This window comes from Neoarius graeffei, chromosome 19, assembly GCF_027579695.1.
Source record: "Neoarius graeffei isolate fNeoGra1 chromosome 19, fNeoGra1.pri, whole genome shotgun sequence".
NCBI classification, from domain to species: domain Eukaryota; kingdom Metazoa; phylum Chordata; class Actinopteri; order Siluriformes; family Ariidae; genus Neoarius; species Neoarius graeffei.
The window spans coordinates 19946493-20068388 of NC_083587.1; the positions used below are offsets into that span (position 1 = coordinate 19946493).

General features: G+C 42.1%; 6 protein-coding genes across 10 annotated transcripts; 5 read left to right on the forward strand and 1 right to left on the reverse strand.

Moving 5' to 3' along the window:
- Positions 1–2320: 2320 nt before the first annotated feature.
- On the reverse strand, positions 2321–13859 carry LOC132867868 (endonuclease domain-containing 1 protein-like). Of its 2 annotated transcripts, none has more exons than XM_060900839.1 (2): positions 13504–13859; positions 2321–2753 (listed from the first exon to the last, which is right to left on the reverse strand). In XM_060900839.1, exons 1-2 carry the CDS (start codon positions 13792–13794, stop codon positions 2589–2591), a joined length of 456 nt encoding a protein of 151 aa, XP_060756822.1. In that variant the 5' UTR covers positions 13795–13859; the 3' UTR covers positions 2321–2588. The 2 variants fall into 2 exon arrangements, with proteins under 2 accessions (XP_060756822.1, XP_060756823.1); XM_060900840.1 differs by lacking the exon at positions 2321–2753 and adding an exon at positions 11102–11337.
- A 216-nt stretch (positions 13860–14075) lies between these two features.
- Positions 14076–29683, forward strand: LOC132867085 (acyl-coenzyme A thioesterase 9, mitochondrial-like). Of its 2 annotated transcripts, XM_060899804.1 has the most exons (16): positions 14076–14198; positions 14456–14529; positions 17166–17192; positions 17730–17775; positions 17880–18050; positions 20527–20564; positions 20665–20748; positions 21477–21580; positions 21894–21967; positions 22068–22135; positions 22307–22418; positions 25666–25756; positions 25843–25928; positions 26025–26112; positions 27831–27981; positions 28774–29683. In XM_060899804.1, exons 1-16 carry the CDS (start codon positions 14185–14187, stop codon positions 28830–28832), a joined length of 1287 nt encoding a protein of 428 aa, XP_060755787.1. In that variant the 5' UTR covers positions 14076–14184; the 3' UTR covers positions 28833–29683. The 2 variants fall into 2 exon arrangements, with proteins under 2 accessions (XP_060755787.1, XP_060755788.1); XM_060899805.1 differs by lacking the exon at positions 17166–17192.
- A 2369-nt stretch (positions 29684–32052) lies between these two features.
- Positions 32053–54684, forward strand: abhd10b (abhydrolase domain containing 10, depalmitoylase b). 2 transcript variants are annotated; one of them, XM_060899807.1, is made up of 5 exons: positions 32053–32120; positions 36880–37066; positions 41319–41430; positions 53709–53846; positions 54123–54684. In XM_060899807.1, exons 1-5 carry the CDS (start codon positions 32069–32071, stop codon positions 54462–54464), a joined length of 831 nt encoding a protein of 276 aa, XP_060755790.1. In that variant the 5' UTR covers positions 32053–32068; the 3' UTR covers positions 54465–54684. The 2 variants fall into 2 exon arrangements, with proteins under 2 accessions (XP_060755790.1, XP_060755789.1); XM_060899806.1 differs by having other exon boundaries at positions 32054–32162.
- Positions 54685–57149: 2465 nt separating this feature from the next.
- Positions 57150–62813, forward strand: tagln3b (transgelin 3b). Its single transcript, XM_060899808.1, has 5 exons — positions 57150–59226; positions 60389–60638; positions 60726–60900; positions 61303–61405; positions 61488–62813. The coding sequence occupies exons 2-5, from the start codon at positions 60459–60461 to the stop codon at positions 61627–61629; spliced, it is 600 nt and encodes a 199-aa protein (XP_060755791.1). The 5' UTR covers positions 57150–59226; positions 60389–60458; the 3' UTR covers positions 61630–62813.
- A 1353-nt stretch (positions 62814–64166) lies between these two features.
- On the forward strand, positions 64167–66044 carry c1qtnf9 (C1q and TNF related 9). The gene is made up of 4 exons (XM_060900570.1): positions 64167–64238; positions 64409–64652; positions 65096–65158; positions 65253–66044. Exons 1-4 carry the CDS (start codon positions 64167–64169, stop codon positions 66020–66022), a joined length of 1149 nt encoding a protein of 382 aa, XP_060756553.1. The 3' UTR covers positions 66023–66044.
- A 4804-nt stretch (positions 66045–70848) lies between these two features.
- Positions 70849–120965, forward strand: spata13 (spermatogenesis associated 13). 2 transcript variants are annotated; one of them, XM_060899809.1, is made up of 14 exons: positions 70849–71316; positions 82828–84336; positions 88323–88364; positions 88781–89230; positions 94248–94392; positions 94478–94602; positions 102446–102625; positions 108761–108946; positions 111134–111313; positions 111622–111854; positions 113589–113718; positions 115224–115596; positions 120174–120248; positions 120365–120965. In XM_060899809.1, the coding sequence occupies exons 2-14, from the start codon at positions 82864–82866 to the stop codon at positions 120541–120543; spliced, it is 3771 nt and encodes a 1256-aa protein (XP_060755792.1). In that variant the 5' UTR covers positions 70849–71316; positions 82828–82863; the 3' UTR covers positions 120544–120965. The 2 variants fall into 2 exon arrangements, with proteins under 2 accessions (XP_060755792.1, XP_060755793.1); XM_060899810.1 differs by lacking the exon at positions 70849–71316 and adding an exon at positions 77820–78838.
- The last annotated feature ends 931 nt before the right edge of the window (positions 120966–121896 follow it).

The following is a 121896-nucleotide window of genomic DNA, read 5'->3' on the forward strand; positions in this document are numbered from 1 at the left end:
CACCTCTGGTCTGTGTCTATGTGTCAGCCCTGTGATGACCTGGCGACTTGTCCAGGGTGAACCCCGCCTTTCGCCCGTAGTCAGCTGGGATAGGCTCCAGCTCGCCTGCAACCCTGCAGAACAGGATAAAGCGGCTAGAGATAATGAGATGAAAATGAAAAATGAGTCAGGTTTTTTTAAATCAAGAATCGGAAATAATTGAAAATAAAAATTCAGGCATGACGCGTGCACGTCGTGCATGGAGATTTTCCTGCCATGATTGGGTTGCCTGTGATGGCAGGCACGCGAGTACATGACACACGGTGACGTCGGGCGACAACAGCGACAAGTTATTCACTACTATACTGTCCCGACCACTACTCTACTTCACACTTCACTACTCCCTTCACTAGTTGTTGGGTTCCCTGTGGTGGCAGGCACACACAGGACCGAAACCATCAAAAAAACAACTCGATGGGTTTCTTTATGTATCCACACTATGCCTATGGGACATCACTCGCGTGGGCCAGAGCTCCGCTAAGGTGGTGTGTTTGACTGGTAATTACTAACATTGGCTACTAGGTGGTGTGTATGACTGGTAATTACTATAACACTGGCCACTAGGCGGTGTGTATGTCTGGTAATTACTAACATTGGCTATTCAGTGGTGTGTATGACTGGTAATTACTAACATTGGCTACTAGGTGGTGTGTATGACTGGTAATTACTATAACACTGGCCACTAGGCGGTGTGTATGACTGGTAATTACTAACATTGGCTACTAGGTGATGTGTATGACTGGTAATTACTAACATTGGCTACTCGGTGGTGTGTATGCCTGGTAATTACTATAAAACTGGCCACTAGGTGGTGTGTATGCCTGGTAATTACTAACACTGGTATGCTCGCAGGCGCGCACGGGACTGAAACCATCAGAAAACAACTCGATAGGTTTCTTAATGTATCCACATTCTGTTGTTATGGGGCTCCGCTCGCAGGAACTCCACTGCAGCATTTATTAAAACAGTTTTCAAAATTTGCACTGTGTGATAACTAAGTGTAAAAATATTTTCATGGTTTTATTAAGGCGATCATGCTGTTTAATCATTTAAAAAAACACAAGCAGGTGAAGACAACTGAAGAGAATGTTTATTACAGATTCTGTGTACAGAACTGTCTTTGCACATCTTTATGTATTTCTCATAAAAGGAAGGAAAAAAAGCTGAAATTCCCGAATTGTTTGTTTCTGAGTTTGCAGTAGCATCACTTGTGTAAATGCATCTGGTGTAAAGGATGTTTGGAGTGAGGATTTCCTGCTGTACAAAACAGACTCTGTTGGAAAAAAAAAAAGGTTTCTGTTTCATTTAATGAGACATGCAGATGTATCTCATTGTCTCTTCATCTCTATGAACACAGGAAGGACGTATCCTATCAGTCAGCTTGATGACAGCACAGAGGAGAGAGACAAGAATGAAGACCACAGGCCTGATGAGAATGAGCATGGGTTTGAGGTGTTTTTGAGGACCCCCTCCCCTACAGGGAACCGGACCCCGTCCCCTTTATGGACCCCTACAAGGACCCCATCCCCCTTATGCAACCTATCCCCTTTTGGGACCCTGTCCCCCTTATTGCACCTGCCCCCTTTTGGGAACCAGACCCCGTCCCCATTGAGGGCTCCCTCCCCTTCAGCGAACCAGACCCCATCCCCTTTATGGACCCCTACAGGGACCCCATCCCCCTTACACAACCTGTCCCCTTTTGAGACTTTGTCCCCCTTATTGCACCTGTCCCCTTTTGGGAACAAGACCCCGTCCCCATTGAGGGCTCCCTCCCCTTCAGCGAACCAGACCCCATCTCCTTTATGGACCCCTACAGGGACCCCATCCCCCTTACACAACCTGTCCCCTTTTGGGACTTTGTCCCCCTTATTGCACCTGTCCCCTTTTGGGAATCAGGCCCCGTCCCCATTGAGGAGCTCCTCCTCCTTCAGAGAACTGGACCCCATTCCCTTTATTGAACCCAAAAAAGACCCCATCCCCCTTACAGGCCCTGTCCCCTTTTGGGACCCTGTCCCCACTATTGGACCAGTCCCCTTTCGGGAACTGGACCCAGTCCCTGTTATGACCTCCTACCCTTCAGGGAACTGGACCCCATCCCCTTTATTCAACCTGTCCCCTTTTGGGAACCAGACCCTGTCCCAGTTGAGGGAACCAACCCCCGTTCAGGCCCCGAACTCTTTGAGGACCCCGACCCTCATTCAGGCCCCGACCCCCCTTTGGATTCCGGCCCGGACCCCCCTTTGGATTCCGGCCCCGACCCCCCTTTGGATTCCAGCCCCTTTGAGGACCCCAAACCCCATTAGGATTCTGACCCCTTTGAGGAACCCTCCCCCTGTGAGGATTTGTACCCCATTAAGGAACCTGACGCCCAAATGGAACCATATCCATTTGAGGACCAACACCCCTCTGAACACCCCATCCCCCTTTGGGAACCCATCTCCTCTAAGCACCCTGTCCCCCTTAGGGAACCCTTCCCCTTTGAGAACCCCATTCTGCATTTGTAGCCCACCCCCTTTGATTGTCCCATTGCCTTCATTGGGCCCGTCCCCTTATATGCTGGTTCCTGTTGTCAGTATGATGAGTCCTGTCCAGTGCCACGGGATAAGGAGGAGGAGGGATGAAGAAGACAATGATGAAGCCCCTCCCCGTAGAAGGCAGCGATTGACTCCTGATGAATAACTTGAGGAGCTTTCATTAGGAGGCCCATCCCAATCCTAGACCAGAAGTAGAATTTTCTTATTATTTTTGAGTGAGTTATAACCCTCAACACTTCACATTCATCACCACATTTTCATCAGTAGATGTGTAGTAAGTATCTGTGGTAAGTATTTTATCCCGAGACTCATACATAATAATCATTAATTTAATAGTAACGTATTTAAGTAGTAGTAACAATTTTAGAATAAAGCAGTTCTGGCAATTACTTTTAAAAATCAGCATGTAGGTTTATATTTCTGGTTATTGTTAAAAGTATTAGTGTTTAATCGTAGGATGTCATGTATTTATGACATGGTTTTAGTATAATAAATATTATAAATTAATAGTAACCAAATTTATATATGGGAGTGGTAAAGTAGAATATATTGCATTCATGTAAATATGTAAAATATATATATTTTAAACTTATTAATATTAAAATTATAAGTTTTTAAGATAAATGGTGTGGCATCCGTCCATCTCGAGAGATGATGGTAGTGCCTTGGCTGGTCATCAGTCTACTTTTCCCCTCCTCAAGATCACTTTAAGGATCCTCCAGAGCCTGTGGAGTAACTTCAGGCAGTTCTTATATACCTTATAAGGTACCCCACTTGGTCCTGGGGCTGAGCTTGCTCTAACCTTCTTGATCGCCTCCTGGATCTCCGTCCAGCTAGGCTCCTTCCCATTGAAGTCCAGAGTTGGTGCAGGTGGATCAATCAAAGACTGGCAGTGGCCTAGATCTTGCTCCCTGGATTCGTCACCGAACGTGTCTCTGAGATACTGGTGGACTTCAGTTTTGGAGCATGAGAGCTGTTCGCTACACTTCTACCCAAGCAGCTGTTTTGTGAACCCAAATCAGTTCACTATAAAGGCAGTTCGTTTCCTGGCCCTCTCTTTCCTCTTTCTCCTGTGCCACTCAGCTCTCCTTAAGGTCATGAGCTTCTTGCGGAAGATGTTACGCAGCTCTGTGAGAGGTCTCCTCTCCTCTTCCCTTACCTCCTTGAACCATCTCCTCAGGTTCTTCAGCTCCTGCCGAATCTAGTGGATCATATTCGCTCTGTTGCTGATGGTGTAGCGGAGCTTCGTTGCTCTCTTCTCCTCCAGCCCAAATCTCTCAGTTGCTAGGCTGATGATGATGGTGGTCATTGTCTGGAGGCATCAGTCAACTTCACCCTTGGCTGTTGCTTCCAAGATGGACTCGGCATCGTCGTCGAACTGGAGCCACTCCTCCTTGTTGGCTTGGGGCCACTTGACCCGATGACGTTCTGATGTTCTGTGTGGGTTTGGGGCTTGTGTCACTTGGAGGTTCAGGGCACTGTGGGTTGACTCCGGGCCTAGTTCCTCCTGCATCTCACCAGGGTTGTTCCTTGTGCACTGTAACACATGTACTGTCTGCACACATTGCATCTTGGCCTGGTGGATCTTCAGGCCACGTGGGTTTTTGTACACTTTGCCACAGAAGCATTCTGTACTCTTAGTTGTGTTTCCATTGCTGTGTGTCGGTGTTCTTTGGTCCGTCCGAATGGGCTCCTCATCCTCCCCCCTCTTGGGGATAGGAGGATGTCATGCTTTTATGAGAATTTTTTCGTATAATGAACATTATAAATTAATAGTAATCAAACTTATATCCGGTAGTGGTAAAGTAGGGTATAATGTATTAATGTAAATATGTAAACATACATATATGTATATATTAAAAATGTTTATATTAATGATTTTAAGATTAATAAGTTTTTAACATAAATGGTGTGGCATCCGTCCATCTCGAGAAATGATGGTAGTGCCTTGGCTGGTCATCAGTCTAGTTGGGAGCAGGGTCGAGAATGGCTCAGAAATCCAGTTCTTGCGTGGCAGTCCCTTCCACAGTTGACATAGATGGAGTTGGATGGTGGGTTGAGGGCCCGCTCCCGTTGCCTCTGCTTTTGACTTCCCCTTTTGTCCTTCAGCTGCTGGTTGCGGCTCTCTTCTCCCCTCTTGACTCCAGAGCAGACTGCATGGTGCCAGTTTCTCCTACCACAAGACAGCTGTTCCCACCTGTCAGGGTCGATGTCAGTCAGCTTCATGTCACACTTACATCCATCTTTGAAGCAGAGAACTGGACAGCCCACTGAGCGTTGCCCCGACGCAAGTTCCCCATACAGCAGGTCTTTGGGAATGTGGCCGTCTTGCATAGGGCGCACATGTCCAATCCAGCAAAGCCTTCTCTGACAAAGGGTGAGATGCATACTGAGGCAGTCAGCACGCTTCAGCACAGTGGTGTTTGTGACCTTGTCACACCATGTGATGCCAAGTCCAAGACAGTGGAGGTGGACGCTTTCCAGACAGTTTTCTTGCCTGCCGTAGATTGTCCATGTTTCACTGCCGTAAAGAAAAGTACTGAGGACGTAGGTCTTGTGTACTTTGACTTTGGTGTTACTAGTTAGATAGTTGTTGCTCCATATTATCTTGTTGAGCTTGGCCATGACACCAGCAGTCTTGGTGATTCATTTGTCCAACTCGTTGTCGAGTGACAGGTTGCAGCTGACAGTGGTGCTCAAGTAGGTGAAGCTGCTGGTGACCTTGAGCATTTGGTCATCAATGCTGATGAATGGAGGAGTTAGAACATCCAGACCCATGACTTTCGTCTTCTTAATGCTGATGGTTAGACCAAATTTCTTGCAGGCAGTGGAGAACTGATCGATCAGCTGTTGGAGGTCATCTTCAGAGTGAGCGATCAGAACTGCGTCATCTGCAAAGAGCAGTTCTCTGATGAGGATGGTGCGGCCCTTTGTCTTTGCTTGTAGTCTGGCCAAGTTGAATAGCTTCCCATCGCTTCTGGTATGCAGGTGGATGCTTTCTGTGGAGTTTTTGAATGCAAAGTTCAGCAGTAGGGAAAAGAAGATACTAAACAGAGTCGGTGCTAAAACCCATCCTTGTTTGATGCCACTCTTGATAGCAGAGGGCTCTGAGGTCTCTCCATCGTAGCTGACTACACCCAGCATGTCATCATGAAAGGAGGCAATGATGCTGAGCAACTGTGGGGGGCAGCCAGTTTTGCTTAGGAGTTGGAAAAGATCTCTTCTGCTCACTAAGTCGAAGGCTTTGGTGAGATCAATGAATACAACATACAGTGGCATCTGTTGTTCCTGGCACTTCTCTTGGAGTTGTCGAACAGAGATGATCGTGTCCACCGTTGATCTCTGAGCACTTAAGGCGCATTGGGACTCAGGGTAGATACAGTTGGTGAGAACTTGTATTCGGCTGAGTACCACCCTAGCAAAGACTTTGCCAACGATGCTTAGCAGTGAAATTGCTCTGTAGTTATTGCAGTCACTGCGGTCACTTCATTTTTATACAGAGTGACAATCTTGGCATTTCACATGTGTTGTGGCACCTTGCCTTCTCTCCAGCAGAGGAGGAGCAGCTCATACAGTGGTTCCAGCAGGGCCTGTTTTCCGCATTTGATGATCTCAGGTGGTATGGCGTCCTCTCCTGGTGACTTTCCACTTTTCAAGGCGTCGATGGCTTTGGCAAGTTCTTCTACTGAGGATTCAGTGTCCAGTTCTTCTAAGACAGCGAGGCGCTCAATGGCATCTATAGCTGTTCTCTCTGGTGTAGAGGTCCAGGTAGCGCTGAACCCATTATCTCATCTGCTTGGTCTTGTCAATGATTGTTTCACCAGTCATGGATTTCAGAGTTGCAGTCTTCTTTGGTTGTTTGTTTGATTGCTTCATACATTGCCCTGATGTTACCAGTATCAGATTCTTGATGGATGCTGCTTGCCAGTTGGCACCCGTAGTCATTAGCATGTCGATGAGCAGTTTGCTGGGCTTGCTTGCGTGCAGCCCTGAATGCCAGTAGATTTCTCTGACTGGGATCTTGCTTGTAGTTGATGTGAGCCTTCCTCTTGGCGTCGATGACAGGGTCCAGTTGCGAAATGTTGGCTTCAAACCAATCTGCATTCATCTGTTCTTTCTTGCCATAAGTCTGGACAGCAGCATCATGAATGGCACTTCAGAGGAAGTTCCACCTGTCTGCAGCATTCTCTGCATGGGTATTTGGCAGCAGCTCCACGAGACATTGCATGAACTCTTGGTTTTTGGCTGGAATGGCAGCATAGCAGGTGTTAATCCGAGGCTGGCAGTTCTTCCTAGAGCGGTGGAGTTTCTTAGGCCGAAGCTTTATCTTTGAGGCTATGAGTGAGTGTTCGGTATCACAGCCAATCCTGTGGTACGCTCTGGTGTTCTGTACACTGTTGAGAGAGCTGTGCCTAGTAATGACCATGTCCAGTTGATGCCAATGGCCTGACCTTGGATGTCTCCAGGATGCTTTATGGCAAGCCTTGTTCTGGAAAAAGGTGTTCGTAATGCACAGGCCATGGTAACAGCACAGCTCTAGAAGCCTTTGGCCATTCTCATTCATCTTTCCAATGCCATGGTGACCCAGCACAGTTGGACAGGATTCTCGGTCAGCTCCCACTCTAGCATTAAAGTCTCAGAGGAGATAGAGGTGCTCAGTCGAGGGGGCTTGCTGTACTATGCGATCCAAAAGTTCGTAGAAATGGTCTTTGACTTCAGAAGAACCTTGCAGGGTTGGCGCATAGATACACACAAGGTTCACAGGGCCGGCTGTTGTAGACAGGCGCAAGGTGAGTGTGCGCTCACAACCACCTGAGGGGTATTCAATCATGCGAAGCAGCGTGTTCTTGACGGCAAAGCCAACTCCATGTTCTCAAGGGTCTTCTGTACTTTTTCCCTGACAGAAAAAACATGTAGTGTTCTTCTTTCAGTGATCCACTCTCTGGAAGACGTGTTTCTTGCAGAGCTGCTATGTCATTGTCCAACCTGTGCAACTCCTTGTCAATTACTGCTGTCTTGCGAATGTCATTGATTTTTTTGGAGGTTGTCTGACAGGCCAGTGCGCATGGTGCGCATGTTCCAGCTTGCAATTCGAAGAGCTGGAGTCTTCGCTGTGTTTCTGTGGTAGTGTCTTGGTGCAGGTTTGACAATCTCCCTGTTGAGCAAAGATGTTCTGAGCCCCAGGCACCTACTAGAGGAGACAGACCATGGTAGGGTCAGCACCTTACTGACCGGGGGCTGCCTGGTTTGAGTTGGGCAGTAGCTGAACAGTGGAACGCAATGATTCCTTCCATCGATGAAGACAACCTGTGGCATCCAACTCTTCACCAATCAAGCGGGGTCTTATAACCCGTAACTGCTGTCTTCCATGTTGTGCTCTCTCCTAGAGGTGAAACTGGAGTGACCTCTCCAGGGTGCAGGCCTGGGCAAGTTGTATGGATACCTAGTGCTGCCCAGTCAACAGGGCCCCCCCTCTCAGTCGAACCGACTGTGTCCGTGGGAATGCCGGGCATTACGTTTGGAGCCAGCTTGACTGCAGGAGTTGCCGGAAGAACATCGTCGTTGATGTTGGACTGCCTGAGGGACTCCAGCTCTAGATTTTTCCAAGGGTTGACTCCCGAAGCCTTTCTTCTTTAGGGTGTAGCCACAAGGCAGCGGAGGTTTGTGGTCAGAGTTACCCTCTCCTAGATCCCTCACAGTTCAGCGTCACCCGTGGTGTGCCAACAAGGAGGCACTGTGAGAGTCTTGATGTGGCAGCCGTAGAACCATCAGGAGAGGTCTTACGCACTCGGCCCCTCTTTTTGCTCATGGAGCTAGATGGTGGCTGCAGCTGGATGTGGGAATGACAAGCACAGCACACTCGCACAACTGCAGCACCAGAGCACACACAGGCACTGTGCATAAGAACTTATTTATTTAAGATAAGTTAGTTTAAAATTAGGGGCAGCATGGTGGTGTAGTGGTTAGCACTGTCGCCTCACAGCAAGAAGGCCATGGGTTCGAGCCCAGCGGCTGACGAGGGCCTTTCTGTGTGGAGTTTGCATGCTCTCCCCGTGTCCGCATGGGTTTCCTCCAGGTTCTCCGGTTTCCCCCGCAGTCCAAAGACATGCAGGTTAGGCTAATTGGTGGCTCTAAATTGACCGTAGGTGTGAATGTGAGTGTGAATGGTTGTTTGTCTCTGTGTGTCAGCCCTGTGATGACCTGGCGACTTGTCCAGGGTGTACCCCGCCTCTCACTCATAGTCAGCTGGGATAGGCTCCAGCTTGCCTGCGACCCTGCACAGGATAATCGGCTACAGATAATGGATGGATGGATTTCAATGCAACAATTTCATCAAGAAGCAAAGAAACAGCGGCAAATTGGCCAGTTTGTTAGTTTACAGGTAAAACTTACAATCAAATGCACCATGAGGAAGAAACTGAGTTCAGGATGATTGAAATAACCAGTTTCCATTTCCTTTTTACAACTTTCCCAATTTATCAAAATGTTTTACACATTCAGATTTTCTTTGTTATACGACTGAATTCAAAGGCCAGACTTTTACTGTAAAATTAACAGCCAAACCTTTTACATGAACAAATTAATAGCAAACTGTTTGATTATCACTAAATATGTGTTATTACTACACATTAAAGATAATTGTACAGTGTATTTTATGGTAGAATGCAGGCGGCTGTGATTGCCAGACATGTACTGAATAAAACCATGATATTTCTGTTCCCTGTAGATCATAATTTTTCGATAACTACAGCCATTTTACTGTAAAATACTGGCCAAACCGGGAAAAGTATTTTTTTTCTAAATAAACATGAATTAGAAACTAGCAAAGTACTAGAGTAACACTAAATGTATTCAAAACATGTTACTTAGACCTATTGTAAACTAAATTTACCTTTAACTCACACAGCTCAATGGAAAAGAAACTTGTACACAGACATAAAAATGGGAGTTTTGATTTCTTTTTGTTCTGTCTGGGATTTTTTTTCTGTGAGCATTGGAAAGAAGGTAATGTTAGCCAGACTGCACCATCACAGTAGCATGACGTGTGTTACAGAGTGTTCCTGTAACTGTTACAATCTTAGCTTTATGGGGGGTTTTCAAAAACCATATCATAATACACACACACACACACACACCTGATCTAACTCTAGAGGTGACTGTTGCCATGCCTACAGTGTAAAGGACTATTGCAGGAATTTCACACACAAACACTTCTCCTCCAGACCCTCATCATCTCACACATCAACTAAATAATATTTGAATATCTGTCCACTGTAATGAGCACCATGCATAAAAAGGTTAATTCCTTTCATTCTATATTGCCAAAATAAGGCAGTAATTCAGAGGAAAGTTTAAATTAGTCGTGCTCTTTTCACTGTCTTTTCAATACGTTGTTATTTGGGCTGTCAAGAGATTAAAAAACTACTAATCTAATGAATTACGTACTTTGTGATTAATTGATCTAAATGAATCCCATAAATATTTGCTATGAGGTGCATTTCTAAAATATTTCAATACTACATACACTGTACAACCTCGATAATACACCCTCTTCTGCTCCCTTTTTGGTCACATCTCCTCAGTACAACGTCTGCATATCAGTTTAATGTAAAAAGGATGTTACACAGATTGTTAAATCCTGCCTGCCCAGTTTGTGCTCAGATTAAGTTTCCATGACGGCTACGCTCAGGTGTTTTGGAACCATGACCTATACTGAACAGACCTTGGTCTTATATTACTATTGATTTGATCACAGACCTCACCAGTTCTCAGGTATTCACCACCAGTCATGTAGCTTGTTCCACCATGTATTCCAGACATATGGTCTTGTCTGGGTATTTTTATTTATTTATTTTATTTATTTATTTTTTAATTCAGACTCTACAGCAAGGTCTACATTTGACTGGTGATTGTTATACAGTGGACACGGTTGAACCAAGCATCCATCGAAGCAGTGTTGGATAATATGTAAGTAAATAAAGAAATAAATAAAGTGGCAAGTAGTTAATAATTAGAATAATATGAGTCATTTTTCTGTCTTATATGTTCATCTGTCACTGCATTTTTGTTTTCTGGTCCAATGAGACTTCACTAATACCATGAGCTTGTGCATGTCTGCGTACTACCTCTATATCCTATGGCTTATAATTCCCACCTATTTATAATTAAATAATTCTAATAGTTTATCATTTAATGCTTCTTACTTCTATATGAGACATTCCCAGTGACCCAGAGCCTTTATATAATCCACGAACGTATCACACTCACCTAAACCATCACCAACTTTCCCCCAGATGGACACATCTGCCAGGAAACTGAGGGTGAACAGAGGACTGTATTTTGCACTGAATTGTGTGGCATAATATTTTTTGAAATTTCCTTTATTTCAATGTAAAGAAATATTTCTCAAAGCTTTTCTTCTATAGAAAGTAAAAAAGAATGAACTAATATCCTTGCATACATGTATTGTTGTATAGTACGAGTATGTATCTGTATACTTTTTTTTAAGGCATGCACATGTACAAACATGACGGTAACGTAATGATTAATTTATTAATTGTCATGATGTTCCATGAATACACAAGCACAGGCAGGTTCCAACAGTGCATCGTCCTTTATGTCCTTCAGGAACATGAAATACATAAGAATCACATACATGAAGTAAATGACAGCAGGAAAGCTTTTTTTTTCTTGCATCTAAAGTCTGGAATCCAGTTTGAAATCTCATTTACTTCTAAAAGTGAAGCTCCTTGCATTGTTCAATCTAAACAACAAAAATAAAAGATTTCATGATTGTTTATTATGATTGTAACATAATGAATGAATAAAGTATACTTTTAACATACCTGCCATGTTGGAAAAGACAGGTGAATTGAAAGAGTGGTGATACATGTAATATATACAACATTGGTTATCTCATTACAGTGGCACCTGTCAAGGGGTGGGATATATTAGGCAGCAAGTGAACAGTTGGTTCCTGAATTTGACATGTTGGAAACAGGAAAAATGGGCAAGCGTAAGGATCAGAAAGCTATCAGCATTCACTTTTTCAGCAGTTTGTGCTCCAGGAACTCTTCTGTGGGATTGGACCATATGGGCTAACCTTCATGCCCAATGTGAATCAATGAGCCTTCGACACCCATGACCCTGTCGCCGGTTGTCCTTCCTTGGACCACTTTTGTTCAGTACTAACCACTGCATACCGGGAACACCCCACAGGATGTGTCATTTGGGAGCTGCTCAGACCCAGTCATCTAGCCATCACAATTTGGCCCTTGTCAAAGTCACTCAGATCCTTACGCTTGCCCATTTTTCCTGCTTCCAGCACCTCAGGGTCTGTCTCAGAAACTGAGTACTGTACCCCACTAAATATACTAAATCAATAAACTATACGGTTTTGAATGATGGTGATGGTTTTAATTTGAAATAGAATGATGAAAGAAATAATACAGATAAAACTAAATCTTTGATGTGAATATTCAGAATTTGGCAAAAATTCTGCAAATTTGTGAAAAAATGGTGGCTTGATCTGGGACATGATAAATGGTTGACTACATCGCATTCCCGTAAAATTCTGGGTGGCACGGTGGTGTAGTGGTTTGCATGGTCGCCTCACAGCAAGAAGGTTCTGGGTTCGAGCCCAGTGGCTGGCGAGGGCCTTTCTGTGTGGAGTTTGCATGTTCTCCCCATGTCTGCGTGGGTTTCCATCGGCAGGACAGTCAGGCTGTCGGTTTTTTCACTACTGCACATGCATATAACAGACATCCCAAGTCTCCCGGAAGTTCCGGGAGTCTCCCACATATTGATAATGGCTCCCTGATGCCCGCAAATCGGAGAATATCTCCCGGAATCTAGAGCAAGCGAGCAAGAGCGTGCACGCGAAACATTAATGTCTGCATCGCACAGATGACGGAATGCACGAGGGAGGCTGCGTGTGTGCGTGTTCATGTAGCGCATGCTAGATAAAGAGCATCCTGATTGGTTTACAGACATCCCAACCTGCAGATCCCCCCCCGCTGATGGGGAAAAAAGTCCAATATATTATTCATTCATCTCATTATCTGTGGCTGCTTTATCCTGTTCTACAGGGTCGCAGGCAAGCTGGAGCCTATCCCAGCTGACTACGGGCGAAAGGCGGGGTACACCCTGGACAAGTCGCCAGGTCATCACAGGGCTGACACATAGACACAGACAACCATTCACACCTACGGTCAATTTAGAGTCACCAGTTAACCTAACCTGCATATCTTTGGACTGTGGGGGAAACCGGAGCACCCGGAGGAAACCCACGCGGACACGGGGAGAACATGCAAACTCCACACAGAAAGGCCCTCGTCGGCCACGGGGCTCGAACCCGGACCTTCTTGCTGTGAGGCGACAGCGCTAACCACTACACCACCGTGCCACCCGGACTGATTTCTTCTTTTATTAAATACAGGTTTCCTCTTATCTGATACTCAAGTCTTTTTACTCTTTTTGCCTTTTCATTCACCTTCCCTCTAATTTCAAAGTAATTATATGATGGAAATGCATGTGGAAACATGTGGAAGTGTCACCCTGTGCACTGAGTGTTTGCATTTGCGTTTTAGAGCTCATCTATAAAAAGTGAAGCCACCAAAGGTTTAGCAACAACATGGCACAGGTATTTAGGCTTCATTTCTGTAGAATGGAAGTAAATGAACTAACTCAGATCAGCTGTTCTGGAACCAAAAACACAGTGTTTCCCAACTCAGGGTTCACAGACTCAGAGTTCAGGGTTCAGCTCAGAGTTTGTTAAACCTGCGAATTTGTCAAGGGCAAGGAATTGAAGATAAGGTTTATAAAAAAACGGGTGGATACTTAGACTTGAATATTCAGTTAAGCAGTGGTGCATATTGCATATTTTTCAGAACTGATCCTGCTCACTCTCCAAAGAAGAAAAACATCTTACCTGAGGTTCAATGAACCAGTTGCTGCTTTTTCGTCCATCCTGGCTGCGACAGTTGTTATCAAGAATGTAGGCACTGTACACAGGAATCTTGTGGTATGTTGAGTAAAGTGAAGCATAGAAACACCCACCGTTCTTATATTTCTGGCAGATTTTCTTGGCATTTTGATCCATTCCCTGTGGTTCAGTGCGCTTATAAAAGAACTTACGGCACCCGTTAAAATTATTAACAACTTCTGCCCAAATGGGCACTTCTGCCAGGGTCATGAAGATGAACAGAGCCAAAATGATCATGGTGTAAAGTTCTGGAGGCAGTCAAGTTCTGTCAATTCTTTTGCTTACATTCCCCTTGTCTGAGGCCTGAGTCGACCAACCAATCACATTCTGATGTTGCTGTGACGATGCGCACCGCTTGACCTATCGTTTCTCCGCAGAGGCGGGACTACCAACTGCTTGGTTGCTGTATTTGGATGAATTTCGATTGCCTGCGTAGTTACTATCCAAGCGCACTAGGTAGTGCACAGAGTAATGGCATCGTGTGCGGCACATGTAGTGCCCTACATGTTTAAGTGGGAGCGGTTGAGAACGCAGCCGTACTGAATGTATTACCTTAACTAGGGTTCAGGGTTAGACTTGTCAAATCTTAAAACTGCTTCAGGAAAAAAAAGAACAAAATTGAATAAAATGTTTTCACCGAGGTAACTGCAGAAGTTTGGAGTTATTATTTATTCTCTGTATTAGCTTTTCTAGACATAATGAACACATTCTCGAGCTTTCTGACCTGCTAATAGCTAATAGCTAACCTGTTCAGTTGGGTTTATTTTGTGGGTGTGGCACTGAGCTTAAAATAGTCTCTTTTTCTTATTAAATGTGTTGTTTTTATCTTCTTGAATGCATTGCTGTGTGATATTATATTGAAGTTCACTCTTCTTGTCAATATTTTTGATTGTTTCAGGGTTTTGAAGTCAGTAGCATCTCTGACATGCAGGGCTTTTTCCCAACAGGGCAAAGCTCCAGATATGGCTGAAGGTAAATCAATCAATCAATCTCTCTCTCTGACACACTTTTGTAATCAAGATAAAGTTAATGATATTGAATGCATTTGTTTACTAAGGAATCAGCACTCTGTGGGTGTTCTGCTGTTGTAGGAAAATAATCAACAATAGTGTCACTGTAACCACCACAGAATTCATTCTTTCCCTCTAACAGCACATCCTCCAGGGCTCGACATTAATTATTATACCTCCACTTCGGGGGGGGGGGATACTGGTTTTCCTCTGTCCATCCGTCCGTCCGAAACACCCTTTTTCTCAGCAACCACAAATCATAGCCACTTGGTACCAAACTTCAGCTTGGGGTTCTGTACCGTGTGTACCGTTTTCAGGCCTGTTGCACATTGACTTCCTGTTTACTGACTGAATGTATTTACAAAACAAATGGCGTGGATTTACGAACTCTTCATAACACTTTTCTCAGCAACTACAAATCACAACTGCTTGATATTTGGTACCAAACTTCAGCTTGGGGTTCTATACCGTGTATACCATTTTGAGGTCTGTCGCACATTGACTTCCTGTTTACCGACTGAATGTGTTTGCGAAACATCTCATTATCTGTAGCCGCTTTATCCTGTTCTACAGGGTCGCAGGCAAGCTGGAGCCTATCCCAGCTGACTATGGGCGAAAGGCAGGGTACACCCTGGACAAGTCGCCAGGTCATCACAGGGCTGACACATAGACACAGACAACCATTCACACTCACATTCACACCTACGCTCAATTTAGAGTCACCAGTTAACCTAACCTGCATGTCTTTGGACTGTGGGGGAAACCGGAGCACCCGGAAGAAACCCACGCGGACACGGGGAGAACATGCAAACTCCGCACAGGAAGGCCCTCGCCGGCCACAGGGCTCAAACCCGGACCTTCTTGCTGTGAGGCGACACCGCTAACCACTACATGTGCCGCCCTTTGCGAAACATATACGGTGGATTTACAAACTGTTCGTAACACTTTTCTCAGCAACTACAAATCACAACTGCTTGATATTTGGTACCAAACTTCAGCTTGGGGTTCTGTACCGTGTATACCGTTTTCAGGTCTGTCGCACATCGACTTCTTGTTTACCGACTTGAATGTATTTACGAAGCATATAGGGTGGATTTTGCCGCTATTTCAAGAAGCAAAATGCTATTTCAAAATGACAGTTTACCAGGATGCTGTTTGAAATCCCTGGGGAGAGACACTGCTCTTTACTTACGGTACTTGTTTCAGGGTTAATTATTTGTTGAAGTCAACATTCATAATAAGTGTGCTATTCCTTCGATTGCTTGCATTCTGATCTAAACCATACAAAAGAAAAATACAATAAAAAGTCAGAATGAAATGAAGATTCACCACAGATATTTATTTTATTAAGGTGTTTGATCACCATTTCTCCAATTTCAATGAATTCAAAGTCTAATAATCTATAATTAGATATTACGAAGTTGTTACTTTTACACACACACACACCCCTACCTGCTGTACTTGGCTTCCCCGGAATTTCGTACATGATAACACAGCCCGATCACTGAGGGGATTGAACTAGTTTTCTTGGAACTTTTATTGTTGTAACTCTTGAATAATTACTATAGAAATGGTGATTTTCAACAAATATTCAACTTGTCCCGTCAGACAGGCAGATGTGGATTTGACTTGTCTGGACCAAACGTTTGGTTTTCCCAGAAAGTCAGACTACCATTAATGTCAAGCCCTGGTCTAGTGTTTTATTCCTACACCACAGCAATTTGTCAACAATTATCATTTGTGATTTATTTAAAAAATGACATTATATTTAAGTTATTCCACGAAATCAAGACGTACGGTACATGAGCTGATAGCCAATGAGGCACGTAGCACCGAGTTGGCTACAAGCCATGTACGATGAGATTGAGTGGAATAACTGTTTTATTCTATCCACATTCACTGGATTTTGAGAAATGGAGCATTGTTACTTTTTTTGCAAATTCAATAAATAAAAACGTTTTTATACGAAACGTCCGACAAAATAATTTCCGCTTAGGATGTAAACAAACCAGCGAAAGGACAGGAGCAATTTGTGAAAAATGTGATAATTCTTGAAAAATTATAAAGATACATTCTTACCATCACATACTTTTATTCCTTTGTATTTTTGGGGGGTTTGTTTTCGAGTAGAGTTTTTATTTTGTCCTCAGTTGGTTTAGCAACGCTCCGCCATTTTTGTTTTTCTCTCCTCATGGTACATGAGCTGATATCCTAGTAGTAGAGTAGCCAATCGGAGAGCACATACACAGAGAATGTGGATAGTATAAATATATTTATCCAATTATAGTTGCATAGTCCATGAAGGATGTGAATTCTCGTTATCACTTGTGTTCTATCAGCTATAAATAATTCCCTCATCAGTCTCTTTAATATCTTGAAGTTAATAAGACAAAAAAAGAAAAAAACATGCAAGTGTAAACTTACAGCTTTACGTCTGACTGGCACTTGAGACTCCTTCCAGAAACGTTCAGTTCATGAGGCGTGAAATGCGAAAGTGCTGTTGTTTTAGAGTGTAAATTGCTGTGATTTTGTCAAATTGATCCCATGATTGTGTGTTTTTGTTTTGTTCTGTTTTGACACATCTGTGTGTTCCTACAGGAAACGCACACTTGCTTGTGACCAATGGTGTGTTGTTGGTAAAATTAAATCGAATCAGCCTTTATTAACTCTGGAAGCTTCCTAAATAATCATTTCTCTTCTTTGTAATCTATTTATAATCCCACACAGAAATGGCCTCTCTGGGCATCTTTATCTTTCTTCCACACAGATTTATTTTCTTCCCTGTTTCTCTGGCTCATTATTTCCCTTTAATATCTCTCTGCTGTGTTTCAGTATTTAAGGATCGTTCTGTATTCAGGTATTTTCTTCTACGGTGTCCTCTCATATCGTCCCAATAGTGCAGTAACATAGCGTAGAGAAATTACTGCTTCCATTATCTCCAACTCAAATGCAGTATGCAGTTTTTGGCCATATAGTGTGTGTTTTTTTTGGGGGGGGTTTGCCAGAACTCTTTGTCGTAATTGGCGATCAATAGGACAAGCGAAGCTGTTATACTAACTGGGACGATATGAGAGTACTCTACTCTTCTGATGCAGATGTGTGTAACAGTTATGCCTTACGCTCAGTAGACTAACTGCTTCCTTTCGACGTTTTTCCATCCAGTACGCAATCGGCTGAGGCAGATCGTAGGAGCATCAACCAACTGGAAGTACGTCTTTGTGAAAAGTAATTTTGGACATATAGCGCATATGTAATTTTAAAATGAGCTGAGGAGTCTAGTTTAAGTGTCTCTTTCATGATTTCTTCACGCAGCGATCATCAGCAGGCTCTGGCTGAGAGAATCTCCCTGAGTAAACACCTCGCTAACAGTCAGGACGAACTTCCCGCTAAGACGATGAAGGAGAGTGAGATTGAGGTGCATCTTCCGTTAGGGACGCAGCCAGCGCTCCGGGAGAAATACCTCACCTTCCACAACACCGTCAGGTACCAGAGATGCACCAGAACACTTCAGTACCTGCTGCATGAACAGTGTTTGCAGCTTGAGCTAAGAGTTCTCCAGTGTTCTGTCACCTTAACTCTGTCCGCTATCTACAGTATATCTACAGTACACGTGACACTATTTCCTGTCGAAATTCACTTGTAATAGCATTGTAGTACGGCATATTGTTTTTGGGTTTTTTTTCCCTCGCTTGACTCAGAACTTGTACCATATTCATTTGAAAGGTAAAAAAAAAACACCTTGATGTCATTCAGTGCTTTTCTGACTTATTTAATCTAAACCTTAAATTTAGTCATGTATTTAAGTTACCTTTAAGACCAGCCCTTATATTTAGTAATGAATTTAAGTACCTTTACTGAACTTTTTAAATTCATTAAATATACTAGTAGCTGGGGCGACACGGTGGTGTAGTGGTTAGTGCTGTCGCCTCACAGCAAGAAGGTCCGGGTTTGAGCCCCGTGGCCGGCGAGGGCCTTTCTGTGTGGAGTTTGCATGTTGTGTCCGTGTGGGTTTCCTCCGGGTGCTCCGGTTTCCCCCACAGTCCAAAGACATGCAGGTTAGGTTAACTGGTGACTCTAAATTGACCGTAGGTGTGAATGGTTGTCTGTGTCTGTGTGTCAGCCCTGTGATGACCTGGTGACTTGTCCAGGGTGTACCCCGCCTTTCGCCCGTAGCCAGCTGGGATAGGCTCCAGCTCGCCTGCGACCCTGTAGGACAGGATAAAGCGGCTACAGATAATGAGATGAGCTACTAGTAACTTTAAGACCCTTTTTTATCCCCCGCTTGCTGAAAGGCCCGAAGGGGGATCATGTCGCGGCGATGTCCATCTGTCCCGGGAAGGGTGCTCACCTTCTGAAATCAACTCCTCTCACAATTCTTGGAGGAATTTCATGAAACTTGACAGGATTCTTTGTTATATGTCGGCAATCTGCATATTATAATTTTGTTAAATTGGGTCACATTTTACCAGATTTACAGCCCTTGATTAACACAATTATACTTCCACAATTTCATGAAGGTGTGCTTGCCTTCTGACATCAACTCCTCTCACAGTTTTTGGACAAATTTCTCGAAGTTTGGTAAAAGGCCTTGTTATTTGACAGTAATACGCCGATTGCGATTTAATTTTGTTTGTGAAAATTTTCCCAGAGTTTTGACCCTTGATTAAATAAGTTGTACTTTGACAATTTCATGAGGGTGTACGTTCTTCTGAAATCAACTCCTCTCACAATTTGTGGAGGAATTTCACCAAACTTAATAGGATTCTTTGTTTTATGTCGGTAATACACATATAGATGACTTGCAACCACGTGATCAAAATGTGCTACGTCATGAGGATCTGCCATGATGGTGGATCTACAAAGCAACTAGGACGGCAGCCGCTGAAAGTGTGTCTGTAAACAGTGCCAAATTTTCTCAGTATTACCACGATTTGAACGCTCGAGAGAAGATCGATATGTGGGTTTTGACCCATATCATTTAAAAAAGTCAGACTTTTCTGAAGTTAAATCGCTTCTACCGACCATCGAGTACCCAGATATCACGTTCTATCTGGCTGAAGAATCAAGTCCGACCTTGGACGAAACGGAGCCCGTTTTCTGAGTGGGTGCCCAGTCTGAATTGTTTCTATCGTATAATTTTCCTGGCGTTCCTAGAAGCGAAACGGTAATACACGTGTTAAAATTATAACAACGACTGAGTGAACCAGGACAAGAGAGAACGTTCATTTTTATAGCAAAATTCTAGCAACAGGAAATAAAATTCTTCCACGATATTATCGAGAAAGCTTTTGAATCTCATCTGAGAGAAAATGATTACTGCAAACACGAGCTGTTTTGGTTTTAGCGTCTGTTAGATCAGCCCTGCCGATTTTGTTCAGCCGGGCTCGTCTCCTCTCCGTACTCAGCCTCAGAGTTTCCTCGCCCTCTTTCCGAATCACGGACGCAATTCTAAACAATTGGAATGTGCCACGGTCACGAGTACTGTTGTGACCACAACCATGTACAGCACAAAGATATGGGATCGCTAAAAGAACGCTTAAAGCAGTGGAAAAACAGAGTTGTGCACGCGTGACTGTTTTGTATGGAATGTCGCTTAACCCCACGTTTGTATCTCCACCAACATGGCCGACATCCGGGTTTCTGTTTTGCTTTAACGTCACTTGCAAGTCATGGATTGCAATTTCGTTCAACTCCGTCGCATTTTGCCAGCAGGGGATATTGTGGTCTCTGAGCACTCTTGTTGGTATTCTTAAAAGTAGTAGTGACTTTTTTTTTTAAGTACGTTTAAATGTTAAATTTAGTAATTTTGTTGTAAGTAAAGACACTTTAATTTAGCATTTCGTAAACTTTTAGGATACTTTAAAAATATCTTCAAGATGTTAATTTGTCTAGTGTTTATGAAATGTTCTTGTAAAATCACTCTTGATTTTTTTTTTCTTCCCCCCCCCTTTCCAAAAAGGTTTGGTCGGATTTTGGAGGATCTTGACAGTTTAGCAGGTACCCAAAGCCAAATTAAAAAAAATACAATCAGATCTTTGTCAGGTTTTTGTGCAGCATTATACATTGTTGTTTGTTTTTTTTTTCTCCCCCCCCAAAGTGCTCATCTGTTACTCTCACACGTGGAATAAAGAGCTTCCGAGATCGCCTCTGTCTATCGTTACAGCTCTGGTGGACAAAATCGGTAAACGCCTGCGATTATTTTAACACGGTGTTCTTATAAGAGTGATTCCACGCTTATGGGTCCTGAAATGGGGACATGAACTTATTTTTAAAAATTCACCTAAAACCATTTCTTTTTTTACCATCGGGTCACAAAACATGTAATCTTTAATGAATGATATGTTAAAAGATAACTTTAATTTTCTGAGATGTAATAAAAACATATTTATATGCCAAAGTCAAGCCTATGAGTTCCAAAATGATGTCTGTTCCATTACTTCTGTTACGATTGTCCATCTCGCGTCTGTTACAAATTAATTACAATCTAGCTATATACCATGTTAATCTTATTGAAAGAATGTGTATGTTTATTCTACTACACATGTTTATTAATTATATTTGCTAAAACATCACCTTCCTATGTTTCAAAAAGTAATTCTACATTGTTAAAATTGAGAATCTATATGTCCACAACACTTCTGTTACGTTCTGACTTTGGCATATAAATATGTTTTTATTACATCTCAGAAAATTAAAGTTATCTTTTAACATATCATTCATTAAAGATTACATGTTTTGTGACCTGATGGTAAAAAAAGAAATGGTTTTAGGTGAATTTTTAAAAATAAGTTCATGTTCCCATTTCAGTACCCATAAGCGTGGAATCACTCATAAAGGTGTAAAAACGGCAGTAATATTATCCAATACGTACATGTGCATCTTGCACATCTTACTGTGATTGATTCCTAGACATGAGAAGGAACGTAATTTACCCAGATTGTGATATCAAGTTCACGGGTCATGTGACGTGGGTGGGAAAGACGTCGATTGAAGCTAAGATGCACATGACGCAGGTATGTAAGCCCAAGCGAAATGTCGCACACCGTTAACCGAGACAGTGTGAGTTGTACACTCGCACAGGCAGCTTAAATTCTCCAAACGTCACCGACACCAATCTTTATCATTTCTGTATTACTGATGATGATGATGATGATGATGATAAATCTAATCTAAAGTGCAGTCTCTGCTGGTTAGTTAATCGATACTTGCTAAGGCTGGTATGAGGTTTGTGTAGTATGGTGCGTGTGTGTTGCATGAGCTGATTTTCTTTTTCATATCAGCACAGAAAGTGCTCTGGTCAGTGTTTATTCCTTCATGTTTCCCCAGTTCCATGACGGCGCTTACGCTCCAGTGTTAGATGCTACGTTTGTGATGGTCGCTCGAGATCCAGAAAATAAAAGGTGTAGCATCGAGCAATGATTGATTGAGTTCTAAATCTCGTATCAGTTAGCATGTACAGTTTATTAATAATACGAACTGCTCTCTTCTTTACAACTTTAGGGCAGCGTTTGTAAACCCTCTGAAACTGGAGAACCCTGAGGAAGAGAAGATTTTCCAACAAGGAGAGAGTAAGCAGTTTAATCTGTGTGATTGATATTACACACATGACTATTGTGTGTGTGTGTGTGTGTGTGTGTGTGTGTGTGTGTGTGTGTGTGTGTGTGTGAATGTTTGTCATTTGCATTAATACGTCTGTTTTGAATGGAATACACTCAGAACGGATATAATCGTCTTTTCAGTTAACAAGAAGAGACGTGTGGAGTTGAGCACCGCCTCGTTACTCAAGGTGGCTCCTACAGCGGAGGAGAGGACGCTCATACACAGCCTGTTCCTCAACACACTCGACACGAAGTAGGATTTATATACACACGCGCGCTCAGTGAAAAGCCAATAAACATGAAGACAAGTCTTGCTCGACTTTAGGACTTCCTAAATCCTGTTCATACGCATCAAAATACTAATCATAAATTAATCATCAGTATTCCTGGTCTTTTTTTTTTTTTTTAATCCCCTGCTCAAAGAAAGTTTAGCTGAGGATATAGAGACAGGTTCCATCTGTCCGTCCATCTGGTCACGTTTTCGTTTCCAGGCCATATCTTTAAAACTATTGAAGATACCTTCATGAAACTTTTGTAAACATATCAAGTAACATGTGAACTGGTGCCTTTTTGCTATTTTGGATTTTTTTTGGGAAAAAAAAAGTATTTTTCAAATTTTTACATAAAAAATAGATTTTGACTTCATTTCTAAGAGCAATGCTCGTTTCCGGAGCACATATCCAAAACTCTTCATGATACGGATTTGGAACTTGGTATACATGTTAACAAGGTGGTGTAGATGTGCCTTTTCATACTAAGAAATTTGAGAAATTTTAATTTTTCATGTTTCCATGGAAACAATTTCAGACTGAGTCTCTCTGGTTAGTCTTAGGGGTAGGTTTTGCTTCCGGAGCAGAACTTGAAAACTATGAGTGGTATGGTCTTGAAAGTTGGTATATGTGTTGATGAAGTAATGTATATGTGCCTTTTACTAAGAAATGTGAAGTTTAAGTTTTAGCTCGCCTGGACCAAAGGTCCAGTGGGTTTATGCTATGGGCTGCTGAGGTCAATGTAAGGGTTGGTTTCCTGCAGCACAACTTGAAAAATGTGACAAATAATATCTTGAAAGTTGGTATATAGGGCGGGGGATATACAGTGCCGCCTAGTAGTATTGGCACCCTTGAAGTTTATGTACTTAAAGTTAAGCATCTCCTGAACAAAAGTGATGTAGTGATGCAGAATTTTTCTACAGATAGCTCGTGGTTAATATAAAAGAGCAAAGTATCAACAAAATAAAAAAAAAAATAAGCAATTAGAGTGAAAAAAAAAATGAAAAAGGTAAATCTTGCTGTATCACTAGTATTGGCACCCTTTGTGTCCTAAAAACCTAACTAAACCTAATTTGACTCACCTATGGTAAATTACAAATGGAAATCACCTGTGAAGACCTGTCTGTGCCCATGTGACATGAAATGGCCAATGAATGATGAGATTTGTGTTTTGAAAAACCAACCGTTTCACTCAGTCCCTTTTTCACAATGGTGAAGACAAAAGAGCTGTCTGAAGAAACAAGAAATGCAGTTGTTGACAAACACAAGAGCTCCAAAGGATATAAAGCCATCTCCAAAGAGCTTGGTATCCCTGTGTCAACAGTGCGTAATGTTATTAAGAAATATTTGAAGCATGGAACTGTCAAGAACCTCCCTGGGCGTGGGGGTAAGAGAAAAATCAATGATAGAAGTCGTCGAAGGTTGGTGCGATTGGTGGCAGAATCACCTCAGTTAACATCTACAGACCTGCAGGCCCACCTGGAACAGTCTGGGGTAACTGTTTCAAGAAGCACCATAAGGCACACACTCAACACAGCAGGGCTACATGGGCGGAGGCCAAGGAAGACCCCATTATTGAAAAAAAGACACAAAAAGGAGCGTCTGGAGTTTGCGAAAGAGAACCCGGACAAGCCACAGTCCTTCTGGGAAAATGTCCTGTGGACAGATGAGACAAAAGTAGAGCTTTTTGGGAATTCTCACAGGCAGTATGTTTACAGGCGCTGCAATGAAGCATTCAAAGAAAAGAACACCCTACCAACAGTCAAGCATGGTGGAGGATCAATAATGCTGTGGGGCTGCTTTGCTGCATCTGGGACTGGAGGCCTTACCCGTGTCATAGGTATTATGAAATCTGAAGATTATCAACAGATTTTGGAGCAAAATGTCCTGCCCAGTGTAAGAAAGCTCGGTTTGAGGCGAAGATCTTGGGTACTCCAGCAGGACAAAGACCCCAAACACACATCTAAAAGCACACACAAATGGTTAGAAAAGAAAAAATGGACTGTTTTGAAATGGCCAGCAATGAGTCCTGACCTCAATCCAATTGAGAATCTTTGGGGGGAGTTGAAATCTGCCATTGGCAGAAGGAATCCTTCAAATATCCAAGACCTAGAGTGCATAGCGAAGGAAGAGTGGGAGAAAATACCACAAGGCAAATGCAAGAAGCTCATTGATGGCTACAGGAAACGTTTGGAGGCCGTCATCGCTGCCAAAGGGTGTGCAACCAAATACTAAGGAGGGGTGCCAATATTCCTGCACCTGCTGTATTTCTGTTTTTTGTTGTCTTAGAAATTAAAATGCCTATTTTGAACGAAAACAACTTTTCAGTTCCTTTGGACCTTCAATTAAAAGATCTTGGTATTGCAAATTGTGTCCATTTCCATTTATTTCTGGAGATATTACAAAAGTTGTGAATAAAATTAAGGGGTGCCAATACTGCTAGGCGGGGCTGTAGATGACTGTGTCTTCTTGTTCCTGTTGTATTGTTCCAAAAGAAGCCTTGATGGTTACTTTTATATTATGCCTGATCATGGCTTTGTTTTTGTTTGTTTTGTCACATATGAAAAAGAACTCTTTTTACCAGCGAGTCCTGGCCGAGAATGCAGTACGTTCTTTGCCACAAGCATCATTCGGAATCAAAAGCAATAATTCTGAAACAGTTTCCTTATAAATAGCTTAAAACCTTATTTAACACTTATTCATCGAAGGTGAAGTGAATATCGGTGTATGATAATTGAGACAAAGTCAAGGTTATTATTCACTGATCTTCACTGAGTCTGAGGCGGATAATTGTTTCAGTATAAATACACAGGTGATTATTTGGGGAAAAAATGGTATTAAAAATTTTTCTTTCAAACTTCCAAAGCAGCGTGTAAATGTAATAAAGGCGCGGCGCACACTTATGTCACTTATCTGTGCCGACTCACATAAAATACTTTGTTTGAAATGGATAAAATAAATCATAATCCCACCTTACCATTGAATAGTTTTAGACCAAACTTCGTAGCATCTTTAGTGCTTTTAGGAGCAGCGTTTTCTTTCATAATTTGTAATTCTTTCTCACTTACGGTGACGAAGCGATTGGCTGCCATTTTGCTGGGTCACTCGAGGTGATGATTGAGAAATAGTCTGAATCTCTTGAGCAATCAGTGCACTCGATTTTCTATGATCACCTCCATATTTATACTAAAATGAGAGTGACTTTTTTTTTTTTTTTCCTCTCCTGTATAGAACTGTTAGCTTCCGGGGTCGAATCCTTCCCCCCAACTCTGTATGGATGGAGGACGCGAAGTTAAAAGGCTTGGTGATTTGCCATCCACAGGTCAGCCAGAAGCCACCCATGTGAATGAAAATGTAACTTTTTTTGGGGGGATGAAATTTTAGTGTGTTTGTGTGTCTGCAATCCAGGAGAGGAACATCTTCAATCGGATATTTGGTGGTTTCCTGATGAGAAAGGCGTATGAGCTGGGCTGGGCCAATGCCTGTACATTCGTGTAGGGTTCAGCTCTGCTTTGATCTTTTCACATACTTTTACTCAGTGATCGGTGTTGTGTTTACTGATGACGTTTCTATCGCTGTATTTATCACAGTGGTTGTCGGCCGGTCCTGGTGGCAGTGGATGACATCATGTTCCGCAAGCCGGTGGAGATCGGCTCCCTGCTACTGCTGTCCTCACAGGTAGAATAAAAAAAGCAAACCACTCCTATACTATAGGTATTGTAGGAAAATAATGAATGACAGGGTGGTTAGATGAAGTGGAGTTACTATTACCATTTCAAACTTGATTAATTTGAAATTGCAGCACGTCCTGAAGTGCTTTATTTCTCTTGTACCACAGAAGTTTGCCAACACTAACAGGTTATATTTATGTTTAAAGGTGTGGAGCTCTATATGGGCCTTTCAGTGACATCACAGATTTTTGTTTACCACGCAGCGTCCATTCTATTGCCAGGCAAACGAAGAAACAGTCGCGACAGTTGTTAATGAAAATCAGAACGACTGCAGTCAGTACAATCTCTGAAATGATTTAAAAAAAAAAAATCTATATTATACCAGCAGATTGCGTTACATCCAAAAGCTGAAACATGCAGGCATCACAGATCCATATAATTTACACACACGTATTTATTTTTTATTCTGCACACTGCTCTCTCTCTCTCTCTCTCTCTCTCTCTCTCTCTCTCCCTCTCCCTCCCCCCCCCCCCATGTACGTGTGTTCACAACTTCAGATGGCTTAAATGCAGAAGAGGAGTTTTGCTGTGCTTGAGTTTACATTAGATAAAAAAATTTTTAAATTAAGGTAGAGGTAATTTACCCACACGTTTTTATTCCACTTGAAAAGTGTTCGTTAAACCAGCTATCAGATTTAGGACACTACGACATCCTGAACTATTTAGTTTTTGGGATTCCTACACTGGAGATGCTAAAGACTTACAAAAGTACAATATTTCAAGGCAGGTTTTGTGCCAGAATGTTATGGGAAATTCCTGATAAAGAAAAATCCCTTATTATGACACAGGTAAGCTAAAACATGACCTTCTAATAGTAATAAACAATCCAGGGCCTAGATCTAGCATATTTTATGGTGTTGAGCTGAATCTACATTACCGGTACATAACGAACATGCTGCTAGTCGAGCCAAGCATTAGGGGTTTCATAAAATATATCGCATCCAGAGCTACATTTTCATGTTGCACAGAGCTTTCCCACCAACTGATGTATAAAATGTTCTCCACACACATGGGAATGCTTTTCTTCCTGTTTAACTGCCGCTCGCCATTGTTCTCGTCTTTCTGGGTTCGCCAGGAAGCGGTGAAAAGTTAAACCAGGCTTATCTTCATGTCTGTTATTACATCCAAAAGCACTACAGGTCTCTGACATTGTTCTTTTAGATGTAACTTCTACAAGTTTATCTGTAGATATTTACTGAATTTGGCTTACAGTCGCTCGCGTACACTTGTGCCAGTTGCTGGCAAACACAAAGCTCGCCTGGCAACATGGCCGCATAAACAAGCCCGCAGTCCTCCATAAACACTGTCCGTGCCGTTATAGCAGGTATATAAACAGTCGTTCACTCATCAGCATCCCTATTTTCTGTCTCTTTAAGTCAGTAAAAGAAAAATTATGCAGCAGGAAGCTACAGTTTTGTTTTGTTTTGGCCCATAATAAACATCCTTACAAAAAAATTTCACCTTAGCAACGACTACATTTTTCTTTGTTTTGAAGCTGCACATTTAAGTGTGTTTAGTTTTAGTCCTTGTGAATGAGCTGTTACAGTAGAAACGATAATCCGATCACATCTAAAAGTGCTTAAGATTATTAACAGTTGCATTATTAATTGATTTTCAACTGCAAGTGTCTAGACTCTGGTGTTTTTGTTTTTTTGTCATCGTCAGGTGTGTTACACTGAAGGACACCACGTCCAGGTCAGAGTTCACACTGAGGTGCTCGACCCTTTGACCCGGCAGCACAACACCACCAACATCTTTCACTTCACCTTCCAAGTCGAGAAGCCTGTTCTAGCTGTGGTCCCGCAGAGTTATGGAGGTTAGATCTCGCGTCTTTATTTTTCACTCTCCGTGTGTGTTGTAGTAATAATAATTCAAGATGAATGGAATAAATGAGATCAAGAAAAGAAGTCATCACTTTACAACTGCAAAACCTTATAACAAGAATAACCTTATGTACACTACCGTTCAAAAGTTTGGGGTCACCCAGACAATTTTGTGTTTTCCATGAAAAGTCACACTTTTATTTCCCACCATAAGTTGTAAAATGAATAGAAAATATAGTCAAGACATTTTTCTGGCCATTTTGAGCATTTAATCGACCCCACAAATGTGATGCTCCAGAAACTCAATCTGCTGAAAGGAAAGTCAGTTTTATAGCTTCTCTAAAGAGCTCAACTGTTTTCAGCTGTGCTAACATGATTGTACAAGGGTTTTCTAATCATCCATTAGCCTTCTGAGGCAATGAGCAAACACATTGTACCATTAGAACACTGGAGTGAGAGTTGCTGGAAATGGGCCTCTATACACCTATGGAGATATTGCACCAAAAACCACACATTTGCAGCTAGAATAGTCATTTACCACATTAGCAATGTATAGAGTGGATTTCTGATTAGTTTAAAGTGATCTTCATTGAAAAGAACAGTGCTTTTCTTTCAAAAATAAGGACATTTCAAAGTGACCCCAAACTTTTGAACGGTAGTGTATGAATTAAGATAGGAGTTCTTTCTGGATTATGAATCTGAAAGCCTTCTGTGATGATGTTGTTTATATGGATTAACACAGAACTCGAAATGATGTTTTTAATATCTGTTTTTGTCTCCTCTAGAGTCCATGCTCTATCTGGATGGGAAAAGACACTTTGATGAGACAATGAAGAGCCAGTAAAGAACAGTATGCATACGATGTGTCCATAAAAGATGATGTCTTCCAATGCAATGCAGCAGACAAACAAAAGGAATGCAACTGCACTTTTTCTGAGGCGATGTTACATTGGACAGATTCTGTTTGTGTGCATGTATACGTTATTCATTTATAAATATAGATTCAAAATATTCACAAATATTTATACTTGTAGTAACATTGAACGTTTTTTTTTTAAAACACTTGTACTTTTACACACACACTCTCACTACAAAAATAGTGTATTAGACTGTGTCTATTGCACGTATTATTAAGATATTAGATGTTTTGTATTTTATATCGCTGTATGGATACGCTGCTGAGTGTCTTCGTTAACCAAAGTGTCTGTCTGTCTTTGACTTCTAGACTAAATTGATCATGGATTGAAATGTTTCACTCCGTGATATTTTTTTCTCCCAGTTTTTTTCAGTATCACATCCCGACAGCAATGTTATGTGGTTGTTGTCTTGTGCGTGTATATTACAATAAAAAATGATTAGCTACCAGAAGTTACCGCATGGACTAGGATAGCTGGCAGGTAAATGAAGGGATGAAGCAAGAAAGCAATATGAGTTTTGTCTTGTGAGCATCTTGATCAATGGTCCCAGTAAAAGAAAACTTCAAGTGCACTTATTCACCATTATGAGAATAAAGTTACTTTGGAACGGAAGGGTGTCAGCACAGTAAATCAAAGTTTCACGTTCTTAGCGTGTGCACATCACCTATGAAATGCCAGGATTTTGGTTTTTTTTTTTACTATAACAAACATTTGTTGTGTATTTCTCAAATGGTCATGTTTTTATGTTAAAGAGCCTAATAAAATCTAATCAGACACATTTTAGTGTGCTTATTAAGTTTATAAGAGATTTTTGATGGAATCATGTATGTAATGTTTGTGTGTATATATACAGTACACACTTGTGATTTTATTATTATTAACAGCAACAAATATACATTTGAATTCTCAGATCAGTTTTTTTCTAATAACAGCAGATCCATAAATAAATCACAGGTTGGTGGGTTTTTATTTATTTATTTGCTTATTTTAATACAGTGTGCTATCATTTTTATAGTAACACCTAATTCAGAAAAGAAATTTAGTCCATAAACTAAGACAAATCATAAATGGATTCGAAAATGTTACTTCAAAAAGAAAATGTCTCATTGTTGACATGTTCACATTTTCTGTAAGATGCTGATGTCACATTTATGGAAGGAGTCTCCAGTGTCAGTGTTTTGTATCAGTAAGAATTATACCACGGGAGAGATAGTAAAGGTTACGCTTTACAGTTTTTATGACGACTTTTTTTTTTTTGTCTTATGCTGAGATCAGGAGAATATACATTTGAATTCTCAGATCAGTTTCTTTTTTTTTTTAACAGCAGATCCATAAATAAATCACAGGTTGGTGGGTTTTTACTTTTGCGTATTTTAATACAGTATGTAAGTATTTTTACAGTAACACCTAATTCAGAAGAGAAATTTAGTTTTTGTCCGTAAACTAAGATGAACCATAACTGGATTTGAACATGTTACACAAATTCAGCCTGATTTTGACACAGTTTTGTTGCTGCTGACAAATTTCCAGCATCGGGCCTGAATATGCAAGTCAGAAACGATGAATGGGCCTTGTAGTGCGAGAGAAAGAAAGAAAGTCTCGGATGACCCACAACACCCTGAATAAAAGCCGAGCATGTTGGAATTTTTTGTATTTTGTCGCCTAGTTTTACAACTCCTATAACATGTTCCTTGATGTTCCGTCTGTAGCCATGATTGACAAAGGCACGCAAGGATATGAACAGACGAATATTGGTTGGGGTCAAACTTGTAGAGTCTCCCGATCAAGATGTACCAAGAATTGCATCATCTGACATCGTAACCATTGTCTCATCTCATTATCTGTAGCCGCTTTATCCTGTTCTACAGGGTCGCAGGCAAGCTGGAGCCTATCCCAGCTGACTACGGGCGAAAGGCGGGGTACACCCTGGACAAGTCGCCAGGTCATCACAGGGCTGACACATAGACACAGACAACCATTCACACTCACACCTACAGTCAATTTAGAGTCACCAGTTAACCTAACCTGCATGTCTTTGGGGGAAACTGGAGCACCCGGAGGAAACCCACGCGAACATGGGGAGAACATGCAAACTCCGCACAGAAAGGCCCTCGCCGGCCACGGGGCTCGAACCCGGACCTTCTTGCTGTGAGGCGACAGTGCTAACCACTACACCACCGTGCCGCCACCTGTGACCTTTTAACCTCAAAATCTAATCAGTTAATGTTTGTCCCCAAATGCACAAATGGTGAAAGTTTAGTGAAATTCCATTCATTCGCCTTGGAGATATTGTGTTCACAAGGTTTTCAGACAGACATTTGACCTCGCAGTGACCTTGACCTTAGACCTTTTGATCTCAAAATCTAATCAGTTCATGTTTGTCCCAAAGTGCACAAATGGTGAAAGTTTGGTGAAATTCCTTGCTTTAGCCTTTGAGATATGGCGTTCACAAGGTTTGAGGATGGACATTTGACCTCACAGTAATCTTGACCTGTGACCTTTTAACCTCAAAAGCTAATCAGTTCATGTTTGTCCCAAAGCGCACAAATGGTGAAAGTTTGGGGAAATTCCGGTTTCGGGACGGACGGACGACCCGAAAACATAATGCCTCCTGCACCTTAAGGTGGTGGAGGCATACAAAAATAACCACGTAAAGTTTTCATGCGGGCAGCACGGTGGTGTAGTGGTTAGCGCTGTCGCCTCACAGCAAGAAGGTCCGGGTTCGAGCCCCGGGGCCAGCGAGGGCCTTTCTGTGTGGAGTTTGCATGTTCTCCCCGTGTCCGCATGGGTTTCCTCCGGGTGCTCCGGTTTCCCCCACAGTCCAAAGACATGCAGGTTAGGTTAACTGGTGACTCTAAATTGAGCGTAGGTGTGAATGTGAGTGTGAATGGTTGTCTGTGTCTATGTGTCAGCCCTGTGATGACCTGGCGACTTGTCCAGGGTGTACCCCGCCTTTCGCCCGTAGTCAGCTGGGATAGGCTCCAACTCGCCTGAGACCCTGTAGAACAGGATAAAGCGGCTAGAGATAATGAGATGAGATGAGGTGAGTTTTCATGCGACAAATCTACCTGACAGGCAACCTGATACAAGGAGATTTCCCTTAACATGGCAACCCAGTGAAATCTCGCGATATTTCCGCAGAGGGTGGCGCGTGCGGCGCAGTATGGCAGCCGTAGCATTAACACACTGCCGAAGAAGAGCGCTTGAGGCTTTGGGTAATGGAGCAGTTCATCTTCTCTCCTCTAAATGTGGCCCGGGTCAGTAAAAAGCGCTTCTCTGTCGCTGGGGTGTCTAGAAATGAAATGAAATGAGTTGGCAGCGCTCTTATAAAGCAGGGAAATGAAGGGGGCGTGGCTTTAAAAAGCCCTTCAGACGGTTCAGTCCTGGAGTAAATCTGTGTGTTTGTTTGGGGTTTATTAGCGAGAAACTAAGAATGCATGTATTTTCTGGGTGTTAAATAGGGCATTTTTAAAGTTAATACATTTATTATACATGTTTAAACTGTGTTCAGATATTTATGAAAATTATGTAACACTCATTTCAGTTTATTAGCCAAGCTTGTACTTGAACATTTTTATTAAAGGTGCAGTTGTTCTTTTCCTTTGTATTCCTTACTTATACCTGGAAGATACAGTGTGCTAACCCCTGACTTTTGCAAAAGTGTATTATATCACTGAGAAAACCGGTTTGGGAAAACTGACTTCCGGTCTGGAACATTTATTTGTCATTCACTTACAGAGCCCCCTAATGGTCATAATGAGATTTTATTTTTATTTTATTATTTTTATTTATTTTATTATTAAGTACCAGTCAAAAGTTTGGAAACACCTTTAAATTCGATTTTTTTTCCGTACATTGTAAATTAATACTGAAGTCATCCAGACTATGCAGCAACACATAAGGAATCTCATCTCATCTCATTCATCTCATTATCTGTAGCCGCTTTATCCTGTCCTACAGGGTCGCAGGTAAGCTGGAGCCTATCCCAGCTGACTACGGGCGAAAGGCGGGGTACACCCTGGACAAGTCGCCAGGTCATCACAGGGCTGACACATAGACACAGACAAGCATTCACACTCACATTCATACCTACGCTCAATTTAGAGTCACCAGTTAACCTAACCTGCATGTCTTTGGACTGTGGGGGAAACCGGAGCACCCGGAGGAAACCCACGCGGACACGGGGAGAACATGCAGACTCCACACAGAAAGGCCCTCGCCAGCCACGGGGCTCGAACCCGGGCCTTCTTGCTGTGAGGCGACAGCGCTAACCACTACACCACCGTGCTGCCCTATTATAATAATAATAATAATTATTATTATTATTATTATTATACATACACATTCCTTTCGGGTGTTCAACGCATCTTTCTCTTTCAAATTCTCTCAAAATCTTCTGTATTTAACAAAGCAAACCTGGTAGCCATGTTTGTTTGCAAGTTGTCAGTTACTCACTAGCGTGGAAGTTTTACATCTCCGACATGTAACATCATGTTGTCTTGACAACCATCCAATATTGTAAACCATATTCAACGCTCATTCTACATTGGGTAGAGTGACGTAATACACATAGGATAAGCGATATGCTAACAGTATTGCATGCTATCAAACCAAATGAATGAAACCTGCTAGAAGGGAATAGAATACATATGTGTTATTTACCAGCTGGGAGGTCCGTATCGTGAAATACCGTGACCGAGGTCTTGAAAGGATTCAAGGCCGAGGTCACGGTATTTCACCATACGGACCGACCTTAAGCTGGTAAATAATTTTTTTTCTTTACCAAATTCTAACAGAAAACGAGAGCACCCGAAAGGGAAAACCGAGCCAAGCCGCCATTTTGAATCCTCGTTCACGGCTGTAATGCAAATGGCTTCCTCCTCGGTATACAAGTGCACTTCCATGGCAGGAAAAAAACTACATTTTGCCACCTATGTAGTCCCCTATTTATACAAATAGGAGTCATTCAGGATTCAGCCATGTTTTTGCTCGGCGTTAGCAACACTTACAGGTTTTTAGCTTTCTCCTGAAATGTTTTTTTATTTCTTCTTCCTCAGGGTAGTAAAACTCGCTTTCACTATGAAGACTGTCAATATCGCTATCCATGCTGTAAAATTAATGCTATTCTCCTGAGAAATGCGAAAATAAATGTTGACAAAAATTGCTACTATGTTTGTTGTTGTGAATGAGCGAGTCGCCAGAGGTCCATCTCCAGGGTCCGTAACCGGGGAGACCATGCAAACTCCGCACAGAAAGGCCCTCGCCGGCCACGGGGCTCGAACCCGGACCTTCCTGCTGTGAAGTGACAGCACTAACCACTACACCACCATGCTGCCCACGTAAGGAATCATTTAGTAAACTTTAAAATGTTAATCAAACCAAAATACGTTTTAGATTCTTCAAAGTAGGCACCTTTTGCTTTTATTACAGCTTTGCACACTCTTGACATTCTCTCAATCAGCTTCATGAGGTCATCACTCGAAATGGTTTTCCAACAGTCTTGAAGGAGTTCCCAGAGGTGCTGACTGAGCACTCGTTGGCTGCTTTGCCTTCACTCTGCTGTCCAACTCATCCCAAACCATCTCAATTGGGTTTAGATCAGGTGATTGTGGAGGCCACGTCATCTGACGAAGCACTCCATCACCCTCTTTCTTGGTCAAATAGCCCTTACATACAGTAGCCTAGAGGTGTGTTTTGGGTCATTGTCCTGTTGAAAGACAAATGATGGGCCCACTAAGCGCAAACCAGGGATGGGATGGGATGGCATGTCGCTGCAGAATGCTGTGGTAGCCATGCTGGTTACGTGTGCCTTCGATTTTGAATAAATCGCCAACAGTGTCACCAGCAAAGCACCCCCATACCATCACACTTCCTCCTCCATACTTCACTGCGGGAACCACACATGTACTGTAGGAACCATCCGCTCACCTTTTCTGCGTCTTACAAAGACATGGCGATTGGAACCAAAAATCTCAAATTTGGACTCATCAGACCAAAGGACAGAGTTCCACTGGTCTGATGTCCATTCCTTGTGTTCCTTGGCCCAAGCTATTCTCTTCCTCTTGTTGTTCTTCCTTAGAAGTGGCTTCTTTGCAGCAATTCTACTATAAAGTCCAGATTCCCGCAGTCTTTTCAGAACAGTTGATGTGTGTGCTACTTGAACTCTGTGAAGCATTTCGGTGGGCTCTTATCTGGGGTGCTGTTAACTTGTGGTTTCTGAGGCTGGTAACTCTGATGAACTTATCCTGTGCAACAGAGGTAACCCTAGGTCTTCCTTTCCTGGGGCGGTCCTGATGAGAGCCAGTTTCATCATAACGCTTGATGGTCTTTGTGACTGCACCTGGGGATACTTTCAAAGTTCTTGAAATGTTTCGGACTGACTGACCTTCATTTCTTAAAGTAATGATGGACTGTCGTTTTTCTTTAGTTAGTTGAGTAGTTCTTGGCATAATATGGATTAGAACAGTCCTCAAATAGGGCCATTCACTGTATACCAACTCTACCTCTTCACAACACAACTGATGGTCTCAAACACATTAAGAGGTCAAGAAATTAACTCTTGACGAGGCACAGCAGTAAACTGAAAGCCATTCCAGGTGACTACCTCGTAAAGCTGACTGAGAAAATGCCAAGATGTGCAAAGCTGTCATCTAAGCAAAAGGTGCCTACTTTGAAGAATCTAAAATATAAAACACATTCTGGTTTGATTAACACTTTTTTTGTTTACCAAATAATTCCATATATATATTTCTTCATAATGTCGACGACTTTAGTATTAATCTACAATTCAGGAAATTTTAAAATAATGAAAAACCTCTGAATTAGAGGCGTTTCCAAACTTTTGACTGGTACTGTATGTGTGTGTGTATATATATGAGAGAGAGCTACATTTGCCTTACTTTGTAAAAGTATTTGCGGCTATTTTGAGAGAAATTTTGTCACACGAATTTTTTGAACGTGTTCAAAATTTCAGCGACGAAGGAACGACACTTGGGCGGCACGGTGGTGTAGTGGTTAGCGCTGTCGCCTCACAGCAAGAAGGTCCGGGTTCGAGCCCCGTGGCCGGCGAGGGCCTTTCTGTGCGGAGTTTGCATGTTCTCCCCGTGTCCGCGTGGGTTTCCTCCGGGTGCTCCGGTTTCCCCCACAGTCCAAAGACATGCAGGTTAGGTTAACTGGTGACTCTAAATTGACTGTAGGTGTGAATGTGAGTGTGAATGGTTGTCTGTGTCTATGTGTCAGCCCTGTGATGACCTGGCGACTTGTCCAGGGTGTACCCCGCCTTTCGCCCGTAGTCAGCTGGGATAGGCTCCAGCTTGCCTGCGACCCTGTAGAAGGATAAAGCGGCTAGAGATAATGAGATGAGATGAGGAACGACACTTTGCGACTCATGCGAGGAAATCGAGAAGCCCCGCGAATGTTTCAAAACACTTTTGAAACTCTCACGAATGACGTTCGCAAGCTGTCGCAGCCCAGTGAGATACTGGCTTAAAAGTTGCTATAATGGTATATAAGTATACCTTATGAATGAGAGAGAGCGAGCTACGTTTGCCTTACTTTGTAAAAGTATGGTTATGTTTTAGTGAGCACAAAAATTGCTCAAAAATCCTCTCTGACTCTTTGAGAGCTCTGTATTCACACTGATTGTTGTAAATAAATCTGAGCTGAACACAATCCAGCATTTCATCCTTTATACGAACACGCCATTTCAGATTGATTGATTGATTTTCGCACCTACATTGTTAATTTGTGGACTGTAAGTACTGTATTTACAGCCCTTCATTTTATTTGTCCATAAACTTACCCATCAGCTTATTATCATGCAGTTCATGAGTGAAAGTGGATGCTGGATAACAGTAAGCACTGTGCTTCCAGGATGTAAGTTTTGTATTAAACAGTGGCGTTTTTATTTTTTTATAAAATGATTTAAGAAATACTGTAACAGTGTTTAAACTTGTGTCTTCTGTATAAATGCAGGAGTCAGACAGAAGTCCAGTACGGTACAGTACATTTCCCGGCCGGACCTCCCAAAGCTGGCCTACCGCAAAGTGAAAGGGAAGAGTCCCGGCGTGATGTTCCTGCCTGGCTTTGACTCGAACATGAATGGACCAAAAGCAGAAGCTCTAGAGGATTTCTGCAGGTCTTTAGGTCATTCATATCTGAGGTAAACACACTTTATTCACCAACCTGATTGCTCAAACTCACTTATTCGCAGAGATGGACAAAATACCCAACTTCATTACTTAAGCCAAAGTACAGATCCCACTGGTCAGATGTTACTCTGATACAAGTGAAAGTTGGATAGTCAAATTTTTACGTAAGTTAAAGTACTTGCTTTTAAAAAATACTTAAATATTTAAAGTACATTTTCTGTCAACGCATTGTTGTATTATTACCACAACGCTTACAAAACCTAACGCCGTTACCAAAGACAGAAATGTGAATTCATAAAATGAACACATGCTGTGCATCATGGTGGTTTAAGGTTAAGCTAGCTAGTCAGTGAAGCGCTACCTGACATGCTAGCAAACTCTTTTCAGACTCAGAATCATACTGGGTAGCTAACGCTACTAGAAAATAAAGACTTCTGCATTCTGTTTATTTGGCTTCAGATAAGGTAACGTTATTCATGTTAGCGTAACTCCATTTTTAAATGCTAACTAACAGTTAACTAGCTATGTGTTAACGTTAGCCGTGGACAAGGCGATGGCAACTTGACGGGCACATCCATAGAAAGTCATTTGACGAACCAGACTGCATAGCTATTGCGACGTTATCGCTAGCTCTAAAAGCACAGACAACTTCATTACAAGCTTTCTCTTGGGACAAAACGTTTCTATACCTCAATACGCTTCCACAGGTTGGACGGCGAGTTTTTGTAGGCCGTGATATGGTTCGTTTTCAGCAAACGTTTAAAACGAAACGAATCTTTAATCCTTTCAGAAAACTGAAACATGGGTTCTAGGTATGGCCATGGGTGCGTGCGTTCCCCAGAAGAACCGCCTCCTTTCATTCTGCCATCAACTGATGGTGTTAAATAATGCTGCTGAGAAATCACTGATCTTGATTTTATCCAGTCTATGGACGTGGCGTGACCCTAGTGATTACTGATCGGCTGTCTCAGTGTCACCTGCGAAAAAACCAATCACGTTTTAGAAAAGAAAAAACATCCACTTTCAAATCTGCTTCATAGTAACGAGGACCTTGACAGAAATGTAGTGGAGTGAAAAGTACAATATTTGCCTTTCAAATGTAGTGAAGTTAAAGTCATAAGTTTTCAAAAAAAATACCCAAGTAAAGTACAGATACTCAAAAAGTATACTTAAGTACAGCACTCAAGTAAATGTACTTTATTACTGTCCACCTCTGTATATTCGTTTATTGCAGTGTTTCTCAACCACTGGGCCACGGCCCATCTAGTGGGCTGTAAGTTTTTTTTCAAGTTTGAAGCCAAATCTCTTGAATATCTGTTAATTTTCTTCACATTAAGTTAATTAATAGTATGCATAACTATTGTCTTCGTATTTAGTTACGGCTACAATATGATCAAATTTTATTCTACTAATGTCAAATTTAGCTCGTAAACTTTTCTTTCATAGGTAAAATCCTTCTTTGTTAGCATGTAAGGATCTAATCCCATTGAGTGGTTTCTACATCCATTTCTTTTGAGTGTACTTCTTGGTTTTAATAACTTGCTTGTTTGCTGAACACAGACATGGCAACTAGTTCTCCTGTTAATGGACCAAACTCCATTTTTGGATCATTAATCCCTTTTGACTCGCGCTCATTCATACAGTTTTAAATCCGATACCTACAATTTAAAAAACTTGCTTTTACTGCATTTATTTAATTCCTGGGCTCCCATCTGTAACAGGGAGTGATGTCGCATCCCAGTAATACACTTTACAGTAGATTATTAGATTTTAATACAACCCTGATTCCAAAAAAGTTGGGACAAAGTACAAATTGTAAATAAAAATGGAATGCAATGATGTGGAAGTTTCAAAATTCCATATTTTATTCAGAATAGAACATAGATGACGTATCAAATGTTTAAACTGAGAAAATGTGTCATTTAAAGAGAAAAATTAGGTGATTTTAAATTTCATGACAACAACACATCTCAAAAAAGTTGGGACAAGGCCATGTTTCCCACTGTGAGACATCCCCTTTTCTCTTTACAACAGCCTGTAAACGTCTGGGGACTGAGGAGACAAGTTGCTCAAGGTTAGGGATAGGAATGTTAACCCATTCTTGTCTAATGTAGGATTCTAGTTGCTCAACTGTCTTAGGTCTTTTTTTGTCGTATCTTCCGTTTTATGATGCGCCAAATGTTTTCTATGGGTGAAAGATCTGGACTGCAGGCTGGCCAGTTCAGTACCCGGACCCTTCTTCTACGCAGCCATGATGCTGTAATTGATGCAGTATGTGGTTTGGCATTGTCATGTTGGAAAATGCAAGGTCTTCCCTGAAAGAGACGTCGTCTGGATGGGAGCATATGTTGCTCTAGAACCTGGATATACCTTTCAGCATTGATGGTGTCTTTCCAGATGTGTAAGCTGCCCATGCCACACGAACTAATGCAACCCCATACCATCAGAGATGCAGGCTTCTGAACTGAGCGCTGATAACAACTTGGGTAGTCCTTCTCCTCTTTAGTCCGAATGACACGGCGTCCCTGATTTCCATAAAGAACTTCAAATTTTGATTCGTCTGACCACAGAACAGTTTTCCACTTTGCCACAGTCCATTTTAAATGAGCCTTGGCCCAGAGAAGACGTCTGTGCTTCTGGATCATGTTTAGATACGGCTTCTTCTTTGAACTATAGAGTTTTAGCTGGTGACGGTGGATGGCACGGTGAATTGTGTTCACAGATAATGTTCTCTGGAAATATTCCTGAGCCCATTTTGTGATTTCCAATACAGAAGCATGCCTGTATGTGATGCAGTGCCGTCTAAGGGCCCGAAGATCACGGGCACCCAGTATGGTTTTCCGGCCTTGACCCTTACGCACAGAGATTCCTCCAGATTCTCTGAATCTTTTGATGATATTATGCACTGTAGATGATGATATGTTCAAACTCTTTGCAATTTTACACTGTCGAACTCCTTTCTGATATTGCTCCACTATTTGTCGGTGCAGAATTAGGGGGATTGGTGATCCTCTTCCCATCTTTACTTCTGAGAGCCGCTGCCACTCCAAGATGCTCTTTTTATACCCAGTCATGTTAATGACCTATTGCCAATTGACCTAATGAGTTGCAATTTGGTCCTCCAGCTGTTCCTTTTTTGTACCTTTAACTTTTCCAGCCTCTTATTGCCCCTGTCCCAACTTTTTTGAGATGTGTTGCTGTCATGAAATTTCAAATGAGCCAGTATTTGGCATGAAATTTCAAAATGTCTCACTTTCGACATTTGATATGTTGTCTATGTTCTATTGTGAATACAATATCAGTTTTTGAGATTTTTAAATTATTGCATTCCGTTTTTATTTACAATTTGTACTTTGTCCCAACTTTTTTGGAATCGGGGTTGTAGAATAGATGAGCCAAAATAATTGGGGATCTTTTTAATGGGCTCCAACTCGTTGCAAGTATGAATAGGTGGGCCTTAAAGTAGTAAAGGTTGAGAACCCCTGGTTTATTGTAAATTGGACAAAACTGTATATCATTGTATTATGTAACTCTTATGGATTGTAATTTATTAAGATGCCACAACACTGTTCAGTTCTGATTTGTGATTGCACAGCTGAAATCTCAGGTTAATTTTCATTTATTCATTCAGATACATCATTGTTTCTGTAGTAACTGCTCATTCACAGGGACCTGAATCATAACTATGATGATCAATAACCGATTACAAAATATCGAATCTTTGATATGATGGTGAGATGTTTATTTCACATTTATGGAAGGAGCCTCCAGTGTCAAAGCTTTATAACAGTCCAAGGTAAAGCTGAACCCTTTCTCACATCATCAGGATGGAGGCGTTTACTCTTTGTTACATGGCAAGCTGTGTGTTTGTTTATTTATTTTGTCTTGTATCACTAGAGAGAACAATGAGAAGCTAGTGAGGGAATGTCTGTTTATAGCTGCTATAATGTGAGTGAGAACAGGAGCTTGGTGTTCCATGACCTTAAGTGTAACTCTAAACTGATTTAAAAAAAAAAAAGTATACCATGTCATTTTTAATTAAGAATTGTAATCATTGGCAAATTGCTGTCACGTAAGAGGAATATGTTATAAAGTAATCAAAGGTAAGAACAGTGACTCCACTTCATCACACCACGGTGTCATTGATTATTTTTCTGTTGCAGCATGCCCCATGTGTTTTATTCCTTACCTCATGACTGTACTCGTTCAATATGCCAATAAATGAATGTTGATGGAGGACAAATCGTTTGTGTGCTTGTGTAGATTTGATTATTCTGGTCATGGAGCTTCAGAAGGCGTTTTCTCAGAAGGAACTATCGGAAGCTGGAAGAAGGACGTTCTCTTCATGCTGGATGAAGTTGCAGAAGGGCCTCAGGTGAATTTTTTTTTTTTTTTAAACTCTTTATTTATTCCTTTCTCAACTAACATTTGTACGAACAAGATAAACACCATATCCAAAAGGAAAAACAAAAACGCATACACTTGATGCTAGACACAACACACATTTGAAACGGGGGGGAGCTGAGAACTCAACCCATCCTTCATCTTGTCCATTTAGACCAGAGTTTTGGATGGGTCCCTGCTTTAGTCTTTAGAGAATGAGTCAGTTTTTCCACGGAGCACATTTCCTCTACGATGTCCCGCCACTGATCTGGACTTGGAGGATGACATTTCAACCAGTTCCTTTACTTGTAACTGCCTTTTTGCATGCAAGTATCAAAATTTTGAAGAGACAGATGTCCTTGGTTTGAAACATGGCACCAGGTATCAATCCCAGGAGCACGATCCTGGGCTTCTTGGGAATCTTGAAACCAAATACATCCTCAAGAATTTGAAGAACTCTGTCCCAAGATGGTTGCCGTTTTGTACATGACCAAAACCTGTGCGAGTGCTTGGCATTCACGTGCCCACATTGTCTCCAGCATTGCTGCTGCACTCCTAATTGTTTACTTTTAATGTCAGGTATAATAAAAAAAACAAATTAAGTTCTTCCATTCAAATTCCCTCTGTCTTTTAGAGCTATCGGAAGATTGTGTTTTACACATGGAATACCGATCACTCTCTGATAACTGAATGTTCATTTCCTGTTCCCATTTTGATTAACATACAGTGAATTTATACCATTTTGCTTTTGTAAACTCCTATACAGTTTAGAGACAGGTTTTTTTCAGGGGTATGTTTGTATGCAGCTGTCAACACATCAGTCAACTCATTACCTCCTGCTGAAAGTCCTTTTTAAATTTCTGTATCTCATACCCCTTTTCCACCAAATCAGTTCCAGGGCTTGTTCGGGGCCAGTGATGGTGCTGGTTCACAACTCGTTCAACTTGCGAGCCAGCTGAGAACCAGTTTGCTTTTCCATAGCTCGCGGTGCTAAGGGAAGCCACGTCAGTTACGTCGCTACGTTTGCATAAACCTTGGCGCTAATATCGAAGCAAAAACAACACGGAAGAAGCAGCAGCAACAACAGCAACAACAATAATAATGGATGACTTCGTGTTTGTATAGCTGCTGCTTCTCGTCGCTTAAAAATGGCGATCTTTCGCGGTCTTATTGTTGTTGGTCTTAACAACTCCGCCCCCCCGCTGACGTAAGCGGTTCTTTCCTCTGGCCCAGCAAAGAGTTGGTGCTAGCCTGGAACCGTTTTTTCTGGCCCCAGAGCCAGTTCCTTGTCAGTGGAAACAGAAAACCCGGTTCCAAACTAAGCACTGGCCCTGAACCAGCCCTGGAACTGCTTTGGTGGAAAAGGGGCATCAGTGATCAAAACAAGGCCAGAGTGAAATAAACAGTCTCACCGGGTCATGTTGTTTCAAGCCCTGTTCATGTCTGCTCAGTGTGGCCTCTCTGGAACTCGTGTAGTTTCTCCCTCGCTCTCTGAGCCACTGCCGAGCCTCTCTTGTGGTGACTGCCAGCCTGCTGCCACCCCAGCAGCTCACAAAGCAGCGTCTCCAGACTGCTCTCTCCCTCGGCTGCCTCCGGCTCCTCCACCTTAAACCCATGTCTCTTACTTCCCTCTGCGCCTCCTATGCAGTGGTGTATGTTTGAGCCCCAGTGTCCCAGTGGATTCGTGTATGGCGTTTGGAAACGCATCCCCTTTTCCTTTAGGGCTCTCTTTATCCCAGTGTATTCCCTGCGCTTCATGATCTCAGACGCATAATCATGGTCAAAGTAGAGTGTTGTGGAGCCCAGCTGGATTTTTCTCTTCTTCCAAGTCTCTTTCAATATCTTTTCCTTCGTTGTGAACTCCTGGAAGTTGGTAATAATAGGTCTTGGAGGGGCTTCAGGGCGAGGTTTCTGCACCTGGGATCGGTGAGCTCGCTGTATTCTCAGATCAAAGTCCTGTGAGAGTTGCAACTCACTTTGCAGGAGTTTATCAATAAACTGTTGTACCGAGTTTCCCTCCTCTCCCTCTGCCACTCTGAAGATGCGAATATTGTTTCTTCTTGACCACGACTCTAATGCTGTGTTCACATATATACCGGTACGATAGTGGTATAACTGTATCGATACAAAGTATACCGGTACAGTTTAGTGCATCTGTCCACACTAGCGAGAAATGTTTGCGGTTTGCTTTCACAGTAGTTGAAATGCGCGTGCGCGAAATGTTTCCGTGGTTACCGAGTAACTTCCTTCCGAGAATATAGCGGATGAAACAACGTGTGTGTGCTTTTTGTTGTCAATGTACAGTCTGTATTTCTGGTGGTCATTTATTCAGTCGAATCGTATAAAACGCGCGAGGCAGTTGAAAAAGAAACAAAGAAAACGAATCTCCGTTCTTCACTATTTTATTCAGCGAAGACATCGATTGAGGTGTGTGACTTTGCGCATGCGCATTATATTTGTATCGATACAGAGCAGCTTCATCTGTCCACACTACAGCGAAGCGCTACTGTACCGGTACGAAACCCATACATTTGTGGGTTTCGTACCGATACAGTTATACCGCTACAGTACCGGTATAGTTGCTAGTGTGGACAGGTGTTGCAGTACGAAAGTAGTTTCATATCGGTACAAAATCCCTAGTGTGGACAGGGTATAAGTCAGTTAGTTTCAGCTGCAGGGCCCAGGCAGCTGCGGAGAGCCTCGATTGCCTCTGCCGCCCATCCCTCCGCCTGTTCCACACGAGTCTCCATTTCACCAACTCGCTCCGACAGGCTTTGCATTTCCACAACGTTATCAAGTTTGCCGTTGATTTCTCGTCCCAGGTGGTTAATTTCATGTCTCAAGCTTTCATTGTCCCCTTTAAGGTCCATTTTTAACTCCATTATTGCACTAATTACATCTCCAGATTCGCTATTAATTACGGGGCTCCTCTCACTGCGGCTGCTAGCTTGATCCGGTTCAGTGTTGTTAGCTTTCGCCACCGAGGCGCTTTTATCTTGAGTTTTCGGCATATTTTTCTCTCTTCTGTGGTCTTTAATGATTCTTCTCCCACTTTCATCTACCGCTTTCACTGGAAAAAGTTAACAAGTTAATTGGTGGGATAACTGTGGTTGATTTGGGAGAGCGGGTTCACTGCGCATCTAGCTACTCCATCAGCAAACCCGCCTCAGGTGAAATTTTAATATTTTCCTGTGAATTTTATTCAGTTGTTTGCAGACTTGCCAGATTTAACACAGATTTGAACAAATTCACGCTGTGTTCTTATTGTATTGGCCATTACATGACTTAAGGCTTTTTACGATTACTAAAATGCATATAACCAATCAGTGGTGAGATTCGTCTTGCCGGATGGCTTGTATGGAGTAATACAAAGACAGAGGAATTAATATTTTAATATTATTGTAATTTCTTGTTCCTAGAAAAGCAGTCTGCTCCTGAAGGATGGTTAGAATTCTTTTACAGTTCACTATAAACCAGCCTTTGTAGGGAAAAATCTATCGACTATAAATTCTACCTGAAATCTCACAAAGCAAGGGTTAAGAATTTACTGTATAGAAATTATGTAATAACAATATATCGCCAGATTTAACACAGATTTGTCAATATATCATGTTGAAATTATGTAATAACAATATATCGCCTTGCAGCTTATAACATTTTTCACACGAGGACATTAAATGACATTATCAGATAAGTCTTAGAAGCCCAGTCTCCCCCCAAGCCAGCATGATTAAAAATGACCTTAATAAATGAGACAAATAAGCAGGAAAATTGTCTGATCTGTCAGCACTCACTTATTGAGTAATTTTCTACAGGAGCTTTGAATGATTTGGATTTATTAAAAAAATTAAAGCTAGCATATCCCTTAGGAACAATCTTGGGTTTTATTTATTTATATATGAGGGTAAGTCAAAAAGTTCTAAGACAGATGTTATAATTTCAAAAGGTGTGAAGAAAGACATCCCCCAGAATTCTACAAAGAAGGAATTCTCTGATGGAAACATCGCTTGCAGAGGTGTTTAGACTTAAATGGAGGATATGTAGAGAAATGGCTTTATTTTCATAAATAAAGATTTTTTTTTTTAATTTGTCTTAGAACTTTTTTTACTGTGTATAAAGGACACGAGTGTGTTACTGGGATATACGCCACTCGTGTTTTTCAGACGAGCTACATCTGGGGCGTGGAGAACCAAAACCATGACGTAAATCTCTCCATGTCACTCGTGAAGAAATCAAAGAATTTTTTTGATAAATTTGGGTACTTTGTTTGTGAATGTGTCTATATAATGAAAAGAATCACATGTTGGCTTGAAGATACGAAATTTATCTTATCGTGTTGAAAAACTCACATTTTTCATCTGAAATACATTGCGAATCTAAGTGGCACATTTAAATAATATTGGCTGGCTTTTTTCATCGTGTATCATATATATTCCATTCAGCTAGCATGATATTGAACGAGTTGAAGACAAGTATATATCTGATATACCACGAAAAAATATTATTATTATTATTATCTCATCTCATTATCCGTAACCGCTTTATCCTGTCCTACAGGGTCGCAGGCAAGCTGGAGCCTATCCCAGCTGACTACGGGCGAAAGGCGGGGTACACCCTGGACAAGTCGCCAGGTCATCACAGGGCTGACACATAGGCACAGACAACCATTCACACTCACATTCACACCTACGCTCAATTTAGAGTCACCAGTTAACCTAACCTGCATGTCTTTGGACTGTGGGGGAAACCGGAGCACCCGGAGGAAACCCACGCGGACACGGGGAGAACATGCAAACTCCGCACAGAAAGGCCCTCGCCGGCCACGGGGCTCGAACCCGGACCTTCTTGCTGTGAGGCGACAGCGCTAACCACTACACCACCGTGCTGCCCTATAATAATATTATTATTATTATTATTATTATTATTATTATTATACATACACATTCCTTTCGGGTGTTCAACGCATCTTTCTCTTTCAAATTCTCTCAAAATCTTCTGTATTTAACAAAGCAAACCTGGTAGCCATGTTTGTTTGCAAATTGTCAGTTACTCGCTAGCGTGGAAGTTTTACGTCTCCGACATGTAACATCATGTTGTCTTGACAACCATGCAATATTGTAAACCATATTCAACGCTCATTCTACATTGGGTAGAGTGATGTAATACACATAGGATAAGCGATATGCTAACAGTATTGCATGCTATCAAACCAAATGAATGAAACCTGCTAGAAGGGAATAGAATACATATGTGTTATTTACCAGCTGGGAGGTCCGTATCGTGAAATACCGTGACCGAGGTCTTGAAAGTATTCAAGTCAGTATTCAAGGCCGAGGTCACGGTATTTCACCATATGGACCGACCTTAAGTTGGTAAATAATATATTTTATTTTTTTCTTTACCAAATTCTAACAGAAAACGAGAGCGCCCGAAAGGGAAAACCGAGCCGAGGCGAGCCGCCATTTTGAATCCTCATTCACGGCTGTAATGCAAATGGCTTCCTCCTCGGTATACAAGTGCACTTCCATGGCAGGAAAAAAACTACATTTCGCCGCCTATGTAGTACCCTATTTATACAAATAGGAGTCATTCAGGATTCAGCCATGTTTTTGCTCGGTGTTAGCAACAGTTAGAGGTTTTTAGCTTTCTCCTGAAATATTTTCTTTTATTTCTTCTTCCTCAGGGTAGTAAAACTCGCTTTTGCTGTGAACACTGTCAATATCGCTATCCATGCTGTAAAATTAATGCTATTCTCCTGAGAAATGCGAAAATAAATGTTGACAAAAATTGCGAGTATGTTTGTTGTTGTGAATGAGCGAGTCGCCAGAGGTCCATCTCCAGGGTCCATAACCGGGGTCCGTATCGTAGGATACCGACCCACTTGCCAGCCAATCAGAGTGCAGGATTTGATGGAAATCAGACCGTGAAAAAAATAAATGTTTTTATTCCATGGAAAAAGTGTGCTATATGTATAATAATCACTGATGTTTCACTCCGATGATGTTGCTTCCAGGGTTTTCCTGCTGATTAGACACACATTGTCAAAAAGGTGAACCAGTTCAAAACTAAAATTCTTTTGATTAACTTGCGGTGGTTTTTATGCCTCTGCCACTGTAAGGTGCAGGAGGTGTTATGTTTTCGGGTTGTCCGTCCACGCGTGCGTCCACCCGTCCGTCCTGAAACCTTGTGAACACGATATCTCCAAGGCAGATGAAAGGAATTTCACCAAACTTTCACCATTTGTGCCTTTGGGACAAACATGAACTGATTAGATTTTGAGATCAAAAGGTCTAGGGTCAAGGTCTGTCCGAAAACCTTGTGAACACAATATCTCCAAGGCTGATACAAGTAATTTCACCAGATCAAGATTACTGTGAGGTCAAATGTCCATCCCCAAATCACAACTTAATAAGGCGTGTAGTCTACCAGGTGGGGGCATCCCCATCGACGCCGTTGGCATCGATCTAGGGGTTTTTTCTTTTTTTTTTTGTGGATGTGTCCATATACTATAAAGAACATTACACAATGGTGCGAAGATAAATTTCATATCTTCTCATGTTGACCATATTTCACTTATTCGTTTTGCTCACTCATTATTATATATATAGTCACCACTCGAAGATAAACAATGGTTATGTATGTAACTCTGGTTTTATGAATTTCGGATGACTGCCAGAGGTGGTGCTTTAAGCACCTGGATGTCCATCACGTGTATGCACAGGTCGAGTGGCAGTGACTCTGACCAGCTTGTGTGTGTTGAGTGGGGTGCAGACAAAAATTGTTCAGCTAGATCTGAAGAGGCCTCAGTGACCGAAGCCCTAAAGGGATCACAGATGAGACTGCTGTGAGCATGCCTAGCAGTCTGAGAAATGAGCTGAAGGCCAGGGCTTTGCCTCTCTTGAAGCAGCTGTTGAGCTGGAGGATGTTGTAAATCTGCCATGGAGAGGGGGTGGCAGTCATCAGCTGTGAGTCCAACTGGATGCCAAGAAACACTGTGTTAACTGGGTATAAGGGAGCTCTTTTCATGACTCATTGTCAGCCCTAGCTTGGTGACCTGGGAAGTCAGTGAACCTGATTCCCTCAAAGCATCTACCCTTGACTGGGAACAAATCAGCCAGTCATCCAGGTAGGGTAAAATGCGCATCCCTCTGGCCTGTAGTGGGAACAGCGCTGCTGCTACACACCTTGTAAAAGACTCTTGGTGCTAGTGAGGTTCTGAATGGGAGCACACGAAATTGGTAAGCCCTGCCCTTGAAGGCAAAACAGAGGAACTGCCTCTGCTGAGGTATGATTTGGAATGTGAAAGATGCATCTTTTAGATCGATGGTTGTAAACCAGTCATTCTGCCTGATGCCCTGCAGCACATCCACTGCTTTTAACATATGGAACTTGAAAATCTTGAGGTACTTGTTCAGAGGCCTCAAATCCAATATGAGACGAAGTCCGCTGTCCTTTTTTGGGATAATAAAATAAGTGGAATAGAATCCACTGTTCTGTGAACGACTGTCTAATGGCTCAATGGCACCCTTCTCCAGGAGAGGCAAGACCTCCTGGCATAGGGGCAGGGCTTTGTTCGAGTCCTTGAAAAGGGTCATTTTGACCCCATGGAACCTTGGTGGTCGAAGTCTGAATAGAGTGCTGTAACCCTGTGACAGGGTTGATGCAACCCAGGGGTCTGAAATAAGCACTTCCCAGCATCTGAGCTACTGCTTGGTGAAGCATCCAACCATGGGAGAGATAGTCATTGTCTGCCCCGCTCACCCCTTCCTGGAGGGGCAATGGCCAGAAGACTGGCCACACTGTACCAAGTGAGGGGGCTGGGTGTGGGTTGACTGGCAAAACCTGCCTGAGCATTGTGCCCTCGGCTGCATTATCGGCCGTGGTATTGTCTGAGACATATTTGTCTGAGCCCAGCATCTCTGCAGCTCCTCAATATACGAGGCTGAAGGTGGGACACAAAGGTGCAGGATGAGGGGTCTTCTTGAAAAAGACACTTTGAGGAGTCAGCTGGGCTGGTGCTGTATCCAACCTCAGACATGCTACAGCCATCTTCACAGCAGGCCTGACTGATGTCTGGCTAGTCTCGGAGCCCACCAGTAAATTGTGGCTCGTCTCCTGAGAGTTGGGATGAGAGAAGTGAGAGCTCTCCTTTACCCCCTCCTCAACACCCCTATCGCTGAGAACTAGGCTCTCTGAAGCCCTAGTCGAGGGGGCATCTTCCTCCTGGATCTCAAAGGCCAGTGACTGTACTGGAGGCAGGGCCTCAGGAGACTGTTGTGCGGCTGTAGTGGGTATGCTAGCAGGCTGTGCACTAGGTTGTTGCAGATTAAGTGGGAGGGTCTTAATCTCTGCAAACTCGGAGGCCAGAGTATGAACCTTTTGGGCCAGGGGATCTACTTTCCTGCAGTTTCCCCTAGTGGGGGCCTCCCGTGATGCAGATCTGTGGTGCTTGTGTGCACTAGGAGACACGGCGCTGTTCCTCTGTGCAGAGGGCAGTTGAGAGCTTATTTTGCTCTCTAGTTGGGCTAGCCTGGCCGACCATGTTGCTAGGCTTATGCAGCGGCAATTCAAGCACACCATCTCTGTCCATCCCTGCCTTAAAGTGCATATCCTGGACCAAATTCGTTTTTTTGTTTTGTTTGTTTTGTTTTTTTTTATTATATGAAAGTATGTCCCTTTACACATTCATCCAGAAGGGTAATTTTGCACAAGGCCATCTGTCTACAGCAGAAAAAAATAAAATGACAAAACGCGTCTGGAAAAATCCCAAGGGAGTCTGGAGCCAGATTTGTGACGTCACCTGCGGAAGCGCCAGCAGGCTGCGAGGGCTTGCACGGTTTCAGTACACAGCCTGTGTAGACCAAGTTTAGCAGCTAGCGATTTTGCATTGAAATATGGAATTGTCACCTTCAGCTTCTAAACCCATGGATGGATTCATGCATCAATGCTCATCTATCTATTGTTACATAAATCATATTTTTTCTAATTATTATGTATTTATATGTTTCTTCATTTAGAAGAGTACTGACTACTGTAGGAGAAAGATTTCATAAGCTACACACATGGAATCGGCTAAGCAGGGTTGTATATACATTTAATGTGTTTTACAGGTCCCAAGATCTCAAGCCCTGACACGCGTATCCCTTGATACATGTGAAGTAAAATGTAAAGAAAATGTGACACGTGAAGTAAAATGTAAAGAAAATGTGACCTTGGGCGCTGTGTGAGACGGCTTCCTCTCCAGTAGCTCTGTAGTTTTTAGCTCTTTAAGCCTCTTTTTTTTTTTTCCCACCTTTTTACTTTTCTGCTCTTCTTACGAAGACCGTGTTTTTCTTCATATCCCATGGATATTTTTAACTTTAACACGCAACTAGGAGCCAGTTTTCCCACTTGTTCGAGAGAGGAGCTGCTGGCCCTGAAAATAATGGGACAAGCCGGGATACGACACCCCATCCCGGCTGAGCTGAGGAGGAAACCCAGGGGCTGCAAAGCTGGAGCTAAGCTAAAGGCTAGGCTAGCGGACAACCAGCGGCACTACAAACCATCCATTCCCTCCGTTATCATGGGGAATGTGAACTCGCTGTCGAATAAGGTCGATGAGCTATCCGCACTGAGCAACCAGCGGATTTACCGGGAGAGCAGCTTATTTATTTTTATGGAGACATGGCTAACACACCGTATACCGGATGCTAACATGGACCTGCGGGGATTCACTGCTGTGAGAGCCGACAGAGACACTAAAGCATGCGGGAAAGGCAAAGGTGGGGGACTCATCATTTATGTGAACAACCGCTGGTGTAACCCGGGACATTTCTCCATAAAGACAGTCTTATGTTGCCTGGACTTGGAGCTGCTAGCATCACCATATGTGTTTACATCCCTCCGAGGGCAGCCGCAGCCGCTGCATGTGAGGGGATTCACTCTGTCACAGCAAGGCTGCAGACACAGCACCCTGAGGCATTTATCATCATTTCTGGGGACTTTAAACACGCTACTTTGGAATCTACTTTGGCTGCTTTTTACCAGGCTGTGGACTGTATCTTTTGAATTTCCCTGAGGGAACTCTTCCAAAGGGATCAGTAAAGTTCTATCTAATCTAAGTAAGTGTATTATCGCCCAGCGCTTTCGTGGTGTTTACTTTTGTGTGTGTCAATAAATAGCATTATCTGTGTACCACACAAACAGAGGAACACCTAATTTAGAATATAGTCTCTCTTATTTCTTACCCTGGCAACAGTCAACTTGTGAATCGCCGATTTTCTTGGTCTTTTTCTTGGCTCTGCTTCGGTCCTCGGCTCCCGGGTGCCTCGCACGAAGTCCGGTCTTTTGGAAAACGATGAGTACTAATCCCATCATGATTGGTGTTGCTACACCCTCCTACGATACATCTGTTAACCATTTTAATAATTACATGATAACGTCGAAGAAATGTGCAGAAAACCACCAGGTCGTTTTCTCATAAACAAACCAGCGCTGACATAGGATTCAGAAGGAGGTGTCCTGCACGCGACGTCACGAAAATCAGTGTTTCCCGGGAAATCCAAATGCCAAGTTTTTTCAGAGGCGGACCAATTCGCCTCAAATGGCTTGATTTCAACTGAATTTTTCTGGTATTACGCAAGGTAAAAAAAATTGCGCAAAATGTGACAGATATTTGACCAAAGTTTAATATAAAATAGGAGAATTACACTGATCTTGCTCCTGAATTTACCCGTGATATGCACTTTAAGTGTTCCACCTCAAGGCAAGAGGGACATTTGATCATGGCCATCATTTGGCTCAAGAAGAGCTTGGCAATCAATACACGTTGTAAATGTTATCAACTCCTGCTTCCACTAGACCTAGGTTGATGCAGTAGCCTAATTACTAGCCTCTTCAGAGGGTTTCTCTTATGTAGTGAGATACTGTGCAGCAAGTTGGGGGTGAACAACCTCGATGCGCTTCGTTAATAACAAATGAACACAGATTAATTACATAATTGGACTTCCTTACAAGCAATGTGTCAATTCTACAATATAAATGAAAATCGTGGGGAATAAGTCTTAACTCAAATGTAGTTTCTTAATTAATCCAGGCAAGTAGCCAGTCTTCGATAACAATTTAACATAAAAGTGGATAGTCACCATCCAACTCTCAAACAAAGGCCTGTTATACTAACACAGTTTGCATTTCATAACGGAGAGCTACGAGGGGAGATCCCAGCCTGACAGTCAAATTAATTGCATTCAAGATCAGTATTTAGGAGAGAAACACCAGCTGATCACAAACTTGGTTATTCCTCTTAGACTGCTGAATCAGAGCGAGTCCACTCGTATACGGCTTAAGTTAAAAAAAAAAAAAAAAGATTTACTTACCTGTTGTTGTGTAACACCATCTGTGGCTTGCTTGAAAGCCTACGGAACACATTTAACTGTGAATAAAAGGCTAATCGCAGACTTTGGAGGGCGAAAGTTCGCAGCTCCAACTTGTCTCGAGTTACAAGACTACAAACGATGCTTGTACATTCCTGGGGGGGGGGACCTGTTTACCAGCGTGAGAAGATAGCAAGAGGTCCCTTCCTGGGTGAACGTGCCTTTAGTGCTGGTGCAAGGGGCATACGTCACCCAGGTCACAGGTGACTTTGTTGATACAAACACTCGACCTGCACGTACACATGATGGACATCCAGGTGTTTAGAGCAGTAGAAATAAAATAAAACTTCATATCTTCACGCAACGGCGGCACGGTGGTGTAGTGGTTAGCACTGTCGCCTCACAGCAAGAAGGTCCGGGTTCGAGCCCCGTGGCCGGCGAGGGCCTTTCTGTGCGGAGTTTGCATGTTCTCCCCGTGTCCGTGTGGGTTTCCTCCGGGTGCTCCGGTTTCCCCCACAGTCCAAAGACATGCAGGTTAGGTTAACTGGTGACTCTAAATTGACCGTAGGTGTGAATGTGAGTGTGAATGGTTGTCTGTGTCTATGTGTCAGCCCTGTGATGACCTGGCGACTTGTCCAGGGTGTACCCCGCCTCTCGCCCGTAGTCAGCTGGGATAGGCTCCAGCTTGCCTGCGACCCTGTAGAACAGGATAAAGCGGCTAGAGATAATGAGATCTTCACACAACTGTGTAATATCCTCTATATATTTTTATTTGTTTATGAGGCCTTTAAATGCACAGCTCCTGCAGCTCCATCCTTACAGAGAGCTGCTCATGTTATTGCAAATGTGTGAATGTTTTTCTTTTTTTTTTTTTTTTATGATAATGTGGTAGTAATCATTTGATCTTTTTTTGCTGCAGATTCTGGTGGGCTCCAGTTTGGGTGGCTGGCTGATGTTGCTCACTGCTATCGCTCGCCCTGAGAAGACGAAAGCTCTTGTGGGCATTTCGACAGTAGCTGATCACTTTGTCACAGCATTTAAATCACTTCCTCTGCAGGTAAGAAACACCGTTATTTCTCCAAAGCTTGCCTTGTTGAACCGAAAGTGACAGATGAAATCGAAGTACAGGCTACAGAATAAAATAATGTATAGCAAGTTGGCCAATTTCCCGCTCTGTACTTGGCTGATTTGCTCATTAGCATATCACGTTAATTTCATACAGAATGCAGATTATAAAAACTGACTAGGAAATCAGATCGAGTCTTTTCCAGATATTGATGAATATTGTTAATGCTTCACTTTTTTTTTTTTTTTTTCATTCTCCATGCATCAGAAAAGAAAGGAGATCGAAGACCAGGGCATGTGGATGATCCCGACTAAAAGCAATGAGAAAGGTGTGTATACCCTTTCCATGGACTTCTTGAAGGAGGCAGAGAACCACTGCTTGCTGCACAGCCCCATCCCCATCACGTGCCCCGTGCGCCTCATCCATGGTCTGAAGGATGAAGACGTTCCCTGGCACATCTCCGTGCAGGTTGCAGAGCGCGTCCTGAGCAATGATGTTGATGTCATCCTGCGGCGCCATGGGCAGCACCGCATGGCTGACAAGGATGACATCAAGCTCATGGTTTACACCATCGATGACCTCATTGACAAGCTGACCACCATGGCGTGACGGCGAGGACGAAAACCGCCAAACATCCAGAACTTCCAGAGTTTCCTTAGTGCCTTTATAGTGTTTTTTTTTTCTTTTTTTTTTTTTAAATGTTTTGGTTTACACTTTAGGTGTCTGATTTAAAGCTCATCTCTTTGACAGTATTGTTCTCCTGGTTCGTTCATTTTCCGGTGCCTTCTTTACCACATCCTATTCACCAAATAAATCTTGTTATATCCGTTGTAAGCATCCTTCTCTATTTATAAATTATCCCATTCAGCAAGTTATGATTTGTTCCAGTGATTTATCTAGCTGACGCATCACAGCTGACCTTCTGACTGGGGTTTTATCTCCACTTTGTCCTGTATGTATCATGTCCACGTTGAGCCGCTTGCTCCACTCCAGGAATGACTCGGTTGTTTATTAACGTGTGGTTAGGACAGTGTGCGCAGTGAACTGTGACTCTGTTGTCCAGCCGAGACGCTTGAGCTCACTCCCCAAGTACCAGAGTGACCTTTCAGCCAGTCAGCAATGACACGCAATCAGCCAGAGCGAAATTAAAAACAAGCGTAACGCTGTAATGCACTCGTTTTATTAAAATACTTGTACACAAGTGCAGCCAGGAAATTTTCTGAAATTCCCCTGGTGATCAGGCATAGCGTTAATTTTATTTTATTAACTCAAGCCAGCTGTTTGTATATGAAGCAGATCTTATGGAGCATTTATATTTGTTGAAGCTGAAGCTGTTTATTCCTTTTTACACAGTAGAAGGTTCTTTGGATAGTTACTGTCAAGCATCGCCTAGACAATAAGACAAACACAGTAAAAGGTTCAAAATGGGATAGTCAGGGTTTTTTAGCTTCCTAAAAATGATGTCCACAGGATTTTTATGACTCTGAGAAGATCCTTAAGGGTTTCTCAGAAGAAATTTGAGTTCTCCCAGAGGCACAGAACCAAAGGTGCTAAATTTAACCATTTGTTCTTTTTCTAAATTACAACCCTGATTCCAAAAAAAGTTGGGACAAAGTACAAATTGTAAATAAAAACAGAATGCAATGATGTGGAAGTTTTAAAATTCCATATTTTATTCAGAATAGAACATAGATAACATATCAAACGTTTAAAATGAGAACATGTATCATTTAAAGAGAAAAATTAGGTGATTTTAAATTTCATGACAGCAACACATCTCAAAGTTGGGACAAGGCCATGTTTCCCACTGTGAGACATCCCCTTTTCTCTTTACAACAGTCTGTAAACGTCTGGGGACTGAGGAGACAAGTTGCTCAAGTTTAGGGATAGGAATGTTAACCCATTCTTGTCTAATGTAGGATTCTAGTTACTCAACTGTCTTAGGTCTTTTTTGTCGTATCTTCCGTTTTATGATGCACCAAATGTTTTCTATGGGTGAAAGATCTGGACTGCAGGCTGGCCAGTTCAGTACCCGGACCCTTCTTCTACACAGCCATGATGCTGTAATTGATGCAGTATGTGGTTTGGCATTGTCATGTTGGAAAATGCAAGGTCTTCCCTGAAAGAGACGTCGTCTGGATGGGAGCATATGTTGCTCTAGAACCTGGATATACCTTTCAGCATTGATGGTGTCTTTCCAGATGTGTAAGCTGCCCATGCCACACGCACTAATGCAACCCCATACCATCAGAGATGCAGGCTTCTGAACTGAGCGCTGATGATAATTTGGGTCGTCCTTCTCCTCTTTAGTCCGAATGACACGGTGTCCCTGATTTCCATAAAGAACTTCAAATTTTGATTCGTCTGACCACAGAACAGTTTTCCACTTTGCCACAGTCCATTTTAAATGAGCCTTGGCCCAGAGAAGACGTCTGCGCTTCTGGATCATGTTTAGATACGGCTTCTTCTTTGAACTATAGAGTTTTAGCTGGCAACGGCGGATGGCACGGTGAATTGTGTTCACAGATAATGTTCTCTGGAAATATTCCTGAGCCCATTTTGTGATTTCCAATACAGAAGCATGCCTGTATGTGATGCAGTGCCGTCTAAGGGCCCGAAGATCATGGGCACCCAGTATGGTTTTCCGGCCTTGACCCTTACGCACAGAGACTCTTCCAGATTCTCTGAATCTTTTGATGATATTATGCACTGTAGATGATGATATGTTCAAACTCTTTGCAATTTTACACTGTCGAACTCCTTTCTGATATTGCTCCACTATTTGTCGGTGCAGAATTAGGGGGATTGGTGATCCTCTTCCCATCTTTACTTCTGAGAGCCGCTGCCACTCCAGGATGCTCTTTTTATACCCAGTCATGTTAATGACCTATTGCCAATTGACCTAATGAGTTGCAATTTGGTCCTCCAGCTGTTCCTTTTTTGTACCTTTAACTTTTCCAGCCTCTTATTGCCCCTGTCCCAACTTTTTTGAGACGTGTTGCTGTCATGAAATTTCAAATGAGCCAATACTTGGCATGAAATTTCAAAATGTCTCACTTTCGACATTTGATATGTTGTCTATGTTCTATTGTGAATACAATATCAGTTTTTGAGATTTGTAAATTATTGCATTCCGTTTTTATTTACAATTTGTCCCAACTTTTTTGGAATTGGGGTTGTATTTTTTTTTTATGAAGGGTGCCAATAATTCTTGAATTTCATATCTGATAAACGTAAGCACACAATTATTTATTTTTAAATAATCTTTTTTTTGTGTGCCCAAATTTTATTTATTACTTTCTATTGTCTTATTTTAACACTATTCTTTCCAGCATCTTTTGCCACAAAAATTGTTTGTTTATAAAATTGAGTGATTTACTGAACTTTTCTTACTAGATACAGAGCTCCAGAACTATGGGTACCCTTCATGAAAATGAATGCAATGGGTTTAGAATAAAAACTTAAACCCGGCACCCAAAAGAAGTTCTTCAGTTTGCGGTTCTTAAGGTTTTATGTAGAACCCTACAAGCGTGCGTTTCAAGTAGAGCCTTTTTAGCAAGCTATGAACCCTTGAGGAAGCTGTTAATCTAAAAGTGAGTAAGATTTAAAAAAAAAAAAAAAAGCACCTGCAATGAGTGCCGTTTTATTTTGAGCTAAAAGATGTAGGGATGCTGTATTTTTTTTTTATTTATTTATTTTTATGGAGGAATTTCATGAAACTTGACAAAAGGCTTTGTTACATGTTGATAATACGCAGATTGTAATTTTGTTCAATTCCGTTGCATTTTACCAGAGTTGTGGCCCTTGATTAGCAGCCTTGTACTTTCACAATTTCATGAAGGTGTGCTCGCCTTCTGACATCAACTCCTCTCTCAATTTTTGGACGAATTTCTCAAAGCTTGGCAAAAGGCCTTGTTATATGACGGTAATACACATATTATGATTTAATTTTGTTTGTGAGAATTTTCCCAGAGTTTTGACCCTTGATTAAATAACCTTTTGACAATTTCACGAGGGTGGACGTTCTTCTGAAATCAAGTCCTCTCACAGTTTGTGGAGGAATTTCACCAAACTTGGCAGAAGGCTTTGTTATATGACAGTTATACGCAGATTGAAATTTCGTTTAATTTGGGCAAATTTTACCAGAGTTATGCGCTTGATTATTAACAAACTTGTACTTTTGGCAATTTTATCATGGTGCGCTTGCTTTCTGAAATCAAATTCCTTCGATTTTTATCATTGCCCACTGGCCGAAAGGGGGTTATGTCGTGGCAATTTCTGTTCATCCCAGGAAGGGTACTCACCTTCTGAAATCAACTCCTCTTACAATTTTTGGAGAATTTCATGAAACTTGAAAGGATTCTTTGTTGTATGTCGGTAATACGCATATTGTAATTTCGTTCAATTCAGTTGCATTTTACCCGAGTGATGGCAGAGTTGCCAGCGGGGAATATTGTGCTCTGAGTGCTCTTGTTTGTAGTTACCCCTACAAGAGACCGTTCTTATTTTAGAACGGGTTCCACGTTCTCTTGAGGAACATGAATGATGGTTTGTTTTGGATCTTTGTACCTTTTTATATGCTTTTATTTTACATATTAATTTGGGGTTGGCCTGCGATGGACTGGCGTCCCAGCTAGATTTAATTCTCCCACCTTGCACATCATGATCCTGGGATAAACTCCGCCGTGTCCTTGACTAGATTACTGAAGATCACAGAGAATGCATGAATGAATTTGGAGCCTCAATCATTTGACCACTTATAGTTTTTTGTTTTTAAAATAATTCCTGTATGAATGAAAGATTGCTAGAGGAAAGATTAAAACACCTTTTTTTTTTTTCCTAAAGGGTGCCATTAATTCTGCAGCCGAGTGCTATAGAGGCAGTGTTGCTGTTTTGGACAGAGGAGCAGATGCTGTCTGTATCAGTAATGTGTGTAATGTGATTGAGAGAGGGCCTGGCTCTGCTGTTGTCTGTTCTAGTGAACTGTAAAGAGGTCTGGATGCCTTTTCTTCCTCATGCACAGGATGCAGACTGAGATACCTGAACATTTTTATTAGAATTTTAATGTTTACATCTTTTGTTTATTATTTATTGCGCATCTGTATAAAATGCATAGTGACCAGTGCCTCGTGCTGGGTGTCAGGGGTGTGTGCGTGTTACGCACATGGCTCAGTACTTTGTCACGTCTGTCATTGGCTAGAAGTGGCTTGAGACCATGTTGTGACGCTGCCTATATAACGGGGCTCGTGCCAGCTGGACGGCGTGTCCGCGCGCGCCCCGCCCAGAGCTGCATGGACACTTCATTTCCACGTCTCCAGAGAGCGTGCGCGGGGCATCAGGATTATAACAGGAGCATCCTTCTCCTCCTCCGGTGAGTCTCTCAAAATATCACTGGGAAAATAAATTTCCATTAAGATTATTATGCATAACAATTCATCTCACTAATATATTTTATTACTGCTTTATGATATAATAAATTCACATTTTTATTCTCTCTCGTATATATTTTTCTTTATTTGTCATGAATAAAATGTCTGTCTGCTATACAAGGAAACACGTTAAGCTATAAAATAAAGGGCATCAATCTGTATCAAGTTTGCTTGACACTATATATTTCCTACATACGGTAGCTGCAGCCAGGGTTGCCAGATTGATAGGATGCTTTTACACCGAAACACAAGCTCCTAGAAAAGTTAAGCATGATATTAATTATATTACATTTACAATCGAGTTTGGGACAACACTTCAGACATAGATCAGAATTACTCAGGGTTACCATTCTTTCTGAGATGTTTAACTGATTTTTTTTTAACATTACTAATCCAACAAACTGCTTTGTTTTCATTTGTAATTATTTTGAGGAATTGCTGTGAAATTTTCAATTTGAAATGTACAATTTAAAACACCATTTGCGAGTGTTATGGTAAGTAAATAAATAAAATGTAGTTCACCCACCAAAGCATGTTTTATGATGCATGTTTCTATGCAAGTTAGTAAAATGCCTGATGGATGTAGTATCTAAAGCCTTTATAATGTTGGAACACGCCCAATCTGGCAACCTGACTGGTTTAAATGAGTGACCACACCCCAGTTGCTGTAAAACTGTCACATCACATCATCTGTCCTATGTATTAATTCATGCAGTCTCATGCAAATTGTATTCATTAGTGATCTTTAAAACAGTTTTTGGGATGAATTCATGTCTTCAAATTGTAGATGATAGGCGTGTGTGTGTGGGGCTTCCTGGGAAACACTTCACTGTGCAATTTTGACATTCTCTACTAGACGTAGCTAACTCTGAACTGCTTTGAATGCATCTGAATCAGAAGTAAAGTTCCATCATGGTGAATTCGAGTGAACCCCAAAGGAGAAAAGGACATTCTAAAGATTTCATTCCAGCTGTGGAACTTTTTGACAACCAATATCTGATTTACAAAGCGACTTGTTTACTTTTATGTCCATTTTGCTGCATCTGTGTTCCTATACTTCACTGTGTGAGAAAACTACTGTGTCTGATTTTTTTTTTTTTCTAGAATTTAGCCACAGAAATATCTGACAGGTTTCCCCTGGCTGCTTTGAGAGTTCTCCAAAAAGCCAGTGATCATGGCAAACAGGGGCCCCAGTTACGGCCTGAGCCGGGAGGTGCAGGAGAAGATTGAACAGAAGTATGATCCTGATCTGGAGGCTCGGCTGGTCGACTGGATCATTGCGCAGTGTGGAGGAAATCTAGAAAGGCCCCAGACAGGAAGGCAGAACTTCCAAAAATGGCTCATGGATGGCACTGTGAGTTCCTGCACCGATTCTGTTCTGTCTGAATCTAGCTTCTGACTTCCAAAGAGTCTAAAGTCTCTGTCGCTTCCTGTGCCGCAGATCCTCTGCAGACTCATTAACAGTCTGTACCCGCGTGGTAAAGAGCCCATTAAGAAGATCCAGGAGACACAGATGGCTTTTAAGCAGATGGAGAAGATCTCGCAGTTCCTCCAAGCGGCTGAGGCGTACGGAGTCATCACCACAGACATCTTTCAGACTGTAGATTTATGGGAAGGTACAGTGATGGATGGGGTTATGGCGACTCTATTACTTATTTGGCAACTGCAGTAAGGATTTTTTTATTTTTTTTTAAAGAAAGCGTTTCTTAAAGGTTTTTTGGATAGATCAGGGTTTTATTGTTCTTTTTGGAGCCCTCTGTAACAAGGAAACCTGCTCTAGAGTTTTACACCTTTCAATGATGACATGAGTCATGAGAGAACTGCAGTTTGTTAAGGGATCTTTGGGTTTGGTGGCTCAAACGGGTTCTTATTGGAACCCTCTCTAACAGGGAAACCATTTGTTGTAGATCTCTACCTTTTCAGGATTAAAAAACGATTTTGAAGGGTAAAATAAAAACCTATTTCAACAGGAGTATACAGTATGTGACGACCATGTGTGTTGGCTCTCTTGCCTACAGGAAAGGACATGGCCGCCGTCCAGAGAACTCTAATGGCTCTGGGCAGTGTGGCACTCACCAAGGATGATGGACATTACCGTGGCAACCGGGACTGGTTCCATAGGTGAGTGAGAGCTTTCCAGAACCCTGGTGTTCCACTGTGTGTGATTGAACATTGATCTCGCTTGAACCCGTTTCATCCCCAGGAAGTCTCAGTCTAACCGGAGGGAGTTTTCAGAAGAGCAGCTGCGCCAGGGCCAGAACTTGATCAGCCTGCAGATGGGCAGCAACCGTGGGGCGTCCCAGGCTGGTATGACAGGCTACGGCATGCACCGCCAGATCATGTAACCCAGCCTGGAAATGACCTACAACCTGCATCAGACACCCAGAAGACCTTAATCCATGCAGAGGACCAACATCGGATTCAGTCATCAGTTTCGTTAATGCTTTTGGTTGTCGAACGATGAAGTAGAGCACTTTTAATATCAGTGTCCTTTTAAAATGTCTTGAAATTCCATGTATGATATTAATTAATAACTTATTAGCATGACTACTATGTCTTTTTATTTTTCTTTACTATAATATGTTTGTCAGTATCATAACCACAAAAACATTTTTAACATAAATACCTAGATCTGTATGACGTCCATTAATATAGTCAAGTCAAAACAGCTGCTCTCATCTCTGTAAACATTTAAACTATATCTAAAAACACATACTAATAATATGGCATCAATCATTTTGGCATACACTCACCGGCCAATTTAATAGGAACTTGTTCTTGATTCTGATTGCATGCTGAGATGCTTTTCTGCTCACCACGGTTGTAAAGAGTGATTATATAAATTGCTACGAGTTCCCTCCTGGCAGCTTGAACCAATCTGTCCGTTTTCCCCTGACCTCTCTAATCAACAAGGCGTTCGTTTCCACCACAGAACTGTCTGATGTTTGAAGTGAACATTAACTGAAGCTCTTGATTTGTATCTGTATGATTTGATGTATTGTGCTGCTGTCAAAGGGTTGGCTGATTTAGAGAACCGTATAAAACAGCAGGTGGATGGAGGGGTATTCCTGATAAAGTGACCGGTGAGTGTACATTGTACGATATTATTATGCGGTTTTGGATGCAACCTCTGTGTTAAAAGTTGCACAATGATTTTTTTTTTTTAATCTACGCACAAACATTGCTGTCAGCCTTGTACCACATCTGAATGCAGATCTGTATTCGTTTCTTTAGTTAAGTGCCAAAACTCCACAAAAGGAAAAAAAAAGTGTCTTTCCCTTTGTGTTATGTTTAAGGTTGATATTATGTGTCACTGTTTTTTGCTGGTGTTTGGTGAAGATGTTTAATAAATCGATATTATATTAATGGACTATTGTTTATTAACTCTTGAACAATACACGGTGGTGTAGTGGTTAGCATGGTTGCCTCACAGCAAGAAGGTTCCGGGTTCGAACCTAGCGGCTGGCGAGGGCCTTTCTGTGTGGAGTTTGCATGTTCTCCCCGTGTCTGCGTGGGTTTCCTCCAGGTGCTCCGGTTTCCCCCACAGTCCAAAGACATGCAGTTAGGTTGACGTGGGGCGGCCTTGGGCTGAAGTGCCCTTGAGCAAGGTACCTGACCCCTGACTGCTCCCCGGGCGCTATAGTGTGGCTGCCCACTGCTCTGGGTGTGTGTGTTCACTGCTTCAGATGGGTTAAATGCAGAGGATGAATTTTACCATGCTTGAAGTGTGCATGTGACAAATAAAGGTTTCTTTTTTCTTCAATACACAGACTCATCTCTCATCACATTTATCTGTAGCTGCTTTATCCTGTTCTACAGGGTCGCAGACAAGCTGGAGCCTATCCCAGCTGACTACGGGCAAAAGGCAGGGTACACCCTGGACAAGTCGCCAGGTCATCACAGGGCTGACACATAGACACAGACAACCATTCACACTCACATTCACACCTACGCTCAATTTAGAGTCACCAGTTAACCTAACCTGCATGTCTTTGGACTGTGGGGGAAACCGGAGCACCCGAAGGAAACCCACGCAGACACGGGGAGAACATGCAAACTCCGCACAGAAAGGCCCTCGCCGGCCACGGGGCTCGAACCCAGACCTTCTTGCTGTGAGGCGACAGTGCTAACCACTACACCACCATGCCGCCCATCAATACACAGATACTTTAAAAAAAAAAGTACATATTGCTAATTAATGCTCTCAAATGCAACCAGTTTTGAATCTGTGATGGGGAGCCATAGCCTAATGGTTAAAGAAGCAGCATTGGGACCAAAATGTTGTTGATTTAATTCCCTGGACCAGCAGGAATGGCCGCCGTGCCCTTGAGCAAGGCACCCAACCCTCAATTGCTCCCCAGGCTACTCTGGGTATGTTGTACGTTGCTCTGGATAAGAGCGTCTGCTAACTGCCTGTAATGTCAAACATCAGAGTCACTTATGAACTCATGATTCCAAGCACTCTAGATAAATATACTTTTCTTAAGTACAAGGTCACAGGAAAAAAAAAGGAAGAAAGAAACTGTTTATTGATGTGGCATATGGACCGAAAAGGTTAATATTTATTGGAACGGATATTACATTACATGACTGTTATATATGGTGTCACTGTGCTAGTATTCACTGGCATTTACCGTTGAACTAGAAATCAATTAGAAAGGCTACAACATGCATGAATGGATTTAAAGTCTCCGCCCTATTAGCCTAAGCAGGGGATGTATAGCAGTGCTTAAAGGCCTGGCTCTGAGATTCCTAAAACAAGTTTTTCATAGTCACCTTAACGCTATACTTTATTAACAGCCACACCAAATACTTTAGAACAACACAAAGATCAAATCAACCTCAATACTTACATAACATCCTCAACCTGATTAACAATCTAATGACTTTAGAGCAATTAAACCCAATCCATTTCCAGATTAGCCGTGCCAACACCTCAAATAAACATACGCCCGTATGTTACGTTGAAGGTGAATTGTCTCATGATTTCTTAGTTGATCATTATCTAAATCATTGAAATGCAAAGGAAGATGTAGGTGATGTATAACAAATATGGTTTAAATAAGTAACCTGCATGACTGCTACATGACCAGATTCTCACACTGAGAACACTTTCTGGTCAAGACCCAAAAGGACGGCCAAAAATTGGAGCTCTTTATTTTGAACTGGACGTATACGGTTGTGCAGATGATGTCCATTACCAGGGTTTTTTCCCTACTCCTCCTAGTGGTGATGGTCCATGCTGGAGAGCAGGAAATTTCTGGAAAGAGTCCTGGCTGTGTGTGTGGACACCCAGGAATACCAGGCAACCCAGGACACAATGGAATACCCGGGCGTGACGGCCGAGATGGAGCCAAAGGAGATCCAGGTGAGGAGAAATGCACAAATCTTGACAGCTTTTAAATCGTACCATTGTGTCATGTATGAATTGAGATATTGAGTTCAGACAGAGAAGGAAATAAAGTGACAGTGCTGAGCTCAACCTCTTATTATAATATGTAAGTCTAAGTGTTTTATTCCACTTACTGTTAGATTTAATGTCGTAGAATGTCCATGATTTGTTTTCTGTTTACGTGCACATCTGACACACAAATCACTGTGTAAGTTGTCACCGTGGAAACAATACCGAATTACAATGAGTGCATTAATACAGTATAAACATGTGATTTGCAGTTTCACAGCTGCAGTTCGAGAAAATTAATCAACACCTTCTGACCAATCAGATCTGAGAATTCAACAAAGCTGAGTTACAATAAAATAACACAATACACAAGGTTAAAGTTTTGTTTTGCTCTTTTGTTCACTTTAAAGGTGACATTGGGACATGTAGAGCAGCGGGGAAGGATGGACCAAAAGGAGACAAAGGAGAACCTGGTCAAATTTCTCATCTTTGCATTTGATGGAGATACTGATAAGTTTTGGTGTTTCTTTTTTTTAGCATAGGAAAATGTTTTGTTGTCTTTGACAGGTGCACCAGGTGTAGATGGGCTTAAAGGGCGACGTGGAGAGAATGGAGAAAGGGGTCCGCCTGGAAAAATGGGACCCCAAGGCTTCGCAGGACCGCTTGGTCTTAAAGGGGTAAAGGGAGAGATGGGAATGCCAGGGCCAAAGGGTACCAAAGGAGATGTAGGACCTGAGGGACCTGTAGGGCCTCAGGGAATCCTTGGGCACCAGGGACCGAAAGGCTCTCCAGGTCCTATTGGACCTCTGGGAAGACAAGGCCCTAAGGGTGAACTCGGGCCTCCTGGGCACAAGGGCAGCCTTGGTTACCGTGGTGAAAAGGGGTCAAGAGGTGAGACTGGAGAAAAAGGACCTAAAGGAGACATGCCTGAGATACCTAAAAGTGCCTTTTCTGTTGGACTGACTGCACAAAGCAAGCTGCCTGCGAGTAACACTCCGATCCGATTTGACAAAATCATCTACAACCATCAGAACCACTACAATTCCGTGAATGGCCGCTTCACCTGTGCCATCACCGGAGCTTATTATTTCACATACCACATCACAGTGTTCTCTCGAAATGTCCGAGTGGCACTAATGAAGAACGGCCAAAGCATCATCCACACCATGGACAACTACCAGAACAGTGAAGACCAGGCAGCTGGGGGCACTGTGCTTCACCTGGAGGTCGGGGACAAGGTGTGGCTCCAGGTGTCTGGAGGTCAGCTCTTTAATGGGCTGTATGCAGACGATGATGACGACACAACTTTTTCTGGGTTCCTTCTCTTCGCTGAATGACAAACCAGATATCTGGAGATTTAGATTTACTCACCAAAATAAAAGAAGCTGACTTTAAAAGCCATCCTTTATTTTCCTTTCGTCATCCTGGTTGTTCATTGTTCCTGAGGCAAATGGGTTTATTTTAAATCTAATATACAAAAATGTATTTTTTTTTTAATTTGGAAAACACCAAAATAAACATAATGATTGTACTTTATATTCAGTGCTTGTTTTTTGTGTGCTTTTTAATTTTATCTACATTTTTTAATGCTAGAATTACTGCAGTCTTTACATTTATTTATTTTCTTCCATAGGAAACACGTTTTATGGCAAAATTCTGAAATAAACAGGGAAACTCTAATAACAACAACAACGAAATACAGTCTATAAATAAAATAAAACTACACCTAATCAGTAATTTAATACAAATCGTCAGCCAATCACAGTGCTTTCTTGGCAGAGCTCGCTCCTTTGCTCCGCCTTCTTAATTTATGTTGCCAGATTGGGTTAATAAACTCCTCGATTTTCTACCAGTTTAAACCGGATCCAGACTCTTTTCAGTATAAACTGAATATATTCTTTCATGATTGCAGTACAGAATTATTTTATTAGTACAGCCAAGTACTCAAGTATTATATTCAAAAGGCATATTTATATAGAAATATGAGTGATTTTTTTTTATTATAGATGAACTCATCTCATCTCATCTCATTATCTGTAGCCGCTTTATCCTGTTCTACAGGGTCGCAGGCAAACTGGAGCCTATCCCAGCTGACTACGGGCGAAAGGTGGGGTACACCCTGGACAAGTCGCCAGGTCATCACAGGGCTGACACATAGACACAGACAACCATTCACACTCACATTCACACCTACGGTCAATTTAGAGTCACCAGTTAACCTAACCTGCATGTCTTTGGACTGTGGGGGAAACCGGAGCACCCGGAGGAAACCCACGCGGACACGGGGAGAACATGCAAACTCCACACAGAAAGGCCCTCGCCGGCCACGGGGCTCGAACCCAGAACCTTCTTGCTGTGAGGTGACAGCGCTAACCACTACACCACCATGCCACCCTGATTGAGAGGTTGCATTTGAAAAAGAGTCATGAGTGTAATGAACATAAATAAGATGGATTATGTACTCTATTAACTTTTTCCTATCTACTTTTATTAGATAAACGAAGTACATGTTGTCCAATGTACAAATTACATCCCATTCCAGATTTATTCCCCTTTGCTCTTATAATGAGCTCCACTCTTCTTGAAGGCTTTCAACTAGATTTTAGAGCATGGCTGTGGGGATTTGTGTTCATTCAGCTACAAGAGCATTAGTGAGATCATGTGGTGATGTTGGATAAGGAGGACTGCGGTGCAGTTGGTGTTCCAGTTCAGCCCAAAGGTGTTCAGTCAGGGTTCTCTGCAGGACACTCGAGTTTTTCTACTCCATCCTTTGCACGCCATGTCTTCATCGAGCTCGCTTTGTGCACAGAGGCATCGTCATGCTGGAACAGGATCCAGTGAAGGAAAATTGTAAAGATACGTCATACAGAGGTGTGCTTCCAAATTTGTGGCAATAGTTTCAGGAAGAACCACATGTTGGTGTGATTGTCAGGGGTCTATACATACCCCTTTTCCACCAACAGGGGATGGGTTCTTGAACCGCTTCCTTGCAGGATTCTTGGAACCTTGGCGCCAGCTAGTGACCTGGCCAATGCATGTTTTCACCAGTTTTCAGTGGACCTGTTGTAATCAAGGATGCGTCATGAACGAAGAGTGTTGCACAATTCACAATCGGAGGAAACAGTAGTACCAAAATGGTAGTGTGCATTGATTTCCTGCGATCTTTTGTTATGTTATTGCAGGTATTTGTTTTTGGTCCATTTTTTCTGAAGATGTTTCCTTTACTGTTGTGTTTGCCATTGCTGCGCTCTGCTTCCTTTCCAGTGCCCACTGATATCATCACAGTTCATGTTGGAAAAAACAGCTATATTTTGGTTTCAGCTGGGAGCAAACTTTTCGGGTTCTGAACTGATTCATTTTTGGTCAAAATGCTCCGAATGCTTCAAAATTTGGTGCATGAACCAGAACAGAACCTGTTCCTTGTCGGTCGAAAATGGGTCATAGACACGGGCGATTGCTCTAAGACAACGAGGGAGGCTCAGCCTCCTCTAAAAATGACGAACATTGTGTAGGATGAATTGCGCTAGGCTTATGTTATAGCCGACCTTATAACATTGCTATTTCAGATCCAGAATCATAGAAATATATGTGCTCAACCCAACTACAGTGCGAAATCATTCCGTTATAACTTTCCCCAGTTCACCTAATGTGTGCGTGAGTTTTTCCCCCTCGTGACAGCGCGATGCAGCCCAGCCTCAGTGGACTTCAATGGCATTTGGGAGCTATGTGCTTTTCAATATCAAAATGCAAGACGGTTATTGGACAAATACTGCGAAAACGCCCGCCCACCGGACTCCCAGCCTCACAGTGGGAGGGACATGGCAAAGCTTTCCGCGAGGAGACTGGTGATTGGTGAAAGCGGCCGGATATTTTCTTTGATTGACAGCTCGTTTCAAATATAGACAGGCAGCGGTGAATTTCAGTTCAGTCCCATGCGAATTCGCAAGTGCTGTGGTGTATTGTAAGAGATCAGCTTACATTTCGATTTCATTCATTACATACGGTTTCTACCAGCTTTTTTAGTTTGTATATATTTTCATTGTAAATAAAGTGTAAATATAGTGTTGTCAAGTTTGCTATCTTAGTTCCAGAAATTTCGTTTATTTGAGTGACTGAACTTGAACTTGAGGGGGCTAGTCAGCTAGCAAGAAAGCTGCGCACGGATGCCAAGTATTGCTGATTTAATTTTGCTGAAGCCATTTGCCAGTCTTCCTTTCGAGGAAAAAATTAAAATTAAAGAGCAGGGTAGACCAACGCCTCAAATTGACTTGGTGAAAAAGGTAGGGAATAATACTCGTTCCTTTCAGCTCTCCTGGTACGAGAAAGTGAATTGGCTAACAGCAAGTGACCCACATCAACAACAGTAAATAGGCTACTTTAGTAATATGTCATGGATGGACCAAAAATATAGAATCTATTTAAAATGTTTATGCTGAGTATATTATATTGGAATATATATTTTTCTGGATATGAATTAAAAACAGCTACAATTTGGAAAACATTTTTAAACAAAAACACAGCCGAGAACATTTCACACTACAGACCTGGATTAAAAGTGAAGGGTTATCAAAATTGTCAATAAAACATTTCTCAGTCAAAATAAGTAAAATATAGGGAAAGTGTCATTGAATGAAATGTGTGGCACCCAGCTCTATGTTTGGCTCCCCAAGGTCAGTGCTTGTGCCTATTCCAGAACACTCTGCTGTTACTGCTGAGGTTCCTGACAAAGAGCTGCTTTCAATAATGATCAGTTTTTAAACAACATGCCACAATTTTAAAATATAAAATGTTAAAATATACCCCCCACCATCATGTATATTGGACAGTAGGCTAATGGGCCAAAAGAACCTGTTATTTCACAGTTTGTGACCCTGCCAACAATCAGCCAGATCAGAGACAAGAGTATGAGCAAAATTGATGTGTTTTTTCTTTTTTTTTTTTAAATCTGGAAATATCGTAACCGACCAGTCTTCCCTGTTTGAAAGACTACCAGCCGCCACTGGTCATAGAGTACTCTTAGAGTATTTTTCTTAGTACAAACTTTCTTATATGACTTCTATATTATCAAGTCATGTCCAGGGTGTACCCCGCCTTTCGCCCATAGTCAGCTGGGATAGGCTCCAGCTTGCCTGCAACCCTGTAGAAGGATAAAGCGGCTAGAGATAATGAGATGAGATGAGATTATCAAGTCAGCACAAAAACATTTCAGATTTCCAAACATTATTTTTCCAGCACAAAATTAAATGTTACAGAAAAATGATTGCTTGTCAGTAAAGACACCAGCATAGCATATTACGTAAGATATACTTTGCAGATTTAAAAATAAATAAATAAATAGATGAGCCTGCTGGGTTTTGCTGCAAAAATAAGAAGCAAGTGTGACAGTCAAAATATCCAGGAGAATTGTGGCTGGATCTTTTGCACATTACTGTTTTTATAAGCATATTTTTTTGTATGTGAGAGAGAGAGAGAGAGAGAGAGAGAGAGAGAGACTTAATTCCTTCTGTATTAATTATTTATTCAGTTTGTGAAGCTGTAGGCATTATAAGTCTTTGAAAATGTTACAACTTGTGGCGGCGGCACGGTGGTGTAGTGGTTAGCGCTGTCGCCTCACAGCAAGAAGGTCCGGGTTCGAGCCCCGTGGCCGGCGAGGGCCTTTCTGTGCGGAGTTTGCATGTTCTCCCCGTGTCCGCGTGGGTTTCCTCCGGGTGCTCCGGTTTCCCCCACAGTCCAAAGACATGCAGGTTAGGTTAACTGGTGACTCTAAATTGACCGTAGGTGTGAATGTGAGTGTGAATGGTTGTCTGTGTCTATGTGTCAGCCCTGTGATGACCTGGCGACTTGTCCAGGGTGTACCCCGCCTTTCACCCGTAGTCAGCTGGGATAGGCTCCAGCTCGCCTGCGACCCTGTAGAACAGGATAAAGCGGCTACAGATAATGAGATGAGATGAGTTGAGTGAATGAACAGCACTTACTCCTTCCTCTGTATTATAGCTGCCCACTCTGTGTGTGTGTGTGTGTTTTCACTGCTTCAGATGCAGAGGAGGAGTTTCACTGTTTAGGCCTGTGCTTGAGTGTACGCGTGATAAATAAAGACGGCTTCTTCAAATGGAGGAGTTTAGAAGGCGTTCATAGTGCATTTATACCACTCTGGCAACCCGCCCTCTGCCTTTTCAGTGCAACAAGTGCGGCGCTGCTGCTGGCTGTGTGTGCGCGCGCTCAGCTTGTGTCCGCGGGGCCGAGCGCTCGCAGCTGCCGGGTTTCCTCATGAAATAATAATAATAATAATAATAATAGCAGCCCAGTTCAGTCATTTGTAGATGGAACAGTGTTTTCTGTTAGTGGTTTGAATGTGTGGAGTGATTGCGGCTGTCGGAGGGTCGCGGTGTGGAGTTGAGCTGAGCGGAGAAACTCCTGCAGCGACACGGACTCGGCTCGGCTCGGCTTGTTTGTTTGTTTTTCCAGGGAGCAGAGCATTGAGGTTAATCTCCGTGTGAGCGGGTTTCGCTCTGTCCCCGGCGGGTAAAGCTGGTGATGAGGACGCGGCGGACTCCGGACTCTGTGAGGGGCGGAGCTTAATGGCTGCGGCTCTCACCCGCCGCGCGCGCGCGCTCACTCCCGCATCAGGAAGGTAACGCTGGGGCTGCACGCGCTCTCTCTCTCTCTCTCTGTCTCTTTCTCTCTCTCTGTCTGTCTGTCTCTCTTTCTGTCTCTGTGTCTTTCTCTCTGTCTGTCTGTCTCTCTTTCTGTCTCTGTGTGTCTTTCTCTCTGTCTGTCTGTCTCTCTTTCTGTCTCTGTGTGTCTTTCTCTCTGTCTGTCTTTCTGTCTCTGTCTGTCTGTCTCTCTTTCTGTCTCTGTCTGTCTGTCTCTCTGTCTCTCTGTCTCTTTCTCTCTCTGTCTGTCTCTCTTTCTGTCTCTGTGTGTCTTTCTCTCTCTGTCTGTCTGTCTGTCTCTCTTTCTGTCTCTGTGTGTCTTTCTCTGTCTGTCTGTCTGTCTGTCTCTCTTTCTCTCTCTGTGTGTCTTTCTCTCTCTGTCTCTTTTTCTCTCTGTCTGTCTCTCTGTCTCTGTGTATCTTTCTCTGTCTGTCTCTTTCTCTCTGTCTGTCTCTCTCTCTTTCTGTCTCTCGCTCTCTGTGTCTCTCTCTCTGTCTCTTTCTCCCTGTCTGTCTCTGTCTCGCTCTCTGTGTGTCTCTCTTTCTCTGTCTGTCTGTCTCTCGCTCTCTGTGTCTCTCTCCCTGTCTCTCTCTTTCTCCCTTTCTCTCTGTCTCTGTCTCTCTCTTTCTCCCTTTCTCTCTGTGTCTCTCTCTGTGTCTCTCTCTGTCTCTTTCTCTCTCTCTCTCTCTCTCTTACGTTGTTTTTGTTTTTTTGTTTTTGTTTGTTTTACTTTACTTTAGAGGAAGCAGTTATAAATTCTCAAAGCTTCAGTTTTGTTGGTTGTTAAGGTGTCTTTTACTTTGTTTTTTTGTTTTTGTTTGTTTGTTTTACTTTACTTTAGAGGAAGCGGTTATAAATTCTCAAAGCTTCAGTTTTGCTGGTGGTTAAGGTGTTGCCTGGGAAGCAGAGGAAGAGGAGGATCTGCTCCGCTCTGCTCTGTATTGTGTGCCCTGCTGCCCCCAAAGCCCCAACGGTTGTCATAGTCACGGGTTACTATGGCGATTGCTCATGGTTAATGGGCTGTAACTGTGTTTGTAGTGACTGACTGTTACTGTAGTCACTGATTTTTATTATGTAGTTTTTGTTATGTAGTTGTAGTGACTGTTACTGTGATTGTTTTATCGCGTGCTGGTGTAGGAATTGTTAGGTTTTTTTTGGTACTGTGATGGATTACTGTAGTGATTGTGATTGGTGTTGTGTAGCGATAGGCGTTATGGTTAGGGTGATTGGTGTTGTATAGTGATGGGTATTATGGTTAGGGTGATTGGTGTGTATTGATGGGCGTTATGGTTAGGGTGATTGGTATCGTGTAGTGATGGGCGTTATGGTTAGGGTGATTGGTGTCGTGTAGTGATGGGGCGTTATGGTTAGGGTGATTGGTGTCGTGTAGTGATGGGGCGTTATGGTTAGGGTGATTGGTGTCGTGTAGTGATGGGGCGTTATGGTTAGGGTGATTGGTGTCGTGTAGTGATGGGGCGTTATGGTTAGGGTGATTGGTGTCGTGTAGTGATGGGCGTTATGGTTAGGATGATTGGTGTCGTGTAGTGATGGGGCGTTATGGTTAGGATGATTGGTGTCGTGTAGTGATGGGGCGTTATGGTTAGGGTGATTGGTGTCGTGTAGTGATGGGCATTATGGTTAGGGTGATTGGTGTGTAGTGATGGCGTTATGGTTAGGGTGATTGGTGTCGTGTAGTGATGGGGTGTTATGGTTAGGGTGATTGGTGTCGTGTAGTGATGGGCGTTATGGTTAGGGTGATTGGTGTGTAGTGATGGGCGTTATGGTTAGGGTGATTGGTGTCGTGTAGTGATGGGCGTTATGGTTAGGGTGATTGGTGTGTAGTGATGGGGCGTTATGGTTAGGGTGATTGGTGTCGTGTAGTGATGGGGCGTTATGGTTAGGGTGATTGGTGTCGTGTAGTGATGGGGCGTTATGGTTAGGGTGATTGGTGTCGTGTAGTGATGGGCGTTAGGGTGATTGGTGTCATGTAGTGATGGGCGTTATGGTTAGGGTGATTGGTGTGTAGTGATGGGCGTTATGGTTAGGGTGATTGGTGTCGTGTAGTGATGGGCGTTATGGTTAGGGTGATTGGTGTCGTGTAGTGATGGGCGTTAGGGTGATTGGTGTCGTGTAGTGATGGGCGTTATGGTTAGGGTGATTGGTGTGTAGTGATGGGCGTTATGGTTAGGGTGATTGGTGTTGTATAGTGATGGGCGTTATGGTTAGGGTGATTGGTGTCGTGTAGTGATGGGCGTTAGGGTGATTGGTGTCGTGTAGTGATGGGCGTTATGGTTAGGGTGATTGGTGTGTAGCGATAGGCGTTATGGTTAGGGTGATTGGTGTTGTATAGTGATGGGCGTTATGGTTAGGGTGATTGGTGTCGTGTAGTGATGGGCGTTATGGTTAGGATGATTGGTGTCATGTAGTGATGGGCGTTATGGTTAGGGTGATTGGTGTCATGTAGTGATGGGGCGTTATGGTTAGGGTGATTGGTGTCGTGTAGTGATGGGCGTTAGGGTGATTGGTGTCGTGTAGCGATGGGGCGTTATGGTTAGGGTGATTGGTGTTGTGTAGCGATAGGCGTTATGGTTAGGGTGATTGGTGTTGTATAGTGATGGGCGTTATGGTTAGGGTGATTGGTGTCGTGTAGTGATGGGCGTTATGGTTAGGGTGATTGGTGTCGTGTAGTGATGGGCGTTAGGGTGATTGGTGTCGTGTAGTGATGGGCGTTATGGTTAGGGTGATTGGTGTCGTGTAGTGATGGGGCGTTATGGTTAGGGTGATTGGTGTTGTGTAGTGATGGGGCGTTATGGTTAGGGTGATTGGTGTGTAGTGATGGGCGTTATGGTTAGGGTGATTGGTGTCGTGTAGTGATGGGCGTTATGGTTAGGGTGATTGGTGTCGTGTAGTGATGGGGCGTTATGGTTAGGGTGATTGGTGTCGTGTAGTGATGGGCGTTAGGGTGATTGGTGTCGTGTAGCGATGGGGCGTTATGGTTAGGGTGATTGGTGTTGTGTAGCGATAGGCGTTATGGTTAGGGTGATTGGTGTTGTATAGTGATGGGCGTTATGGTTAGGGTGATTGGTGTCGTGTAGTGATGGGCGTTATGGTTAGGGTGATTGGTGTCATGTAGTGATGGGCGTTATGGTTAGGGTGATTGGTGTCGTGTAGTGATGGGGCGTTATGGTTAGGGTGATTGGTGTCATGTAGTGATGGGCGTTAGGGTGATTGGTGTCGTGTAGCGATGGGGCGTTATGGTTAGGGTGATTGGTGTTGTGTAGCGATAGGCGTTATGGTTAGGGTGATTGGTGTTGTATAGTGATGGGCGTTATGGTTAGGGTGATTGGTGTCGTATAGTGATGGGCGTTATGGTTAGGGTGATTGGTGTCGTGTAGTGATGGGGGTTATGGTTAGGGTGATTGGTGTCGTGTAGTGATGGGGCGTTATGGTTAGGGTGATTGGTGTCGTGTAGTGATGGGGCGTTATGGTTAGGGTGATTGGTGTCGTGTAGTGATGGGCGTTAGGGTGATTGGTGTCGTGTAGCGATGGGGCGTTATGGTTAGGGTGATTGGTGTTGTGTAGCGATAGGCGTTATGGTTAGGGTGATTGGTGTTGTATAGTGATGGGTGTTATGGTTAGGGTGATTGGTGTGTAGCGATAGGAGTTATGGTTAGGGTGATTGGTGTCGTGTAGTGATGGGCGTTATGGTTAGGGTGATTGGTGTGTAGTGATGGGCGTTATGGTTAGGGTGATTGGTGTCGTGTAGTGATGGGGCGTTATGGTTAGGGTGATTGGTGTCGTGTAGTGATGGGGCGTTATGGTTAGGGTGATTGGTGTCGTGTAGTGATGGGGCGTTATGGTTAGGGTGATTGGTGTCGTGTAGTGATGGGGCGTTATGGTTAGGGTGATTGGTGTCGTGTAGTGATGGGGCGTTATGGTTAGGGTGATTGGTGTCGTGTAGTGATGGGGCGTTATGGTTAGGGTGATTGGTGTCGTGTAGTGATGGGGCGTTAGGGTGATTGGTGTCGTGTAGTGATGGGCGTTAGGGTGATTGGTGTCGTGTAGTGATGGGCGTTATGGTTAGGGTGATTGTTGTCGTGTAGTGATGGGGCGTTATGGTTAGGGTGATTGGTGTCGTGTAGTGATGGGGCGTTATGGTTAGGGTGATTTTTATTCGTATGGGGGTGATGTAGAAAACTGATTAGAGCACTGTAATGATGGCAGAATTTGTTGTGTTCTGATTCTAGGTAATTAGGATTTAATATTGAGGTCATTAATGGATATGGCTTTTAATTTGTAGTGCTGTTAAATAGAGTTGATGATGATAATGGGATATTTAAATATGTGGTTCTACTGGTAGGCACTTATTGTGTAATGGGGGTTGTTCTAGGAATCTGGGATTCAGGGTTGTGTCGTAGTGACTTGTTTTATAATAATGGGTTTCCTTGGCAATATTATTGGCTGTCTGTTCATTACTGTCTTTTATTCAGTGGTTGTGAGTTGTAGTAATGATTGGTTGTTACTGAGGCAGTGATGAGTTGGAGTGGTTGGTTGCTGCACTGATTAAGATGTGGGTGCATGTTGTGCTTCTGGTGATGAAGTGTGTTGGTGATTATTGTTGTAATTGTAGTTACTTTAGTGTTGTTGTAGTTTGCGTGAAGACTCAGGAACTTTTTTTTCTTTGCTTTTCAAGACAACTGGGGTAAACATTTCATAACCTCAGATATTAGCCTCAGGCCTTCCTGTATTGTGTAAGACATTTATTGTATGTCTGGAAGATTTTTTTCACACCTGCATCATTCAGAATGATGAAATGTAGGCGACATGTGACTCGACTTTGGACTTTTATAATGTTCATCTGGAATGAAGGGAGAGTGAAGCACTCCATGACATGTCATCATAGTTAAGTTAGAAAGGACAACCGTGTGAAAAAAAAACCCTTTAGAATTCATATTAAGAAGTGTAAGGATTCTAAACAGAGTTGTTAAATTAAACCATGGCTCTCGCTGAAGGACTTTTATGACTCTAAACAGTCGGTCCGCGTGACAGCCATTAACACAACAGCTTCAGCACTGGAATGCCCTCCTTCATACTTTAGGCCAAGGGGGTGCTTTATTCAAACATGCACACGATGCAGAATCTAATTTCAACTACTTGCCTCCTTATTCCAGACAGCCATAAGTAAAAAAGCTTTCACTCCCATTTGCTACTGAACCTCCTTTGTTACCGCACACAACCACATTCCTAAAGTTCTGCAGGCTTTTTTTGTTGTTACTGTTGACTGAAAGTATCCATACTGGTTTGTATATTAATTCATTTTCCATATTCTGCTGTGCTGTTAAAGTGCTTTAAAAATAATTTTTTATTGAGTTTATGCAAAAACGAGATATTTCTAGAATTATATATATATATATATATATATATATATATATATATATATATATATATATATACACACACACACACACTCACCGGCCACTTTATTAGGAACACCCGTACACCTGTTTTATGCAGTCATCTAATCAGCCGATCCCTCGACAGCAGCACGATGCATCAAATCACGCAGATACAAATCAAGAGCTTCAGTTAATGTTCAGACATCAGAACGGGAAAAATTGTGATCTCAAAGTGTGACTTTCACTGTGGCACGGATGTTGGTTTGAGCCAGATGGACTGGTTTGAGTATTTCAGAAACTGCTGCTAATCTCCTGTGGTTTTCACACACAACAGTCTCTAGAGTTTACACAGAATGGTGCGAAAAACAAAAAAAACCACATAGTGTGAACGACAGTTCTGTGGGTGGAAACAAACACCTTGTTGATAAGAGAGGTGAGAGGAAAATAGCCAGATTGGTTCAAGCTGCCAGGAAGGAACTCATAGCAATTTATACAGTATAATCACTCTTTACATCCGTGGTGAGCAGAAAAGCATCTCGGCATGCAACGGCAGGAGAATACATTGGGTTCCACTCCTGCAGCCAAGGACAGGGATCTTAGAATCAAGAACAAGTTCAGATTAAAATGGCCGGTGTGTGTGTATAAACAAATTTTTTTATATAATTTATATAACGGCACACTTTATTCAACTCAATCTTATTTTCAATCCATTCCATTCATATACAAAATTAAAGCCAATGTTAAACGTGTTATGCCGCTTTTCCACTACCAACGCGGCTGAGTTGGGCTGAGCCGTGCCGTGCTGAGTTGGGCTGAGTCGAGCTGAGCGGGGCTGTTGGAGTTGCATTTCGACTACAATCGCGCTGAACCGTGCTGGCTGGAAGTGGGTGGACACATTGGGTGGAGTTAGCGAAAGTGGGTGGACGTCACGTGATGTCGTTAGGCGGCGCAAACAGTGACATCAGTGATCTTTTAAGCGGTAGTCTCACGACCCGGAGAGTAAACAATAAACATGGAGGACATGGAGTCGTTAGTGTTGCTGGTCTTGGTGCTGTGGCTTGTTGTCACCGACAACGCCAACAGATACTGGCAAGAGCGTATAGATGAGGCGAGGCGCATAAGGCTTCATAATTCTCGTAATTCGTAATTCTCCTTCTTCCGGGTTTACGGTGTTTACAGATCCCAGCGTGCTCGCGGGGCATGTGTGGGCGTGTGAGGACACTCCTCCTCACCAATCAGTGCACAGGGGAGTGTCTCCTCACGCCCCTAGCCTCACTCAGCTCGGTTTGGCTCGCTTCAGCCCCACTCCAAAACCGTGCGAGTTTTGGGGGCTGAGCAGGGCTGAAGCGAGCTGAGTCGTGCTGTCCTTAGATAGTCGAAACGCGAGCCGTGTCGGGCTGAAGTAAGCTGAAAAAGGGTAGTGGAAAAGGGCCATTAGTAAAGTATAGCTTGTGCAAGTGTCTGGATCTGTACTGTTGAAGAAGAATGAATTCTGCTCTTCCATAAGATGTTCCCTCAGATGTTGTTTTGATCAGGCTGTCTAACACAGCGCTCCTTAGGTGTTCAATTAAGTTAGGATCTGGTGACTATGAAGGTCATTGCATACGATTTCATTATCAATGCTGGCAAACTGCTGTAGTTTAAGAGGAATAAAATGCTTTGGGATGCGCTCTTACTGGAAAATCATCAACTATGACGCAGTATCAGTAGTACCGCTTTATCCCATCACTTGGTCAGTGATTATTTTCCTGATTATACCAGCAGTTTTTAGAAAAATAAATGCTTGATCCCTTATAAACTTTGTAACCCTAAGCCCATCCACAGACAGGGTAAGTAGTTCAAGAATTAAGACAGCATATAAAAAGCAAACGTTCCATTTGACACGACGTCCTCTCTTTTTCCAGATTTTTAAACAAACTATTAAAATACTTCCCTCCACTCTCTTTGAGTAAATACTCGGTCAGTGAAATTGTTCATTGACGTTTGGTCCCTATCCAGAAGCTGAGAGGAAAGAGGTGAAGGACCCACTATAGTAGTCCATCGTGTGGTAAGCAAATGCCTGAGGAGTTGGTCGTGTTACCAGGCTTCCCACGCCACCAGCAAGGTGTGTTCCTTTCTTACAATTGCTTTCTTTTCACCTGCCAAAAAAAGGAACTGGGTCATAACATGGTATGCAGGGGCTGTCAGCAAACAGGAGTAAATTACAGCCTTTTTCACTGCACGTCTGTGGCCTTTGTGCAATACATCAGAATCTCACCAAGTTCATACTGAGGTATTTCCTTTGTTTGGAAAGTCTATCATGACTCGTCTTATCTTTACACACCCATGGTTGTCTGTACACAGATGTATGGGAATGTACACGTGGTGACCACAGAGCCCATGGTGGTTCAAGGGTTTAGCAGAGCGAGTATGTTTTAACATAAACGTACAGTGACGTGTTCAAATAGCCGGCTAGAAATGAAGACTTTAGGCATGTGCCTTAGTGGTGCCATTCATCACAATTACTTTATTGTTTTAACAAGAGTGTCCGGTTTTTGTCATTATATGATGTTAGTTCAACTCAAGGGCATAATAGTTCACATCTTTTCTGAGTGATGTTGCATGCCAGAGCGACTTGCTCATCTTGGTAGATCGCTAGAACTGGTATGGTGGGTTATTCTTGTGGCCTTCACATAGCTGAATAGCCAAGAATGTCTCACCATTCCTAGTAATTAATAATAGATGCATTAATGGTAAAGTCAACACCTTCATTTTGTAACCCTGGTTGTAATTAGGATTGCAACTGACTTGGAGCACAGCATCTTTAATTTGGTATTTGATGTATGAAAGACGTGTCGTTTTATGACATTGAGATTATACAGTATTGAGGCTGCCTTGCCTTCATCATTTTACAGTGCCTTGCAAAAGTATTCGTACCCCTTGAACTTTTTCACATTTTTCCACCTTACAACCACGAACTTAAAAGTTTTTTTTTAATTGAGATTTTATGTGATAGACCAACACAGAGTAGCACATAATTGTGAAGTGAAACGAAAATGATAAATGGTCTTCAAAATTTTAAACAAATAAAAATCTGAAAAATGTGGTATGCATTAGTATTCAGCCCCCTGTACTCTGATGCCTCTAAATACAATCCAGTGCAATCAGTTGCCTTCAGAAGTCATCTAATTAGTTAAGAGTCCTACTGTGTGTAATTTACTCTCAGCATAAATACACTTGTTCTGTGAAGGCCTCAGTGGTTTGTTAGAGAACACTGAAGAACAAACAGCATCATGAAGACCAAAGAACTCACCAGACAGGTCAGGGATAAAGTTCTGGAGAAGTTTAAAGCAGGGTTAGGTTATAAAAAAATATCCCAAGCTCTGAACATCTCAAGAAGCACTGTTCAATCCATCATTCAAAAATGGAAAAAGTATGGCACAACTGCAAACCTACCAAGACATGGCCGTCCACCTAAACTGACAGAGCGAGCAAGGAGAGCACTGGTCAGAGAAGCAGCCAAGAGGCCCATGATCACTCTGGAGGAGCTGCAGAAACCCACAGCTCAGGTGGGAGAATCTGTGCACAGGACAACTGTAAGTCGTACACTCCACAAATCTGGCCTTTTTGGAAGAGTGGCAAGAAGAAAGCCATTGTTGAAAGACAGGCATAAGAAGCCGTGTAGAGGACACAGCAAACATGTGGAAGAAGGTGCTTTGGTCAGATGAGACCAAAGTTGAACTTTTTGGCCTAAATGCAAAGTGCTGTGTGTGGCGGAAAACTAACACTGCTCATCACCCTGCACACACCATCCCCACTGTGAAACATGGTGGTGGCAGCATCATGCTATGGGGATGCTTTTCTTCAGCAGGGACAGGGAAGCTGGTCAGAGTTGATGGGAAGATGGATGGAGCTAAATACAGGGCAATCCTGGAAGAAAACCTGTTGGAGGCTGCAAAAGACTTGAGACTGGGAAGGAGATTCACCTTCCAGCAAGATAATGACCCTAAACATACAGCCAGAGCTACAATGGAATGGTTTAGATCAAAGAATATTCATGTGTTAGAATGGCCCAGTCAAAGTCCAGACCTAAATCCCATTGAGCATCTGTGGCAAGACTTGAAAATTGCTGTTCACAGACGCTCTCCATCCGATCTGGCTGAGCTTGAGCTATTTTGCAAAGAAGAATGGGCAAAAATTTCAGTGTCTAGATGTGCAAAGCTGGTAGAGACATACCACAAAAGACTCGCAGCTGTAATTGCAGCAAAAGGTGGCTCTACAAAGTATTGACGCAGGGGGGCTAAATACTAATGCACGTCACATTTTTCAGATTTTTATTTGTTTAAAATTTTGAAGACCAGTTATCATTTTTGTTTCACTTCACAATTATGTGCTACTCTGTGTTGGTCTATCACATAAAATCTCAATAAAAAACTTTTAAGTTCGTGGTTGTAAGGTGGAAAAATGTGAAAAAGTTCAAGGGGTATGAATACTTTTGCAAGGCACTGTACATCAGTATATTGTACTAGTGTATGTACACGTTTCCGAATCACAGAAGTGATTATAAATGTTATCCTGTGTCAGGTTATAAAATTAAACCCTTTGAGCAGTAAATCATCAAGGGTTTGGAGTCAGGTAATGGAGTAATATTTATCTATAGCTATAATTTGTAGCCTTTTTTAAGGTTCTGAAATGTTTGTGTGTTTTTGTGTGCATGTATGCATTTGCAGCCCTCCTCGCTGGGAGTTTAATCTGAGCCTGGCTCCAGTTGGTAGCCGGAAGGGGGGGCTCTCTCAGATCTTAATTAACTCCACTCCTGCATTTATCATGGAGAGAGAGGGAGAGAGAGACGCATTAAGTGGTGATATGCTGGAAAGTGCAGCCCATGTTGGCAGATCTAGGAGAGAACTGGGAGTAGTTTTAATTGCTTTCTTGTAAAGTAGAAGTCAAACAAAGGCTAAAATGCCAGTTCCTTTCTCTTACCTCATCATACCAAAGAGCTGCAGGGTATAAACAGCTTGGTTTAAAATTGTTCTCGGGCTGGCAAATTCCGTTTAGGATATACATGAAGAGCCAATTTGGTCTGGGGGAAATAAATGCTGGATAAGACTTGCGCAAACAACGGAGCCTACACGCTCAGCATCAGGCAGTAATTACGCCTTCATCTTGAGGTCATAGCAGGGTTAGATACCCAGGCTAAGAGCGTGTTTGTCTCTCTATTGCACTAATAGGGGACACGACAGGTGGGAAGTAAATCAGATCAGCCTCCTTAGTCGGACCCCTGCCCCCTCCCTCGGATGCTTTGTTCTCGGCATATAAATGTGGAGAAACGAAGCAATTTGTTCAATTAATCAAAATGGATTAGAGCTTTTTTTTTTTATTTTTTTTTTATTGCGTAGTCATGCTCACAGAAACCTTTAATAAAAATGGACTTGGGCACCACCTACCATACCCTTCCATACCCTTAGGCTGGTGCTTTTCTTTCACAAGCATTCCAGAAACGGTGTGGTCTTCAACCACCGATTTGTGATAACACTCTCCTAAGCGTACTCCTTGCCCTCTTAAAGGTGGCTTGTAAAGGTGTGCCATTCGTTATTCATACCTACCAGGAAATGCACTGTTTGTATGTAGGCATGACTGGTACACCCACAGTAGCAGTAGGTCATTTATGAAGAACCTGTTTCAGATGTTATACCTGCTTATAAGAAATCTGATGCATAGTTAATTTATACTTGTGTAAGTCTCCCAAGCAACAATGACTAGAAACCTGATTAGTCATACAGATAAGGCAAAAACAGTAGGCGGAGATAAATTATGATCACCCCATCAGGTGCTGGCACGAACACGGGCAACAATAAGAGATCAAGGGTGATCAGCTGACCATATCACATCATGAGTTACTGGCGCTAGATGATTTTAGTATACATAATCTTACTAAGTAGTTAATGTGCAATTTGCCATTATTGGACATTTATATAATGCATCAGCTTAATATTTACTGCTTAGCGTTCTGCTTTTATGCTCTATACTAAAAAGGAAGTCTGATGGGTCTAAAATAGGCAGGATTGGTCTTCTTCTGCATGTATTTTAAAAACTGGCTTTTATTTTTTGCAGACAGCTCACTTAGATGGAGCCTCAACTCAGGTCATAATGTCTCTGGCTCACCCATCAAATGGTCCCTCTCTTGACCATCACCCCGAGGCTCCAGTAAGGCTTACTGGTATCTGCGGCTCCTTTGAGACGGAGAAGCGGATGAATCCAGGTGTCCCAGTGAGGCCAGTCGACTCTGAGGCCTGCTGTGAGAAACGTGGACTCAATGGCATGAACACTCATCCATGGTGCACCCCTGTCATTGCTGATGCACAAGATGTATCATGTCCCTCCAAAAATGTGCGTATCTTTTCCTTCCAGCGAAAGCATGGTGCGACAGGCCCTGAGCGGACACCACTTCGAGGCCCAGCCAGTGCTTCGCAGGCATGGCCAGGTCTCCATTTCATGGGTTCCTTCAAAAAGTTGCGCTCTTCCGTCCTTCAGGGCATCCAGAACAGGGGCAGTGTGACAGGAGACAATCATGAGAAAGACTTGTCCTTTACCAATGAGGAGAGCAACGGTTTCTTAGTAACCAAAAGAAATTTTGGAAACAGTCAAACTAATGGGAAGACGGTACCAATGGTTAGCAACGTGGTATCTACAACTGCACCAAGTATATGTGTTTTAGATGAAGATGATGATTATGAAGAAGATGGGTATGGCCTACAGAGGAACTCGCACTTCTCAAGGAGTATACGTAGAGCTTATGGAGCAGGACGCATCTCCCTGTTGGACAATGGACGAAACCAGTCAGAAAGTCGTAATGCTCAAGAACCCGCTTCTCGCAGTCGACCCTGCAGCTCCGTGGAACCCATTGGGCCCAATGTCATTTTTGGTACCGATGTGAAGGCCTTGAGTAGACTAAGCAAAAGTGCTGACAACTTGCACATATTCAAGAGTCCTTTCAAACGCAAAGTACCCTCGACTCAGCCCCAGAGCCTGGAAGATTCCAGCACCCCAGGTTTCCAGAGAACAGCTAGTGCTTCATCTGTAGATGTGCAGGAATGTGTATCGGGTCAGTGTAGAGGCGTGCGGGGAAAGATGCTCAAACTCATCGGCAGTTTATCAGATCTGTCTGTCAACCGTAAATTGAACCCTGGCTCCACCCCCACATCTCCCTTATCAGCCCTCAGTCAGCTCCATGATGACTACTCCCGCAGGACTCCCTGTGTTCCTGCTAGCGAGCGCCAACGCAGGCCCCCACCCTCATATACCTGTCCGTCTGACAAGCAGAAAGTACAGGCTGATGTTCATAGCGACACCCTGGCTATACAGCCCAATTCCTCAGTACCCATTACCATTAATTCCTTCAATGATCAGGTTCCTGAGTGTTCCAGCTCCACAGAACAGGTCTCCGCTTCTAATAGCCAGCTTCCAGTGAACCCACCAACTTCTTGTTCTATTCCCCCCGTCACACCTGTCACAGGAAATTGTGGGTCTGTGGAAGAAGAGCAAAATGTGAAAACAGACGTTATTCAGGATATTCCGGATGGACAGGAGCAGAGACTGGACAGCATTAAAGTAAACTTGGAGGTAAGACACTATCATACATGGTGTTAAATAATCGGTCGCTCGGTCGGCTGATGTGTTAAATGGAAGTCTGTATGGCCAGAATGAAGGCCAAGAGTTTATTTTAGAATTCTGAGAAAACCTAGGATAAAGTTTGCATCTGAATTTGGCAACTACATGACCGAAGATGTGAGGTAGCGGATTCTTTATCACAGATGTCTTTAAAAGTAGGGAAGCTGTTAGTTTGGGGCATTAATTAGGGACGCGCCAATTGCACTTTTTTCATTATGGATATCAAGCTGCTTGGGGCGGCACGGTGGTGTAGTGGTTAGCGCTGTCGCCTCACAGCAAGAAGGTCCGGGTTCGAGCCCCGTGGCCGGCGAGGGCCTTCCTGTGCGGAGTTTGCATGTTCTCCCCGTGTCTGCGTGGGTTTCCTCCGGGTGCTCCGGTTTCCCCCACAGTCCAAAGACATGCAGGTTAGGTTAACTGGTGACTCTAAATTGACCGTAGGTGTGAATGAGAGTGTGAATGGTTGTCTGTGTCAGCCCTGTGATGACCTGGCGACTTGTCCAGGGTGTACCCCACCTTTCGCCCGTAGTCAGCTGGGATAGGCTCCAGCTTGCCTGCGACCCTGTAGAACAGGATAAAGTGGCTTGAGATGAGATATCAAGCTGCTTTCTTTGCAACATCTGTCAGTCATCATCACATATTGTCACCGCTATTAAATTTGTCAGGGTTCAGAATTGGAAAAGTTGGTCAAAATCCAAGACAGTACAGTTCTAGTGCTTGTTTGCTTTGATACCAATGTTCATCTCCATCAGGCACATGCCAAGTCATTATTTCATTGATAAAAAGTATCATAACCAAATATGAGGGCGGCACGGTGGTGTAGTGGTTAGCGCTGTCGCCTCACAGCAAGAAGGTCCTGGGTTCGAGCCCCGGGGCCGGCGAGGGCCTTTCTGTGTGGAGTTTGCATGTTCTCCCCGTGTCCGCGTGGGTTTCCTCCGGGTGCTCCGGTTTCCCCCACAGTCCAAAGACATGCAGGTTAGGTTAACTGGTGACTCTAAATTGACCGTAGGTGTGAATGTGAGTGTGAATGGTTGTCTGTGTCTATGTGTTAGCCCTGTGATGACCTGGCGACTTGTCCAGGGTGTACCCCGCCTTTCGCCCGTAGTCAGCTGGGATAGGCTCCGGCTTGCCTGCGACCCTGTAGAAGGATAAAGCGGCTAGAGATAATGAATGAATGAACCAAATATGATGTATGAAGGCAAAAAATGAGGAAATTGTGTTCGATAACTGCTTTTTTTTTTTTTTCCAAAAGCCTTTGTGTGAATATGTTTAACAGTTTACTAACTTCAAGTAGTGAAATAAAAATTATTAGCTGTAATTCAAATAAAAATCAGTGGCAGTGGTGGCTCAGCAGTTAATACTCTGGGTTACTGATCAGAAGGTCTGGGGTTCAAGCCCCAGCACCACTGTTGGGTAGTGCCTTTAGCAAGGCCCTTAATCCTCTCTGTTCCAGGGGGCTGAATCATGGCTGGCCCTGCGCTCTGACCCCTGCTTCCTAATGAGCTGGGATATGTGAAGAAAAGAATTTCACTGTGCTGAAATGCACATGTAAAGAAATGCTGTCGACCAAAAACGTAATGAAATGAAATGTTTCAACATGGAAAAAATACTATAAACAGTAATCAGTAAGCCATAATAAATGAAACAAAGCCAATATTTGGTGTGAGACGGCCCTTTGCTTTTAAGAAAAAAATAGTAGTCTGAGGTCCAGTGAGTGCAGTTTGATGCGGAAATGAGCTGTAGGTTTTACTGAGCGTCTTACAGAACCAGCCACAGTTCTTCTGGACACTTTGACTGTCACACTCACTTCTTCGTTTTGCACCAAAACCCAGCAGCCTTCATTATGTTTTCTTTTTTTTTAATCTGAAAAGTGCTCTCTTATGGAATATGCTGCTCAGATACAAACATTTTTTTTCTGTAATATTTAATTTTGTGCTGGAAAACCCCCCGAACGTTTGGACTCTGAAATGTTTTGACTCGATAATGTAGAAGTCATAAAATAGAAATTTATAACACAGTTTGTGTGAAATTAAAATGGGGGCCTGAGACTTTTGCACAGTACTGTGTGTGTGACCAAGTTTCTTCAACATCAATTTATTTAGATAATTTGCTTTTACAAACCATCAGGTGCCATCTTTATTGAAAGTACAGCCTTTTCCTCAGATACCTCACTCCCTAGCAGCAGTGCATTAATGTTGATGGTGTTTATCTCTAGGCATTTATTATGACTAATTAAACAGAAATATCCAGTTATGAGTAAGAAGCTAGTGAATTGTATCTTTTCTGTTCTGTCAGGTTCTACTCAAGAAATATAATTTTTAGGAAAAAGCAGCTAGAAAAGGTTTTCTTGGCAGATCTGATAGCCTAAGGCAAAGCATAAAGCATCCTCAGGGATGGAGCAGGTATTAGTGTCTGTCTGTCTGTCTGTCTGTCATCCTCATAGTCGAGGGTCGGCGATCCAGGAAGCCATCAACTCGCGTCCATGAATTTTCTTGGATTATTGTAGCACGCCGGAGGGACCAAAACCATTATCTGGTCGCAGATACACATACACACCTATGGGCAATGTAGAGTAGCCAGTTGACCTAATCTGCATGTTTTTGGACTGTGGGAGGAAACCGGAGAACCCTGATACCCTTTTTCCACCAAATCAGTTCCAGGGCTGGTTCGGGGCCAGTGCTGGTGCTGGTTCACAACTCGTTCAACTTGCGAACCAGCTGAGAACCAGTTTGCTTTTCCATAGCTCGCGGTGCTAAGGGGAGCCACGTCATTACGTCACTGTATACGTCAGTTACGTCGCTGCGTTTGCATAAACCTTGGCGCGAACATCGAAGCAACAACAACACGAAGAAGAAGAAGCAGCAACAACAACAATAATGGATGACTGCTGCTTTACTGCATCCATGATATCTCGTCGCTTATTTAAAAATGGCGCCCTCTCGCGGTCTTGCTATTGTTGTTGGTCTTAACAATTCCGCCCCCTCGCTGACGTAAGCAGTTCTTTCCTCTAGCCCAGCAAAGAGCTGGTGCTACCCTGGAACCGGTTTTTCTGGCCCAGAGCCAGTTCTTTGTCAGTGGAAACAGAAAACCCGGTTCCAAACTAAGCACTCTGCCCCGAACCAGCCCTGGAACTGATTTGGTGGAAAAGGGGTAAGAGAGAACAAGGAGAGCATGCAGACTCCACACAGAAAGGCAACAGTCGGCTGCTGGGCTCGAACCCAGAATCTTCTTGCTGTGAGGTGACAGTGCTAACCACTACACCGCCATGCCCCCAAGTAATGAAATTAGTGTCTACCACTGGGGAACTGGATGATATTGGGTCAGTTGAGTGGCATTGACTTTTATTATCAGAGTTGATAAGTAGCAATGGAGACAGATTGTATTCAGCGAAGTACGTGGATGAATTGTATGTAGCTTGCGTCAGACATCTAGTTGACCCCTGTACTTGCCATTGCGATCTCACATATTGGCAGAATAATCATGGGCCAAATGCCAAAGACAGCTATGGTTCTCTGTCTTAATCCATGTAGCATGAGCAATATTTATTATTAAGCCACTGGACTCATTGAACATTTCACTTTTATGAAGTGTTGGCTTGGGGTTCTGATGGTTGTAAACACTTAGTTGTGTCACTCAGATGGCACAGCTGTAATGTTCTTGACGAGGGTTAATGATTACTTGGGGTTTATGATTAGCACTGTTGCTTAAACACAGCTCCTAGACCTGACTCTGGACACTTATCAGCTCGCCCAAGGTTCAAAGTCCAAGAAATGCACCAGACGCACACGGGCGCAGACACACGCCGGTCTTACGATTATGCTTCAGTAGAGTCTAAGGGAATGGCCCCAAGAGCACAAGCTGCTCTGTTTGTTTGTGTTTAGAAGTGTCTTCATGTGTGTGTGTGTGTCACCATGGTGCTGATCCACTGTGTGCCATTTCAGTGCATCTGGAAGACTCCGGAGAGAGAGGGTGAAAATCTAGAGGTAAGCTGTCTTTTTAATCCCTTAGCGGAAAGGTGTTAGAAGGGAGCATCATGTCAGCAGGATATGATTTTAGAACAATTAGACCTTTAAAGCATGGACTGTCTTTTACACCCTCATTAGCAACACAAATTAAAGATGTTTTTCTTGGTTGAAAGCTGTCTATTTCCTGAAACTGATCTTCATGCGGTTAATCTCTAAATGCAATCTTTCTGCAGCTACTACCGACTTGGTTTTATTCCTTTTGTTGCCAATGTGAGAAATATTGTGATGTTCATAATCAGTTAACGCGTACAACTTAGGAAATCAAACCATCTCTATTAATTACAATGGAATATTCAGTTCTGTTTATTTATTTTATTTATTTATTTTAAATCTGTGTTGAAGTCGTTCTCTAAAAGTGCGCACGTTTATTCCAGACACCGTCCGGAGACTCGTCTTTCACAGACCTCCGAAAGGTCAACGATGAAGGATGCAGTGACTCGGTGTTCGTTAGTCCTCCTGTCACACCCACCTGTGCTGCAGAGTCGCCCTTGGTGACAACACCAACCTCGCCAGCCTCCTCTTCTTGCGACACGCCTATCTCTGCCGTGCCCAGGAAGAGGGCGAACAGAAACAAACCTCGACCAATCTCAGACTACGGACAGCTCATGTGCAGAAAGTATACTGTCCCCAAGGAGGAAGTGGAACTCCAGGGTGATGCTCAGGAGGAGTGTAATGCTAACGATGCACATGCTAATTTGCATATTCAAGAGGACAGCTGTTTGAATGGACTCACAGACAGCAGGAAGAGGCGACCTATCTCGGTGATAGGAGGAGTGGATCTGTTTGCATCTCCGGTTGAGAAGGAAGATGCTGATTTACCTTCTGTAAGCCTTCCTTTATTCATTTTTTTTTTTTTTAAACCTTTTAATTGGTAATCAATCCTAAGCTTTCAGGTGAACAACACTGAAGCCATCAGCACATTTTAGAACGCACTCTAATTAGAAATGAATGAATCATTTGCGGCCATGACTTCTTTTTTTTTTTGCCATGTATTGTCCTGGAGCAAGTTGGATCCTGTACTCACTTAAGTTATAGCAGCTAAGTTAAGAAAGTGTAAACCCCTCCATTCTCCTACAAAGCGCTGACACTGGAGACTCCTTCCATCAATGTTAAACATCTTTTCATCTCATTATCTGTAACCGCTTTATCCTGTTCTACAGGGTCGCAGGCAAGCTGGAGCCCATCCCAGCTGACTATGGGAGAAAGGCGGGGTACACCCTGGACAAGTCGCCAGGTCATCACAGGGCTGACACATAGACACAGACAACCATTCACACTCACATTCGCACCTACGGTCAATTTAGAGTCACCAGTTAACCTAACCTGCATGTCTTTGGACTGTGAGGGAAACCGGAGCACCCGGAGGAAACCCACGCGGACACGGGGGGAACATGCAAACTCCGCACAGAGAGGCCCTCGCCGGCCACGGGGCTCGAACCCGGACCTTCTTGCTGTGAGGCGACAGCGCTAACCACTACACCACTTTCGTATCAATTACAAGAAATTAATTCCAAATAGTTGGCTTGAATTTGACCTGGCTAGCTAATGTACATTGTGAGAACTCAATAGTTTTTGCGTCGCTAATTACCTTAAAGCATATTACAAGCTAGTCTTAGTTGAACAGCCAGTGTAGTGTAATGTAATGTAATGTAGCTTTATCATAATATTTTGTTTGCCGTGAAAACATGCTAGCTAGCTAAGCTTTAAAGTGCCATTCCACCATTGGATGTATTCTTTGGCATAAAATACAATATATTTTGACAACATATATAAATGGTATCACTAGATAGAGAAATCTTTTAGCTTCAAAATGATATATCAAACATAATTTTTTGACAACGACAAGTATATTAATTTTGCGACCAAAGTCACCTACCCTTTTAATTTCCACGCGTGATGTCATCGGCAGGTTCCCCTTCTTGTGTACCACGTGACGTGTGACGTGGCACATATTATCAGCAATGGCGGATAGAACGCGATAAAAATAATACCAATAAATCTAGCTAATACCAATAAATCTAGCTAACTGAAAGATTAACTCGAAATTTTTCGCAATTTTTTTTGGTCCCCATATACGAGGAGAAATGACTCTCTCACTTTGGGGGTTTCCTGGTCTAAAAGTAGACCGACACGTGGTACACAAGAAGGGGAACCTGCCGATGACCTCACGTTTCACTACCGCGTGGAAATTAAAAGGGTAGGTGACTTTAGTCGCAAAATTAATATACTTGTCGTTGTCAAATTATGTGTGATATATCACTTTGAAGCTAAAAGATTTCTCTGTCTAGTCATGTTGTCATAACATGTATTGTATTTTATGCCAAAGAATACATCCAATGGTGGAATGGCACTTTAAAGTACTAGCTAATTTTACCCTAGTATTTTCATACATGATATTATTTATTCAAATTAGCTTGTATTACCAACTAAACTGCAAACTAAGGTGTTCTGACTGAGTGTCAGGTGACATGTTTGACCAAAGCTGGATCTTCTGAATCTTCAAAACTATGCCCATAGAAACTGAGTCGCACTAAAAGCATGACTGAAGTAATGACTGATTTTAAAAATATAAATAAATAAAGGAGGTTTTTTTTGTTTTGTTTTGTTTTTTTGTGGGGGAAGCCACAGCCTAAACAGTAGAGAAGCAGCTTTGGGACCAAAAGGTTGCCAGTTCAATTCCCTGGACCAGCAGGAATGGCTGAAGTGCCCTTGAGCAAGGTGCCTAACCCATAACTGCTCCCTGGGCTGCTGTGTCCGGGTCTTGTTGTACGTCTGTCTGGATAAGAGCGTCTGCCAAATGCCTGTCATGTAATGGAATAAAAAATAAGGCCGTGCTCAGGACTTGTCGATTGTACAGTTAGTTGTTTTCCTGTACCTAATAGATTTCTACCTGAAAGCCTCAAATCCACAGTTCCATCTGATGCACGTGCCCTGATTATTGTGAGACTGCAGTAGTCATGTTTTCTCTTTCGCTGTACACATTTTCTGACTGGCGAGGACCACCGTAGGGCATCGAGCTGAGGATTTCTTGAGGTCTAATGATGCATTCAGAACTGCGTTCAAAAGCATACAAGGAACACTGTGTTAGACTGAGTCATAATTGGCACTGAGAAAACCAGTCGAGACAAAACATAATGGGCCACTCTCGTTTCCTCATACCACAAATTCATACACATTCAAAAGTTTCTGCAGTTTTCAATGACCTCACTGAACAAGCCCAACTTAAAGGAACACTTCAGCGATTTTCAGCCTGATCTCGATCTGTCTTATCCGAAGTGTGTGATAACTACATCCCCGATTCCAAAAAAGTTGGGACAAAGTACAAATTGTAAATAAAAACGGAATGCAATAATTTACAAATCTCAAAAACTGATATTGTATTCACAATAGAACATAGACAACATATCAAATGTCGAAAGTGAGACATTTTGAAATTTCATGCCAAATATTGTCTCATTTGAAATTTCATGACAGCAACACATCTCAAAAAAGTTGGGACAGGGGCAATAAGAGGCTGGAAAAGTTAAAGGTACAAAAAAGGAACAGCTGGAGGACCAAACTGCAACTCATTAGGTCAATTGGCAATAGGTCATTAACATGACTGGGTATAAAAAGAGCATCTTGGAGTGGCAGCAGCTCTCAGAAGTAAAGATGGGAAGAGGATCACCAATCCCCCTAATTCTGCGCCGACAAATAGTGGAGCAATATCAGAAAGGAGTTCGACAGTGTAAAATTGCAAAGAGTTTGAATATATCATCATCTACAGTGCATAATATCATCAAAAGATTCAGAGAATCTGGAAGAATCTCTGTGCGTAAGGGTCAAGGCCGGAAAACCATACTGGGTGCCCCTGATCTTCGGGCCCTTAGACGGCACTGCATCACATACAGGCATGCTTCTGTATTGGAAATCACAAAATGGGCTCAGGAATATTTCCAGAGAACATTATCTGTGAACACAATTCACCGTGCCATCCGCCGTTGCCAGCTAAAACTCTCTAGTTCAAAGAAGAAGCCGTATCTAAACACGATCCAGAAGCGCAGACGTCTTCTCTGGGCCAAGGCTCATTTAAAATGGACTGTGGCAAAGTGGAAAACTGTTCTGTGGTCAGACGAATCAAAATTTGAAGTTCTTTATGGAAATCAGGGACGCCGTGTCATTTGGACTAAAGAGGAGAAGGACGACCCAAGTTGTTATCAGCGCTCAGTTCAGAAGCCTGCATCTCTGATGGTATGGGGTTGCATTAGTGCGTGTGGCATGGGCAGCTTACACATCTGGAAAGACCCCATCAATGCTGAAAGGTATATCCAGGTTCTAGAGCAACATATGCTCCCATCCAGACGACGTCTCTTTCAGGGAAGACCTTGCATTTTCCAACATGACAATGCCAAACCACATACTGCATCAATTACAGCATCATGGCTGTGTAGAAGAAGGGTCCGGGTACTGAACTGGCCAGCCTGCAGTCCAGATCTTTCACCCATAGAAAACATTTGGCGCATCATAAAACGGAAGATACGACAAAAAAGACCTAAGTCAGTTGAGCAACTAGAATCCTACATTAGACAAGAATGGGTTAACATTCCTATCCCTAAACTTGAGGAACTTGTCTCCTCAGTCCCCAGATGTTTACAGACTGTTGTAAAGAGAAAAGGGGATGTCTCACAGTGGTAAACATGGCCTTGTCCCAACTTTTTTGAGATGTGTTGTTGTCATGAAATTTAAAATCACCTAATTTTTCTCTTTAAATGATACATTTTCTCAGTTTAAACATTTGATATGTCATCTATGTTCTATTCTGAATAAAATATGGAATTTTGAAACTTCCACATCATTACATTCCGTTTTTATTTACAATTTGTACTTTGTCCCAACTTTTTTGGAATCGGAGTTGTAGATAACAAAAATGTCAAGAACAAAGAAAGCTGTTTACTCCAAACTCATTTCTGATGGCCAGGACAGGTGTTACATTCTTTCAAAAGCATTTTAGTGATGTAACACACATTCAACACAATGCAGCAGCTGTTCTGCATTCACAGTAAATGTTAACGGGAGACAGAAACGAGAGGAAGTCTTACCAAAGCTGTTCTTATTAATGATCCAACTCCATCTCACTGTAATAAATAGTTCTGGTTACTTACGTGATGTTATTCCAGATGTTTGGTTTGGTTGTATCATTGAGCCATGAGAACTAAAAAAACTATGCTGGTAATAATATTGCCATGACGACAGATTCTTCCATTTTTAAGAGGACCGATTTAAAGAGAGAACGATATTGCGGATTTCGTAAGAATTTTGGACATTTTTCAGCCCGATGTTTTGATCAGTTTTGTAACTGCCCATGAGGATGCAGTCAGTAGGTTTTCATTTCTTTTCTCCAGGCAGTGTTGAAATTCTTGTCTGTGGTAATCGCACACACGTTACAGATGCGGTGGAAAGGGATGACGTTAAAAGGTGCTGGAGTATTCCTTTAATAGAGGCTTTAATCCTGTGTTAGAAGGTTATCACACCCCCTAAACGTGCCATAGCAAGTGAGGTGCATAGTCGATACTCATCTTCAGTGTGGTATCAGTGGCTCTGTATTTTTATGGCGTAATGATGTGATGTTATTTTTTTCATCTGCATTAACTTGATCAGTGGGTTTTGTGTTTTAGGGAGCTGATTAAAAACTGCCTCGAATAGGTGATGACTCAACATAGTGTGTTCAGATGAACGTGACATGTCATGTTTATATTTTTCGGGTCATTGCTCTTTACAGGACAGTCACTGAACTCTTTGTGAACATAAACCATGGTGAATAAGTGATTTAAGTGAAATTGTGGTCCTGTTGCTTTTCCGTAGCCTGTCACTCGACCCCCTGTACCCTCTCACGGCGTGCCTCCATACCGTGCCGTATCCGCCCGCCTGCGCCCCTGCGTCTTCTCCCAGAGCACACCGACGGGCTTGGACCGGGTGGGCCGCCGCACAAAGCACCGAGTCCTCAGTGGTGAGTGTATGTGTGTGTGTGTGTGTAGAAGAGAATTGTTCTGTGTAACATGAAAGGTTAATGTGTAAGTGTCCGTGCTGTGCAGATGGGAACTCGGACGGCTGCACGGGGCTGGACGACAGCGTGAGCGAGGAGGATGGCAGTTTCGAGGAGCTCACAGAAGGAAAACCGTATCTGCAGCCAGAGGTCGATCTGTCAACTTTAAACCAGGTCAGTAATCAGACACAGGCACATGTGTGTACAGGTGTGTGTGCAGTAGTAACCACTCCTGTTGTGTATATTACATCATTTAATAGCTCAGTACTGTTCCATTCTTCATACCAGTTAAATATAACTGATTAGAAGTTGTCGATTAATTTTCTTCACTTTCTACAACATTATAAACAGATTTAAAAATATGACGTGCTGTGCTTTTAATAAATAAAAACAATTTAGTTGTAGTATTGCTAAGGTATCAAGGAGCTGATTTTTTTTTTTTTTTTTAAAGCATGCTGGACTTGCTCTTATAGGAAAAGTTTGTAGCGGTAACAAACGCCATCAACGGCCCACTCTGTTGATTATTTTTCTATAACAGCATGACACTACATGATTTGTTCCTTAAAGGAACAGTCCACCATACTTCCATAATGAAATATGTTCTTTTCTGAATTGAGACGAGCTGATCCGTACCTCTCTGAGCTTTGCGCGACCTCCCAGTCAGTCAGACGCGCTGTTACTCCTGTTAGCAATGTAGCTAGGCTCAGTATGGCCAATGGTATTTTTTGGGGCTGTAGTTAGATGCGACCAAACTCTTCCACGTTTTTCCTGTTTACATAGGTTTATATGACCAGTGATATGAAACAAGTTCAGTTACACAAATTGAAACGTGGCGATTTTCTATGCTATGGAAAGTCCGCACTATAATGACAGGCGTACTAACACCTTCTGCGCGCTTCGGCAGCGCATTGATATCTGCACTCAGGAGTGACATACTGAGCCTAGCTACATTCCTAACAGGAGTAAACAGGAGTAACAGCGCGTCTGACTGACTGGGAGGTCGCGCAAAGCTCGGAGAGGTACGGATCAGCTCGTCTCAATTCAGAAAAGAACATTTTTCATTGTGGAAGTACGGTGGACTGTTCCTTTAAGCCTAGGTCACAACCGGACGTACGATTTTTTGGCCGTGCGATTTTTGGCGTTTCCCAAATTGCTGCGTTTTTTTTTTTTTTGTTGTTTGTTTGTTTTTTGTGGAGAAAGACGCACGTTGGCCGTAAGTTTGTCTTGCAACCTGAAAAAACCGTAAGCGCCCGTAGAGTTTGTTTGACATGACAAAGAACCTCTGCGGCCGGTCTGCGGCTCGAAAATCAGCACGTCACACGCGCACCCTCCGTGCGTTTCTTGCGTTTTTTGCACGTAGACCGGCCGTAGGAGCACGTACGGCCGGTTGTGACCGAGGCTTTACTTATTGCACTGTGTGACCCTGTGTGGTTCTATTATATAAAATCCGTTACATACCGTAGCAGCTTCAGGTGTAAAAACCTGTGTGTATGCACAAAGTCCCGCCCACAAAAATTCCAAGTTTCACAATTGGCTGAAACAGAGTGACCGTAGTGAAAACAAAAAGGAATACATTTTAAGTTGTCCTTTATTTTATGTTACCTAAAAAAAAAATAACTCGAGCTATGTGTAAGTAACAGTACATTGAACTCTAAAAGTATTCGCACCCTTTATGAAAACAAGACACAAACATTTAGGGTCTCTCTTTTTCCTTCCCCTCCGTCAGCATGCTCACAATTACTGCTGAATTTCCAAAACAACTTCCCTTGAAGCATGCTGAGAATTCTCAAGTCGAGCGCACTTCTACGGCTGCAAGGATTACAAGGGTTGCATCATTTTTATTAGACAGAAATGTCCTTAGGGAGTTGTGAGAATCCATGCTGTGGCATGTCAGATTGATTGATTATTTTTATACAGCTTGAGCATATGAGGTAAAGCGTCGATCTGGATCGTACGTGATCACAGACGAAAAGTGTTCATAAAGTATTCCACTTCAAGTTTGCAGCACATCACATGTTCACACGTTGCAGTGTATGTACAGTACCAGTCAAAAGTTTGGAAACGCATTCAAATTCGACGTTTTTATTTTTTTTCCTACATTGTAGAACAATACTGAACTCATCAAAACTATAAAATAACATATGGAATTCTATGGTAAACAAAAAAGTATTAAAAAAACAACAGGTTTCATCTTTTAGATTCTTCAAATTCGTCACTATTTACCTTGATAACAGCTTTGCACACTGTTGGCATTATCTGAACCAGCTTCATGAGGTCGTCACCCGGAATGCTTCTCAATTAACAGGTGTGTCTGTCAAAAATTGAATTTCTTGCCTTCTTAATGCATTTGACACCATCAACCAGTAAAGAGTAAATAATAAAAATACAGTAAATAGCCCTGTTCGACAACTGTAGTGATCCATATTATGTCAAGAACCACTCAACTGAGTAAAGAGAAATAACAGTCAGTCATTATTTTAAGACACGAAGTGTCTTTTAGTTAATTAAAATAAAGAAAAAACATCGAATTTGAAGGTGTTTCCAAACTTTTGACTGGTACTGTATATATGTGTTTATTCTATCCACATTCACTGGATATGAGCAATTGCGCGCTCTGATTGGCTACTCTACTACTAGGCTATCAGCTCATGTACCATGAGGAGAGAAAAACAAAATGGTGGAGCGTGTTGCCGAACCAGCCAAGGACCAAATAAAAACTCTACTCAAAAACAAAACCCCAAAAAATACAAAAAAAGCAACAAAATATGAAATAAAAGTATTAGATGGTAAGAACGTATCTTTTTTTTTTTCAGGAATTATTATAGCATTTTTCACAAATTGCTCCTGTCATTTCACCAGTTTGTTTGCATTCTAAGCGGAAATTATTTTGTTGGACATTTTGTATAAAGTTTTTATTATCCCCCCTGGCTGAAAGGCCCAAAGGGGGATTATGTCGTGGTGATTTCCATCCGTCCATCCATCCTGGGAAGGGTGCTCACTCTCTGAAATCAACTCCTCTCACGATTTTTGGAGGAATTTCATGAAACTTGGCAGGATTCGTTGTTGTATGTTGGTAATATGCAGATTGTAATTTTGTTAAATTGGGTCACATTTTACCAGAGTTACAGCCCTTGATTAACAAAATTATGCTTTGACAATTTCATGAGAGCGTGTTTTCCTTCTGAAATCAACTCCTCTCACAATTGTTGGAGGAATTTCACCAAACTTGGCAAAAGGCATTGTTATATGTCGGTAATACGTATATTGTTATTTTGTTCAATTCGGTCACATTTTACCAGAGTTGTGGCCCTTGATTAACAGACTTGTACTTTTGCAATTTCATGAAGGTGCGCTCGCCTTCTGACATCGACTCCCCTCACGATTTTTGGACGAATTTCTCGAAGCTTGGCAGAAGGCCTTGTTATATGACGGTAATACGCAGATTGCGATTTAATTTTGTTTCTGAAAATTTTCCCAGAGTTTTGAGCCTTGATTAAATAACTTGTACTTTGACAATTTCACGAGGGTGGACGTTCTTCTGAAATCAACTCCTCTCACAATTTGTGGAGGAATTTCAACGAACTTGGCAGAAGGTTTTGTTATATGACCGTTATACGCAGATTGAAATTTTGTTTAATTTGGGCAAATTTTCCCAGAGTTATGCCCTTGATTATGAACAAACTTGTACTTTGGCAGTTTCATCAAGGTGTGCTTGCTTTCTGAAATCAACCTCCCTCACAATTTTTGGAGGAATTTCAGGTAATTTGGCAAAAAGTTTTTGTCCCCCACTGGCCAAAAGGCCCGAAGGGGGATTATGTTGTGGCGATGTCCATCCATCTGTCTGTCCATCCCAGGAAGGGTACTCACCTTCTGAAATCAGCTCCTCTCAGTTTTTGGAGGAATTTCACAAAACTTAGCAGGATTCTTTGTTAAATGTCGGTAATACACATATTACAGTTTCGTTCAATTCAGTTGCATTTTATCACAGTTACGGCGTAGATGCCAGTGGGGGATATTGTATTCTTAGAGCGCTCTTGTATTTATAGAATTTGCAAAAAATAAAAATGCTCTGTTTCTCAAAATCCAGTGAATGTGGGTAGAATAAAAGAGTTATACCACTCAGTCTCATCGTACGTGGCTTATAGCTAACTCGGTGCTGCATACTTCATCAGCTATCAGCTCATGTAGGACTCGGTTTCGTGGAATAACTGTTTAAATATATATAATGTGACTGTTTGTTTGCTCTTGCACAGTTAGTGAGTGGGTCGCTTAGTGAATGCTAAGATGGTTTAAACCATGTGGATTCCAAAGCGTACACGATTACAGATCTAACATTGCGTCTCCTCTTAGCAAGAAGCCAACTCCAGCTTGAAGTCTGTTCCCAACACTCCTGAGCCAGCTCATCCTGACCACAGCATGAGTCACTCATTTGCCCATCATGGGCTATTTGCATGTGGAATAAATGAAAATGCATTCCATGAACTAAATGAATTCATTCTCAGAAGGAGCCTTTGTTCCAAATTGCATGTACTCAATCGCTCCAATTGCATTTGTCCCTGAAAAGAGTTGGCTTTCTTAACCACAGCATGGAGAAAGTTTACGAGTCTAAGGGTTGGGATTATTCCTTCCCCTACAGATGAACTGATTCCTTTAGGTATCCCTTTCTAAAGTCGGCCACAGTTTACTACAGGATATCTCTTGGAAATCTAACTCGGCTCATAAACCATTCTTTATCACGGGCCAATAAATTAATTAATAAATGCGCTTGACCACTGAGTACAAGATGCATGAGAAAGTGCTCCATCTTAAGTCTGTAAATTACTGTCTTTTGGCAGGACCAACACTTATGATGTTTTATGTTGGTGTCTTTTTTTTTTTTTATGCTTTTTCCATTAGTACAAACTTAGACTTGATTGTTTACACTTTAAATTTTCCGTCCATTAATTAATTAATTCATTCATTCATTAATTCATTCATTCAAGTGCTTTATCCTGAACATGATCCGAGACGTGAGGCCATGCAACAGACAGAACAGATATGATATATAATATGTTTTTCCAATGTGCTGCTTGGCAGTGAGAAATGAAATCCCAACCAAACTGAATAAACATGGTCTAAAGTTTTCCTGCCATCATGCACCTTTTGTCAAATTAAGGTTTTAAATATCCCCAAATTCATGTGAAGACAGGCATGAAAAAATAATTTGAGTATTCATCTCATACTTCAGTCATGTTTTGCCTGTGTGTGTGTGTGTGTGTGTGTGTGTTTCTCTAGGTGGGGATTCTGATGATTTTATGTGGTCTGTGTGTGCATTACTGGGTGGGGATCTTTTTTTTTTTTTTTTTTGTGGTCGCCATGGAAGAGTGTAAAAGGATGCTGTTTGTGTTCTGCGTGTCTGTTAGCAACCAGAGTATTTATATTTTCCAGTCATTAAATGAAGTACAATGGGATGCAGTAACAAATCCACGATTCCATATTATTTCTACGGCTAAGTGAGCCATTCTGTAAGAGATGTGTGTGTGCGGAGCTCGAGCTCATTCAGACCACTGACTGGTCAAACAGAATAATCGCAGAATAGTCACGAGGCAGATGGTTTTAAAATAAACGCTAGGATTATTTCTCATCACTAGTGGAATGCATCTGTTCATAACCTTCCTATAGCAACCCACTTACTGTAAAGACACTAACAAGCGAGAAGAGTAACACACCTACTATTAAACCACTAATAGCCAAACTACCATAATTACTGGAGGGGCAAGCATATTATAAAATCAGCAAATACTGTTACTGCAGGAGTCTAAATACATAAATAATTGGCCAAAACACCATAATTACTGGAACAGCAATGCCTGTAATTAACACGCTAAGAGATGGTGAATGGCGAAGCTAACATAATTGGTGTAGTAATAGTATGGTTGTCATATCAACTCTTAACAAATAGGCTACTATAAATCTAGGAGTGTTTTAACTACCATAAATACACTAACAAATGGGGGAAATGCCATAATTCTATGAAGATTTCATGTACTCTAAATGCACTAACAAATGGACAAAGTACCGTAAATCTAGGAGTATTACAACTATCTTAAATACACGAACAAATAGGCAGTTAATTAATTATTAAGATTACTGTAAATACACAAGCAAATGGAAAGAGTACCATAAATCTTGGAGTCTTACAACCAGGGCTTTGAACCGGAATTTTTTTCCTATTGGTTCGTTCCGAACAGAAACGGAATTTTAACGTTTCCGGTTTGGGGTTCCACCATTAAATAGACGTTCCCGAACCGGTTAGAACAAAAAAATTTCGTTCCCGGAACGGTTAATTACGTTCCCTGTCAGCTGTTTAACAAATGGCTATAAAATTATGTCTCTGTCTCATCCAGCTTAAGCCAAATGTAGGCTAATTCTATTACAACCTTCATTAAATAAGACAAGAAATAATTCAAAACAATTATTATTTCAAATGTTGGCGATTTGGATTCTCAGTATGTCTTCCCATCTACACAAACAGAAAAAGTGCCAAAAATGAAAGATAATTCGTTTAGTGTGTTACCAAAGGCTAGTCAGGCCCTGTAGAGGGCTACCGCATGACGTCACCGCGCCGCGAGATTTTGTTAGGCGCCATATTGGAAGACCAAGTACACATCTATGCAAGTACATACATACATAAAACAAACTACACCTGAAATGTAGCCAGGGCCGGTTCTGCCCTAATCTGGACCCGGGTGCAACATCGCACCCCCCCCCCCCCCCCCCAAAAAAGAAAAAAAACACCAGTCTAAATCAGGACAACCATCACATAACTATAACTATAAACATTTTATATCAACTATTTTAACTAAATGGGCTATAATAAATAAGCCTGCAGGCAGCCACGGCGGGCTGCCTCAGAAAAGTAACCATTCAATGACACAACTGAAAGCCTGCAGCCATGGCGGGCTGCCTTAAAAAGTAACCATTTGTCCTACCTTAAAACTCGTTTTGCATTTTCTGCCTCCTTTTTTGTATTTTCGACCCTCCGTTTATTTTCTTTCCTTTTCTGAAAACCCGATTTGTGTCCAGACATTTTGTTCTGCTACCAACGAACTAACTCGTCAGGTCTCGTCTCTCGAGCCCGCGATGATTCCCGTGGGAGGGGCAACAACTGATACATTTTTACAAACAGCCAATAGGGAGGTTGCATCGTTCAGGCTCTTCTTTGCTCAGAGACACTCAGTAATGCAATTACTCACTAGCAGTCCACCCTCCCGCTCTCTCCATTCAATCAGCGAACGTCACACAGGAAGTGAACCCCAGCGGGTCATAGAAACTTGCGCAGGAGAAGAATGACTATTTGTAGGCTACAGAAACTTTGAGGAACGAAATAAAAACCGGTATTAACCGGTTACCATTATTTTTAATAAGCGTTTCTGTTCCGGAACATAAAAAATAATAAAGTTTCTGGTTTCGTTTCTGTTCCATGTGAAATAGAAAAAGTTCCCGGTTTTCGTTTTCGTTCCTTGAACCGGTTCAAAGCCCTGCTTACAACTACTGTAAATATACCAACAAATCATCAGACTACAAAAAAAAAAAATTAGGAACATTACTACAACAACAGCATATGAATGTAACTCTCTGTGCATTACAACTCCCACACATGCAGGGACGACTTGGCAAGCTATTATAGCTATACGAGTATTACGACTACCATAAGTATCGTAAGAAATGGACAATAAGTTGAGGAGTATTACGTCCATTGTGAATAACAGATGGGCAAACTACAACACGCCTAGGAGCATTATAGCAGCAAACAACTGTACATCTCTGAGCACTGTATTTTTGCTGGAGCAGAAATCAGGGCAACTGAAAGCATTACCATAATGCCTGTAGTAGGACGCCTAGCAAAAAACTTTACAAAGTGGTCAGTTAGATTAATGCTACAGGTATATGCATCACTTTATGTTGCGTCTGATTGTGTGGACAGTATAATATTGAGAACATCACTGAGTTCTTTTCATGTCTGTCTCCACTACAGTACATCTCATCAGGCCATGCCGTTTACGCTGAGGCCCTGTGGGATCACGTGACGATGGGCGAGCAGGAGCTGGCCTTCAAAGCTGGGGATGTCATCCGGGTGCTGGATGCCCAGGAGAAGGACTGGTGGTGGGGGTTGGTGGGCGAGCGGCAAGCCTGGTTCCCCTCCACTTTTGTGAGAGTAAGTGTGGAGTGAGCTGCGCTCGGGTTCCTAAAGAGCAACGAGTGCAGAACAAAGCCGTGTTCAGGCCACGCTGAGCCATGGAAACTCCTGAATGGCTCCTGGGGTTGAGTTAAGAGGGCATTGAAGGAGCATCACCATGGTTACGGCTATTGATTGGCAGGTGTTGCAGGAGGTGGGGGGGAGTCATGGGAACAGGAAGGTTTCTAAAGGATGGTGGAAGTGGGGTAAATTTGTCTTATGGAGCAAATATGCAGGTTTTGACCTCTTTATTTACTTTTGGACTGTCGAGTGGAACAGAACAAATATAAAGTTTGCTCAGGGTCCGAGTTAAGATATCTTAAACAAGTAAAAAAAAAAAAGTACTAGACAAGCCTATAGTATAATATAATACAGTGGTGCTTGAAAGTTTGTGAACCCTTTAGAATTTTCTACATTTCTGCATAAATATGATCTAAAACATCATCAGATTTTCACACAAGTCCTAAAAGTAGATAAAGAGAACCCAGTTAAACAAATGAGACAAAAAATATTATACTTCGTCATTTATTTATTGAGGAAAATGATCCAATATTACATATCTGTGAGTGGCAAAAGTATGTGAACCTTTGCTCTCAGTATCTGGTGTGACCCCCTTGTGCAGCAATAACCGCAACTAAACGTTTCCGGTAGCTGTTGATCAGTCCTGCACACCGGCTTGGAGGAATTTTAGCCCGTTCCTCCGTACAGAACAGCTTCAACTCTGGGATATTGGTGGGTTTCCTCACATGAACTGCTCGCTTCAGGTCCTTCCACAACATTTCAATTGGATTAAGGTCAGGACTTTGACTTGGCCATTCCAAAACATCAACTTTATTCTTCTTTAACCATTTTTGGTAGAAAGACTTGTGTGCTTAGGGTCGTTGTCTTGCTGCATGACCCACCTTCTCTTGAGATTCAGTTCATGGACAGATGTCTTGAGATATTCCTTTAGAATTGGCTGGTATAATTCAGAATTCATTGTTCCATCAATGATGGCAAGCCATCCTGGCCCAGATGCAGCAAAACAGGCCCAAACCATGATACTACCACCACCATGTTTCACAGATGGAATAAGGTTCTTATGCTGGAATGCAGTGTTTTCCTTTCTCCAAACATAACGCTTCTTATTTAAACCAAAATTCTATTTTGGTCTCATCCATCCACAGAACGTTTTTCCAATAGCCTTCTGGCTTGTCCACATGATCTTTAGCAAACTGCAGATAAGCAGCAATGTTCTTTTTGGAGAGCAGTGGCTTTCTCCTTGCAACTCTGCCATGCAGACCATTGTTGTTCAGTGTTCTCCTAATGGTGGACTCATTAACATTAGCCAATGTGAGAGAGGCCTTCAGTTGCTCAGAAGTTACCCTGGGGTCCTTTGTGACCTCGCTGACTATTACATGCCTTGCTCTTGGAGTGATCTTTGTTGGCTGACCACTCCTGGGGAGGGTAACAATGGTCTTGAATTTCCTCCATTTGTACACAATCTGTCTGACTGTGGATTGGTGGAGTCCAAACTCTTTAGAGATGGTTTTGTAACCTTTTCCAGTCTGATGAGCATCAACAACGCTTTTTCTGAGGTCCTCAGAAATCTCCTTTGTTAGTGCCATGATACACTTCCACAAACATGTGTTGTGAAGATCAGACTTTGATAGATCCCTGTTCTTTAAATAAAACAGGGTGACCACTCACACCTGATTGTCATCCCACTGATTGAAAACACCGGACTCTAATTTTCACCTTCAAATTAACTGCTAATCCTAGAGGTTCACATACTTTTGCCACTCACAGATATGCAATATTGGATCATTTTCCTCAATAAATAAATGACCAAGTGTAATAATTTTGTCTCATTTGTTTAACTGGGTTCTCTTTATCTACTTTTAGGACTCGTGTGAAAATCTGATGATGTTTTAGGTTATATTTATGCAGAAACATGGAAAATTCTAAGGGGTTCACAAACTTTCAAGCACCACTGTATATAAAGGATATTACATGGCTGAGCAAAAATATGAAGTTTATCTTCGAGTGGTGAATGTATACATCATGAGTGAACGAAGCGAAAGAGTGAAATGTTTTCAACACAAGAAGATAAACTTCATATCTTCGCACCACCTGCAATGTTCTTTATATTATATGGACACATCCACAAAAAATATGCAAGTTAACGAAAGGAATTTTAATTTTGAACCGGTTCACCATTTTGACAATGTGCGTCTAGCCAGCAGGAAAACACTGGGAGTGATGTCATTGGAGTGAAATATCGGGAAATACGCCACTCAGATCTGCAGTGTGTTTCATATGAAAAATATGAGTTTTTCAACACGAGAAGATAAACCCCATCTCTTCAAGCCAGCATGATTTTCTTTTTATTATACTGACACATTCACAAACAAAAAGTCCTCAAATTTATCAAAACAATTCATCGATTTCCTCACGAGTGACTGATAGAGATTTATGTCCTGGTTTTGGTTCTCCATGTCCTGGATGGAGCTCGTATGAAAAGTATGAGTGGTATATTTCCCAGTAAAACAGGTGTGTGTGTGTGTGTGTGTGTGTGTGGTTTTCCCCAAAGCGTTTTACCGTATCGGGCCCGATACGCTTGCTCTGCCTGCCGATATGCTTAGTCGCTTTAGTTAAAATCCGATACGCTTAGATTTATACCGATACGTTAAAATTCCTACCCACAAGTAACTAGATACGTAGAAGAGCAAATAGCAGATCCATTTACATATTGATTGATAGTTGTGTTAAACAAGCGGTCTTTTTTTTTCCAATGTTTGTGTTGATTCTGTCAAAGTAATATGTCCGCGTGGTATGATGTAAACAAACTGTAATCTGTTGGCTGTGTCAAGATCACATGTTCAAACCGTCCAATAAAAACATGGAAAGAAAACGTCAGACATCCCAGAATTTTCCGATTCATTATAAGCGCTCTCATTGGCTGCCGATGTTGTCCCCCGCCAGACGGACAAAGCCGACTGATTTTAATCACAAAAGTTTGATCTAGTCTATTATCATTATAGCTTCGATCAAAGATTGGTTGACTAAATGTCAGCAAACACATGAGTGATGGCGCACAAAACCAGACAACTGTCACGACAACGAAAACGTCGTCACTTTTGATCACAGCTCAAAAAGCACAACTACTCTGTCCACCACCATGACGCTGACAACTGGCACTACAGTGTCTACACCAGCGTTCTCTCAGTGCCAGAATTGATCAGGCCTGTGATCGTCCTTCTCACCATCTCTCTCCTCTGTGCTGGAGTCGAGCTGACTGACCGGATACGTCCTTCCTGTGTCCAAGGAGAATTAATCTGCTTTAAAGGAGGAGAAAACTTAATTCATTAGTTTGGGTTTGCAGAAAGATTATGTGCTTATAAACACTCTCACGAAGTGAAATTGTCCAAATGTGTCAAATACAGCATCATTTCAAATAATAATCATAAGCAGTTTTGGCAGTGTGATGTCACTGGGATCCATTTAACAAAAGAAGGCTCCGGATTATTCTTTCGTTAAAGGCTCACAGTGACATCACACTGCCAAATACGCTTATCATTATTATTCGCAATTATGCTACATTTGACACTTATTAACACAATCTCTTCATGAATGTTTTTATAAGTACATAATCTTTCTGCAGACTTAAATGTATGAATTAAGTTTTCTTTTCCTTTAAATATGTTTTAATCTTAATCTAGTCCATTTAATAAAGTGCCAAAATTTAAACTTTATAATATGCAACTGCCTTACTTTTCTTTTCAGTGCATCTTAGTTACACATATTACGGTAATTGCATCAGAAACATTGTAAGTCATTACAGTTATAGTAAAACAGCAACTTATTTTAAGGTGGCAGGTCTTAGGTTCAGATCCCTTTGTGATCAACAGGAGGTCGTGATGATCGAGTCTCTTCACTGGGTTGCATAAGACGGAGCAAACCACTGGTCATATTTTCATGCACATTTTTATTACAACACAACTTGATCATAGATAATTAAGTGATCCCTGTAGATTTTCAGTTGATCATATACCTCAATAATCTATAACAAAGCAGTTTAACTTGCATGTTGAACTTTAAGGTGAAATTTCAAATGTGTATACATTAACTCATTCCCTACGGCAAGCCGCTGACAGCGGCTCGGCGAATTTTCCCATTCCCTACGGAAAGCCGGTACTATCAGCTTTGGTGACGTCGTACGGAATTCCCTCGGAAACTCCCATAATAAAGCAGTACACGTGAATTTGACCAATCAGAGCTGTAGAGGACTGCACATAGACCACATTTGGATATTATAATTAGCGGGAAACCCGTGTAGGGAAGGTTTATTATAGCAGGGATAGACTGCTATAATAAACTCAACAAAAATAAAAACTTTACACTCGTTTCAAAGTCAATAATTTGAACATTTTGGAAAATAGGTTTGAAATAACGATTGTATTCAATTATCTTGTCATTAAAGATGCTATAGCATACAGATCATGTTTGTCATGGAATCGGTTCCACCGGAAATGCGACGACAATGTCCATGATCAAAAACTGTGAGTCACAACTTAATGAAATCATGTCAATATCGGGTGTGTCCTCCATGGGCGTTCACAACTGCGATACAACGTCTCCTCATGGATTGGATGATGCGTCTGAACACAGCTTGGGGAATGCGCCGCCATATTTGTACCAACATGGCACCAAGCTCCTGCAAGTTCTGTGGAGGGTTCCAGTGGTTCCTGTGGTGCCAGTTTGATGGAGATGTGTCTGGAGATTATGGATGGTCTGTCGACTGCATCCCATAACCCTCGCAACGTCAGTGACGGATGTTCCCGTATTCAGCATGCCAATGTTTGACAGTCGTGGCATTGCAAATTAACGAATAATTAACCATAAAACCTTGTTTTTCTGAGATGACACTCTACTCTGCTACCGTGAGATCAATTGCACGTGTATCAATAGGTCACGTCACTTGTGTCACGTGGAAACGTGATTTTAGCGTGCAGTGCTCTCGCACGTGCTACATAGGCCCGACCAGTAGAATGAATGTGTGACGTAATGCCCTTGACAATGCATTTAACCATAATCACAACAAGAACTCTTTCAAGAAAAGTTTCTAAACACTATTTGAAAAATAATGAGTGTCAAGTTTTTATTTTTGCTGAGTATATTATGACTGATGCTTGTGAAACCTACCTACTTCAGAATTATACAAAAACAATTCCATATTTATAAAGGATGGGTTTCAAGGACACGGTAAATGTATACTTTCTACCTCTAAAATAATTTGTTATGGAGATGGAGACATTTAACTGAATGTACCTATTAAATTCGTGATTTTCACAAAAAGTATTCCATCAAAACGTCATCTCATCTCATCTCATCATCTCTAGCCGCTTTATCCTTCTACAGGGTCGCAGGCAAGCTGGAGCCTATCCCAGCTGACTACGGGCGAAAGGCGGGGTACACCCTGGACAAGTCACCAGGTCATCACAGGGCTGACACATAGACACAGACAACCATTCACACTCACATTCACACCTACGCTCAATTTAGAGTCACCAGTTAACCTAACCTGCATGTCTTTGGACTGTGGGGGAAACCGGAGCACCCGGAGGAAACCCACGCGGACACGGGGAGAACATGCAAACTCCACACAGAAAGGCCCTCGCCGGCCACGGGGCTCGAACCCAGACCTTCTTGCTGTGAGGCGACAGCGCTAACCACTACACCACCGTGCCGCCCCCATCAAAACATGACTGACTGAAAAAAATTGAAGTATTTCGTAAGGAATGAGTTAATACTATTTAGGTCAGAAATCATTGAAACACTGGTAAAATCTATCCTATAATTGTGTATCTAAAACCTCTCCGAGACCCTGAAAATGCACCTGAGAGCATCTATTTTCAAAAATGTTTCCGGCGGGGCATGCCCTCAGACCCCCCTCTAGTTTCACTTCACGCCTTTTGGCGCTCGCTTTCACACCGTTGGCGCTCAATTGTCTGTGTATTATCATGCCAGAATTTAGGGCTTTAATTTTTTTCTGGGGAAAACGCTGATGTATAATATTCCCAGCTTTATTTGGCATTTCATGGAAAGTAAGCCTGGTGTCCTTTTGTCCTGTAGGTGCGTGTGAATCAGGAGGACTCGGCCAGTGACAGCGTGGAGAACTCTCCAGAACAGCAGGAAGCTCTTTCTAAAGAACCACACAGCCAGACCTCCGAGAACCGAGAGCAGATGAGGGCTAATGTGGTCCAGGAGATCATGAACACTGAGCGCGTCTACATCAAACACCTCCGAGATATCTGTGAGGTGAGCTGCGTTTCACATCGCGCTTTAATCAGGCCTGATTATGTCGAGCTGTTTTTCTGTACGTGTTGTACAATATGTTCAGTCATTATAAGTGTCCTTACGCTGTAGATTCTGAATTAATTGTTTATATATTCACATGCCTTGTGAACAGTTGTGTGCAAAAGTTTACACACCCTTAATACAAAATTAGTCTTCCTTTCTACCAAATAAGACCTGTGGTAGATTAGATTTATTTGTCCGTCATAAAATAATTCCTGGGATATTGTCAGACATCCCACCCGATTCTCCACCTAACTTTCACTGGGCTTTATTACAATTATTACAGTACTAAAATACATTTTAAATAATATTATACAGCAGAGTGTATACATTTTGGACACTACTATTTTTGTATCTGAGCTTAAAAGCAAAACAGATGCAAAGGCCACACCCACAAGCAACAATAATCTGAATTTAAGGTCAAGATGCACCCTGTTATATACAATTCTATAAATTGTGTATGAAGGATTGTCTTGTTGTGGGCAGCACGGTGGTGTAGTGGTTAGCGCTGTCGCCTCACAGCAAGAAGGTTCTGGGTTCGAGCCCCGTGGCCGGCGAGGGCCTTTCTGTGTGGAGTTTGCATGTTCTCCCCGTGTCCGCGTGGGTTTCCTCCGGGTGCTCCGGTTTCCCCCACAGTCCAAAGACATGCAGGTTAGGTTAACTGGTGACTCTAAATTGAGCGTAGGTGTGAATGTGAGTGTGAATGGTTGTCTGTGTCTATGTGTCAGCCCTGTGATGACCTGGCGACTTGTCCAGGGTGTACCCCGCCTTTCGCCCGTAGTCAGCTGGGATAGGCTCCAGGTCGCCCGCGACCCTGTACAGGATAAGCGGTTACGGATAATGGATGGATGGATTGTCTTGTTGTGTCCTTAACTGGAAAATTCAAGAACGTTTGGTAGCTCATAAGCCAGCTCTTTTTCACGCTGCATTACAAACACAAAGATGTATTTTCGCTAAGTAAAATGAATGGGCAAATTGTGCATGATCGTAAATAAGAAAGTGAATTTAAAAAATAAGTTCAAAAGTTTGCATCTACCTTTAAAACGGTGTCTCTTTGCAGATAATAAAAAAAAATTATGTGCAGACAAGGAGCATCATTTACTCTCAGCATTACCAGAAACCGTAAGAACAGGAACACTTCCTGGCAGAGTATAATAATAAGTAGCTAACGTTAACTCAGCACAAGTTGAATATCTGATCCTATTGATTGTGTTTAAATGCCTTCTGGCATCTCAGTGAAAATTTCTCAGATTCTGATTGTGAACTGATTTTGATTGTGAACGTATTCAGGTTTAAACCTTTGCACAGCAATATTATTTTATCTCCCTGAGCAACGTTCAAAGAAGATCTCGGAACTCAAACCTGGCTTGTTATTTCACAGTTCATCAGCATGAATCAGTTAAAAGACAAAAATCTTGCTGTTCCATAATCTTTAAACTGCCGTTTAAAAAATTAAAAAAAAAAATTTAAAAATAAAGATGCATTTATGAATATTTAAAAAAATATATATGTATAAATTGAGAATAAATAAATTCTCTGTTTTTATTTTATCATTTAAAAAAACCTGCAGTGACTTGCCTGCTTTTAAATGATTTTTGAAGAGATGTATTCGATGATCCATATTAATAATGCCATTTGTTTTTACCTCCTTCTTCAACAGCACTAACTACCATTGCATGACTTCTGTTTCGCTTGGAGAGGCATTGTGTTATGGAGGAAAAATATTTTATGATTTCTGGTTTATGCTGTACATTTAAAATTTCATATTATTTGAAGTCGTGCTGTATTAGTAATAATAGAAATAGTAGTAATATTTGTTGTAGCTCTGTCCTAGAATGTCGTCATTTGTTACGATAATAATCACATGTTTAACTTGATGACACAGTGACTCAGTTAAGGGATTTATCTAAAACCATCATTTTGTCTAATCCTTGTGAGATAAGTGTGCATGAATCACAGCACGATTCTTTCTCAGTGTGCATTTTTCACATGGAGCGCTGTGTGGTTTCTGCTCACTGCTGCCCCCTGAAGGCCAACCCCTGAAATGGGCATGCTCACAAGAACCTGTGGAAGAACTTAGGATGGCGTACCTTTTCTCTTCACTGACCGGGTTTGTTTCATAAGGTGTGTGTGTGTGTGTTCGTTCAGGGTTATATCCGCCAGTGCAGGAAACACCTGGGCATGTTCACGGAAGTCCAACTCAAGACCATCTTCAGCAACATCGAAGAGATCTACAAGTTCCAAAGGACGTTCCTGAAGGATCTGGAAAAAAATTATGACAAAGAAAACCCTCATCTGAGTGCGATTGGGTCGTGCTTCCTTCAGCAGGTACATTTTTTTAATGTTTTGTCTTATTAAGAGAAGTGAGTGAAGGTGAAGGGATGACTGTTTATAGATGCTATAAGGCAAGTGAGAACTTTTCCTAACCATTGAATATAACTACACACAGTTTACTGATCAGTTTTCCAAAACTACTTCTTGGAAATCCACCTTGTGGTTGTTTTTATAAAAATCTGAAACCGTCCACTCGGTGTACAGAAGGCTTTGGCTTTTGGATTTTTGTTCTGCTTGCTGTGTGTTAATTCTCACTCACACTACTGACCCTCACACTCTCACATTCTGTCCTCCTCCATCAGGGTGAAGGTTTCTCCATTTATTCAGAGTACTGTAACACACACCCGGCGGCGTGCGCAGAGCTGCAGCGACTGATGAAGCAGGGACGCTATAAGCATTTCTTCGAGGCCTGCCGCCTCCTGCAGCAGATGATCGACATCTCCATCGCTGGCTTCCTGCTCACGCCTGTGCAGAAGATCTGCAAATACCCGCTTCAGCTGGGCGAGCTGCTCAAATACACACCTAAAGACCACAGGTAACACACACACACACACACACACACATCTGCTTTACCAAACACAGTCATTTCAGACACTCCTATTTGGTTAAAGCAGATCAGGTTTTTTCATACAGCTGTGATTTTTTTTTTTTTTTAAATAATTTTAAAATGCTGTATTTTTTGTTCCATATTAAATAAAGCAGCAACAAAACCAGTGGCATAATGTGCCGTTTTTAAGACAACAAAGATCCCCTTAGCATTAATGTATTTTTTTTCATAGATTCCTTATAAATGATTACAATCAGTTTCTTTTAAAATAAATCTTTAACCTGATTAATAAAATAAAAGTTGTTTATGTTTTTTTTTTTTCACGGTGCAGTTTCCATCAAATCCTGCACTCTGATTGGCTGCCAGTTACGGACCTCTGACGACTCGCTCGTTCACAACAACAACAAACATAGTAGAATTTTTTGTCAGCATTTTTTTTTTTTTATAAGATGTACAAGATTATCAAAAAGGGCGGCACGGTGGTGTAGTGGTTAGCGCTATCGTCTCGCAGCAAGAAGGTCCGGGTTCGAGCCCCGTGGCCGGCGAGGGCCTTTCTGTGCGGAGTTTGCATGTTCTCCCCGTGTCTGTGTGGGTTTCCTCCGGGTGCTCCGGTTTCCCCCACAGTCCAAAGACATGCAGGTTAGGTTAACTGGTGACTCTAAATTGACCGTAGGTGCGAATGTGAGTGTGAATGGTTGTCTGTGTCTATGTGTCAGCCCTGTGATGACCTGGCGACTTGTCCAGGGTGTACCCCGCCTTTCGCCCGTAGTCAGCTGGGATAGGCTCCAGCTTGCCTGTGACCCTGTAGAAGGATAAAGCGGCTAGAGATGATGAGATGAGATTATCAAAAATCTTATAAATTTTTGCCAGTATTTCTCAGGAGAATAGCATTAATTTTACAGCATGGATAGTGATAGTGTTCACAGCGAAAGCGAGTTTCACTACCCTGAGGAAGAAAAAATAAAAGAAAACATTTCAGGAGAAAGCTAAAAACCTGTAATTTGCTAACGCCAAGCAAAAACATGGCTGAATCCTGAATGACTCCTATTTGTATAAATAGGGGACTACATAGGCGGCAAAATGTAGTTTTTTTTTCCTGCCATGGAAGTGCACTTGTATACCGAGGAGGAAGCCATTTGCATTACAGCCGTGAATGAGGATTCAAAATGGCGGCTCGGCTTGGTTTTCCCTTTCGGACGCTCTCGTTTTCTGTTAGAATTTGGTAAAGAAAAAAATAAATATATTATTTACCAGCTTAAGGTCGGTCTGTATGGTGAAATACCGTGACCTCGGCCCAGAGGGCCTCGCTCAGTACTTTCAAGACCTCGGTCACGGTATTTCACGGTACAGACCTCCCAGCTGGTAAACAACATATATTTACTGGACAGGAAAGTGCTCAGGTTACAAAATGCACTCGCACAACTGTTAAAATAAGATAAAGCTGAGAAGTTGATTTAATGCACAACATTTGCCTAAATCATGACTCCGCTTTAATTTCTTAATAAAAAGCCTGATTTTATGTATTTAATGTTAGCATTGTAGCACCTTAAACATGACAAGATGACAATATTAGTGATATGCAACATGAATATTCAAACATAAGTATTTTTTCTATACATTTGTAAATACAGGGGTTTATTTAACAAGCAGCCTGTAATACAATCTTATTATCATGTGCGTATAGTACATGACTGTTTTTATACATAAATGTGCTTGCTTCAGTGACTACGAAGGTGTGTGTAAAGCCTATGAGGCGATGAAGAACGTGGCCAGTCTGATCAACGAGAGGAAGAGGAGGCTGGAGAGCATCGACACCATCGCACACTGGCAGGAGGCCATCCTGCACTGGGAGGTGAGGACGGACCGCTGTTGTCTCAGCTGCACCTCAGCGTGAGGGAGTCATACAACTGTCTGACTTTTTCACTCCGCAGCTTGTTTGTTGGAAAAAATTCTGCTGAAAAGGCCAAACATGACTCGAGTGTAGTTTCAAGTCAGGATATATCTGAAGGGGCTCCCACCATCTTTTTTGTTTGTTTGTTTTGTTTGTCTTTGAATAAATAAATACGCCTAAATGTGTCCAATTTCATGTAGATTTTCTACATTTGTAAAAATGTTTACCCTTTTGAAAGGTTCGATATAGAATACAACAATAGTGTTTTCCTATCAGAAAGGGCTTTATTTATTTATTTGATTTGAGTTATTAGACGAACCCTTCAAGGGTATATCAAGTACCAGGTCAAAATTTGGCTAAAGGTTTAAAGTCTGACAGTTTCTCGGTTTTAAGAAGACAATTATTTTAAGTTTGTTACACACACTTATCCACTCTTATGCGGAAAAATGTTTCTTTGTGCATTTTTACAGCTTGAGTTGATAATTAAGGAGAATTCAGGTTCTGTGGACAAATTAGATAGTTAATCAAGCATAAAACTATTTATATGTTGACTTAATTTATTTAGGGTTGTTTTAGCATTGGTTAAATGCAAACCTACAACTTGGTATTATAAGGTTCTGTGTCATTGATTCATAACTGAGATGGAAACTTATTATGCCTTACAATACATATGAATATTCAGTGTGATTGATGTATATCATTTCAACCGTATAAAATGTTCTAGTTCACTAGCTTACATGATCACTGTTGTATAAATAGTATTTTTCTATCCACATTCACTGGATATGAGCAATCGTGTGCTCTGATTGGCTACTCTACTGCTAGGATATCAGCTCATATACTGTGAGTAGAGAAAAACAAAATGGCAGAGCGTGTTACTGAACCAACTGAGGACGAAATAAAAACTCTATGCAAAAACAACCCCCCCCCCCCCAAAAAAAAAGCAACAAAATATGGAATAAAAGTATTTGATGGTAAGAACATATCTTTTTTTTTTCAAGAATTATTATTATTATAGCATTTTTCACAAATTGCCCCTGTCATTTCACCAGTTTGTTTACATTCTAAATGGAAATGATTTTGTTAGATGTTTTGTATAAAGGTTTTATTTATTGAATTTGCAAAAACTAAAAATGCTGTTTCTCAAAATCCAGTGAATGTGGATAGAATAGTTATTCCACTCACTCACTGTACATGGATTATAGCCAACTCAGTGCTACGTGCCTCGTCAGCCATCAGCTCATGTACGACTCAATTTCGCAGAATAACTGTTAATTAAAGAATAATTCCGTGCTCAATACCCTCAGCTGTCCACCAGGGGGCAACGTCACTGAGAAATGTACATGTATTGTAGTGGGACCTTGTTGCCAGTGATTTTAATACATTTATTACAACTGGATTCAGACCGTAACCTCAAAAATGTGAACAGAATAAATATGGCCTGCAATGCTTGTGTTTTTCATCAGGGTGAAGATGTATTATCACGGAGCTCTGAGCTTCTCCATTCAGGTGAGCTGATGCGAGTGCTCCGTGCCGGGAAGACGCAGCAACGCAGCTGCTTCCTGTTTGACCATCAGCTGGTCTTCTGTAAAAAGGACATTCTATGGCGGGACCTGCTGCACTATCGTGGGCGCCTGGACACGGACAGCGTGGTGCCTATGGATCTGACTGACGGACGTCACTGGGACTTCGGCATGCTGCGAAACGCCATCGCCCTGCGCAACCACAACACGCTGGAGGTGCTGTGTGTGCTGAGTTGCAGGAAAGCCCAGGACAAGCAACTGTGGCTCAAGGCTTTCAGTCAAGAACGCAGACGTGTGAAAGAGGACCAGGAGATGGGTGAGTCTCACGGCAAGACTAATCTGAGAACATAGAGCCTTTTTTTTTTTTTTTTTTGAGTGAAGGTGTGGTGTCATTGTGAAGGAGGCGTGGCCTTTCGCTCATCAAAACTAACCTTAATTGCAATACTAAATGACATTGTCTCATCTCATCTCATTATCTCTAGCCGCTTTATCCTGTCCTACAGGGTCGCAGGCAAGCTGGAGCCTATCCCAGCTGACTACGGGTGAAAGGCGGGGTACACCCTGGACAAGTCACCAGGTCATCACAGGGCTGACACATAGACAACCATTCACACTCACATTCACACCTACGCTCAATTTAGAGTCACCAGTTAACCTAACCTGCATGTCTTTGGACTGTGGGGGAAACCGGAGCACCCGGAGGAAACCCACGCGGACACGGGGAGAACATGCAAACTCCACGCAGAAAGGCCCTCGCCGACCACAGGGCTTGAACCTGGATCTTCTTGCTGTGAGGCGACAGCGCTAACCACTACACCACCGTGCTGCCCTAAATGACATTGTACTGCATCATATCAATATATGTGCAGTTATAGGAAAATCTTCACTTCAGGGTGGTAGCAGTAACTCTGTTTCATTACATCACCCCATTGCTGATTATTTTCCTGTAACAGCATGTCCCCAATTGTTTTATTCCTATTATGTATTAAATGTCAGTCCAGGTAGTTTATTCTTATCTTATATTGATGTACAACCCCGATTCCAAAAAAGTTGGGACAAAGTACAAATTGTAAATAAAAACGGAATGCAATAATTTACAAATCTCAAAAACTGATATTGTATTCACAATAGAACATAGACAACATATCAAATGTCGAAAGTGAGACATTTTGAACTTTCATGCCAAATATTGGCTCATTTGAAATTTCATGACAGCAACACATCTCAAAAAAGTTGGGACAGGGGCAATAAGAGGCTGGAAAAGTTAAAGGTACAAAAAAGGAACAGCTGGAGGACCAAACTGCAACTCATTAGGTCAATTGGCAATAGGTCATTAACATGACTGGGTATAAAAAGAGCATCTTGGAGTGGCAGCGGCTCTCAGAAGTAAAGATGGGAAGAGGATCACCAATCCCCCTAATTCTGCGCCAACAAATAGTGGAGCAATATCAGAAAGGAGTTCGACAGTGTAAAATTGCAAAGAGTTTGAACATATCATCATCTACAGTGCATAATATCATCAAAAGATTCAGAGAATCTGGAAGAATCTCTGTGCGTAAGGGTCAAGGCCGGAAAACCATACTGGGTGCCCGTGATCTTCGGGCCCTTAGACGGCACTGCATCACATACAGGCATGTTTCTGTATTGGAAATCACAAAATGGGCTCAGGAATATTTCCAGAGAACATTACCTATGAACACAATTCACTGTGCCATCCGCCGTTGCCAGCTAAAACTCTATAGTTCAAAGAAGAAGCTGTATCTAAACATGATCCAGAAGCGCAGACGTCTTCTCTGGGCCAAGGCTCATTTAAAATGGACTGTGGCAAAGTGGAAAACTGTTCTGTGGTCAGACGAATCAAAATTTGAAGTTCTTTATGGAAATCAGGGACACCGTGTCATTCGGACTAAAGAGGAGAAGGACGACGCAAGTAATTATCAGCGCTCAGTTCAGAAGCCTGCATCTCTGATGGTATGGGGTTGCATTAGTGCGTGTGGCATGGGCAGCTTACACATCTGGAAAGACCCCATCAATGCTGAAAGGTATATCCAGGTTCTAGAGCAACATATGCTCCCATCCAGACGACGTCTCTTTCAGGGAAGACCTTGCATTTTCCAACATGACAATGCCAAACCACATACTGCATCAATTACAGCATCATGGCTGTGTAGAAGAAGGGTCCGGGTACTGAACTGGCCAGCCTGCAGTCCAGATCTTTCACCCATAGAAAACATTTGGCGCATCATAAAACGGAAGATACGACAAAAAAGACCTAAGACAGTTGAGCAACTTGAATCCTACATTAGACAAGAATGGGTTAACATTCCTATCCCTAAACTTGAGCAACTTGTCTCCTCAGTCCCCAGACGTTTACAGACTGTTGTAAAGAGAAAAGGGGATGTCTCACAGTGGGAAACATGGCCTTGTCCCAACTTTTTTGAGATGTGTTGTTGTCATGAAATTTAAAATCACCTAATTTTTCTCTTTAAATGATACATTTTCTCAGTTTAAACATTTGATATGTCATCTATGTTCTATTCTGAATAAAATATGGAAGTTTGAAACTTCCACATCATTGCATTCCATTTTTATTTACAATTTGTACTTTGTCCCAACTTTTTTGGAATCGGGGTTGTATTCCAGGATGACACAGTATCCATATCTCTGTTGGTGATGTGATATTACAGGAAAATAATCAACAACGGTGGTGTGATGAGGCTCAACACGACAGAGTTACTGTTATCACCCCAAAGTTGATTGTTTTTCCAAAACGGCAATGTTGTGATGTTCGCGAACGAACTGATTCTCTTGAACGGCTCCTAGGCAGGAACGATGAGAACCGAGTCTCGAGCTGGGGGAGCTGTTCTTTCTGTCGTTCTTTTTCTGTACTGTGTTTCAGATGAAAAAGCTCCTCCTTTACTCCTCCTCCCTTCATTGAGTTAGGGAAAGGTTACGGTGAGGGCACAGTGGTGCCTGTTTGTCTGATATGCAAATGTAGCTATCAGACAAATAGGCACCGATGTGACATCGGGGAGTGGGAGGTGGTCGTCAGAGCGCAGCCCGTTGTGGTCATGCTGCTTTCACGTGCGTTCTCCAGAAAGAAAAAAAAAAACCCTGCATGGCTCTGTTTCAGAGTAGTTAATTGGAGAATTGGAGGGTTGGGGGGTTGAGCAGGTAGCTGGAAGAGCATCAGCCAGACATCCAACAGCAGATGCGGTCATGGAGGTGCGGGCCTACCTGGAGGAGCCTCTTCTACCCAAGAATGAGGATCCCCTCAAGTGGTGGGAAAGTCGAGCTCCTGTCTACCCCAGGCTTAGCAAGCTGATGGTGAAGAAGCTGTGTGTTGTGGCAACTTCAGTTCCCTCTGAGAGGATCTTTTCCAAAACTGGACAAATCATCTCGGAGAAGAGAAGTCGCCTCAAGCCCTAAAAGGTTTGAGAACTTGTGTTCCTTAATGCAAATTTGCCCAAGGACAAGAAGTAGGCTAAACAGCATTTGCCTTTTTATTTATTCAAGTTTTATCTGTTTGCCTAATAGTTCAAATTGTTTTGTACATAGTTTATAATGTTGTTGTGTGATATTAATGGGAAATTGTGATATTGTGGGAAAACTACTTTGCACGGACGTTCATTTAATTTATTCTGTCGTCATTTTGTTTGTTCTATTTTTGTGTATTTTATTTATTTATCTGTTTGTCTAGTTGTATCTATTTTTCTAATAATATATTTTTTGCATTAATAGTTTTTTCCTGTTAAAATAATCTTGTGTTCTTGTTAACTTTATCTGTTTATCTGACTGTTTAGTTGTATCTATTTTTGTTACAATTTCAATATTTTTAATAGAAAGTTTTTTTTCTATTAAAATGTTCTTGTGTGATAACTAGTTCTTGTTATATTTATTGTAGTTGTATATATTTTGTATCTCAGACTTAAATATTTTTGTAAAACAAGTGTTTTTCTATAAAATATTCTTGCGTTCTTGAGTGGGTTCTTTTTTTTTTTTTTACAGAAAAGCCGTTCTGCATGGACATTCATTGAAGCCCTCATTGTTTTTTAATGGTTATTTATGAGTGTTTAGGGGTTACAATAATGTAAGTCTAGGTTGCTTTATATAAAAGGTATGTCCAGAAATATTGATGTCACTGTCTAAGCAGAGGGATCTGGCTTCTTTAGACGCTGTCTTCTTAAAACTGAATAAATATTTAAAAAGAGCCAAATGAGCCAGTCTTTTGAACGGCTCTTTTCAAAGAACGGATCACAAAGATGCGGATCCCATCAAAGAGCCATAAATCCCATCTCTACAAAACGGTGCTTCTTAAATTTTTATTTTTCTGACACCACAGCAGTTTGCCGTAAATAACATTTTTTTAAACTTATTAAAGAATGACCGATCATGCTGTTTATCTGTTTATAGTTACATTAATTGTTGTGGAATGTCCATGAAAGTTCTCGTTATCACTTATGTTATAGCAACTATAAGCAGTCATTCTCTAACTTTCTCTTGAAGTGAAGAACAACAACAAAAAAATGCAGCTTGTTGCAGAGAAACCGCAAAGGTTTACCTTTGACTGTTACCAAGCATTGATACTGGAGACTCCTTACAGAAAAGCTAAATAAACTTCTCTTTTACCATATCAATGATTATACAGTACATTTAAAAAAAAGTAATATTTATTATTAGGCTTAATTTGTGTGGAACGTCCATCATACAGGTCACTGTGTATGAGGCTACATATAATAAATAAGATACCAGCACTATTGTCAGAGTTGCTGTTCGAGAAAATTAATCAACCCCTTCTGATCATAGAGAACGGACACTTGAATAGTGCTGCTGTGGTCTAAATAATAAGTTAATACTGTATGAGGATATAATGAACTGTTCCTTGTCTCACAGGAATGGAGATTAGTGAAAGCCAAAGGAAGCAAGCGATTCAAAATGCCAGAAAATCAAAGCAAGGCAAAATTAAAAGTAAGATCAGTGTTCTCTCTCTCTCTCTCTCTCTTTTTAAATAAATAGTGCTATGTAATATTAGCCAAGGTGAGCTAACATTGTGTGTGTGTGTGTGTGTGTGTTTTCTCTCCCAGATATAAAATACTCAGGTCACCCAGTGCCTCATCATCAACTCTTACACCCAATCCACCAGCGCCACATCACTGTACCGACCAGTATCCCTCAGCAGCAGGTCTTCTCTTTAGCAGAACCCAAGCGGAAACCTGCACATCTCTGGTACACGTTCACGCGCAATGCCCTTTTCTGGAAATGACCAGAAAAATTAAAAAAACTTGATATTTTTTAAAATGATTATATGAAGAAGTTCCTCATACAGCCCCGGTGCCAATGTGAAGGACAACAGAGAACAACAAATGAATGGAGTGTGTGTGTGTGTGTGTGTGTGTGTGTGTGTGTTGGGGAGGGGTGAGAGATTGTGTGTAAATCTTTGGTACCAAAAGTGTTCATGCTCTGTGTGTTTGTGTGTTCCTGGTGCGGTAACGGTGATGCTTGTATCAGATTTTGTATCATTCTGTTCACCACATCAAGACGACAGTGATGTGTATTCATTGAGCTTGTTGTATAATTTTATAAAGGTGAGGCTGGAACCTTTTTTAAAAGTTAGTCCTAACTTTAGAAAAGTCAGACATTGCACTAATAACCTCATGTTCTGTAAATAAACACTTACAAACAGTACACCTATGAAAGTGTACAGCTCTGTGACTCTGTGCTCATGTACACTTTATTTTACACCGTTCCCACACACCTCAAGTCATCTCAAATGTACACAATCACCTTAGACATGTTGGCTGTGTTAGTTTTGCACTGAGGATAATAACCAACAAGGAATGGAAGTCTATCGTTTTATTTAAAACTGTCACAACCGAGGAGCACAGAGCAGCAGCAAGTATTTAAGGGAGGGGAAAAAAGATTACATCTAGCAACGTACAGTTTTTCAGTTTGTCTCTGAAGAAATCCTTCACATTTTATGCACAACCGTGGAACAAATGGAAAAGGTTCAAAGTGTTTGTGATGCAGTGCTCTAGATGGTTCCCATACATGCGAGGAAACACCATGAAGTGCCCTCTAGGATGCCCATCTAGTACAGAATATGATAGAGTGCACTTCATGATGTTTTCTCACACATGCTGTAGAATCACCTTAGTAGAGATTGAGATGCAGTGCCCTATAGGTGCATGAGAACATGACAAACTGCCCTCTAGGATGCCCTCCTATTGGAGAGTACATGATGCAGAGAGCACTCCATGATGTTTTCTTGCACATATGGGCACCCTTGTGGAGAATGTGATACAGTGCCCTATAGAGTATTCCTGTGGATGAGGAACCTTAATGCTGTGCCATCTAGGATGTCCAACCAGTGAAGAATGTGATGCAGTGCTCTGGATGGTTCCCGTACATGCAAGGAAACACCATGAAGTGTCCTCTAGGATGCCCTTCTAGTGCAGAATATGATACGAAGGGCACTTCATGATGTTTTCTCATGCTGTAGAATCACCTTAGTAGAGATTGAGATGCAGTGCCCTATAGGTGCATGAAAACATGACAAACTGCCCTCTAGGATGCCCTCCTATTGGAGAGTACATGATACAGAGAGCACTTCAAGATG

Bases quoted from the DNA above. Each gene is read 5' to 3' on its own strand.
- LOC132867868 (XM_060900839.1), bottom strand. From the start codon at position 13,794: ATGATCATTTTGGCTCTGTTCATCTTCATGACCCTGGCAGAAGTGCCC. The intron at 2,754-13,503 runs GTAAGATGTTTT...CTTCTGGTCTAG, and splicing joins ACTGGTTCATTGAACCTCAG to GATTGGGATGGGCCTCCTAA.
- spata13 (XM_060899809.1), top strand. From the start codon at position 82,864: ATGTCTCTGGCTCACCCATCAAATGGTCCCTCTCTTGACCATCACCCC. The intron at 88,365-88,780 runs GTAAGCTGTCTT...CGTTTATTCCAG, and splicing joins GAGAGGGTGAAAATCTAGAG to ACACCGTCCGGAGACTCGTC. The intron at 113,719-115,223 runs GTGAGGACGGAC...GTTTTTCATCAG, and splicing joins AGGCCATCCTGCACTGGGAG to GGTGAAGATGTATTATCACG.
- c1qtnf9 (XM_060900570.1), top strand. From the start codon at position 64,167: ATGACTTTAGAGCAATTAAACCCAATCCATTTCCAGATTAGCCGTGCC. The intron at 64,653-65,095 runs GTGAGGAGAAAT...TTCACTTTAAAG, and splicing joins TGGAGCCAAAGGAGATCCAG to GTGACATTGGGACATGTAGA. The intron at 65,159-65,252 runs GTCAAATTTCTC...TGTCTTTGACAG, and splicing joins AGGAGACAAAGGAGAACCTG to GTGCACCAGGTGTAGATGGG.
- LOC132867085 (XM_060899804.1), top strand. The intron at 18,051-20,526 runs GTACCAGAGATG...CTTTCCAAAAAG, and splicing joins ACCTTCCACAACACCGTCAG to GTTTGGTCGGATTTTGGAGG. The intron at 27,982-28,773 runs GTTAGATCTCGC...TGTCTCCTCTAG, and splicing joins GGTCCCGCAGAGTTATGGAG to AGTCCATGCTCTATCTGGAT.
- tagln3b (XM_060899808.1), top strand. From the start codon at position 60,459: ATGGCAAACAGGGGCCCCAGTTACGGCCTGAGCCGGGAGGTGCAGGAG. The intron at 60,639-60,725 runs GTGAGTTCCTGC...CCTGTGCCGCAG, and splicing joins AATGGCTCATGGATGGCACT to ATCCTCTGCAGACTCATTAA. The intron at 60,901-61,302 runs GTACAGTGATGG...TCTTGCCTACAG, and splicing joins GACTGTAGATTTATGGGAAG to GAAAGGACATGGCCGCCGTC.
- abhd10b (XM_060899806.1), top strand. From the start codon at position 32,069: ATGGCAGCCGTAGCATTAACACACTGCCGAAGAAGAGCGCTTGAGGCT. The intron at 32,163-36,879 runs GTCAGTAAAAAG...GTATAAATGCAG, and splicing joins CTCCTCTAAATGTGGCCCGG to GAGTCAGACAGAAGTCCAGT. The intron at 53,847-54,122 runs GTAAGAAACACC...TCCATGCATCAG, and splicing joins TTAAATCACTTCCTCTGCAG to AAAAGAAAGGAGATCGAAGA.